At 43.0% G+C, this 144,179-nt stretch overlaps 1 protein-coding gene across 1 annotated transcript; it reads left to right on the plus strand.

Moving 5' to 3' along the window:
* Window positions 1-9,047: 9,047 nt before the first annotated feature.
* Window positions 9,048-118,915, plus strand: LOC141133281 (intercellular adhesion molecule 1-like). Its single transcript, XM_073622555.1, has 8 exons — window positions 9,048-9,291; window positions 57,721-57,969; window positions 65,856-66,170; window positions 85,919-86,191; window positions 91,007-91,279; window positions 94,631-94,879; window positions 100,478-100,750; window positions 107,549-118,915. Exons 1-8 carry the CDS (start codon window positions 9,234-9,236, stop codon window positions 107,719-107,721), a joined length of 1,863 nt encoding a protein of 620 aa, XP_073478656.1. The 5' UTR covers window positions 9,048-9,233; the 3' UTR covers window positions 107,722-118,915.
* The last annotated feature ends 25,264 nt before the right edge of the window (window positions 118,916-144,179 follow it).

Here is a 144,179-nt window from a genome sequence, read left to right on the forward strand (position 1 = left end):
CACATTGGCAGCTGCTTTGCCAGACAAAGTACCCTGAGCCTGGATGAGAGAGGATGAGGAGGATGAGAACAGCTTGGTCATCTACCCGACCAAGTCTTCCGCATGTTGCGGCTCAACACGGCCAGCTGCCGAAAAAAAGGCCAAGCGTGTCCCACGGCCACGTGCTGATGAGGATGCACCGTGTCCACGACCAGCACTGTTGCCTCTAGATACAGAGTCTGCTTATAAGTGAAAGTGTCCTTCTCGCTAATACCGAGAAATAGTGAAGTGGTGACAACAAAATATCCAAAAAATGATCAAAAATAAGGAATAGTGATAATAAACGTAGTGTGTTAATTAGGGTTGTCCCGATACCGATACTAGTATCGGTATCGGCACCGATACCGAGCATTTGCCCAAGTACTTGTACTCGGGCAAATGCTCCCGATGCTTCCCCGATACCTAAAAGTCAGCTGTGACGCATGGGGGAGATACAAGCTTCTCCCCCAGCGGCTTTCAGCTGCTTTAGTGACACAGCGGTGATCGCTCACCGCTGACTGTCACTGCATTATCCTCCATGCCCCCTCCTTTCCTCTGTGACTCTCCGCTGTCCCCCTCCGTTCTTCTCTCCTTTTCTGTCCCCCTCCGCTGTCCCCTCCGTTCCTCTTTCCTCCTCTGTGCCTCTCCGCTGTCCCCTCCGTTCCTCTTTCCTTCCCTGTGTCTCTCCGCTGTCCCCCTCCGTTCCTCTTTCCTCCTCTGTGCCTCTCCGCTGTCCCCCTCCGTTCCTCTTTCCTTCCCTGTGCCTCTCCGCTGTCCCCTCCGTTCCCCCCTCCTTCTCTGTCCCCCTCCGTTCTCCCCCTCCGTTCTCCCCCTCCGTTCCGCCGTCCTCCTCCTCCTTCCTTTGTGAATAGACAGAGTCAGCTGACTCTGTCCATTCACATAACTGAAACATTGTAATCTCTTGTGATTACTATGTGTCAGTTTATGAATGGAGAGGAGCCGCTGTCTTCTCTCCATTCATTCTCAGTGCAGCTGAGGCTGCAGAGAAAGGGACTGGGGAATCTCTATCCTCTGTCTCTTTCTCTGTCTCAAGGGGGAGATATCAGAGGTCTGTTAAGACCCCTGATATCTCACCAAAGCCCCCCAACAGGGCTGATTAAAAAAAAAACAAAAACAAAAAAAACACATATTGCAATTCAATGTACACCCATCCCAAAAATAGCTATATTTAAGACGTTAAATTATATGTATCCTATAAAATGAATCTAAAATCAAATGATATATAATAGATGGTATAATCAATAAATGTGCATACACTTATTAAATACAAATATTCCCTAAATGTATGTATTAAAAATTAAAATGTTAAAAATTACTAAGAAAGCAATTTAGATCGAACTCCATGTTCATACCTCTAGGGGTTAGTGTACGCAAAGTGTGTATCCAGTATGACTCTCTTTGACTAATACTTCTTATCTTGTGACTGCCTCTCCATGAACCTTTGTATCTTTTTATCCCCCAAAATTGCAGGTGTATGGGATCCTGATTGTGTACTGCTGCAAAATGTTTTGATACGTTGTGTTTAGGGTTTCCCTTTTTTATATCTTGTATGTGTTCCTTAATTCTAACTTTTTTAAGGGCTCTTTTGGTCCGCCCTACATATTGGAGTTTGCAGCTGCATTGGAGCACATATACCACCCCCTCGGTTTGGCATCCTATGAAATCTCTGATTTTATATGTTTCTTTTGTGGTGGTGGCTGTAAATTCCATCCTTTTGCCCTGGAATTTCTGAGCATGTTTACACGCATAGCAATTTCTGCACGGAAAGAAACCTTTTCCCGAGAAAAAGGAATAAGGTGCTTGATGTGGAGGTTCTATTACTGATTTTACCACCAAATCTCTAATGGTCGGTGCCTTCCTATATATAATATTTGGCAGTTCTGGTAGTATATTGTTGAGATCTTTGTCATTTTTGAGGATATGCCAATGGCGTTGGATGATTTTTGATATTTGTTTGTGCTGTACGTTGTAATCCAGGATTAGACTTGGTGTTTCCTGTTGGGGCATTTTCCTAGGATGTGTTTCCAGCATTTTAGTCCTGTCCATATTGTTAACTTCCTGAATTTGTTTATCTATCCATGTATGCTCATATCCTTTTTCCTTAAATCTGGATCCAATTAATTTGGCTTGTTCTTTGTAATCCTCTTCTTTCGTACAATTTCTTTTAATTCGAACAAATTGTCCTTTTGGTATATTATAGAGCCATGATTTGTGATGGCAGCTATATGTAGAGAGGTAACTATTGGTGTCCACATTTTTGAAGAAGGTTTTGGTGACAGTTTATCTCCCTCCAGACTAATCTTTAAATCTAGGAATTCCACTGTCTTTTCGTCAATGTTCCATGATAAATGAATATTCTTCTCGCTTGTATTCAATTTATTTAAAAACTGTTCTAATGCCTCTCTCTTACTGTTCCAAACTATAATTACATCGTCGATGTACCTTTTATATAGGGTAAGTTCCGCTGGGGTATCTTCATAAATGGATTGATCTTCCCACTATGCCATAAAGGCATTAGCCACGCTTGGTGCAAACTTGGCTCCCATTGCAATGCCAATGGCTTGTTTATAATATGCCTGGTCATGCCAAAAATAGTTGCATTTCAAGCAAACATCTAGACACTTTATAAGATATTTTCTCTGTTTACATATCAGGTTGCTATACTTTCTAAGAAGCCACTTTGTTGCTGAGCACGCATCGTGGTGTTGTACTATAGTGTATAGCGAACTTACATCCGCCATGGCTAATAGTGTCCTTCTTTCCAATACTGGTAGAGTGTTTAAAAGCTGTAACACATGTTTCGTGTCTTTCAGGTAGGCTGGTGTGTGTTGTACTGCTGGTTGAATAAACTGGTCCAGGTATTGTCCTACTCTAGACATGAGGGAATCAATCCCATTCACGATTGGTCTACCCGGTGGGTTATCTAATGATTTGCGAATTTTTGGGACGGTGTAGATGACTGGTATCCTGCATGTTTCAGGTATGAGATACTTGGATTCTTTTTTGTTCAATATGTCTTTTTTTATTCCCAACTGCATTAGATGTTCTAACTCCTTCTTATACTTATTCGTGGGATTACACAGTAATTTGATGTACGTTCTGTCATCCTGTAGTTGTCTTTGTAGTTCACCAAGATATTGTTCCTTTGATTGTATTACAGTTGCTCCTCCCTTGTCGGCTGGGCGCACTATAATGTCTTTTCTTTCTTTTAAGGATTTAATGCCTTTCTTGATGTTTATAGGATCCGACACTTGATTGATTTCTAGAGTTTCCAAATCTTTTAGTACCAGTTTTTTAAACATTTCTATGTGTTGATTATCTGAAACGTGGGAGTTAAAAACAGAATTGTTCCGTAGTGTGCTATGTGTTATTGTTGGAGAGGTGTTTTTTATCGTATTGATCGTTTTGTAAGGATTTGATAGGTAATATTTTTTCACATTTACTTTTCTAATGTATTTAAGTAGGTGTTAAATTTATTCAAATTGCTGACTGGTGCGTACTTTAATTCTTTGTCTAAAACCGAGAGTTCATCCGATGAAATGGGGTGACCACTGAGATTCACCACATTTTCTCCCACTACTCTCTTTTGCGCTTGGATTCTCTTTCCCGCTCTACGTCCTCTCTTCGCTCTGGACTGTTTCTTGTTCTGTCTTCCTGTGTTCTTCTCCTGGGTGAGGGGTAAGGATCCTGTGGTTGTCTTCCTGGGGTGTGGTCCCTTCTCTCTATCTCTAAAAAATGCAGCTGTGGATTGTATTCATATTCATTTTGGTAGTGTCTAGAGTCATAATGGTATTGGTCTTGATAATTTCTGATAGGTTCAAACCTATTGTAAGTTGGTATCGGGGTTCTTTCTGGTTCTCTATATGTGTCTTGGACATAAGTTGGTCTGTTGTAGTCTCTCTGATTTCTATCATTATTTACCAGTGGTTATATGGTTTCTTGAAAGGTTTTTTAAATGGTTTCTTCCATTGTTGTTTCAGAGTACGTTGTGCATAGTTGTTTAAATTCCGCTGTTCATACTGTGGTGTTCTAGTTCCCTGTTGTGGCCTGGTATCATTATATACTTCTCTATCATCCCATCTTGGTGGATTATGCGCATACGCTATGGTGGGATCTTGTATTTTCACTTCTCTTTCTGGTGTAGAATGCGTTGAACTTGGTGGTGTTGAATCAGTTTTCTTTTGCCATTTGAAAACTTGTTCTGTTTTATAATCTTCTATGTCCCGTTGATATTTTTTCATCTTACGTTGTTGTACCTCCAGATCTTTACTGATAAGATCTTTGTTAAGTTGTGTGGCCAATTTTTTGAAATCGGAAGATTCCTTATAGGGTTCTAGTTTCAGCTTGATCTCTTCTATTTGTTGTTCTAGTATTCTAGTTTTTTTATATTTTCTTCCTAACAGGAATTTGAGACCTTCTATGCTTTTGCTGTTGAAAAATTTAAACCATTCATCCATTGATTCTTTGTCTATTAAACCATCATTGGGTGGTAATTCCCACCGTAACCTTCTAGGTACAATGTTTTCTCTATTATACCTTTCAAACGTATTGGTGTCCCACCATGGGGGTACTTTTTTCTCCATATGGTGTCCTAGTTTTCTTAGTAGACTTTCTAAATCAGTGTTTCGTGTCTTATTTTGTGAGTTGAAAATGTCATCCAAATTAACATTCCTATTCTCCATGAATTTAAAAATATCTATGTTAGCAGCAAAGGTAAGTGATTGTGAAGGGCCAAAGTATAAGTGAAAGTGTCATTCGCGCTAATACCGAGAAATAGTGAAGTGGTGACAACAAAATATCCAAAAAATGATCAAAAATAAGGAATAGTGATAATAAACGTAGTGTGATAATGTCTAATGAAGACTGCAGCAAAATCAAAAAGTGTTCACATTACACTTCAATATCAATATAAGTAAAAAGATCTCGCGCATCAAATCTATCACCTTCTAATGTGAATAGTGACTTATACAAACAGTGTAGCCAAAAGGAAAACAATACACACTATTCAAGATAAATAAATGTCCTAATCTTCTTGTGAGGAAATACCTATTCAAAACAATTTCCGCCCAGGCTCCACAAGCCCGGTGGAATGAAGAGAGGGAAAAAAAGAAAGAAGCCTCCAATAGTGTAGTAGGATTTGATCCCAGATTATTCACTTTGTCACCCATGAACTTTACATTTTTAGATATTTTATCTTATTTTATTTATTTTTCATTTATTCAATACCACGTCATTAGGACATTTATTTATCTTGAATAGTGTGTATTGTTTTCCTTTTGGCTACAGAGCCTGCTTGCCCTCTTTTATTGGCTTGTGACTGTCTGCCTCTCCTTGTTGGCCTTCCAGACATACTAATGGCCTGCAGTGAGATGTAGCTGCACAAAACTGGGATGTATATATATACCGATTATACTGCAGCTAGCAGAATCAACTGCCTGCCTGTAGTATTATTAGTATGAGGACACCTGCACTTGTCTTCAGGTAGCTATACTGTAGGTGCAACTGTGCAGGGTACATAGTACACTAACTGGAAATACTTAAAGAGCCTGCATGTGCTATTAATAGGATCAGAAGAAGCACACAAGCACTTGGCTTCAGGTAGCTATACTGTAGGTGCAACTGTGCAGGGTTACACAGTAAACTAACTGGAAATACTTCAAGAGCCTGCCTGTGCTATTAATTGGATTAGAAGAAGCACACAAGCACCTGCATGCCTGTCAGTATATTAGGAAGAGAATAATAGGAACGGATCTAGCTAAACTGAATACAGTGTAAATATATATATATATATATATATATATATATATATATATATATACACACATATACATACACACACACACACAACACCTGGGATGCATATATATATATATATATATATATATATATATATACACACAATACACTGTAGGTGCAGCTAACTGACTCGACCTGCCTACTCTAACTTAAATCAAATGACACTGTCTCTGTCTATCTATCTCTCTCCGACACAACACACTACACAAGGCCGCCACGCAGGCGGCCTTATATTGTGTGGGGCGTGTACTAAACCCCCTGAGCCATAATTGGCCAAAGCCTCCCTGGCTTTGGCCAATTACGGCTCTCTGTACATACGGCGCTGTGATTGGCAAAGCATGCGGGTCATAGTGCATGCTTGGCCAATCATCAGCCAGCAATGCACTGCGATGCCGCAGTGAATTATGAGCCATGAAGTGCCACTCGAATTTGGCGCGAACGACCCATAACGTTCATAATTCGATGAACGGCCGAACACACGGACATCTGCTCGGAAGAAAACCATCTGGCCTTCAGGAAGAAGCTCAAGACCCATCTCTTCTGAAGACTCAGACGGACACTGGCGGCAAAAGCCCCTTGAGGCGATTTAGTTTGCATATGTAGTGCTATACAAGTTATTCATTCATTCATCTAGCATAGTGGAAGCCAGGGCCAGCCAACCAATAGGCGAACTTGGCAGACACCACAGCATATCCTAACCAGACAGTTTAACGTACAGAAACCGATCCCCTGCAGCTGCTGAATGTCGAGTTCTCCTCTCTCTCCCACAGGCATTCAGTGGCTGCAGGAGGAGAATGGAGGGGATCGGTTTCTCTATATGCTGCACCTCCTATCCAGGTCCTGTTGCCCTGCTGTTTCCTCTCTCCCGGCCACCATTGTCTTTTCTCCCGTTCCCACTTTGATCTCTCCTGACCCCGCTTTGATCTCTCCCAGCCCCGCTGTTTCCTCACTCCCGGCCACCGCTGTCCTCTCTCCCGACCCCACTTTGATCTCTCCTGACCTCGCTTTGATCTCTCCTGGCCCTGCTGTTTCCTCACTCCCGGCCACCGCTGTCCTCTCTCCCGGCCCCACTTTGATCTCTCCTGACCCCGCTTTGATCTCTCCTGGCCCTGCTGTTTCCTCACTCCCGGCCCTGCTGTGTTCTGTCCAGGCCCCCCTCATCCCCCCTGCAGCTCTGCCGGCTTCCCTCCTCTCCCGCCACCTGCTGTGGGGGAATCTGTCAGGGTGGAAAGCGGGGAAGGAGCCGCTAAATGTGTCTTTTACTGGTCCCTTTCTTGTCTTAATGAATAGAGTCAGTGATCTGTACTGATCACTGACTCTGTTCATTCACAAGTGAGGCATGGTAAACTGTTTTTACTATGCCTCAGTTTATGAATTAACGGAAAGCTCTGTGCAGAGTTATTCCTGTTCATTCATTCTGTGCTGCTGGGGCTCCAGAAATGGAGATTGAGGGTTGTGTCCTCAATCTCTTTTCTCTGTTTCAAAGGACATCAGAGGTCTGTTTAGACCCCTGATATTTTACCAAAGTCCCCCAATGGGGGTCCTGAAAAAATATTTAAAAAATACAATTGTTAAAAAAAATGAATAAATAAATAAAATGTTAAATAATTTGAAAAATAAAATAACCAAAATAAACCACTACTGGCACCAATGGAGTGGAGCAGGCTAAATATAACTAAAAGACACTGAGAAACCGGTAGTTGTCAGTATTTAAATTTTGATTTAACCACTTCAGCCCCCGAAGGATTTGCCCCCTTAATGACCAGGCCATTTTTTGCGATACGGCACTGCGTCTCTTTAACTGACTATTGCACAGTCGTGCGATGCTGTACCCAAACAAAATTGACGTTCTTTTTTTCCCACGAATAGAGCTTTCTTTTGGTGGTATTTGTTCACCTCTCCGGCTTAATCTTTTTGCGCTATAAACAAAAAAAAGCGACACTTTTGAAAAAAAAAACAATATTTTTTACTTTTTGCTATAATAAATCCCCCCCCCCCCCCAAAAAAAAAAATTCTTCATCGGTTTAGGCCAATACGTATTCCTCTACATATTTTTGGTTTGCGCAAAAGTTATAGCGTCTACAAAATAGGCGATATATTTATGGCCTTTTTATTATTTTTATCATTTACTAGTAATGGTGGTGATCAGCGATTTTTGGTGGGACTGCAACATTGCGGCAGACAGATCGGACACTTTTGACACTTTTTTGGGACCAATGACATTTATACAGCGATCAGAGCTAAAAATAGCAACTGATTACTGTATAAATGTCACTGGCAGGGAAGGGGTTAACACTAGGGGGCGATCAAGGGGTTATGTGTTTCCTAGGGAGGTGTTTCTAACTGTGGGAGGATGGGACTGACACAGAGTAAAGATAGATCGCTGTTCCTGATCACTAGGAACAGCAGATCTCTCTCTACTTCCCTGACAGAACGGGGATCCATCTGTTTACATGGACAGATCCCCCATCTGTCTCCGTGTGGAGCGATCGCGGGTCGCCGGCGGACATCGCGCTGCGGGCATGCGCGCGCCCCCTATTCCTCTTAAAGCGGCTGACATACACCTACAGCGGTTTGCAAAGCTGTGCCAACCTGCCGCGGCTGGTCGTTAAGAGATTTAAAAAAAAAAAAAAATGGGCTGCTCAGTCTAAAATGCCCAGCCCTATTTTTTGTCCCAGTCCAGGCCATGCTTTCCACTGCAGCCAATGTTCCACACACACATTGTGCCAACGTTTCACATACTGCTGCACTCTGCAGGATTGGATGATGTTAGCTGGAGAAATTTAGCAATTTCATGTTTTGTTGTTTTATTATTTTCTACTGTTTTTAAAAATGTTGAAGTTTTATTTTTTTTGGGGGGGAGGAAGGGGCGATGGTGCAAGTAGCTAGTCTTGTCTAGGGCGCAAAATAGTCTAGCATCAGTACTGGTGGAAGCTATCAATACAGCATTGTATGTTTACCAAGTTACAAAGTATTACAAAGTATTACAAAGTACATACTGGGGGAAGGTCATTGCCATTTAGAAGGTGAGGAAGTGCCATCCTACGCTCCCATTGCACCGATTCTCCATTGGAAATGTTACTTTCTGCATTGTGTTTCTTTTTTATTTTAAATATTTGTATTTTTTTACCACCAACTGGAAAGCTCTTATCTGTATTGAAATGAATAGACAATAAGAATGCGCTTATTATGAATAAACTTCCGTTAGGCAAAACCTGTGAAGGGGAGGTCCAGCATTACAGGAAACAGAGTGAGGTTCATACATTTCACTTTACATACCACACACAAGATATCAGCACTCAGCTACAGGAGATCAGAGAGAGAGAAGGCAACTGACTTGCATCATCGGGGTCTTCAACATTACAGCTCAGAGCTTATTCTCTGCATCAAAGCTCACCATGGGAATCTATTGGGTCCTTCTGGCTGTGTTCCATGTGGCTGTCCTCGCTTATACAGGTATGCTCTAAGTGTGTGTATGGATGTTAAATGTTATTTAAATAGTTAAACATTAATATGTCATTGGGCTTTGCATAGTATATAGAACCCTTTATGTCAGGTTACTGCACCAGTAGAGCTTACAGTCTAATTTCCATAGTGCAGTCATACAGCAGGTTCATCATTTTGGTTAGGAGGTATTTTGGCTGTGAGAGGGACGTAAAGAATCTGGGAAAAAGTTGCAAACCAACACGTGGAAAAACAGACTGCTCCCTGCAGATAAGCAGGGCCAGATTAAAAGCTTCATGTGCCTGGTGCTAAGGATTTTGGCGGGCCTTTTTATGAAAATAAATAAAATGAAAACGCAAACAATTTTTTGTTGAATTAAATTAAAGAGAGAGAGAGAGAGAGAGAGAGAGAGAGAGAGAGGTGTGTGTGTGGGGGGTGATAGCGAGATAGGGGGCTGAAAGAGACGGGAATGAGAGGGAGGGGAAAAGAGAGAGAAACAGGTCGAATGAGAGAGAGGGGGTGAGAAAAAGGGGAATAGAGAGAGAGGGTGGTAGGAAAGAGGGGGTTGAAGGGGGCAAGAGAGAGAGAGAGAGAATGGGGGATGAAGGGGGTGAGAGAGAGAACAGGCTGAAAGAGAGGGGATGAGAGAGAGAGAGAGAGGGGGCTGAGAGTGAGGGGATGAATCTGTGAGGGGCACAGCATAGTACATTACACGGGGGGGGGGGATAGCACAGTACATTACATGGTTGGCACTACACATTACATGGTGGATACATGGATACAGCACATTTAATGGTGGGCGAAGCACAGCACATTACATGGCGGGCACAGCACATTACACAGTTACATTATATGGTGGGCACAGCAGATGACATGGTTGGTACTGCACAACACAGCACATTGCATGGTGGGCACAACACAGCACATGCACACGGTGGGCACAGGACCTTATATGGTGGGCACAGCACATGGCATGGTGGGCACAGCTGAGCACATTACATGGTGGGCACTGCACATTACAAGTGGGCACTGCATAGCACATTATTTGGTGGGCACAGCATATTATATGGTGGGTACTGCACATGGCAGGGTGGACACTGCATAGCACATGACAAGGTGGGCACTGCATGACACCACATGATATGGTGGGCACTGCATGACACAGCACAGCACATTACATTGTGAGCACAGCAAATTAATTGGTGGACACCGCACATGACATGGTGAGCCCTGCACAGCACATTACATGGTGGGTACAGCACATTACATGGTAAGCACTGCATGGCGCAGCACATGACATGGTGGGCACAACACAGCACATGACATGGTGGGCACTGCACAGCAATTTACATGGTGGGCACTGCACATGACACGGTTGGCACTGCATGGCACAGCACATTACATGGTGGGTACAGCGTTACATGGTGGGCACTGCATGGCACAGCACATGACGTGGTGGGCACAGCGCATTATATGGTGGGCACTGAATGGCACAACACATTACATGGTGGGCACTGCATGGCATAGCACATTTCATAGTGGGCAATGCAACTGCACATTACATGTTAGGAACTGCACATGGCATGGTGGGCACTGCTGAACAGCCCAGAACATTGCAAAGTGAGCACAACATACTACATGCTGGGCACAACACATGGCAGGGTGGGCACAGCACATGGCATGGTGGGAACTGCACATGACATGGTGGGCACTGCATGGCACATCACATGACATGGTGGACACTGCAAATTACATAGCGGGCATTGCAAGGCACAGCACATGACATGGTGGGCACTGCACATTACATGGCGGGCACTGCAATGCACATGACATGGTGGGCACAGCACATTACATGGGGGCACTGTAATGCACAGCACATGACATAGTGGGCACAGCACATTACATGGGGCACTGCAATGCACATGACATGGTGGGCACAGCACATGACATGGTGGGCACTGCAAGGCACATGACATGACATGGTGGCCACAGCACATGACATGGTGGGCACTGCAAGGCACATGACATGACATGGTGGGCACTGCACGTGACATGGTGGGCACAAGAGAGCTCATTACATTGGGGGAAGCAGCAGTCTGTCCCCTAGCCAGGGGCGTAACTACCACCATAGCGACCCATGCGGGCGATATGGGGCCCGCAGCCGAGTGGGGCCCAGTGAGGATAAGAGTACCGCTGGCACAGTCTCCCAGCCAGGGGAAGATAGAGGAAAGGAAGAGGCGAGCTGTCCGTATCAGCAGAGAGCTGAATTGCCCGATGTAAGAGCTTTCATTAGAACTTCCAGTGTTCCCGGGGCTCACGTCACATAGCTCCACCTTTTGGCCCGGTGCCTTTGATAGACAGAACGCCGATCCAATGCGGGACATGTGACGTCATCAAAGGCGTCGGGCCAAGAGGTGGGGCTATGTGACGATGAGCCCCGGAAGGACAGGAAATTCAAATGAAAGCTATTACAGCGGGCAATCCCGCTCTCTGCTGATCCAGGTGGCTTGCCTCTTCCTCTGCATAGGTGGGGCTGTATGGGGCACAGGCAGACCAGGCTGTATTGGGCACAGGTCACGCTGTGTGGGGCACAGGTCACGCTGTATTGGGCACAGGTCACGCTGTATTGGGCACAGGTCACGCTGCATTGGGCACAGGTCACGCTGTATGTGGCACAGGTCACGCTGCATTGACACTAGGGCAGCTGTGTGGGGGGGGGGCTGTTTGCAGGGGGGCCCTATACAACATTTTGCTATGGGGCCCTGCTATTTCTAGTTACGCCCCTGCCCCTAGCACAATAAAACACCTCCCTAACAAATTTACTAACCTTATCTCAACATCATGTAAGATGTTCTTCCTCCCGGGCTCCTCCTGGTTAGGACAACATCAGCGCCCCTCCCCCATACAGCTCCCAGACACAGAGGATCTGTGTGAGTGTACAGATCCTGTGATAAGTCAGGCATCGGCAGAGACAGGACTCGGCTGCACTGACTAACACTTGTCTCCTCCATGTATGCAGTGCACAGTGGGGCTCCTCTTCCTTCAGGAAGGCACACAAATATTGATAAGCCACTGGCACGGGCCTATATTGAGGAAGGGCCCTGGAGCTGGAGCTCCACCAGCCCCTATGTTAATCCGGCCCTGCAGATAAGGTTCTTTTCATAGATGACTTCATATGTCCAGAGTGGCATGCCCAGGGCATTTTTTCAGCGGGAACCCGGGGGAACGCAGTTCCGGCACCTCCAGCACTGAATGTATGTAATGGCAAGGGGTGCTGGGGTGGGCTGGAGGGTCTTTTGTTGCTGGAGCGGATCTATTTTTGAGTGGCAGTCTATTGTTGCTGGTGGGTCAATTATTGCTGGAAGAGATCTACTATTGATGGAGGGGGTCTATTGTTGCTGGTGGGTCAATTATTGCTGGAAGAGATCTATTGATGGAGGGGGTCTATTGTTGCTGGTGGGTCAATTATTGCTGGAAGAGATCTACTATTGATGGAGGGGGTCTATTGTTGCTGGTGGGTCAATTATTGCTGGAAGAGATCTACTATTGATGGAGGGGGTCTATTGTTGCTGGCTGCTGGATAGTCTATTGATGCTGGCTGCTGGGAGATCTGTTGTTGCTGTTGGGTGGTATTTTGTTGTGGGGTCCATTGTTGCTAGGCGGGTCTATTGTTTCTGAGTGAATCTATTGCTGCTGGCTGTGCGGAATCTATTTTACTACTTTTCTTGCAATCATTAACAAATTTCATACAAATTACTTAGCACCACACAATTATACTTGGCTCTGTACTCTCTAAAAGGGGCAGGACTGAGAGGTGGGCAGGGGATGAAACCAAGGAACGGTGCTCAGAGGTGGGTAATGGGCGGAGATAAGAAGTGACTCAGAAGGGGCAGTTCCTGCACCTATTCTGAGAAAAAAAGCCCTGGGCATGACCAAGCAGGCCATACACCAAGGAAAGAAGAATGAAATGGCTGCACATCCAGAACTTCCAAATGCCTTTTATTTTGTTTCACAAAGATAAAACCAAAGACACCAAACAGTGGTCACGTAGACGTGTGTCACACATACATCTTGTGCTTAATCATTACAATGACTGAGATAACTGATAGATCTTAAATAGACCTCCCCAATGGCTACAGGTGTTCTGGGGCGGTGATAATCAGTGATGAGAACACAACTCGATCAATCACCAAACCTCAGCCCCAAAGAGCATGCAGGTAGAAACTTGAATAAAAACTCAAACTGAAGGTCCATGTTCCCATGTATACCAAAAGGTCCTGCATACACACAGGACCAACAGTCGCATGTAAACATTTATAAATAATACCGTACAGCAATAAAAACATTTGAAAAAGGAGAAAAACAAGAAATAAATATACATACATAAAACATGAAAAACTATCGACTTAATGAAAAATAATGATATACACATATGCACATATATGGCAATTAGGGTTGCAACTAACGATTATTTTCATAATCGATTAGTTGGCCGATTATTGTTTTGATTAATCAGGTAATAACCTTTAAAAAAAAAGTGTGGTGTATAATTTAGTTAATATGTAAAGTTAAAAAAAAGGCAATTTATTCCTAAATATCTGTATACGCAGTGGTAAATATAAATATATATATATATATGGTTAGGGAGTAAAATCTTTAATCCACTCTGAGAATAAAAGACAGAAGACATATACTCTATATACTGTTAGAGGTTAAATCTGGTAAATATCATCAGATCAAATTTTTTTATTTAAAGAAAAAAAAAGTTCTAGACAGTTTTGCAGATTTTCAAACAGAACTGTAATATTACATGGATTTCTGCAGCTTCTCCATTGAAGTATATTGAACCAAAAAAGCACCGTTTTGCATTGAAAAAGGTCCTTGACCCTTTCCAAATACACAGCAGCTGAAAAATGCATAGAGGTGAACGTTAAATGAACTGTAGTGCATTTCTGCAAAAAGCACCAAAAAAACACGTGAGTGGGAACCAGGCCTAAGACATTTAGTTACATATTAGTTAATAATAATAATTAGCCCTTCGTTTTTTTACTGTGCAACAGTGAAAGTAATATTTACAGTAGCGATTATTTGCTCTTTTTGTACTATAAAGGGCTAATTTTAGCCTTTTTTAACCCCATTATGTTACTGGCCGATTAATCGATTATGAAAATAGTAATCGATTAATTTCATAATCGATTAGTTGTTGATTAATCGATTAGTTGTTTCGGTTCTAATGGCAATAAACCAAACGTCCCATGTAGAGGTGTATGCATGTGCAGGCGCACATATCCATGTGCCCCCACACATGCACACAAAGGACGTGCATAGAAAATCATTTGCTAATCCATACTGGACCAATGAAGAATCCACAACGAAATGCACGTGTGTCCACATATATAAGCATGCATTATAGGATCCATAAAAACGCACCATGTCCCAGGATAAATGCAGACACAGTGCGACACCCGAATATTGGATCCATACATATGTAGCATGCAGTTACCAAGATGAATCCAGATGCAATGCGTCTTCATAAAAACACTTGCGATAGGAAATGATGAGGACTACTCTAAGATGCACATAAAAAAATAATTTAGTTGTGTTCTCATCACTGATTATCACCGCCCCCACCTGTAACTATTGGGGAGGTCTATTTAAGATCTATCACTTATCTCAGTCATTGTAATGATTAAGCACAAGATGTATGTGTGAAACGCGTCTATGTGACCACAGTTTGGTGTCTTTGGTGTTATCTTTGTGAAACAAAATAAAAGGCAATCTCAAGTTCTAGATGTGCAGCCATTTCTTTCTTCTTTCCACGTTTCCCACGGAGGTGGGCCGGGGCTAGCACTCTGCAAGATACTCCAATCAGCCTCATCTCTATACACCTGGAGCAGCAGTTCTTTTTCTTGTATACAGGCCATACACCAAGCTAATTTTATCTGGTTCTCAATGAACTGGGCGAAATTTGATCAATGAGTGGCCCTTTTAGCAAATCAAAGAAGCCAGGCAGAAAATTATCAGTCAAACCGCTCATGCGTCCAATCAGATGCAGGCAATGGTTGTGAATTCTGAGTCTGGTGGCACCGGCTGTCGGGATACAATGGCGGCAACAGAAGATTTATCCATCCACCTTGTTTAGTGTGAATGGGGGGATCTATTAGGCTGGGTTCATATATGTGCCGCCACGGGTTCCAGCCTGGGGTCCGGTGCATTTCTGTTGACCGGTTCAGGTGCAATTCAGGTCAGAAGTTTTGCTTGAATTCACACCTGAACTGGACCCAAAAACGCACTACGGCCACCCCGGACCTGTGTGAACCGACTCCATTGAAAGCCAGTCACACTCGCATGTCTTGCGAATTGGATGAAGTGAAAACCGCATCAAATTTGCATATATGTGAATCCAACCTTACATTTTTTCATCAAGACCATAAACGAAATAAAAGAAATGTATGGGTATATGGTCAACTCTAGCATGCTGCCCGGTGCGTGAATAATGGTTACAAAAGAATCCCAGATTTAAAATAACTTTACTGGGGGTTTAACTTTGTCTTCCACTAAGTATACCGTATATATACTGTAGACATTAAGTATATATCCAGTCCTCACACTGTTCTGCTCAGAAGAATACTCTGCTCATTTTTAAATGAGTTCCCTGGCACCTTTTCCTGCTGAGCTGATCTGTCTATATGGTTACACCATCAATATCTATTTACACTTTTTTTGGGCTAAGCTGAAAGTCTGGGCTGGGGTAAGATAATGATCAAATTTGTAAATAGCTTTCATTAGCTCTTCTGTTCCATGATGCTCATAAAAGTTCATAAAGGTTCTACTGTGCTGAGGGCATACGTTTTCTGCCGCGTGGGAACTGTAGAAACAATGAAATGACTCATCTGTAAGATGTGTGACCCTGCGCCAAAAATATACCAACGGAATAAACTAGAAGTGACAAAAAACGAAACAAAGCAAAAAGAAATTCAAAAAGCAAAATAAAATTTGCATTCTGTTTGAGCTGCTGCGGATCTCCTAATGTGCGATACCAAAACACAGTGAACAAAATATACTAATACAGAAACCGTGCCGCTCTTTTTTTACAATAAAAAAGAACATAATAACTATGCAAAATGTGACATATACATAGTCCTTGAAAAAAAAAATAGATCCAAAGTCCCATATCTCTGTGTGATAATATAAAGTTTATATGAAGACAAAGCAGGTGCCTCAATCTCAGGTGCTCTCAGGTGTCCCGACATTGACTGGACTCACTTACCATAAGGTATTGATCTACTATTGCTAGATAGGTCAATGAACGCTTTTTTGGTGTACTTGTGCTTTAATCTTTTAGCTCTCAGAGCTTTGGGTCTTCTACTTGCAAAGTACCACCGCTCAGGTAATAAAATATCAGGGGAGAGGTCTCATAGCCTAAAACTATCAATTTATTAAAAAGACATATATACAGATACATTAAACTTACATTTTTCAGGTGCCAATGACAACTGGCACCAAGTGTATGCAGCTTATATGGGGAATCAGTGGCTGACGCTGCCCCGATTCCCAGAAGCTACGTATGTTCCAACCTAAAAAAGCGTGCATTGACCTATCCAATAGTAGGTCGATACCCTATGGTGAGTGTCAGTCTATGTGGGGACGCCAGAGAGAACCTGTTTTGTCTTTATATACAGTGACTTGAACAAGTATTCATACCCCTTGAAATTTTCCACAATTTGTCATGTTACAACCAAAAACAAATGTACTTTATTGGGATTTTATGTGATAGACCAAAACAAAGTGACACATAATTGTGAAGTGGAAGGAAAATGATAAACGGTTTTCAAAATGTTTACAAATAAATATATGTAAAGTGTGGCGTGCATTTGTATTCTGCCCCACCTTTTGCTACAATTACAGTCTTTTTGGGGATGTCTCTACCAGCTTTGCACATCTAGAGAGTGAAATTTTTGCCCATTCTTCTTTGCAAAATAGCTCTAGCTATTGGATAGAAAGTGTCTGAACAGCAACTTTCTCGTCTTGCCACAGATTCTCAATTGGATTTAGGTCTGGACTTTGACTGGTCTATTCTAACATATGAATATGCTTTGATCTAAACCATTCCATTGTAGCCCTATTTACTAATTAGGTGACCTCTGAAGGCAATTGGTTCCACAAGATTTTATTTAGGGGTATCAGAGTAAAGGGGGGCTGAATACAAATGCATGCCACACTTTTCAGATATTTATTTGTAAAAGATTTTGAAAACATTTATCTTTTTCCTTCCACTTCACAATTACGTGCCACTTTGTGTTGGCCTATCATATAAAATACCTTTATATATTTTTGGTTGTAAGATGACAAAAATGTGGAAAATTTCAAGGGGTATGAATACATTTTCAAGGCACTGTAAGCACAAGCACTTTATATTATCACACAGAGATATGGGACTTTGGATCTAATTTTTTTCTTGTCAAAAGAAGTTTATTGAGTATACAATGTTATACAGATACATAAAGTAAGTTTAGAAGGATCTATAAAGTAAGCTCATTGTTTTACAGTAGGGTTTATATAGGTAAATATCATGAAATTTCAAATATTAAACATTGGGTTCACGTAAACCTAAATTAAAGATATATATCATTTCCTTAGTTACTTTTGTAGGTATTTAAATGATTTATACCTACTATACATATTGTTTACAAGTAGAGTGTATATAGGTCAAATAAATTCTGATAATGAGCTTTAATCGTAAGGTGGAGAAAAGGAAAGAGAAAGAAGAAAAAGGGTTGAAAGGTAGAGGTATGGTCCACAGGGTTGTCCCGCTCGTCAGTTTATTATTCTTTTTAGTTCTCTTTGAAGCCTTAGAATGGGTGTCTCTGTAAGTCATTTAATCTGTTACCATGGCAACAGGACAGAGTCATTGAAGTTTGACAGGAACTGTTGTTTTATCCAAGGATGCCAAAGTTTTTCAAATTTTGGAATTTGATTTTGATCGATGGCTACCATCTTAGCATGGGACATTGTATTATTCATTCTGTGAATTGTTTCTGCTAGTACCAATGTAGGAGATTTCCATGCCTTGGCCACTGTTTGTTTTGCAGCCGTTATTAGTTGGATCATAAGTTTGAATTGAGAGAGTGTTAACCATTCCGGTTTTAGATTAAGTAAAGTTAAATATGGATCTGGTTGTATTATTTTTTTAAATATTTTAGATGCAATCACGAAGACTTCCTTCCAGAAGGTTTGGATTACTGGGCACGTCCACCATATGTGTAAATATGTGCCTATTTCTGGGCATCCTCGAAAACAAAGAGCTGAGGTATTAGGTGAATATTTTGCCACTCTAGCGGGTACAAGGTACCAGCGAGTTAGGACTTTATAATTTGTCTCCAGTGCTAAGATGTTGGGTGAAGATGACTTAGATGTGAGCCATATGTTAGACCAGTCTGTGTCTTCTAAAGTTCGTCCCAGGTCCTCCTCCCACCTCTGAACGTAAGAGGGTCTATTAAGATTTGCTACTCCATATAATTGATTATAAAGTGATGAAATTGTACCTTTAGCAAATGGATCTTTTGTACAGATTGATTCAAAAATGGATAATTGGGATAATGGTGTATCCCCCTTTAGGAATGGTGTATAGAAATTTTTGATTTGGAGATATCTAAATATCTCAGAGTTTGGTAGATCATATTTTTCTCTAAGCGATGGGAATGAAAGGAATGATTTAGATGCTATGAAGTCATTTAGTGTCTGAATGCCTGATGTTGTCCAAGCTTTAAAAGAATTTGGGTAGATCCATGCCGGATAAAAGGCCGGATTTCTGATAAAAGAAAGGAGAGGATTGTGTGGAGATTGTAACTGATATTTGGTTTTTAGTTTATCCCAGAGAGATAAGAAGTGTTTAGTTATGGGATTATGAATTTTAAAGCAGTCTTTAGGATCAAGCCATAATAAATTTGATATTAATAGAGGGTCATTTTCTGAAGCCTCTATAAATACCCATAAAGGGATTTCCTGTTTTGCATGGTATTTGGACAGACTGGCCAAATGTGCCGCTCTGTAGTAGTTAGTAAAATTAGGGTATCCCAGGCCTCCTTTATTTTTGGGAAGATGTAGTGTGTGTATAGGTGGTTTAGAAGAGCCCCATATAAACGAAGTTGCTCTTTTTTGTATTATTCTCAAAAAATAGGAAGGAATTGGAATAGGGAGGACTCTGAATAGATAAAGCAATTTGGGTAGAATAGTCATTTTGATTGCATTAATCTTCCCCATCCAGGATAAAGGAAGTTGCGACCATTGTTTTATTAGATTTGTGATCTGTCTTAATACAGGAGGATAATTGGTTGAGAACAAGTCAGAATGAGAGGCTGTTAAATGAATTCCAAGATATGGGATTGATTTTTCTGCCCATGTGAATGGGAGTGCAGCCCTAGCCGGGATCAATTCCATGTTTGTGAGTGAAATATTAAGCACTAGGCATTTCTTAGGATTAATCATAAGGCCGGATAGGGCTGCAAATCCATCAAGAGCTGGTATTAAGTTAGGACCAGAGACCTGTGGTGATGATAGAAAAAGTAATATATCGTCTGCAAATATACATAATTTGTGTGTAATACCTCCTACTTCAATGCCAGTTATAGTTTGGTTTGTTCTGATATATTGGGCCATGGGTTCGAGTATAAGGGCAAATAATAAGGGAGATAATGGGCAACCCTGTCGGGTACCTCTTTCGATATTAACCACTTGCCGACCGCCGCACGACTATATACGTCGGCAGAATGGCACGGGCAGGCAAAAGGACGTGTATGTACGTCCTTGCCTGCCCGCGGGTGGGGGGTCCGATCGGACCCCCCCCGGTGCCTGCGGCGGTCGGCAAATCTTCCCCGGCGATCGGAGGTGAGGGGGAGGCCATCCATTCGTGGCCCCCCCCCTCGCGATCGCTCTCAGCCAATGGGATCATTTCCCTGCCTCTGTATTGTACACAGAGGCAGAGGAAATGATGTCATCTCTCCTCGGCTCGGTATTTTCCGTTCCGGGCCGAGGAGAGAAGACTGCAATGTAAGTGCACAACACACACACACACAGTAGAACATGCCAGGCACACAAAACACCCCGATCCCCCCCCCGATCGCCCCCGATCCCCCCCCCAATCACCCCCCCCTGTCACAAACTGACACCAAGCAGGTTTTTTTTTTTTTTTTTTTTCTGATTACTGCATGGTGTCAGTTTGTGACAGTTACAGTGTCAGGGCAGTGAGTGTTAGGCCCCCTGTAGGTCTAGGGTACCCCCCTAACCCCCCCTAATAAAGTTTTAACCCCTTGATCACCCCCTGTCACCAGTGTCGCTAAGCGATCATTTTTCTGATCGCTGTATTAGTGTCGCTGGTGACGCTAGTTAGGGACGTAAATATTTAGGTTCGCCGTCAGCGTTTTATAGCGACAGTGACCCCCATATACTACCTAATAAATGTTTTAACCCCTTGATTGCCCCCTAGTTAACCCTTTCACCACTGATCACCGTATAAGTGTTACGGGTGACGCTGGTTAGTTTGTTTATTTTTTATAGTGTCAGGGCACCCGCCGTTTATTACCGAATAAAGATTTAGCCCCCTGATCACCCGACGGTGATATGCGTCGCCCCAGGCAGCGTCAGATTAGCGCCAGTACCGCTAACACCCACGCACGCAGCATACGCCTCCCTTAGTGGTATAGTATCTGTACGGATCAATATCTGATCCGATCAGATCTATACTAGCGTCCCCAGCAGTTTAGGGTTCCCAAAAACACAGTGTTAGCGGGATCAGCCCAGATACCCGCTAGCACCTGCATTTTGCCCCTCCGCCCAGCTCGGCCCAGCCCACCCAAGTGCAGTATCGATCGATCACTGTCACTTACAAAACACTAAACGCATAACTGCAGCGTTCGCAGAGTCAGGCCTGATCCCTGCGATCGCTAACAGTTTTTTTGGTAGCATTTTGGTGAAATGGCAAGCACCAGCCCCAGGCAGCGTCAGGTTAGTGCCAGTACCGCTAACACCCACGCACGCACCGTACACCTCCCTTAGTGGTATAGTATCTGAACGGATCAATATCTGATCCGATCAGATCTATACTAGCGTCCCCAGCAGTTTAGGGTTCCCAAAAACGCAGTGTTAGCGGGATCAACCCAGATACCTGCTAGCACCTGTGTTTTGCCCCTCCGCCCGGCCCAGCCCAGCCCACCCAGGTGCAGTATCGATCGATCACTGTCACTTACAAAACACTAAACGCATAACTGCAGCGTTCGCAGAGTCAGGCCTGATCCCTGCGATCGCTAACAGTTTTTTTTGGTAGCGTTTTGGTGAACTGGCAAGCACAGCCCCAGGCAGCGTCAGGTTAGTGCCAGTAGCGCTAACACCCACGCACGCACCGTACACCTCCCTTAGTGGTATAGTATCTGAACTGATCAATATCTGATCCGATCAGATCTATACTGGCGTCCCCAGCAGTTTAGGGTTCCCAAAAACGCAGTGTTAGCGGGATCAACCCAGATACCTGCTAGCACCTGCGTTTTGCCCCTCCGCCCGGCCCAGCCCAGCCCACCCAAGTGCAGTATCGATCGATCACTGTCACTTACAAAACACTAAATGCATAACTGCAGCGTTCGCAGAGTCAGGCCTGATCCCTGCGATCGTTAACAGTTTTTTTGGTAGCGTTTTGGTGAACTGGCAAGCGCCAGCGGCCTAGTACACCCCGGTCGTAGTCAAACCAGCACTGCAGTAACACTTGGTGACGTGGCGAGTCCCATAAGTGCAGTTCAAGCTGGTGAGGTGGCAAGCACAAATAGTGTCCCGCTGCCACCAAGAAGACAAACACAGGCCCGTCATGCCCATATTGCCCTTCCTGCTGCATTCGCCAATCCTAATTGGGAACCCACCACTTCTGCAGCGCCCGTACTTCCCCCATTCACATCCCCAACCAAATGCAGTCGGCTGCATGAGAGGCATTTTTATGTCCTCCCGAGTACCCCTACCCAACGAACCCCCCCAAAAAAGATGTTGTGTCTGCAGCAAGCGCGGATATAGACGTGACACCCGCTATTATTGTCCCTCCTGTCCTGACAATCCTGGTCTTTGCATTGGTGAATGTTTTGAACGCTACCATTCACTAGTTGAGTATTAGCGTAGGGTACAGCATTGCACAGACTAGGACACACTTTCACAGGGTCTCCCAAGATGCCATCGCATTTTGAGAGACCCGAACCTGGAACCGGTTACAGTTATAAAAGTTACAGTTACAAAAAAAGTGTAAAAAAAAAAAAAAAAACACAAACAAAAATATAAAATAAAAAATAATAGTTGTAGTTTTATTGTTCTCTCTCTATTCTCTCTCTCTCTCTCTCTATTCTCTCTATTGTTCTGCTCTTTTTTACTGTATTCTATTCTGCAATGTTTTATTGTTATTATGTTTTATCATGTTTGCTTTTCAGGTCTGCAATTTTTTATACTTTACTGTTTACTGTGCTTTATTGTTAACCATATTTTTGTCTTCAGGTACAGCATTCACGACTTTGAGTGGTTATACCAGAATGATGCCTGCAGGTTTAGGTATCATCTTGGTATCATTCTTTTCAGCCAGCGGTCGGCTTTCATGTAAAAGCAATCCTAGCGGCTAATTAGCCTCTAGACTGCTTTTACAAGCAGTGGGAGAGAATGCCCCCCCCCCCACCGTCTTCCGTGTTTTTCTCTGGCTCTCCTGTCTCAACAGGGAACCTGAGAATGCAGCCGGTGATTCAACCAGCTGACCATAGAGCTGATCAGAGACCAGAGTGGCTCCAAACATCTCTATGGCCTAAGAAACCGGAAGCTACGAGCATTTTATGACTTAGATTTCGCCGGATGTAAATAGCGCCATTGGGAAATTGGGAAAGCATTTTATCATACCGATCTTGGTGTGGTCAGATGCTTTGAGGGCAGAGGAGAAATCTAGGGTCTAATAGACCCCAATTTTTTCAAAAAAGAGTACCTGTCACTACCTATTGCTATCATAGGGGATATTTACATTCCCTGAGATAACAATAAAAATGATTAAAAAAAAAAAAAAAATGAAAGGAACAGTTTTAAAATAAGATAAAAAAGCAAAAAAATAATAAAGAAAAAAAAAAAAAAAAAAAAAGCACCCCTGTCCCCCCTGCTCTCGCGCTAAGGCGAACGCAAGCGTCGGTCTGGCGTCAAATGTAAACAGCAATTGCACCATGCATGTGAGGTATCACCGCGACGGTCAGATCGAGTGCAGTAATTTTAGCAGTAGACCTCCTCTGTAAATCTAAAGTGGTAACCTGTAAAGGCTTTTAAAGGCTTTTAAAAATGTATTTATTTTGTTGTCACTGCACGTTTGTGCGCAATTGTAAAGCATGTCATGTTTGGTATCCATGTACTCGGCCTAAGATCATCTTTTTTATTTCATCAAACATTTGGGCAATATAGTGTGTTTTAGTGCATTAAAATGTAAAAAAGTGTGTTTTTTCCCCAAAAAATGCGTTTGAAAAATCGCTGCGCAAATACTGTGTGAAAAAAAAAAATAAAACACCCACCATTTTAATCTGTAGGGCATTTGCTTTAAAAAAATATATAATGTGTGGGGGTTCAAAGTAATTTTCTTGCAAAAAAAAAATAATTTTTTCATGTAATCAAAAAGTGTCAGAAAGGGCTTTGTCTTCAAGTGGTTAGAAGAGTGGGTGATGTGTGACATAAGCTTCTAAATGTTGTGCATAAAATGCCAGGACAGTTCAAACCCCCCCAAATGACCCCATTTTGGAAAGTAGACACCCCAAGCTATTTGCTGAGAGGCATGTCGAGTCCATGGAATATTTTATATTGTGACACAAGTTGCGGGAAAGAGACAAATTATTATTATTTTTTTTTTTTTTGCACAAAGTTGTCACTAAATTATATATTGCTCAAACATGCCATGGGAATATGTGAAATTACACCCCAAAATACATTCTGTTGCTTCTCCTGAGTACGGGGATACCACATGTGTGAGACTTTTTGGGAGCCTAGCCACGTATGGGACCCCGAAAACCAAGCACCGCCTTCAGGCTTTCTAAGGGCGTAAATTTTTGATTTCACTCTTCACTGCCTATCACAGTCTCGGAGGCCATGGAATGCCCAGGTGGCACAAACCCCCCCCAAATGACCCCATTTTGGAAAGTAGACACCCCAAGCTATTTGCTGAGAGGTATAGTGAGTATTTTGCAGACCTCACTTTTTGTCACAAAGTTTTGAAAATTAAAAAAAGAAAAAAAAAATTTTTTTTTTTGTCTTTCTTCATTTTCAAAAACAAATGAGAGCTGCAAAATACTCACCATGCCTCTCAGCAAATAGCTTGGGGTGTCTACTTTCCAAAATGGGGTCATTTGGGGGGGGTTTGTGCCACCTGGGCATTCCATGGCCTCCGAAACTGTGATAGGCAGTGAAGAGTGAAATCAAAAATGTACACCCTTAGAAATCCTGAAGGCGGTGATTGGTTTTCGGGGTCCCGTACGCGGCTAGGCTCCTAAAAAGTCCCACACATGTGGTATCCCCGTACTCAAGAGAAGCAGCAGAATGTATTTTGGGGTGCAATTCCACATATGCCCATGACCTGTGTGAGCAATATATCATTTAGTGACAACTTTGTGCAAAAAAAAATAAATTGTCACTTTCCCGCAACTTGTGTCAAAATATAAAATATTCCATGGACTCAACATGCCTCTCAGCAAATAGCTTGGGGTGTCTACTTTCCAAAATGGGGTCATTTGGGGGGGGTTTGTGCCATCTGGGCATTTTATGGCCCTCAAAACTGTGATAGGTAGTGAGGAGTAAAATCAAAAATGTACGCCCTTAGAAATCCTGAAGGCAGTGATTGGTTTTCGGGGCCCCGTATGCGGCTAGGCTCCCAAAAAGTCCCACACATGTGGTATCCCCATACTCAGGAGAAGCAGCTAAATGTATTTTGGGGTGCAATTCCACATATGCCCATGGCCTGTGTGAGCAATATATAATTTAGTGACAACTTTTTGTAATTTTTTTTTTTTTTTTTTTTCATTATTCAATCACTTGGGACAAAAAAAATGAATATTCAATGGGCTCAACATGCCTCTCAGCAATTTCCTTGGGGTGTCTACTTTCCAAAATGGGGTCATTTGTGGGGGTTTTGTACTGCCCTGTCATTTTAGCACCTCAAGAAATGACATAGGCAGTCATAAATTAAAGACTGTGTAAATTCCAGAAAATGTACCCTAGTTTGTAGGTGCTATAACTTTTGCGCAAACCAATAAATATACACTTATTGACATTTTTTTTACCAAAGACATGTGGCCAAATACATTTTGGCCTAAATGTATGACTAAAATTGAGTTTATTGGATTTTTTTTAGAACAAAAAGTAGAAAATATCATTTTTTTTCAAAATTTTCGGTCTTTTTCCGTGTATAGCGCAAAAAATAAAAACGGCAGAGGTGATCAAATACCATCAAAAGAAAGCTCTATTTGTGGGAAGAAAAGGACGCAAATTTCGTTTGGTTACAGCATTGCATGACCGCGCAATTAGCAGTTAAAGCGACGCAGTGCCAAATTGTAAAAAGTGCTCTGGTCAGGAAGGGGGTAAATCCTTCCGGGGCTGAAGTGGTTAAAGGCTTCAGATTTGTATCCAGCATATTTTATATAGGCTTTGGGTTTATTATATAATGCTTTGATCCATGTTAAAAAGTGGGGTCCAAAACCCCATTTTTGTAATGAATATTGCATATATTGCCAGGATACTGTGTCAAATGCCCTCTTAATATCGAGAGATAGAAAACATAAAGGGATTTTCCGTTTTTTAGCAATATGTGCCAATAACACTGCCCTGCGTATATTATCGCCTGCCTGTCTATTTGGCATGAAGCCTACTTGATCTCTATGTATTAATTTTCCTATAATGCTATTGAGGCGTTTTGCTATTATTTTTGCTAATAATTTAATATCGAGGTTTAACAGAGAGATAGGCCGATAATTCACACAGGAAGTATCATCAGAAAGGGGTTTTGGGATCATACAAACAATTGCCATTAGTGTTTCTTGCCGAAAAGAATGTCCATCTAGAAGTTTGTTAAAAGTTTCAGTGAGAATGGGAGAGAGTAATTCTGAGAATGTTTTATAGTATAAAGCCGAGTAGCCGTCTGGGCTTGGTCTTTTGTTAAGTTTTAGGTCTTTTATGGCGTTAGCAACTTCATCTATAGTTATAGGCTCATCCAAACTGCTTTTTTGATTCTGAGATAACTCAGGTAAGGTTATTTTTGAGAAGAAGGATTCAGCCTCTGTAGGATTAAATTCATTGTTTGTCTTGTATAAAGTTGCGAGATGTGAGTGAAATTTATGGACTATTTTAACTGGATTACAAGTGTAAACATTTTTTGATAATTTCAAACGTATTGGTTTGAAAGATTTGTTAGTTGAATTTAATGCCCGAGCCAAATATGTACCTGGTTTGTTTGTATTCATGTAGAAATTGTGTTTGGAGCGTTTGAGGGATTTATCAACTGACTCAGTGAGAAATAGATCGTATTCCAATCTAGATTTTTCCAGATGAGATTTTGTACTCTGAGATGGATTATCTTGAAATGATATGTAGGCTGCATTAAAATTGAGTTCTAGTTTTTTTGCTAGATTTTTGCGTTCCCGTTTAAAAAGTGCCATTTGTCTTTGTATTGCACCACGCAAGACAGGCTTATGAGCTTCCCACAGTGTTATTGGGGAGATGTCTGTTGTATTATTAATTGATATGTATTCCTTTAAAGCTTGTTCAATGGCCATCTGATGTAGTGGGTGTTTGAGCATTATGTCCGGTAAGTACCACGTTGGGTCATGCGCTTTTGGTATGGCTGAGGCTATAGTAGTGTATACTGCATTATGGTCAGACCACGGAATCGGAATTATATCTGATGCAATAATTTCTGGTATCATTCCTATTGTTAGAAAAATATGATCTATTCTGGTGAAGGTTTGATGAGGGTGCGAGAAATAAGTGAATTTCTTTTTCATTGGGTTACTTTCTCTCCACGAATCTACCAGATTGTATTTGGAAAGAAGTTGAGAAAAAGGTAATCTAGAGGTTATTTTGGATGGTGTAAAAGGTGATTTATCTAGAAATGGGAGGAGGACCTGGTTCGAATCCCCACACATTATCACTGTTCCTATTTTGTGTGTATTAATCACTTGTAATATATGTGAGAGGAATGGTGTAGGTTGTTTGTTAGGAGCGTAGTAGGAAATCACCGTGATTGCTGTATCCATTATATAACCCATGAGTATCAGGTATCTACCTTCTGGGTCTTTAATTTCTGATGATAAGGTGAATGGTGTGGATCGGTGAAATGCAATTAGAGTTCCCCTTTGCTTGGTACAGGCAGAAGCCGTGTAAATTTGTTGATAAAAAGGAGAAATATATTTTGGAGTAGAATCTTTGGTGAAGTGTGTTTCTTGGAGGCATACTATGTGAGCCTTCTTGTTATGGAAAGTACGGAAGGCTTTGGTCCTTTTTTGAGGGACATTTATTCCCTGAACATTCAGGGAAAGTATATTCAGTGGTGCCATGGCAATAGATCAAATAGTTTTGACTTACTTTTTGTTATGCAGAGCTGACTGCGCAGATCAACCTGTGTGGACTGAAGAGATGAATAGATAGAAAAGAAACCAGTGAATTCTGGAGTAAAGAGTAAACAAAAAACATATGAGATTAGATGATACATTGTATAAATTATTTTTTGCAAGTAATCACAATTTACCCGTGAAAGAGAATAAATATCTCTCTCAGGGGAATAAGTGCCTTTGTCACACTCCCACATAATATGGTTGGGAGAATGAGGAGGGCTAATGGGGGTACACGGATCTTCCGCTTACAGGAGAGAAGTGCTATGTCAAAAGACATCAAAATGATGTTTCATTAGTTGGAGTGCAGAATATAGTTTTTGTTGAAATTATTTATTCCAGGGTGGTTGTATATGGTTAGTCTTGCCCTAGGCTAAATAATTCAGTTAGAAAGGTACTGTTAATAACTTTGGTATTGATGAAGATAGTTTGAATTATTTTGGGATTTTAACCCTTTTAGAGTAAACAATTACATATTTTATTCATATGTAACTGTTTAGATATGTTAACTCATAAAATTGAGGTTGTATTGCTTCAGATTAGAATAAACAAAAACATAATTCTAGGAACTAGTAGTAGTAATAATATATTTGTTTTAAGAAAAGAAAGAAAAGAAAAAAAAAAAAAGCTTCCATTACTTCTGGATTATTGAACATATTTGTCCTAAAAAGTAATAAATCTATTGTTATTACCTGATAATATATAACTGAACAAGAATTTCCTTATTTCACTTATATATTCTAAGGCTATATGAATCAGAAGTAATAAGAAATATAACTGGAATGTAACATGGTCCCACACAGTGTGTGACTATCAGAATGCAGTTACATTCAGTTATAAATATAGTTTTTTTATAGAGAACCATCTCTTAGTATAATAAATGAAGAGATATCAGGAATTAGTATGTCAGTCCATTGAACCTTCTTGGTCCATGGATGATGTGGCATAACGGCCTCTTTTGTGAGAATGATGATTCCCATTTTGTTCTGGAATTTTCTGGGTGCTGCCTGAAGGTGAAGATGATGCCATTCTTCTGCGTGTGGGAGTGTTGCTGCTTGTGGGTTCTGTCAGATTTAATTTTAAAAGGGTTTGTTGTAGTTCATCTGCTGATCTGCTTCTGTAAATTGTACCTTGGTAGTTAAATCTGACTGAAAAGGGGAAGCCCCATTGATACATAATGTTGTGGCGCTGCAGTTCCATTAGTTGGGGTTTCATGGATCGTCTTTTAGTAATAGTAAGTTGGGATAGGTCAGCAAAAATTTGATAATTGTGTCCTTGAAAATTAAGTTCCTTTTTTTCTCTTGCAGCAATTAGTATTTGTTCTTTCGTTCTGTAATAATGAAATTTTGTGATTATATCACGTGGGGGTCCATCTTTCTTTTTGGCTGTGAGGGCTCTGTGTACTCTGTCCAGTTCTAAACGTTCAATAGGGATATCTGGCTTTAGTTCTTGTAATAGAGCAGTAATAGTAGATTGCAGGTCTGTCACAGTTTCAGGTATTCCCCTTATGCGCAAGTTTGAACGTCTGGCTCTATTTTCGTAATCTTCGAGCTTAGTTTGAAGTATTAAATTCTCTTTTTTTAATTGTTCCAATTCTGTTATATTTTCTTGGGTTGTAATTTCAATTTCATCCATTTTTATTTCTAAGGCTGCGGTGCGGTTTCCCAGCTCTCTTATTTCTTTGGTTAGGCTTTTTGTTATTTGGTCTGAGGTTTGTTTTAAAGCCTTATGAAGCATCTTTTCAAATTGTAATAATATTACTGGGGATACTGAGGAGGCTTGTGGAGAAGTTTGTGAGAGGATTTGTTCTGTATCTGACTCAAATGGAGAGTCTTGCTGTGACATTTTCTGTCTGTGAGAGCGCCCTGATGCTGTATCTTGTGAGGTGACTGGAGCTGCTTCAGCTGCAGTGAGTGCCTGTGAGCTCTTTGTGAGGTGATTTTTATTTCTGCCACGGTTTCCTCCCAGTACCATATTTCCTGCTCAAACTTTCACAGTTTGTTCCCTGGGGCAAAAAGGTTCAAATGGATACCTTTTGAGCCTGCAGGCTCCGCTTTGTCCTTCTCTTCTCTCCTCAGCTGTGTGGAGCTCTAACAATGCATGTCTGCTCCGCTAGGCTCCGCCTCCTGCCCCCCTGGATCTAATTTTTTTCAAGGATTATGTATATGTCACATTTTGCATAGTTGATGTGTCCTTTTTTATTGTAAAAAAAAAGAGAAGCATGGTTTCTGTATTAGTTTAAATGTAATGACTCAAGTTGTAAACTGAGCCTCATAGCATCAAGCAGCATTTGAATATTTTGCAAGCCTGTATATACCTGATAAAACAAATCAGGAAATAAATAGTTTATTATTTTAATAGTATCAGTTTAAAAGTAATTCAAGTACTGGCATAAATTTTTACAAACCAACACAAGGGTATTATAAAGTGCATAGTCTGACCTCACTACCACGTCATGGCAATCCCCCAAATTCTATGCATGTACTATGTTTCGTTATTTGCATTTGACTGGACATGACCTCTAAGCTCCCCTCCACACACAACAAAACTCTAATGCCGTGTACACACGATCGGAAATTCGGCCAGCAAAAGACTGAGCTTTTGGTCGGAAAATGCAACCGTGTGTATGCCCCATTGGACTTTTGCTGGTGGAATTCCCGCCAGCAAAAGATTGAGAACATGTTCTCTATTTTTCGGTCAGAAAAAGTTCCTATCCGAAAATGCGATCATCTGTACAAATTCCGACACTCAAAAATTTCTACGCATGCTCGGAAACAATTCGACGCATGCTCGGAGGCATTAAACTTCATTTCCTCGGCTCGTCGTAGTGTTGTACATCACCGCGTTCTTGACGGTCGAAAGTTCAGAGAACTTTTGTGTGACCGTGTGTATGCAAGCCAAGCTTGAGCGGAATTCCGTTGGAATTTAGTTTTTTTTTTAGTATTGAATAGAGTGGAGAGGGATTAGAACCCCTGTCAGTTTTCATTGCTTTCTGTGCTCCCGTTAAAGAGGAAGTAAACCCTGATTGGTTTAATTTCCTCTTTGTTCCCCCTGCAAATTAAAAGCATAATGGGCTAGTATGCATCGCATACCAGCCCATTATGTGGCACTTACCTGCAAACGAAGCCGTGCTGTTCCCGCTGGTGGCCGCATCCATCTTCGCCCCTCCTCCTTCCATGGCTGCGGACTCCAGCTCTGTGCTTGGCCGGAGCCGCATGACGTCACTCCGGCGCATGCGCACAGGAGCCGTCAGTCACGGCACTTGGGAGTGAAGAAACGGCACGGAGGGCCGTTTCTTCACAGCGCATGCGCCAATGACATCATCGGCGCAGTGTACAGCAAATATCTCCTAAACAGCGCACGTTTAGGAGATATTTCCACTACCTATAGGTAAGCCTTATTCTAGGCTAACCTATAGGTAAAAGTCACAATCAGAGGTTTACAACCACTTTAATGAGATTCCCCCCTCTCTATTTGTCCTGTTTACCATTATCAGTGAAAGTAAAAGAAAATCCCAAATTTTGGGTTGTCCCCAGAAAAGTAATAGCGGGGGGGGGGTCTTCAAATGAGGATACTAGTTTTGGTGACCTGGGGATACCCAAGGAATTCTCTTAATTTTCTCTCACTTCCTGTTTGGCTATGGGACAGGAAGTGAAGGGAAATCTCCGCATTGGGACACAGATGACGAAAAAAAATCTGACAGGGGTTATAACCCTCCCTTAATCTATCCAAAATGGAAAAAAAATGTTTTGCCTATAGTTCTACTTTAAGGCTTCTGAACTGGCAGCTCTGAGAATGGTATTGTGGGAAGCCAAAGGTAGTGTCACGTGGGGCATATCTATATAGAACTAGGTGTAGGCTTTTGGCAGCAGGCTGGGGCAGCGGGAGGTTGGTGTGTTGGGGCCCCACTAGTCATCTGTTTAAAGGGACCCTGTCATTAACTTAAAAAACTGCAGGTAAAAAAAAAAAATCACGGAAACAAACTATTTTAAAACCTTACTTGCAGCCTTTCTTTTCCCTAAATTACTTTTATTTAAATAAAATGTGTCTTTGAACTTTTGACTGCTCCAGGAAAGTCAATTCCCTAGTACAGCCCCCTTCTTCCTTTCAGACCTTGCCTCTACTAGGAGTGTCTAATTACTGTCTGTGCTGGCCCAACTCTTTTTTTCACCTCCCTACATAAATGTAGCTGCCATGCTAGGAGCGAAGGGCGATACTATAAATTTTCACTTAAATGGGTATTTTGGGTCTGCTGACATCATAACCAAGATCGTGGCACCCAGTAGCTGTCTTGGGGCTTTTGGATCTCTACGCAAAGGAGGCTCTTACTGGTGTATAACATGCCAAAAATATTCTCGACTAAGTGAAACCTTGACTTTCTGAAGGTTTATTATAGACACACAACCTGCTTCGACCATAAAATAAAACAGAGGGCGCACCGGCCTAGTGCATTATTTTAAAAACCTGACTTTATTTAATGTAACAGGGGGTGAGTATTATACTCACAAAATGACAATTGCATCAAAGCTCATCAAAAAAAACAAAAAACCACGGTACATCATGACATGTGACAGGACAATTGGAGATCCAACAGGCTAACGCGTTTCGAGGACTTGCCTCTTCCTTAGAGCCACAACCTACTTCCCACTTGGCTACATCTAGATCTTATAATAAGTGGTGCAGACACCAAGCACTACATTGTGAGATATGGGTCAAAGTTTTAGCATGCCTAAAGTGGTTCTAAAGGCTTTTACCTTAACTTCTTCTTGCCCACGCTATAGCCAAAAGCACAGATTTCCAGTTCAGGAAGGGTGTCCCGCACACCCGCTGGGACCCGCATTCGGCATGCTCTGTGACTGCTGTGACTCTTTACCATGTGATCCGCTGTGTCCAATCACAGATATTCACATGTAAACAGACTTGAGGTTATCAGCAGTTCTTTTCTCCCATGCTGTGTCTCTGAGGACAGGATAGCCATTAACTATCAAGACTGTGAATACATTGTTTACATTGATAATCAGGGCACTGGTCATCAATGCCCTGATTATTTGAGCAGCCCCATCAGTTTAGCTTATTAGTGCCCATCAGTCCCACCTCATCAGTAGTCCACAACACAAAGCATACACCGCTCAGGCCAACGAGGTGCAATGTTTTTCCAGGTGCTCGCCCCGGATCACCACCGTTGCTGAAGTTTGTAGAAGAAAGAAAGTGGCCGCACACTGGAAGGAGAAGTTTGCTTGACAGAAATCTTTATTGTTGCATGCCAGATAGATGATACAAGACCAAGGTTAACATTTCACATGGATATAGCATGCTTGTTCACAACATTGGTATAGCTTCATCTTCAGTTACTTATAGTGTGCACCCAAATCAAAGCACACCCAAAACAACCCGTGTAGAAGAAGCAGCTGATATACATGAACAATCACATACAAATAGGTTAAAAGCATTTCATAGTCTAGTAACTAGGAAAAGAAACTTCAAAAAACCCCATAAAAAAAAAGACAGAAAAAATAAATGATAAAAGTAAAAGAAAAAAAAGGAAGAAACATTAACAGTGTCACCTATATCCATGAGATTAAAAAAATGATCAGTGAAGTTAAACGGATAAAAACACTGATGAGAGAGACCAATGGACTATTGAAATTATATGGACATAACATATAAACATATATAAATACATATATCCAAATAAACAAAAATATATATGAAATTGCCATATTGTAAAAAGAGCCTATGTTCAAGAGAAAGGCAAAAAATATCTCTTACCACATCACATTACAACGGCAATAGATATGGCATTGTGCAAATACATGTATTTTGCTACATAAGATAAAAACAAAAAAAAAGTAGCAAAAGCCTGCACAATGATGATAAGAAATACAATGTTGCAGACTAAATTGTTAGTGTAACAGAGAAGATGCCAGAACAAAACTAGAGAGAGGGAACATTAGATGTAAATGGTTAAGTGTTGTGTCCAAACACTGACAGACAGACCGATCTCATATCTTGGGAAGAGTATAGCCCCACAAGTCGTCTTCAATGTCTAAAATCAAAAAATCATCAAATGAGATAAAAAAAAAAATCTATCAATTTGATCAAACAGAAGGGTAAAGAGACCCCCTAGAACAGTGATGGCCAACCTTGGCACCCCAGATGTTTTAGAACTACATTTCCCATGATGCTCATGAACTCTGCAGTGTAGTTGAGCATCATGGGAAATGTAGTTCCAAAACATCTGGGGTGCCAAGGTTCACCATCACTGCCCTAGAAGCAAAGGGCAAAATACAAAATATATAGAGATATGGGAGAGATGTCATTATAGCTGGTGATGAGAGAAGTGGTTCATATTACAAAGGGGACCAAAGTAAATGAATACATAATACTCTAATTGGAAAGCATCTACTCATAAGTGTGTGACGTCCCATTCAAAACTCAAACCATAAGGTATACGCGTTTTGAATTGGAAAATCCAAAAAACTTCCCTTTTACAAAGAAGCCTAAAGGCATCTCCCCCTCTCTTGGGTGTAACAATCTTTTCAATACAGGCGGTCCCCGGGTAACAAACAAGATCGGGACTGTAGGTTTGTTCTTAAGTTGAACTTGTTTGTAAGTCGGAACAGGTAAATTTATTAAGCGTAGGTCCAGCCAAAAAACTATTTAAGCTTTTTGGATAGCATAGGGAAGGGTTAACACCCCTGTAACATTTGTTTTGCTGTCTGTGCCCCTGTTCAGAAGATTTCACCTCACTTTCTGTCCCAATGACAATTGGATTTGGAAAATGTTGAGTTGTTGTGGAAAAGGATTGGTGATAAGCATCAGTGGAGACACCTTTTTCCCCATAAAAACTCTTATGCCCTTTACACACGATCGGACATTGATCGGACATTCCGACAACAAAATCCATCGGATTTTTTCAGATGGATGTTGGCTCAAACTTGTCTTGCATACACACGGTCGCACAAAGTTGTCGGAAAATCTGATCGTTCTGAACACGGTGACGTAAAACACGTACGTCGGGACTATAAACGGATCAGTAGTGATTAGCTTTAGTCTCTTAATTTATTCTGAGCATGCGTGGCACTTTGTGCGTCGGATTTGTGTACACACGATCGGAATTTAAACGATCAGATTTTGTTGTCGGAAAATTTTATATCCTGCTCTCAAACTTTGTGTGTCAGAAATTCAGACGAAAAAAGTCAGATGGAGCCCACACACGATCGGAATTACCAACAACACAATCCGATTGCACTTTTTTTGTCACAAAATCTGACCGTGTGCACAGGGCATAACAGGAGTGAAATTTCCTTCCTAGGGGTAGATTTCCTCACACTTCCTGTTGTCTCCCTCCATTTGTAAGTCAGATATTTGTAATTAGGGGACCGCCTGTAACTTGGAACCCCACCACAGAAGTGTCCCCATCATGGTATTGATTAACCGCTTCCGGACCAGCCGCCGCAGTTATACTGCGGCAGGTTGGCTCCCCTGAGGCAAACCACGTAGCTGTACGTTGGCTCGCGGGGTGCGCATAGCAGGCGCGTGCCCGCTGCATAGCGGGGGTGCCGATGCTTGCGGCCAACAGTCGCGATGACCGCCAGCCATGAGCGATTGTGACCAGGAGACACAAAACAGGGACGAGTGTGTGTAAACACACATTTCCCTGTTCTGACAGGAGTAAAAGATCGTGTGTTCCTATTGGCTAGGAACCACGATCTGTCACTTCCTGTAGTTAGTCCCTCCCCCTTCAGTTAGAATCACGTAGCAGGGAACACATTTAACCCCTTCACCACCCCCTAGTGTTAACCCCTTCACTGCCAGTGACATTTTTACAGTAATTAATGCATTTTTAATCGCACTGATCGCTGTATTAATGCCAATGGTTCCAAAAATGTGTCAAAATTGTCCGATGTGTCCGCCATAATGTCGCTGTCAGGATAAAAATCGCAGATCGCCACCATTACTAGTAAAAAAAAATTAAAAATAATAAAAATGCTATAAATCTATCCCCTATTTTGTAGACGCTATAACTTTTGCGCAAACCAATCAATATACATGTATTACGATTTTTTTTACCAAAAATATGTAGAAGAATACATATCAGCCTAAACTGAGGAAAAACGCTCTTTTTTTTGTTTATAGCGCAAAAAATAAAAACCGCAGAGGAGATCAAATACCACCAAAAGAAAGCTCTATTTGTGGAAAAAAAAGGACGTCAATTTTGTTTGGGTACAACGTCGCACGACCGTGCAATTGTCAGTTAAAGCGACGCAGTGCCGAATCGCAAAAAACACTCTGGTCAGAAAGGGGGTAAATTCTTCAGGGGCTGAAGTGAATAAAATGTCGGGCGACATTAGTAGATTGTTTTTTCTCTATACTATAAAGATGCTCTTGAAATCTATCTCTAAGTCGCCTTGTGGTACGTCCTATATACTGCACATTACGTGATTTACAAGTGATCATATAAATTACGTATTCGTTATTGCAGTTATAGAATGATTGAATTCTATGTTCTCTTTCGTTCGAACACGAGTGTACCATGTTCAGGTCCGCACAAATGTTATTCTCTGAAAGGATAGGTAAATATTTATTCACAATCTTCCGAATATCTCCGAACTCCTCATTGAAGGGTGTACTAAGTGTGGGTCTCGCTTTGCTGAACCGATTTACCCTTTTTTCTCTGTCACGAACCTTGCTGCCTTTAAAGAGATCCCCTCTATTTTTGGTGCTTACGATAGAGAGAGCCCTGTCGAGCATCCACCTGGGATACCCTCTTTGCATGAAACGTGAATACAAAGCTCGGGCCTCTTTTTCATATGTACTCTGATCACTGTATATTCTACGAACTCTCAGGAATTGACTGACCGGGTTGCCCTTAATGGTGTGCCGTGGGTGACCTGATCCTGCCATCAACAGAGTGTTGCCAGACAATGGCTTTCTATAGAGGCTGGTGTGAATAATTGAACCGTCGCCATAAAGATGAACATCCAAGAAACTCATCCTGCTTCTATCACACTGTCCTGTAAAATGTACATTTTTATCGTTATTATTGAGGTGCTCTAGAAAATGTTCAAGAGCACCTAAACGAATATCAGCAATGAATATCAGGTCGTCTATATAGCGGCGGTGCATTCTAACGTGGGATCTAAAGGGGTTGCCCACTCCAGATATGTGATGGCATTCCCACCATCCCATATAAAGATTGGCAAGCGAGGGAGAAATTTTTTTTTTTCAAATATAAGTTTATTCAGGCATAAGAAAGGGCATTGCCCCAAAGTAAAATCATGTACAAAAATAACATTCAAGGACGCAGCTTCTCACAGCATCCTAACTGGGAACACAACAATATTTCCTTCCAGTGCATATACATATACATCTTGTTGAGCTATGTATACAGTGTTCAACATTGCTGCAATTCTTATATATATCTGGACGTCCCTTTCCTTCTGCCATTTTCCTTGTTCAGAACAGTAGATAAGGAGAGTAATAAGGCTATAAAGAGAAAGGAGAGGGGTGAGGTAAAGAGGAGTGTAGAGAATGGGGAAGAGGAGGGAGGGGAGGGAGGGGATGTACGGAGACGGCGAATGTATTTGATTCAGGGTGTATGTATCATTTTAGAAGGTCGGGTGCCTCAGTCACCTGCCATTAGACTCTGTCCCTCTATAGAGAATATGAACATCAGCCAGTTCGACCAGATTTTGGTGTATATCTCATTTTGATGTCGGGCCGTGAGGATGAGATCCTCCATTTTCCTGATGTCTTCTACTTTTCTGAGCCACGTGCCCATGGTTGGGGGTTTGGTAGACTTCCACAATAGTGGGATACATGACTTTGCTGCATCTAATAGATGGATAGATAGTAGATAGATAATAGATAGATCAAAGATTTTTTATATGCTTTGCCCGACATGCCAGTCGCATGTAGTAAGAAAAAGCCAGGATCAGCCAGGATAGGGTGTTCTGTAAATTTTTGTACCGTTTGTTGTATAGTCTTCCAGAACTGCCCCAACATGGGGCAGCTCCAGAAGATATGGCGGATCGTACCCCCGATCTCCTCGGCATCTCCAACAGAGCCCTGAGGAGGATGAGAAGAACTTTTGTAGTTTTGTAGGTGTATTGTACCATCTAGTGAGTAATTTAAAATTAGTTTCTTGCATCCTTGTGCATATTGAGGATTTAAATGTGAAGTATAGAATGTTTCGTTTTTGACGCGTTGTAAACGTACACTGTAATTCTCTTTCCCATGCTCCTATTGCGTGCATTTGGTGGTTTTCTGGTGGTGTGATCAGCAACTAGTAGGTGGGCGACAGCGCGTGATGGAGGACTCCCTCCTCCGAGCAGTAAGTTTCGTAGGTAGTCAAGGTCTGGTCAAGACCTTCAGGAGGAGGTAATGTTTTAAGTTAATGCGTAAGTTGGAGAGCCCTCAGAAATCCAGATGGAATGGCCCTTCTGGGTTCATGAGCTCAGCTGCTGTGGGCCACCGACCATTTGCGACAAAGTGTGATGCCTGGAAGTAGCCTAGGCCACAAAGAGATCGAAAGACTGGGTCCATGTATCCTGGAGTGAAGTCTGGGTGTCCCAAAATCGGGCGTAGTGGGGAGTTGAGAGACGTAAGTTGTAAGCGTATGAAGAGGGATGAGCAAGTTCGCGTAGTTACCCCTATCAAAGGATGGTTCTTTATTGTACGTGGTAGGGAGTCGTGACACCAGGGCGCTCTATTTAATGGTACAGTACTTTGTGTCTGTTCCAGCTGGGTCCACAATTTAGTGGACTGATGCCGGATCCAATCAATAAGTCTGGTCAGGTGGGTTGCTTGCTGGTATTTGCAGAGGTCTGGTACCGCTAGGCCTCCATATAATTTGGGAAGTGTGAGCAGTCGTTTGTTAAGTTTGGGCTTTTTGTTAGCCCATATAAAGTTAGAGAAAAGGGCACTTGTCTGGTCGAAATAGTGAGAGAGTATTTGAATCGGTAATGCCTGTAAAAGGTACAGGAACTTTGGAAGGATGCACATCCTAAGGATGTTGCATCTGCCAAACCATTAATGTAACCCTGTGTTCCATGTGGTGAGTAAGGTCCTAACTTTGGACAATAGTGGGGGGAAGTTCAGGGCAAATAACTGTGATATCTTAGGGGGAATATATACGTGCCTAAGTATTTAAGGGCTGTGTTAGTCCATTTAAATTGAAACTATCCCTAAGAGTAGTGAGAAGGCATGAGGGCAGTCCCACGCTCATGGCTTCGGACTTGTTAAAATTGATCTTCAGGTTGGAAATAGTACCATATGTTTGGAATTCTTGTAATAAATTGGGGAGAGAAACTACTGGGTTAGTGAGAGTGAACAGCATGTCATCTGCATAGGCAGCGATTTTCTGCTGTGTCTCTCCCATGGTCACCCCAGTTATGTCCGGGTGGGCACGTACGGTTCGCAGGAAGGGTTCCAGTGACAGGGCGAAGAGAAGTGGGGATAATGGACACCCCTGGCGAGTTCCATTCTTAATCGTGAAGGGGGCTGACAGAACTCCATTCACACAAACCCAAGCTGAGGGGTCAGTGTAGACTGAGTCAATCCACTTAAGCATCCTATCTCCCATTCCCACATGTCTTAAGACAGAGGTCATGAAGTTCCAATCCACCCTGTCAAAGACCTTCTCTGCGTCCGTGCTTAGGAATACACAGGGAGTCTTCTTTTGATTCACTACATGTATGTTAAGTACTTTGGTTGTGTTGTCCCTGGCTTCTCTTGTGGGGACAAACCCCACCTGATCCAAGTGGATCAAAGATGGGAGGTACTTTTGGATCCTAGTAGACAGTATTTTTGTGAATATTTTGAGATCAAGTAGTGAGATTGGTCTATAGCTCCCACAGGCCGTTATGTCTTTCCCTTCCTTGGGGATCACTGCAATATGCGCTGATAGTGTGTCCCTAGGTATATGTATTCCAGAGTCCAGTGAGTTAAATAGTTTGTGCATGGATTCTCCCAGGGACGGTAGTAGGATTTTGTAATATTGGGCCTTAAAGCCATCTGGTCCCGGTGCTTTCCCTATTTTCATGGATGCCACTGCCTTCTGTATCTCTTCCAAGGCGATGGGTTCGTCTAACAACTCACTGAACTCTGTTGGTAGTTTAGGCATTTCAGATTTAATTAAGTAATCCTCTATTTGCAGTTGCGGTGAAGGCGTCTTTTGTAGATTGTAAAGGGAAGAATACATTTCCCTAAACTCAGTCGCTATTTCCTGTAGGTGTGTAATCTTCTGTCCAGAAGACAACATGATACGGGGGATATAATTAGCAAGGATCTGTTCCTTCAGTGATTTGGCAAGTCATTTTCCACATTTGTTTCCCGATTCGTATGTTACTCGACGGCAAATTTGTAACGCGGCTTTCGCCCGAAACTGCATTTAATCTGTGATTTTGTTTCGTAATTGCTCAAGTTCTGCCTCTCCTGCTGGAGTCTGAGCATGTTTGTGTCTTGCTTCCGCTAAGCGTAAGTCATGGAGAAGAGATGTCATCTGTATCGAACGTGTCCGTTTAATGCGTGCCCCGTGTTTAATTAAGACTCCGCGGATCACCGCCTTATGGGCTTCCCACACGATTCCGGGGTCGCTGCCTGGAGTATTATTAATTTTGAAATAATCATCTAATTCCTTTAAGACATCTTTAAGTACCTCTTCGTCCTGTAAAAGGCTTTCGTTTAGTCTCCATGTCCTTGATCTAGTGGTGGTGTTATCAGTCAGTGCGTACGTCAACTAAACAGGGGCGTGATCAGACCATGTAATGGACCCTATCTTTGAATCTCGAAGAGCGTGTAATTGGCCATGTGGGAGTAGGAAGTAATCAATCCTTGAATAGTGTTTGCGTGGGGTCGAGTAAAAGGTGTAGTCGCGCTCAGTCGGATGGAGTCTCCAGACATCAATCAACTGTGCCCTGTGTAGTGTCCTGGATATGCGTTTCCTAATGGTAGGTGTGACTGAAGAATTCCCAGAGGAAGTGTCCTCAGAAGGAATTAGCGGGACATTAAAGTCACCGCCTACTATGAGGTGACCCCCGGTGAATTCTAATAGGGCATCCATTATGTTGTGGAGGAATTGGTCTTGGTGACAGTTGGGTGCATAGATGTTTGCAAGGGTCACCTGAACTCCACCAATCTCACCCTTAAGGAACAGGAATCTTCCCTCTGGGTCAGATTTTATATCCGTGCACTTCCAAGGGACTCTATTTGAGATGAGTATGGACACTCCACGGGTCTTAGAAGACCTGTTAGTCGAGTGTTATACCATTGGGAAGAATTTATTTTTCAGTATGGGAAGGTTACCACTTTTGAAATGTGTCTCCTGGAGTAGTGCCAGGTCTGCCCTATGATGTTTTAGGTTGTGTAGGAGCATCTTTCTTTTTTCCGGCACGTTTAAGCTATTCGTGTTTAATGAAGAAACATTCACCTTCTCCATGTCTCCCGGGGAAGAGGAGGGATGGGGTTCAGTAGGTACAAAAAGTGGAAAGGAGACCAGCAAGAGGGGAGATTGGAATAGTAAGAAAGAGTTAGTGTAGGAAGGAGAAATAGAAGAGAGAGAAAAAGTGAACTAATACCTAAAGCGCACTAACTGGGTGCACTAACTATACTCCAGAGGAGTGGCACAATCGTGCTATAACGCTGCGAGGGAGAAAATTTAGCCCCCATCGCTGCTCCACATTATTGCAGGAATCACACCCAAAACAAAAAAGTTATGTGTCAATAAATATTGGAGAGAATCCAGGACAAACAAATCTGTGCTCCACAATCAAATTGGTATCGTGTTCCAAATAGAAATTGATTGCCTCGATAGCTAAATCATGGGGGATAGTCCAGTAAAGACTCGAAACATCGCAGGTGATCCACATGGAATCTCTGTCCCATATTGTGTCATCGGCGCTGCTAAGGAGGTGATTGGTGTCTTTGAGAAAACTGGGAAGTTTACCAACCAAGGGCTGTAAAACATTGTCCAGCCATTGGCCCAGTCTCTCATTCAAAGAATCGATACCTGAAATAATTGGTCTCTCATATAAAAGGATCCAATCCTTTATGGGTCTTGGGGAGATGGTGGAAAATGGGTGCTATGGGGTATTCTGGAACTAAGCTTGTAGCGAATTTATTATCAAAAACACCCAGGCTAACCCCTTTATTTACCAGACAAGTTAACAACATTTTGTATTTTTTTACTAATGTCGCCCGACATTTTAATCAATACCATGATGGGGACACTTCTGTGGTGGGGGTCCAAGTTATTGAAAAGATTGTTACACCCAAGAGATGGGGAGATGTCTTTAGGCTTCTTTGTAAAAATGGAAGTTTTTTGGATTCAAAACACGTATACCTTACGGGTTAAATTTTGAACACACTTTTATAAGTAGATGCTTTCCAATTTTATTAGTATTATGTATTTATTTACTTTGGTCCCCTTTGTAATATGAACCACTTCTCTCATCACCAGCTATAATGACATCTCTCCCATATATCTATATATTTTGTAATTTGCCCTTTGCCTCTAGGTGGCCTCTTTACCCTTTTTTGATTAATTTGATTGATTTTTTTTTTTTTAATCTCATTTGATGATCTTTTGATTTTGACTTTGAAGTGACTTGTGGGGCTATACTCTTCCCAAGATACAAGATTGGTCTGTCTGTCAGTGTTTGGACACAACACTTACCATTTACATCTAATGTAACCTCTCTAGTTTTGTTCTTGTGTCCTCTCTGTTACACTAATGCCCCGTACACACGATCGGACTTTCCGACGGAAAATGTGCGATCGGAGCTTGTTGTCGGAAATTCCGACCGTGTGTAGGCTCCATCGGACATTTTCCATCGGATTTTCCGACACACAAAGTTTGAGAGCTTGCTATAAAATTTTCCGACAACAAAATCCGTTGTCGGAAATTCCGATCGTCTGTACACAAATCCGACACACAAAGTGCCACGCATGCTCCGAATAAATTAAGAGACGAAAGCTATTGGCTACTGCCCCGTTTATAGTCACGACGTACGTGTTTTACGTCACCGCGTTTAGAACAATCGGATTTTCCGAAAACTTTGTGTGACCGTGTGTATGCAAGACAAGTTTGATCCAACATCCGTCGGAAAAAATCCATGGATTTTGTTGTCGGAATGTCCGATCAATGTCCGACCGTGTGTAGGGGGGCATAACAGTTTAGTTGGCATCGTATTTCTTGTCATCATTGTGCAGGCTTTTGCTACTTTTTTTTGTTTTTATCTTATGATGAGGTCATTTTTATTTATGTAGCAAAATACATGTATTTGCACAATGCCATATATACTGTCGTTGCAATGTGATGTGGTAAGAGATATTTTTTGCCTTTCTCTTGAACATAGGCTCTTTTTGTATTATATACATGTATTTATATATGTATATATGTTATGTCCATATTGCTTCCATATTCCATTGGTCACTGTCATCAGTGTTTTTATCTGTCTGTGTTTTTCACCAATAACTTTTTTTTCTTTTTCCTTTTACTTTTATCATTTATTTTTTCTGTCTTTTTTCTAATGGGGTTTTTTGAAGTTTCTTTTCCTAGTTACTAGACTATGAAATGCTTTTAACCTATTTGTATGTGATTGCTCATGTATATCAGCTGCCTCTTCTACATGGGTTGTTTTGGGTGTGCTTTGATTTAGGTGCACACTATAATTAACCAAAGTTGAAGCTATACCAATGTTGTGAACAAGCACGGTATATCCATGTGAAACATTAACCTTGGTCCTGTATCATCTGTCTGGCATGCGACAATAAAGATATCTGTCAAGCAAACTTCTCATTCCAGTGTGTCACTTTCTTCTACACGCCTCTTCACCAGTGCCCAGTAGTGCAGCTTATCAGTGCACATCAGTGCCCCCTCATCAGTGCTCATTATTGCAGCCTCATCAGTGCCCATTAGTGCTGCCTCATCATTGCCCATTAGTGCTGCCTCATCATTGCCCATCATTGCAGCCTCATCAGTGTCCATCATTGCAGCCTCATCAGTGCCCATTAGTGCAGTCTCATCAGTGCAGCCTCATTAGTGCCCATCAGTGCAGCCTCATTAGTGCCCATTAGTGCAGCCTCATCATTGCCCATCAGTGCAGCCTCATTAGTGCCCATCAGTGCCCATCATTGCAGCCTCATCAGTGCCCATCAGTGCAACCTCATCAGTAAAGAAGAAAAATTACTTATTTGCAAAATTTTATAACAGAAACCAAGAAAAACCTTTGGGGTTTTTTCCAAATTTTTTTCGTTTGTTGAGCAAAAAATAGAGAACCCAGTGGTGAATAAATACCATCAAAAGAAAGCTCCATCTGTCTCAAAAAATTATAAATATTTCATTTGGGTACAGTGTTGCGTGACCACGCAATTGTCTTTCAAAGTGTGACAACTGGAAATTGGCCTGGGCTTTTCCAGCTTCATTTTGCACGGTACCATCCATTGCAGTCATTACAAGCACCCACTTACTACGCAGGTCAAACACTGTTTCGTTGTCCACCTACAGACCTATCAGACAGGGTAACATTACACCTGCCACAAGGTACCTGACAGTAACGATTGTTGGGAATACTGTACTCCTAAACCATGGATGGGCACTTTCAGGAGTGCTTGACTTTGCTGTAATTTCAGGTCTAGCTTGTTTCTCTTCCCTATCATCCCTGAATCTATTGTGGTTCTTCATCAGCCAAAGGACATAACACTTGAGTCCCAATTAAGTTTAGGGAGCACCTGCAGTGGCTGCTGTGTGAATGAATTCTGCAAAGTTTTTGTCAGGCTTTATTCATAAAAACATTGTAACAACATTTTTGGTATAATGTATTTTGATTATATTTATTGTGCGGATCAAAAGAGTTTCTCAATCTTAACATAAAGACCCTTTTCTAGTTTTTAGCAGCTATGAAAGGATTTAACCCTTTTGCTGCCATTAATACTGTATATGTCTAACCTCCACTACAGTCAGATGCAGCACTCTCTGTCTTTCCCTTCGGTGCTCCTTCAGTGCAGAGTTTTAACTAGAACCTTCAGGGCCCCAGTGCAAGAAACCATAAAGTGCCCTCTTGCCCCCAGCCAGGGCCCTTGGCGGAACACCAGAGTCTGGTCGCAAGTGCGACCTTTGCGACCCTGGTAGTTCTGCCACTGGTGTCAGTAGTTGTTTATTTTTTACTTTATTTTTTTTACCATTTTTTTTATTTTTTATTTTTTTTACAATTTTATTCTTTATTATTCTTTGCAGTTGTTTAGGAGCCCCACTGGGGGGCTTTGGTGAAATATCAGGGCTTTTAACAGACCTCTGAAGTTTCACCTGTGTTGCCTCAGCTGCACAGAATGAATAGACAAGAACTCTGTACAGAGCTTCCTTTTCATTCACCAACTAAAGCATAGTAAACACAGTTTACTGTGCCTCAGTTATGAATGAACAGAGTCAGTGATCAGTACAAATCACTGTTTGTATTCATTAAGACAAGGAAAGGGCCGGTAAATTACACATTTATGGGCCCCTTCCCCGCTCTCCATCCTGACACATCCCCCGCAGCAGTCGGTGGTAGAGGGGAGGGGGAAGCTAGCAGAGCTGCAGGGAGGACGAGGGGGGGCCAGAAGAGCACATAACAGGACAGAGTACACAGCAGGGCAGGAGAGAACAGGAGAGCAAACAGAGGGGCAGGAAAGCACATTAGAGCACACAGTGGAGCAGGAAACCACATGAGAGCACACAGTGGGGCAGGAAAGCACATGAGAGCACACAGTGGGGCAGGAAAGCACATGAGAGCACACAGAGGGGCAGGAAAGCACATAAGAGCACACAGTGGGGCAGGAAAGCACATGAGAGCACACAGAGGGGCAGGAAAGTGCATGAGAGAACACAGAGGGGCAGGAAAGCACATAAGAGCACACAGTGGGGCAGGAAAACACAGTAGAGCACACAGAGGGGCAGGAGAGCACAGGAGAGCACACAGAGGGACAGCAGGACCTGGATAGGAGGGGTGGCATGTAGAGCATGTAGAGCATGTAGAGGGGAGGCATATACAGCAAGCACAGGAGAGCACACAGTGGGGCAGGAAAGCACACAGTGGGGCAGGAAAGCACATGAGAGCACACAGAGGGGCAGGAGAGCACACAGAGGGGCAGGAGAGCACACAGAGGGGCAGGAGAGCACAGAAGAGCACACAGAGGGACAGCAGGACCTGGATAGGAGGGGTGGCATGTAGAGCATGTACAGCATGTAGAGGGGTGGCATATACAGCAAGCACAGGAGAGCACACAGTGGGGCAGGAAAGCACACAGTGGGGCAGGAAAGCACATGAGAGCACACAGAGGGGCAGGAAAGCACAGGAGAGCACACAATGGGGCAGGAGAGAACACAGAGGGGCAGGAGAGCACACAGAGGGGCAGGAGAGCACACAGGAGAGCACACAGAGGGGCAGGAGAGCACACAGGAGAGCACACAGAGGGGCAGGAGAGCACACAGAGGGGCAGGAGAGCACACAATGGGGCAGGAGAGAACACAGAGGGGCAGGAGAGCACACAGAGGGGCAGGAGAGCACACAGGAGAGCACACAGAGGGGCAGGAGAGCACACAGAGGGACAGCAGGACCTGGATAGGAGGGGTGGCATGTAGAGCATGCTTTCAGCAGCTGCAGGAGGGGATCAGTTTTTCTGCATGCTGCCCTCGTCACTCATCCTATCCAGGTGTATAGGAGTGCAGCACAGGGTTGCAACCCCTGCGACCCCTCTAGCTACGCTCCTAGTTCAGCATTATTACAAATAATGCATGTTGCAATGCAATGTCAATCCTGCATTGTACGTACTGGATGCCGGCCCTGCTCAAAGTAGGTTATGAGCTGGAAAGACTCTGCTGGAGCAAGGAATATGATTGTCCTGCATCCCTAGTCTGAAGGAGCAGTTAACACTTGCAATGTGGGGGGCCTCATTGCAAGGATCAATGTTATCCAATTCCTAGAGGAGGTGTGTTGTAGTTCACCAGGAGATAACAAGAAGGGCCGACAGCACAGCCTGGGATTTCAGCACAGCAGAGGCAGAGTTATCTGTCTATTGTTCCTACCTTTGGCTCCATTTGCATGGGTGATCACACACGCTGCACCTTCCAGTGACTGGAAGCATCTGGAATTGACAGATGTGGATGAATAGTTGCGGCTGCTGAGCCCATATACTGCATTGAGTCACAGCTGGCTGTGCAAACAGTAATAAATAGCTGTGGCTATTGCCAGCCTGTCATTGCATCAGTGACTGCAGCTATCTGCAAACATCTAACAATTTCAGCTGCATTAATTCACAGATTCCTGCTGCTAGAAAGTTCATCAAGTTAAATCTCATGCAATTGAAGCCTTAAAGCAGTGTTAAACCCAAAAGCAAACCTTTATTATATTTCAGCTTACCAATCCTTTGATGTGATGTCTACATTAGTTCTCCTTTTTTTAGGCTTTCTTCTATTTTCATCTAGTGATCAAGCCAGTAAAGTCTGTATTTTTTTTCACAAGGTCAAGCTCTCCAGCAGAATGTATCAATTTACATGGATGAGACAAATCAACTACTCACAAAGCCTTCCACAATGTAGCTCCCAGCTACATCACTAGCCTTGTCTCTAAATACCAACCTACTTGTTATTCTCAAGACCTTCTGCCCTCTAGCTCCCTTGTCACCTCCTCCCATGCTCACCTTCAGGACTTTTCCAAAGCCTCTCCAATCCTATGGAACTCCCTACCCCAATCTATCCGCTTATCTCCTACTCTATTAGCTTTTAGACGATCCCTGAAAACCCTTCTCTTCAGAGAAGCCTATCCTACCCACACCTAACAACTGTATTTTCATTATCTTCATCAGATCATCCCCCACAGTTATTACCTTTTGTTCCACTTGACCCTCCCTTCTAGATTGTAAGCTCTAACGAGCAGGACCCTCTGATCCCTCCTGTGTTGATTTGTATTGTAAATGTACTGTCTGTTCTCATGTTGTACAGGCATACCCCACTTTTAAGTACACAAATATGGTTTATTTACTAAAGCTGGAAAGTGCAAAATCTGGCTCACTTCTGCATAGAAACCAGTGAACTTCCAGGTTTTATTACCAAAAGCTTAATTGAACAATCTGGGGTTAGAAGCTCCTTGGTTTCGATGTAGAAGTGAGCCTGATTTTGCACTTTCCAGCTTTAGTAAATAAACCCCATTGTGTAATTAAAAGTGGGGTATGCCTGTAAAGCGCTGCGCAAACTGTTGGCGCTATATAAATCCTGTATAATAATAATAATAATTTAACAATGGCATGGTTAATTAAAATGATCAGCTTTTATTTATACATGCAAAAGCTTTATCCCAAGAGGAAAAAAAAACTGTTTGCTGCAACTGATTAAAAAGTGTGAGCTGGAGTTTGGCTTCACTTTGTTAGTGCATCTAAATCTGCTAATACATTTAACACCCCCCTCCCCACCAGACTGACAATTCTGCTGCCTGCTGTGCCTCCTGTTCTCATTCCTCCAGCGCTGTGTCTCACTAATACAGGAGGTGGGTTACTGGTCAGATTACCAGGTGAAAACAGGAGGGGTAAAGCCAAAAGAAAAGAAAATGAATGCAGCCACCACATCTAATGATTGGTAAGCTGCAATATAATATATTTTTGGTTGAATACCGCTTTAATAGGCTTACTCTAGAGCAGTTTTGAATGCGCTCAGGAATAGAGTGGGAAGGAAATTGATGAAGTCATAAATTTAGCCACATAGAGGATGTGACTGTCCCTCCCCTCACACTCACACACCCCAGATTTAACTGCTAAGCATTGCCTTCATTAGTATGATAAACTCGCTGCATGATTTTACTGACCGCGCATTATGTTTCCGGGAAATAGGCTGCACCTTTTTCTGTGGCCGCTCACATATTCACTCATTTTTTGTATATGTAAACCTAATCACTAAAATCTACTTTGAAGCTTTAACCTGCTAATGTCAGTTCAAAAGTCAGCTCAAAGCACACTAAAAAGAACACCAAATTTCCCTATAGCTCCCTCCCACCCCTCTAGCACATGTAAGGGATTTTTTTTTTTTTTCTGGACTTAAGTCCACTGTCCGGATCCCTCACTGCCGCTGCTTCCTACTATGGGGACCTCTGATCCAGATAAGCAAGCTTATCCCTCACCATCCAAACCCCTAACTTCCCCTCACTATGATGTCATTCCTCTTCTGGATCCCGAGAGGACCCCATCACTAGCCAATGGGAAGTGTCCACATCACGCAGGCAGTCATGTGGACACCAGTGGCGTAGCGTGGGTTGTCAGCACCCGGGGCAAGGCAAGTAATTTGCGTCCCCTGACCTGCGGACTTTTAGCTATCCCTGAGTCCCTTCAAATACAATAGTACTGACCTACCTGATTCCTATACTGACCACTATACTGAGAACTACACTGTCCACTACACTACATTGTCCACTACACTGACCACTATACTATACTGTCCACTATATTACACTGACCACTATACTGTCCACTACACTGACCACTACACCATCCACTATACTACACTGACCATTATACTGACCACCATACTACACTGTCCACTATACTACACTACACTGTCCACTATACTACACTATACTGACCACTTTACTACACTATACTGACTACACTGTCCACTATACTACACTACACTGTCCACTATACTACACTATACTGACCACCATACTACACTGTCCACTATACTACACTACACTGTCCACTATACTACACTGACCACTATACTACACTACACTGACCACTATACTACACTATACTGACCACCATACTACACTGTCCACTATACTACACTATACTGACCACCATACTATACTGACCACTATACTACACTGACCACTATACTACACTATACTGACCACTATACTACACTGACCACTATACTACACGATACTGACCACCATACTACACTGTCCACTATACTACACTACACTGACCACTATACTACACTGACCACTATACTACACTATACTGACCACTATACTGACCACCATACTACACTGTCCACTATACTACACTACACTGACCACTATACTACACTATACTGACCACCATACTACACTGTCCGCTATACTGACCACCATACTACACTGACAACTATACTACACTACAATGACCACTATACTACACTATACTGACCACTATACTACACTGTCCACTATACTACACTGTCCACTATACTGACCACCATACTACACTGTCCACTATACTACACTGTCCACTATACTACACTATACTGACCACCATACTACACTGTCCACTATACTACACTACACTGACCTCCATACTAAACTACACTATACTAACCACTATGCTATACTTCACTAACCACTATACTGGCCACTATACTACACTGTCTGTTATACTACACTGACCACTACACTACACTGTCCACCATACTACACTGTCCACAATATTACATTATACTGACCACCATACTACACTGTCCACTATACTACATTACACTGTCCACTATACTACACTATACTGACCACCATACTACACTGTCCACTATACTACATTACACTGTCCACTATACTACACTATACTGACCACCATACTACACTGACCACTACACTACACTGTCCACTATACTACATTACACTGACCACCATACTACACTATACTGACCACCATACTACACTGTCCACTATACTATACTGTCCACTACACTATACTGACCACTATACTATACTGACCACTATACTATACTACACTAACCACTATACTGACCACTATACTACACTACACTGACCACTATACTGACCACCATACTACACTACACTGACCACTATACTATACTGACCACTATACTACGCTACACTGACCACCATACTACACTGTCCACTACGCTATACTGTCCACTACACTAACCACCATACTAACCACTATACTACACTACACTGACCTCCATACTAAACTACACTATACTGACCACTATGCTAACCACTATACTACACTAACCACTATACTGTCCACTACACTGACCACCATACTACACTGTCCACTATACTACACTACACTGACCACTACACTATACTGACCACTATGCTAACCACTATACTATACTACACTAACCACTATACTGTCCACTATACTACACTACACTGTCCACTACACTGCCCCCCATACTGACCACTACACTACACTGACCTCCATACTAAACTACACTATAATGACCACTATACTACACTGTCTACAGTCTCTCTCTCTCGCAACCCCCCCCCCCCGCCCCCGCTCCCCAGGCCAGTAACATGACTCTCACAAGGGAGTCTCACTAACCTTCTTATCCTGGCCTGCATCGATCCGGATCAGGAGGAGAAGACAGCGGTGGCTCACATTCTTCTCTCCCCTGCGCTCTGCCTGCTGCCATGTTCAGTGTCCAGCGCCCTGTGATTGGGTGTATGGGGGGTCATGTGCGGAGGCGGGACTTCAGGAGCGATCGAGGACAGGCCAGCCCTACGCCTCACATGACCCCCATACGCCCAATCACAGGGCGCCGGACACTTAACATGGCGGCCGGAGCCCGGGGACACAGGGATTAGAAATTAGGAGGAGGCAGCCAGTGACACATACTGGCGCCCCCCTAAATGTCGCGCCCGGGGCCACGGCACCCCCTGCACCCCCCACGCTACGCCACTGGTGGACACCCAAAGAAGAACCCTGCCAGAAAAAAAACTGAAGAAAAGTGAAGGCATTATAGCATTCAGCCAGAGGGTAGTAGGAAGAAGGGATAAAAGGGGGTTTGTTTCCTGCCAAAAGTCGGACTTTAAGAATTTGAATGGAACTTGAATGTACTCAAGAGTCTCTCTTTATTGATGTGTGTATAATACTGGGCTAGGAGAGTCAGTATCTGCTATGCAAGCATTATTAGCAGCGATAACGACTTTCTTTTGGATGGACACTGGGGTTGGTGTATTAAAACTGAAGAGTGCAAAATCTGGTGCAGTTCTGCATAGTTTTGTTTTTTTTCAAAATTGAAGGTCTTTTTTTGTTTATAGCGCAAAAATAAAAAAATGCAGAGGTGATCAAATACCACCAAAAGAAAGCTCTATTTGTGGGGAAAAAAAAAAGGACATGAGTTTTATTTGGGTGCAACGTCACGCGACCGCGCAATTGTCAGTTAAAATAACGCAGTGTCGTTTAGCAAAAAGTGGCCTGGTCATGAAGGGGGGTAAATCTTCCAGGGGTCAAGTGGTTAAGATCATCCCTGGAATTTAGCTTTAAAGTTCAACTCAAGCTAACATTGATATTTCACGTTTTTTGCTGAGTTGCTTTTCTGCCCTCTTTCCCCAATGGAAGTTATCAAGAACTGTCTTTCTTCGATTTGGGATTTATCTACCAATCAGGAGAAAATGTGGTGAATATGGTTGGAGCTACAGCTGAGGAACTTCCATCGTCTCCTGGAGGATGAGAGGGAACAACCCAGACCCACTGGGGATGATTTACTAAAGGCAAATAGATGTGTGTAAAGAGCCCTATCACCAAATAAGTAAATAAAATAAATAAACCAAATAAATAATAAATAATCAAGCAAACAAAAATGAGCTCATATATCAATAAATCGTGCGTTACTTAAATTCCATGAAAAATAAAGATCAATAAACTTTGAAAAATTGTCTTGTGCTCATATATCAATAAGAGTTGTGCAAGATTATATGAAAATAAAAATCAATTCATGATAAATTTGTTTTGTACTCCTTACATAGTAAAAATGAAATTAGTTCATAATGAATTTCCTCAAAGTGCTCCCCCCGTGCAATAAATAATCTTCACAGATCCACATCAGACTTGAAGAAATATGAAGCAATCCCATCATCAAAGAAAAAACACATAGCATTCTCCACCTTCAGTGTTAAAAAAACACCATCGGGACTCACTAAATCACTCACCAGAGATAATGGCTGATGTTATATGCGCAAATGCGCATTTGTATATATATATATATATATATATATATATATATATATATATATATATATATATATATATATATATCTAGCTGTCACAATGGCACAGGAGATCTTTTCTTGAATACTCCTCTAACCCAGAAACCACCATCATATTCAAAAACGGGTTATTAACCTCTTCAGATCCGCGCTATTGCCAAATGACGGCAACAGCGCGGACCTACATTGCTGGGATGACGTCTATTGACGTCGTCCCGTGCACGAGCGGCCTGCGCACCCCCTGCAGGGTGCGCGTGGCGCGCTCGGTGATCAGCGAGTCTATGAGACTCGCCTGATCACAGATCAGAGTAAGGGGTCGGTCCCAACCCCTTACCACATGATCAGCTGTCAGCCAATGACAGCTGATCATGTGATGTAAACAGAGCCGGTAATCGGCTATTTTTCCTCCTCGCGCTGACAGCGTGAGGAAGAAAAAAAAACCCGATCACCGGCGGCCGTGAGAGGGACATCAGTCCCGATCACGGCGATCATCTGCCCCCTGCCAGTGACACCTAGCAATAGGCAGCAGTGCCGCCTACCAGTGCCCACCAGTGTTACCCATCAGTGCCCACAGAGCCATCCATCAGTGCCCACAGTGCCACCCATCAGTGCCCACAGTGCCACCCATCAGTGCCCACAGTGCCATCCATCAGTGCCACCCATCAGCGCCCACAGTGCCACCCATCAGTTCCCACATCAGTGCAACAGTGCTGCACATCAGTGCCACCTATCAGTGCCCATCAGTGTCACCTACCAGTGCCCATAAGTGCCCATCAGTGCTGCCTATCACTGCCCATCAGTGCCACCCATCAGTGGTACCTACCAGGGCCACCTATCCATGCCACCCATCCGTGCCACCCATCAGCGCCCATGAGTGGCCATCAGTGCCGCCTTATCTGTGCCCATCAGTACCGCCTTATCTGTCCCCATCAGTGCTGCCTTATCTGTGCCTATCCGTGCCCATCAGTGCAGCCTATCAGTGCCCACCAGTGCCGCTTCATCAGCCCATATTAATGAAGGAGAAAAATTACCTGTTTGCTAAATTTTATAACAAACTATGAAACCTGATTTTTTTTTTTTCAAAATTTTCCATCTTTTTTTGTTTGTTTAGTAAAAAATAAAAATCCCAGCTGTGATTAAATACCACCAAAAGAAAGCTCTATTTGTAGGGAAAAAATTATAAAAATTTCATTTGGGTACAGTGTTGTATGACCGTGCAATTGTCATTCAAAGTGCGACAGCGCTGAAAGCTGAAAATTGGTCTGGGCAGGAGGAGGGTTTAGATGCCCTGTAAGCAAGTGGTTAAAAAAGGAAGAAGGGGACTCAGAGTGAAACCATTAAAAGCATATTCATTTAGTACAGCAACTTCACCCACTTACACATTTCCAACTTGTAAAACACAACAGTAAACCTTTTTTCAGCGCAAGTCCGGCCACATCCACTGACCGCAAGCTCGGACCCGGTTTGCGTGGTGACGTCACATCAAAGCCCCGCCCTACGCATTTCATCAGCTGACGTCCTCCAGGGGCGGATTCCCCACCGGAGGACGTCAGTCCTTTGTAAAAAAAAAAATGCATTTTTGCTTGCACATGATTGGATGATGGAAATCAGTAGAGCTTTACCACGCTATTCACTAAGCTCTGGAGAAAATGTGTGCAACTACACTTGCAGAGTACACAGGGGTTTATTTACTAAAGGTACATCCACTTTGCACTCCAAGTGCACTTGGAAGTGCAGTCGCTGTAGATCTAAGGGGAAGATGTGAAATGAGGGGAAGCTCTGCTGATTTTATCATCCAAGCATGTACAAGCAAAAATGCTGTTTTTTTTATTTTCCTTGCATGTCCCCCTCGGATCCACAGCGACTGCACTTCCAAGTGCACTTGCAGTGCAAAGTGGATTTGTCTTTAGTAAATCACCTCCTCTATGTTGTTACAATGTATTCAGACTATTTTTTATGTGCAATATAATTGCAATTGTCTTTGCTCTGCAGGGAAAGTTTAGAATTTTTACAAAATGAGGATAAAAGGTTTCTGTTTAATAAAAATTGTTTCTATTTAATCCTATATTTACTCTTATTTAACCATAATCAGCCATATTTAGAATGTATGTAAATCTTGCAAATTATAAAATTTTATAATTCTAAAAACATGTTATATCTTTTCAATCAGTGCAAAAAAAAAAAAAAAACTTGTTGGTCTTGCACAAAATCCAGTGAGCTGATAATTTCCTGTGTTTTCTGCCTCTGATGATTGTGATCAGGTAGGTTATGTCATCTAGGGACTGGAAAGCTGCAACCTATAAGATTTTTAGCCTTGGGTTTAAATGCCTTTAATTCCTACTCTTTGGTAATTTTTAGTTAAAATGTTTTATTCTTACTCATTTTGTTCATTCATTTTAGAGGCATTGCTATGCAAAATACACATGTAAAAAAAAAAGTTTGTAAGTACATATCTACGGTCTATATCCCACCCCTGTGTCTAATCACAGTTAAGACCTGCATTGGATTAATTATTAGGGAACCCACCCAACCCTGTTTAAACTTTTACTAAAGGCACTCACCTTTGGAAGCAACACTCTGCTGACATGATTTTTTTGGGATGGTTTAGTGTACTTAAAGGAGGAGTTCCGCCCCCCCCCCCCCCCAAAAAAAAAATTAAAAAAGTCAGCAGCTACAAATGCTGTACCTGCTGACTTTTACTATTAGGGCATTTACCTGTCCAGGCATCCAGTGGTGTCCTTGCCCAAGCCAATTTTTGAATCGGCTCTCAGGTACTGGCGCCGCCATCTTGGTTGAGGGAAACCGGCAGTGAAGCCTTGCAGCTTCACAGCCAGCTTCCTATTGTGCATGTGCAAATCGCGCTACGCTTTATGAATAGTCCGGCTGCATGAGGAAAGAGGGGGGCAGAATTTATGGTTAAATTTGCTGCGACTAACTGAGCTGGAAGTGGGAACGGGTACCTGCCAAAACTAGGTACCTGCTCCCCACTTAAGGTGCCAAAAGTGGCAGCAGGGGGGGGGGGGGAAGACAAATGGAGCTTGCCCTTTTGGGTGGAGCTCCGCTTTAAGCTCAAAACTGTTTTTGGATTAGTGAGGGTTAGAACCTCTGTAAGGGAGGTCGAAATTTTCAGTGCAGAGTACAAAAAATAGGTAATATGGAAATATAGAATGTACAGCAAAGTGTACATGTAGGCAGGTGCAGTCTGTTTTCTCCCAAGCAGGTGGCGCTCACCACAGTGTTGCTGCTGTTGGAGAGGAAGTCAGGAGCAACAAGGTTCCTCTATGGTTTCTTGAGTCACTGGGGGAGATATCTTATTGGATGCTGCCACCTCATGTCACTCAAGCAGCCATCTTGGGTCAGGCAGAGCCTACATAAGGCCCTGACTCCTGGGCTTGGCAAGATTAATGGGACACTTTTTGGACCTGGAAAAGGGGTCCTTCTGCTAATTCTAAGGGCTAAAAAATGGCCCCAGGGACAGAAGCGATAGTGCTGCAGCTCCAAACTTGAAAATGTGGTAGGCCGCGCCCTTAAGATCAAGGGAACTCACCAAAAGATGTGCCCCCAGGTGCCTGGCTTTAGCAGCATCCATGATCTTTGGCTTCAATCATGTGTAAGCTATTGACCTGAAACAAGCATGCAGATCATGGAAATCAGGCTAAAGGGTGAAGTCCTTGTCTTTATCCTGCTTGGGTTAGTTGTTCCAGAGGTTTGAACCCAGACAACTAGCATTGGCAGAATATCAAGTCAGCCTTTATGTTTCCCTTTTGGGGCCTCTCACACCAGTGCAGCAATGTACAGTAATGCACATTGTGTTGGTGCACTATGGTACCATTTGTGAATGGCAAACCAACACTCCTTAGAAGTGTACATCCTGTGCATTGTGCTGCAGAAAAATGCAGCCTGCGCCATTTTTACATACATTGTGGTGCATTTCAGGCTATTCATTATGAATAGGCTGTTTATTGCAATGCAACACATGACAACATGTGTGTTGCAGCATACAGTATTGTGTTGTTAATTGGTCGTTAAAGGAAGCATCTAATAGGCTGTCATTGTTGACCTCTTACTTAAAATGCCTGGTTCATCCTGATCTAATGGATTAAAGGAATCCTGACCCGGAAGGGACAAGTAAATTGAAAAGTCAGAGTTAAGTCAGAACCCCTGATCTGTATACTTGTTTGTGGTCTGTGCCTTTGAAAGCACTAAAATTACTTAAAGGGTAACTCCACTTTGTTGTGGGAAAAAAATTGCAAATAAAGTAATATAGTGTATACAATTGCAACACAAGTCATATTGTAATTGAATGTTATTCAAAATGACCTTTCCCTTTCAATCTGCAGCTCTGTAATTTTCTGTAAAATGCAATTCAATATGGCTACCTGGAGGTGTTCTGTACACAGATGGTATATAGAACACGCCCTAGAAACATAATTTCCTGCTTGTGTGATTGGCTTTCTGATTTTCTGCCCTAAGATACAAGTCAGATTTTGAGCATCCCCTGCAACATAAATGTAATTTTGGGTGTGATACTCTTGAAGGGAAATCAGACCTTGCAGCTTTCCTCATTAGAGCCCTGCAGGTGCAGCAGCTGATTGACAATATACTGAAAATAGATTTAGGGGGTACATACACTTTAATGCTAAGTGAACCATTCAGACCCCCCGGCAGTGATTACACTAAGGGCAGTGAGGGGTAGATGTATGTGGAAAGGAATTATGATAACTGAAGATGAGAACTAGTAGTAAAATGTTGGGTGGCCAGGTTATGATAACATTGTAGGATGTTACATTGTTCTGTTCTATTTCATCCTTTTCCATGTTTCTTTTCTTTTTCAGGGAACTCCTGTACAGTACATATCGAAAAGGAGAATGATTTTGTACCATTTGGACAAACAGCTTTCCTGAATTGCACCAGCAACTGTACAAACCTGTCTTGGGAAACCAGGCTGGCTAAAGTACGAGAATATAAAGACAGGACAAGCAACTATGCATGGGTTGAAGTCAGAGTTAGTGAGTGGGAAGACTCACCTATACAATGTCTGGCAACTGATGATGACAAAGACGAGGCCACAGTGATACCTTATGGTATGTTCTTCTTATAGGTGTTATCATGTAATCAACATGCTACTTCAGTTCAAATATAGGGAAAAAGTTCCAATGCGTATGCCAAAATTCAGTTTGCAAAAAAAAAATAAAAATTGTTCGTTCATTCACATGTAAACAGTTGTTGAAAAAGAAAATCTAATTCTCTCAATTCCTTTTTGAAAATCATTTTAAATCCCACAGTATTTCAGATAGTCATAATATCCAAAAATTAGTTATTTCTTGAAGGGTTAGACCTGGGTCTATCATGTATTCATATAGAAATATATGAAGTATAGAAATATAGTCATTTAGCCAACAATTTAAGTACTAACATGAGATATACAATATATATACCAGAACCATGCAAAAAAGAATTGTTGCTCTACATAAAGATGGCCTAGGCTATAAGAAGATTGCCAAGACCCTGAAACTGAAATGCAGCACGGTGGCCAAGACCATACAGCGGTTTAACAGGACAGGTTCCACTCAGAACAGGCCTCTCCATGGTTGACCAAAGAAGTTGAGTGCACGGGCTCAGCGTCATATCCAGAGGTTGTCTTTGGGAAATAGATGTATGAGTGCTGCCAGCATTGCTGCAGAGGTTGAAGGGGTGGGGGGTCAGCCTGTCAGTGTTCAGACCATACACCGCACACTGCATCAAATTGGTCTGCATGCCTGTTGTCCCAGAAGGAATCCTCTTCTAAAGATGATGCACCAGAAAGCCCGCAAACAGTTTGCTGAAGACAAGCAGACTAAAGATATGGATTACTGGAACCATGTCCTGTGGTCTGATGAGCCCAAGATAAACTTATTTGGTTCAGATGGTGTCAAGCATGTGTGGCGGCAACCAGGTGAGGAGTACAAAGACAAGTGTGTCTTGCCTACAGTCAGGCATGGTGGTGAGAGTGTCATGGTCTGGGGCTGCATGAGTGCTGCCGGCACTGGGGAGCTACAGTTCATTGAGGGAACCATGAATGCCAACATGTACTGTGACATACTGAAGCAGAGCATGATCCTCTCTCTTTGGAGACTGGGCCACAGGGCAGTACTCCTACAAGATAAGGACCCCAAACAAACCTCCAAGACGACCACTGCCTTGCTAAAGAAGCTGAGGGTAAAGGTTAAGGACTGGCCAAGCATGTCTCCAATAGGGATGAGCTGAACACCCCCCTGTTTGGTTCGCACCAGAACATGCGAACAGGAAAAAAGTTTGTTCGAACACGCGAACACCGTTAAAGTCTATGGGACACGAACATGAATAATCAAAAGTGCTAATTTTAAAAGCTTATATGCAAGTTATTGTCATAAAAAGTGTTTGGGGACCTGGGTCCTGCCCCAGGGGACATGGATCAATGCAAAAAAAAGTTTTTAAAAAGGGCCGTTTTTTCAGGCGCAGTGATTTTAATAATGCTTAAAGCGGGGTTCCACCTAAATTTTGAACATTATCTCTATGCATTCTCTTCCTTGCCTAGATGCTGACATGCTGTGTAAAAAAATATAAATCGCCGTAATTACCTTTTTTTTTCTAATCTTCTTAGCACTTCCTGGTTTTCCTCCCATGGGAGTAGGCGTGTTTCTAGCCTCTCCCAGACCTCCCACAGTCCCCTGGGAGCTAGTCTCAGGCTTCCCAGCATGCATTGTGCAACAGTGTCATCACAACATCTCGGTGAATGCTGGGAGCACAGCATTCACAGCATCCAGGAAATACATGCTTGTGGGCTTCAAATGCCCACAGTGAAGATGGAAACCGCCTTCAGTGAATTTTATAAGTTATTCTTTACAACAAAATCGGACACAGGCGGACTTATTACACAGAACATGTGAGTAGATAATCATGAGAAGAAAAGTTTGTGAATGAACTCCAAAAAAAAAAAACGATAGATAGGTGGACCCCTCACTTTAAAGTCAAACAATAAAAGTGTAATATTCCTTTAAATTTCGTAGCTGGGGGGAGTCTATAGTATGCCTGTAAAGGGGCGCATGTTTCCCGTGTTTAGAACAGTCTGACAGCAAAATGACATTTTGAAGGAAAAAACCCATTTAAAACTACTCGCGGCTATTGCATTGCCGGTCCGACAATACACATAGAAGTTCATTGATAAAAACGGCATGGGAATTCCCCACAGGGGAACCCCGAACCAAAATTAAAAAAAAAAAATGACGTGGACGCCCCCCTAAATTCCATACCAGGCCCTTCAGGTCTGGTATAGATATTAAGGGGAACCCCGGCCAAAATTAAAAAAACAAACGGCGTGGGGTCCCCCCAAAAATCCATACCAGACCCATATACGAGCACGCAACCTGGCAGGCCGCAGGAAAAGAGGGGGGATGAGAGAGCGCCCCCCCTCCTGAACTGTACCAGGCCACATGCCCTCAACATTGGGAGGGTGCTTTGGAGTAGCCCCCCAAAACACCTTGTCCCCATGTTGATGAGGACAAGGGCCTCATCCCCACAACCCTGGCCGGTGGTTGTGGGGGTCTGCGGGCGGGGGGCTTATCGGAATCTGGAAGCCCCCTTTAACAAGGGGACCCCCAGATCCCGGCCCTCCCCCCTGTGTGAAATGGTAAGGGGGTACTTACCCCTACCATTTCACTAAAAAACTGTCAAAAATGTTAAAAATGACAAGAGACAGTTTTTGACAATTCCTTTATTTAAATGCTTCTTCTTTCTTCTATCTTCCTTCATCTTCTTCTTCTGGTTCTTCTGGTTCTTCCTCTGGCGTTCTCGTCCAGCATCTCCTCCGCGGCGTCTTCTATCTTCTTCTCCTTGGGCCACTCCGCACCCATGGCATAAGGGGAGGCTCCTGCTCTTCTTTTTTTTTTGGCGCGGGCTTTTTTTTTTGGCGCGGGGTTCCCCTTAAAATCCATACCAGACCTGAAGGGTCTGGTATGGAATTTAGGGGGAACCCCACGTCATTTTTAAAAAAAAATTTGGCCGGGGTTCCCCTTAATATCCATACCAGACCTGAAGGGCCTGGTATGGAATTTAGGGGGACCCCCACGTCATTTTTTTTTTAAATTTTGGTTTGGGGTTCCCCTGTGGGGAATTCCCATGCCGTTTTTATCAATGAACTTCTATGTGTATTGTCGGCAATGCAATAGCCGCGAGTAGTTTTAAATGGGTTTTTTCCTTCGAAATGTCATTTTGCTGTCAGACTGTTCTAAACACAGGAAACATGCGCCCCTTTACAGGCATACTTTCTTCTATCTTCCTTCATCTTCTTCTTCTGGTTCTTCTGGTTCTTCCTCTGGCGTTCTCGTCCAGCATCTCCTCCGCGGCGTCTTCTATCTTCTTCTCCTTGGGCCACTCCGCACCCATGGCATAAGGGGAGGCTCCTGCTCTTCTTTTTTTTTTGGCGCGGGCTTTTTTTTTTGGCGCGGGGTTCCCCTTAAAATCCATACCAGACCTGAAGGGTCTGGTATGGAATTTAGGGGGAACCCCACGTCATTTTTAAAAAAAAATTTGGCCGGGGTTCCCCTTAATATCCATACCAGACCTGAAGGGCCTGGTATGGAATTTAGGGGGACCCCCACGTCATTTTTTTTTTAAATTTTGGTTTGGGGTTCCCCTGTGGGGAATTCCCATGCCGTTTTTATCAATGAACTTCTATGTGTATTGTCGGCAATGCAATAGCCGCGAGTAGTTTTAAATGGGTTTTTTCCTTCGAAATGTCATTTTGCTGTCAGACTGTTCTAAACACAGGAAACATGCGCCCCTTTACAGGCATACTATAGACACCCCCCAGCTACGAAATTTAAAGGGATATTACACTTTTATTGTTTGACTTTAAGCATTATTAAAATCACTGCGCCTGAAAAAACGGCCGTTTTTAAAACTTTTTTTTGCATTGATCCATGTCCCCTGGGGCAGGACCCAGGTCCCCAAACACTTTTTATGACAATAACTTGCATATAAGCCTTTAAAATTAGCACTTTTGATTTCTCCCATAGACTTTTAAAGGGTGTTTCGCGGCATTCGAATTTGCCGCGAACACCCCAAATTGTTCGCTGTTCGGCGAACTTGCGAACAGCCAATGTTCGAGTCGAACATGAGTTTGACTCGAACTCGAAGCTCATCCTTAGTCTCCAAAACTAAACCCTATTGAGTATCTGTGGGGCATCCTCAAAAGGAAGGTGGAGGAGCGCAAGGTCTCTAACATCCACCAGCTCTGTGATGTCATCATGGAGGAGTGGAAGAGGACTCCAGTGGCAACCTGTGAAGCTCTGGTGAACTCCATGCCCAAGACGGTTAAGGCAGTCCTGGAAAATAATGGTGGCCACACAAAATATTGACACTTTGGGCCCAAGTTGGACATTTTCATTTAGGGGTGTACTCACTTTTGTTGCCAGCGTTTTAGACATTAATGGCTGTGTGACAGCAAATTTATACTGTTATACAAGCTGTACACTCACTACTTTACATTGTAGCAAAGTGTCATTTCTTCAGTGTTGTCACATGAAAAGATATAATAAAATATTTACAAAAATGTGAGGGGTGTACCCACTTTTGTGAAAATACTGAGATATATATTGACACTATATTGTCAAAAGTATTAGGATGCCTGCCTTTACACGCACATGAACTTTAATGGAATCCCAGTCTTAGTCCATAGGGTTCAATATTGAGTTGGCCCACCTGTCCACAAGGTTTAGGAGTGTGTCTATGGGAATGTTGGACCATTCTTCCAGAAGCACATTTGTGAGGTCAGGCACTGATGTTGGACAAGAAGGCCTGGCTCGGGTTGAGGTCAGGACTGTGCAGGCCAGTCAAGTTCCTCCACCCCAAACTCACACATCCATGTCTTTATGGACCTTGCTTTGTGCACTGGTCCAAATCATTTGGTGAAAGGGGGATTATGGTGCGGGGCTGTTTTTCAGGGGTTGGGCTTGGCCCCTTAGTTTTGAACCCTACAGACCAAGACTGGAATGCCATTAAAGTTCATGGACGTGGCCTTTTAGAGTGGCCTTTTATTGTGGCCAGCCTAAGGCACACCTGTGCAATAATCATACTGTCTAGTCAGTATCTTGATATGCCACACCTGTGAGGTGGATGGATTATCTCGGCAAAGGAAAAGTGCTCACTAACACAGATTGACAGATCTGTGAACAATATTTGAGAGAAATAGGCCTTTTGTGTACATAGAAAAAGTCGTAGATCTTTAAGTACAGCTCATCATAAATAGGGGCAAATATATAGCGCCCCCCTTACCCCCAGCATCAGGGAGAGCTAACATAGCAGCTCCATTGCAGGACTGGAGGTTCAGAAGCTGATTCAGTTTCGGAGGATAATTCTGGACCACAGATGTAGCTCAAGTTCTAAAGCCCACCAGAGCCATTAGGAGGCATTCAAGGTCTTTAGAACTGCAGGAAAGCACATTTAGCACTAGCAGGCCACCTATCTGGCTCTAGTCTCTGCATTTTTTTTTTTTTCTTTGCTCCTTTTCCTTTTATTGTTTCCCAATTGTTTTTTCCTTCTCTATTTAATTGAAGGGGAATTGGTTTTGTAACTGTGTCATTGACCCATTAATCATTTTATATATACTGTATGTCCTGGTGACAATGCTGTCACTGTGACAGAAAGTGAGGGAAATCGGGGACTCATCCCCCAGTCTATTAAAAAAAAAAAAAAAGTTGAATTATTGTTGTGTCCTTGTTAAGGTGGCCATACACTGAGTAGATTTTGGCTGGTTCCTAATGAACTGGCTGATAGTCGCCCGATAATTAGCTTTGTTGGCACCCTTCAATTAACAAATCAAAGGAGTGGGGTGGAAAATTGATGGCTGAACAGCTGTGGGTACCGATTGTCAATACACAATAACTGGCACTGCAGGTTTGTCCATCTTTAGAGTGTAGATGGAGAAATCTGCCAGATTTTTTTGTTTAGCTTGCAGGTCTGTGTATTGCCAGATTTAGGCCTTGTACACACGATCGGATTGTTGGCAGTGATCTCCTCCTCCTCCTCTTACATAAAACCCCCCATACTTACCTGAGCCTCATCTCACAAGAGCAGGTATGCATAGACATGTTTTTTATTTAAAAAAAAACAAAAAAAAACAAGACTTTACTGTCACTTTACAAAACAAAAAAGGAAAAACAAACAAAGAAGTTATACTTATCTGAACCTCCTCTTCTTGACCAACCCCCCCCCCCCCCCCAATGCTCTTGGCCCCTCCTCTTCTGTGAGTGCCTCCATATCAAGTCGCTTGCTATTGGGGCACACGTGGGGGCCCGATCCTGAGCCACGCTACCTGCGTCCAAAGACACAGACAGTGTGACTTGGCTCAGCCCCACCCCTGTCATTGGATTTGACTGACAGCAGTGGGAGCCAATAGCTTTCGCTACTTTAAAAAAGCCTGTTAATCCAGGAAGTGAGAGGAGAGAGCCACTACAGACAGCCACAGAGCTGGATCAAGCGAGGTAAGTATAAGGGAAGTGAGGGGACGTACTGCAGGGAATCCAATAAAGAGGAAGTAAACTTCCCAGGATTGTTTGTACCTATAGGTAAGCATAAAATAAGGCTTATCTATAGGTACTGTAAATATCTCCTAAACTTGCACCGTTTAGGAGATATTTACTGTATATGCCACCCATGTGCTGTTTCTTCAGAGCCCTGAGCCGTGCCTGGCGGCTCTCAAGCGCATGTGCGGAAGTGACGTCAAGCGGGTCTGGCCAGTCACACAGTTGGAGTAAGCAGACCCCCAGAAGGAAGACGGGCGAAGATGGGTGCGGCCTCCAGCGGTGACATACTAGCACATTATGCCTTTACTTTGCAGGTCAGCAAAATGTAAAAAAAAAAAGAGGCAGGTTTTACTTCCTCTTTTAAGTGATTGTAAGGCTTGTTTTTTTTTAAACAACAAACATGTCATACTTACTTCCACTGCGTAGTTCGCTTTGCACTGGCCCCGATCATCCTCTTCTGGGGTCCCCCGGCGGCGCTGGTAGCTCCTCCCCACATCATATAGCCCCCTAGGAGAAGCGCTCTTTTCCCACATTGCGGGCGCGCTCCAGAGTCCAGCATTTGCATCCATAGACACAGAATGCCGGACTCGGCCCCACCCCCTGCGTCATTGGATTTGATTGACAGCAGCGGGAGCCAATGGCTGCGCTGCTATCAATCTATCCAATCAAGAGCGGAGACATCGGGCAGAGGGGAAGAGGGCATCTCCGGCGGGGGGAATTACAGGACTCTGGTGAGTAAAAGAGGGGGACTGGGGGGCTGGTCAGTGACAGAAGTTTTTTCACCTTAATGCATAGGATGCATTGAGGTAAAAAAACACCCCTTTAAGGTAAAAAATGTTTAGGCTTTAGAACCACTTTGAATTTTCAGTTAACATTCCACTTTAAAGTGAAGTTCCACCCAAAAATGGAACTTCCGCTTTTCCGGTTCCTCCCCCCCTCCAGTGTGACATTTGGTACCATCCGGGGGGAGCAGATACCTGTCTAATACATGTATTTGCTCCCACTTCCGGCGATATATCACCGCAGATTGCGCTGCGATCTACACCATGTCTGGCCCCTCCTCCGCCCCCCTCCCCGCTGTCTTCTGGGAGACACACAGGTCCCAGAAAACCACAGGGACCAGTAAGGACACACAACGCGACTTGCGCATGCGCAGTAGGGAACCAGGCTGTGATGCCGCAAGGCTTCACTTCCCGATTCCCTTACTGAAGATGCCAGCGCCTGCACCTGGGATTTGAGGGACACATCGGCTTTGGGTGAGGACATCGCGGGCGCCCTGGACAGGTAAGTGTCCTAATATTAAAAGTCAGCAGCTGCAGTATTTGTAGCTGCTGACGTTTATTTTATTTTTTTTCAACGGAACTCCGCTTTAAGTTATAATGTCTCAGTGAGCACAGTGAAGTTACTTAAATTTTGTGTAATTTCAGTTCTACCATCTCAATTGGACATAGACCTGAAGGAGGAACTGGAGGAGGACAAAGAACATGAAGTCACGTGCTCAGTGTATGGTGTGGCTCCTGTCCAATATGTCATTTTATCAGTGACCAGAGGAGGAGAAACAATTTTCAGGAGAACATATGAAGAGGACACTAGAAGAGGCCCACAAAACTTGACGGAAACATTTACATTTAACGCAACTCGTAGTGACAACCTGCAGGACTTTGCCTGCCAAGTCACATTAAATCTTCCAAACATCCCCAATACCACTGTGCAGACATCTCCTGTCACTATCAGGACATATGGTAAGTCAGATCATCTATATACTGTACACACTCTAAAATGGCTGCTTATGCAATCATGACAATGTTATTAAAGTGCAATTATACAAAAAAAAAAAATGTACCCGTATTTTTGGAGAAAAATACATTCTATGCAATGTATACAGGTAAAGTGAACAGGTTTTAAAGTATTTTTGTGGGGTGATGTTAAACCAATCATATCCCCACTTTTCACACCAATTTACCTTTTCAGCATTATCTTTCAACTTTTTTGTATGTTTCCAATGTGCAGCATTTAGCCTGCAAATAGGTTGCGGCTGAGATGATAAAGAACATGTGGATCAGTGATCAGTGACTCCTTCAGCTACGCTAGCGCCATTCTGACATCTATTGCATTATGACAACTGAACAGTGACTGCATCTGATTAGATCCAGTCACTGTTCAGCCGACACAATACAGAGAACTGGGGTCGAGTACAGAGTACTGGGGTACTGTACTGATGAGTACAGATGTACTGAGGGCATTGCGTGTATTGAGGACTGCTGTGAGTACCGAGAGGTGCTGTGATTATTGAGGAGCACTGAGTACTGAGGGGGCATTGTGAGTACAGAGGAGTTACATTTACAGTCTCAAACTGTTTAGGAAGAACAAATAGAACAAATAATGCTCAAAATAGAATAAAATAAACTATATAAATTAAAAATAAATGAAATAAAAAAAAAAAGCTTTAAATAAAAAACATGATTATCCCCATTACATTAGTGGGTAACATGGAACGGTGATGCAATGCGGTGCTCCGTGTATACATTCTAGATATAATTAAGTTGTTTGTATGGGAGCCCAGATCCTGGATCTCAACAATCAGCTGGCAACACTGCAAAGCAGATGCAACTTGAATAGGATTGTGGACCCTACCCATCGGGTGCTGGCTGCAACGAGTATAGAGGAGGGTGGTGATATGGAGGTGCAAACGCCAGAGGTAATGTAGCTGGGTTACAGCTAGAAGGCGGAGTAGAGGGAAGAGTGTTAGGGAGGCTAGTCTAGAGTGGACACATCCCAATAAATGTGCTTGGTTGCTTGATGGAGCAGAGTACCTCTTCAAGCTGCCGAGGTAATGACTGCTCCAGTAAGGATGGGGCAAAGGTTACAGGCAAGGCTAGGGCGATACTGATGTTAGTGGGTTCAATTAGAAGAGGGACAGATAGGGCAATCTGTCACAAACACTGCGATCGCCAAACAGCATGTTTGTTGGGCCCTCAGGTTGAGCATGTTGCGGATCGGATGGACAGATTGTTCGGTGGAACTGAAGAAAGAGCGTACTCAAAAACTATTTCAGGGGCTTAGGTGCTATATTAAAGGAAAGGACCTCCAAGGTGGTATTCACAGAAATACTACCTGTAACTGAAGCCACACCAGAGAGGCAGCAGGAGCTTAGCGAGTTAAATGAGCGGCTGAGGAATTGGTGTAAGAAGGGGGGTTTGGGTTCACGAAAATCTGGGCTGACTTTGTAGGTAATTACTTGCTCTACAGCAGTGATGGACTGCACCTAAACAGGAAGGGTGACACTCTGCTGGAGGAAAAGATGGCCATATGTTAGGAGGAATTTTTTAACTAGAATGTGGGAGAAAGGGATCAATGAAAGTTATACCATGCAGAGAGCAGAAGTCAGAGTGTGTGGATGTGAGCAAAGTTGGGCAAAGTTGGGGGGGGGCCTCAAACCAGATGATAACAGAACTAAAATGTTCTGGAACATTACTCGCAGGCTAGATAAATGTTACTGTAACCTAAGGCCGAGCAAAGCTAAAATAACGTGAGCTGGCACAAAATTAAAAGGCATATACACAAATGCTAGAAGTAAAATGGAAGAAATAAAAAACCTGTTTTGACAGCTCACGTGACAGGTTTTCGACTGTTCTGGGGAACTCTCTGTATAGGAGTGACAGGGTAGGTAGAAGAAGGGGGAGGGATGTGTCTGTATGTCAAGATTGATTCGACAGTCAATAGGAAGGACAACATTGCTAGCTGGGCTAGTGATGGGGTGAAGTCCTTGTGGCTGGAGCTTCAAGGGGTTGAAACAAATGGTAAACTAATTGTGGGGATATGCAGTAGGCCCCTTAACCTTAAGGATGAGGAGGAGATCCATCTCTTTTCACAATTAATGATAGTGGGTGGCAGAGAGGCAGGGCACTGTTTTAGTTATGGGGGGCTTCAGTTAGCCTGATATTAATTGGGCAGACAGAAAGGCACACTCAACTAAGGCTCATCATTTCTTGAATGTGATTCAGGACAATTTCATGAGTCAAATGGTGGAAGCCCCAACTAGAAATAATGCTCTGCTATACCTACTAATTACAAAACAACACGGAGCTGATTGCAGATGTGGAAGCAGGGGATAACTTAGGACACAGTGATCACGGAGTAATTACATTTGCCATAAGTTATAGGAAAGAGAGACATAGGGGAAGGATACGAACATGAACTATCAAAAGAGCCAACTTTACTAAGCTGTGCTGCAAACTATAAGATACTAAATGGAATCAAATTCTGGAAACAAAGAACACTGGAGAGAAGTGAGCATGCTTTAAAAACATAATAAATGATGACATTTAATCAGTGTATTCCAATAAGCAACAAATATAAAAAAAGTCAAACCTGGGTGGATATATACTAATGTAAAAAGGCTGAAGGGTCATCATTGGCATTCCAAAACTAGAAATAATGCAGGAAGACATGCAAGAGTGCGATCAGGACAGCTAAAATAGGTTATGAGAGACTCATTGCAGAAGAGAGTTAAAAAAAAAAAAGTATTTCAAATATATTAATAGTAAAAAAGGCAAGGTCGGAACATATTGGCCCCATAAAAGATGATCAGGGGAAACAAAAAAATAGAAAATTTAATTTTCTAAATAAGGCAGCACAGCATCCACACCCTTCACAATTTTAATTGTAACATTGTGTTTTCAATAAACATAGATTACACCTTATGCAAACACGTAATGCTCAAATCCACAAATCAGTATCCCCAATGTCCACAAATCTTCATTAATAGCTTCAAATATTCTGTGAACCATCAATTCTTAATATTCACACCACATGCAGCTATGCATACCACTCCCCAAAGGTCACAGACTCACCAGAGCAATATGCCTCTCATAGTAATGATCAGCATCATTTTTTGTAATTTTTCTTCATAAATTTTTGAGCAAAATTTATACTGCTTCCTTTCTTTGGTAAAAATTACCCAAATCAGTGCATATTATTTAGTCTGTGTGAAAGCTAGTGTAGCACCCTCTACTTTAGGTAGGTGCTAGAGTTAGATTTTTGTTGATGGTCCATTAGGGACAGATGTTGATGTTGCAATGGGACACTGACAGATGTTGATGTTGCAATGAAAAAAAAAAAACAACCAATAAGGAAATCCTGACGACTTAATTAGAAAAAAGGAAGGGGGTGCCCCAAGGGGATGGTGTGGGTAGGATATTGGCAATAGAATCATAGAAGATGTATATAAAAGTGTAAATTTTATTGGATAAACATATACAAAATAGAATAGAATATACAATAAACATCTAAAATCGTGAAATTGATATACATGTACAATAGAAATCAGCAGCTAATTGGATGTTGAGAGCACACAACATTACTAGACTGGAAGTCGATTGAATATGGTGGTCACAACAAGTCCCAACATGTTTCGGAAACAGAGAAAAGCAAAAAGGCTAAACAAACTCTGTATTCATTTCCTTCTTTAGGGGTTAGATGGAAGCATGCTGGTAACATTCTATTGAAAAAAAGGGGGTGTACAAATGAGTACATAGGTAGCAAATCTTAGTATAGTTAGTTATAAATCAATGTATATAAATATAGCGATTAATTTCAGCAATGGCGGAAAAAATGGGGAAAGGGGGGATATTTGGATATTTGCAAAAATGGATCAAAGTACTTACAAGACATATATTCCTAGACAGTGTTGCACAGCATTATTCGAAAAGAATGGTCCCTCACGCCTCAGACGAAAGGCTAAAATAGCATGGCAATATTCAGCAGATGAAAGTATAAAGGCATTTTATACTTTTAAAGGATTTTGGAAGATTCCCAGAACACAAGTAGTAGGTGGCTGAGGATGATGTTTTCCCAGTGAGAGTGGCAAATCAGGGTACACAAGGACACCCTCAAACGGGCAAACCAACAAATGCCTGACAAGGTAAAAACATAACAGAGGGATATATATGTAAACCAGAAAGAAGGTGTGAAGTACCATTGAACAGATTAAGCTACAGACACAAAAGATGTGAAAAGAAGGAAAAAAAAAAAGGGAAATTTTGGTGTGAATGGAAAACATCTCCCAACAAGATAGGAAGTATCCCAATGGTTGGTTAGTCTAGTGACATATTAGTCAATTAGGTAATAGGAGGAAAGAAGCCAAGTATTTTAGATGCATTTCCAACCTTAGACAACTGTTTAAAGTGTCTGCAATTGCATGGATATCAAGGCTGTGCAGCAAGTGATTGACTGCAACGTGCTGGGTATAAATAGGTGGGAGGGTGGGAGTGGCTGGGATAAATTACCTATATGGTTAAACACCTGTTGCAGGAGGCCGGCAAAAAAAAAGGGGGAAGATTTTGGTGTGAATGGAGACATCTCCCAACAAGATAGGAAGTATCCCAATGGTTGGTTAGTCCGGTGACATATTAGTCAAGTAGGTAATAAGAGAAGAGAAGCCAAGTATTTTAAATGTATTTCCTACCTTGGACCACCGTAGCCAAGTGTCTGCAATTGCATGGATACCAAGGCTGTGCAGCAAGTGATTGCAGCATGCCAGTAGGGATGAGCTTCGTGTTCGAGTCGAACCCATGTTCGACTCGAACATCGGCTGTTCGATCGTTCGCCGAATTGCGAACGTTATGGGCCGTTCGCGCTAAATTCGTGTGGCGCGTCACGGCCCATAATTCACTGCGGCATCGCAGTGCATTGCTGGCTGATGATTGGCCAAGCATGCACTATGACCCGCATGCTTGGCCAATCACAGCGCTGTCAGTAGAGAGAGCTGTAATTGGCCAAAGCCAGGGTGGCTTTGGCCAATTACGGCTCAGGGCATTTAGTACACACCCCACACTATATAAGGCCGCCTGCACGGCGGCCCTGTGTAGTGTGTGTTCCGGTGTGCTGAGAGATAGAGAGAGAGAGAGACAGTGTCATTTGATTTGAGTTAGATAGATTAGGCAGAACAGTCAGTCAGTTAGCTGCACTTACAGTGTATTGTGTATATATATGCATCCCAGGTGTTGCATATATATATATACACTGTATTCAGTTTAGCTAGATCCGTTCCTGTTATCTTCTATCTAGACTATTTACATTTAATGCAGTGCGTCCTGCTCACAGTGTTCAGCTAGATCCGTTCCTGTTATCTTCTAGACTATTTACATTTAGTGCAGTGCGTCCTGCTCACAGTGTTCAGCTAGATCCGTTCCTGCTATTTACATTTAGTGCAGTGCGTCCTGCTCACAGTGTTCAGCTAGATCCGTTCCTGTTAAATTCCTACTGACCGGCAGGCTTGTCTGGTTACAGTATATAAAGCTACCTGAAGAAAATTACAGGTGTTCTATTTGATCCTATTAGTACCACGGTCAGGCAGCTAGACTATTTACATTTAGTACAGTGCGTCCTGCTCACAGTGTTCAGCTAGATCCGTTCCTGTTATCTTCCTACTGACAGGCAGGCTTGTCTGGTTACAGTATATAAAGCTACCTGAAGAAAATTACAGGTGTTCTATTTGATCCTATTAGTACCACGGTCAGGCAGCTAGACTATTTACATTTAGTACAGTGCGTCCTGCTCACAGTGTACAGCTAGATCCGTTCCTGTTATCTTCCTACTGACAGGCAGGCTTGTCTGGTTACAGTATATAAAGCTACCTGAAGAAAATTACAGGTGTTCTATTTGATCCTATTAGTACCACGGTCAGGCAGCTAGACTATTTACATTTAGTACAGTGCGTCCTGCTCACAGTGTACAGCTAGATCCGTTCCTGTTATCTTCCTACTGACAGGCAGGCTTGTCTGGTTACAGTATATAAAGCTACCTGAAGAAAATTACAGGTGTTCTATTTGATCCTATTAGTACCACGGTCAGGCAGCTAGACTATTTACATTTAGTACAGTGCGTCCTGCTCACAGTGTTCAGCTAGATCCGTTCCTGTTATCTTCCTACTGACAGGCAGGCTTGTCTGGTTACAGTATATAAAGCTACTTGAAGAAAATTACAGGTGTTCTATCCCAGCTTAGTGCAGCTACAGGCCATTAGTATGTCTGGAAGGCCAAGAAGGAGAGGCAGACAGTCACAAGCCAATAAGAGAGGGCAAGCAGGCTCTGTGTCTAGTGCTGGTCGTGGAGACGGTGCATCCTCATCAGCACGTGGCCATGGGACACGCTTGGCCTTTTTTTCGGCAGCTGGCCATGTTGAGCCGCAACATGCGGAAGACTTGGTCGAGTGGATGACCAAGCCGTCCTCATCCTCCTCATCCTCTCTCACCCATGCCCAGGGTGCTTTGTCTGGCAAAGCAGCGGCCTCTTCCTTCAGCTCAATGTCATCAGTGACTCCTTCCCTAGCTCCACCATGTCCTCATGAGGATTCCCTCGAACTGTTTGACCACAGTGTTGGGTACATGCTCCAGGAGGATGCCCAGCGTTTGGAAGGCTCTGATGACGATACTGAGCTCGATGAAGGCAGTAACATGAGCGCGGACAGAGGGGGTGCCCAAGAAGGACAGCAATCTGGCAGTCATGCTCCCCCTGCTGCAGCATACTGCCAGGTTTGCTCCAGTGATGAGGAGGGAGGGGATGATGAGGTCACTGACTCAACGTGGGTGCCTGATAGGAGAGAGGAGGAGGAGGAGGAGGAGGAGGAGGAGGAGGAGGAGGAGGAGGCGGCAGCACATCACCAACGAGGCAGGATGCCCTCCAGGGGCCAGCCTAAGGGCAACACATTGACTGCATCACACCCCAAAGCTCCACATGTGCAGGGCGCTGCAGTCTCTGCGCGTTATTCAAAAAGTTCTTTGGTGTGGGCCTTTTTTGAGACGAGTGCATCAGATCGCACCGCTGCTATTTGCAACATATGTCTCAAGCGTATCTCGCGTGGCCAAAATATCTCCCGCTTGGGTACCACATGCTTGACCAGACATATGTTGACCTGCCATGCAGTTCGTTGGCAAGCGTATCTAAAAGACCCACACCAAAGAACAAAGAGGATCTCTCCTTGCTCCTCATCAGCTGAGATTTCCAACCCCACTAGACCTTCAGTCCTCTCTGAGACCTGCAGTGAGAGGAATGAAGGTGTAGAATTAGGTGTGTCACAGCCAAGTACTTGTGGGCAATCTGCTTTTGGTACACCGACGTCAGATTGTACCAGGCAAATTTCCCTGCCCCAGCTGCTGCACCGCCGAAAGAAGTTTGCTCCCAGCCATCCACATGCCCAGCGGTTGAATGCTAGCTTGGCAAAATTGCTAGCACTTCAACTGCTGCCTTTTCAGTTGGTAGACTCTGCCCCCTTCCGTGAGTTTGTGGAATGTGCGGTTCCTCAGTGGCAGGTACCCAAACGCCACTTTTTCTCACGGAAGGCGATTCCGGCTCTCTACCGGCATGTGGAAGGCAATGTCCATGCCTCGCTGGACAGGGCGGTCAGCGGTAAGGTGCATATTACCGCTGACTCATGGTCCAGCAGGCATGGACAGGGACGTTACCTAAGTTTCACGGCGCATTGGGTGACTCTGCTGGCAGCTGGGAAGGATGCAGGACAAGGTGCAGTAGTGTTGGAGGTTGTTCTGCCACCACGCCTCCAAAATGCTGATTGTGACACACCTCTCTCCTCCACCCCCTCCTCTTCTTCTTCCTCCATGGCCTCTTCCTCGGAACCAGCGGTGCTCCGTAGGCGTTCAAGGGGCTACGCAAGTACGCAGGCCAAAAGATGCCATGCGGTGCTTGAGCTGGTGTGCTTGGGGGACAGGAGCCACACTGGGGCAGAGGTTCTGTCAGCTCTGCAGGGGCAGGTTCAGAGGTGGTTGACGCCACGCCAACTTAAGGCAGGAATGGTGGTTTGCGACAATGGCACCAACCTCCTCTCTGCCCTCCGACAGGGACAAATGACCCATGTGCCCTGTTTGGCTCACGTCCTTAACTTGGTGGTGCAGCGGTTCTTGGGCAGGTACCCGGGCTTACAGGATGTCCTGAGGCAGGCCAGGAAAGTCTGTGTGCATTTCCGCCGGTCATATAATGCCAGTGCTCGGCTGACGGACCTCCAAAAGGAGTTTAACCTGCCCAAGAACCGCCTAATCTGTGACATGCCCACCAGGTGGAACTCAACGTTGGCCATGCTGCAGCGGCTGCACACGCAGCAGAGGGCCATCAATGAGTACCTGTGCGACTATGGCACCAGGACAGGGTCAGGGGAGCTTGGTTTTTTTTCCCCACGCCAGTGGGCCATGATCAGGGATGCATGCACTGTCCTGTCACCATTCGAGGAGGCCACGAGGATGGTGAGCAGTGACAGTGCATGCATCAGTGACACTGTCCCCCTTGTCCACCTGTTGGAGCACACGCTGCGTGGAATAATGGACAGGGCACTTGAGGCAGAACAGAGGCAGGAAGAGGAGGACTTCCTTAGCTCTCAAGGCCCCCTTTATCCAGACAGTGTTCCTGCGTGCCCGCCGATCACACAGGAAGAGGACGAGGAGGAAGAGGAGGAGGAGGAAGATTGTGTCAGTATGGAGGTGGAGCCTGGCACTCAGCATCAGCAGCAGTCTTTAAGGGATCAGTCCCAAGAAACACATGGACTTGTACGTGGCTGGGAGGAGGTGGCTGCGGACCATGTCGTTCTTAGTGACCCAGAGGACTCCGGACCGAATGCCTCAGCAAACCTACGCTGCATGGCCTCCCTGATCCTGCAAAGCCTGCGTAAGGATCCTCGTATTCGTGGTATCAAGGAGAAGGACCAATACTGGCTGGCAACCCTCCTTGATCCACGTTACAAGGGTAAGGTTGCGGACCTTATCTTGCCATCGCAGAGGGAGCAGAGGATGAAACATCTTCGGGAGGCCTTGCAGAAAGGTCTGTGCAACGCGTTCCCAGAGACTGGGAGGTTACAAACTCCTGTTTCTGGACAACGTGTTGCTGAGGCTTCGGTCAGTCAAAGAAGGAGCGGTGGAGAAGGTGGCCGTCTGACCGATGCGTTCAGACAATTTTTTGGTCCGCAGCCCCAAGGTATGATCGGTTCCAGCAACCATCGCCAGCGTCTGTTTTACATGGTGCAGGAATACCTAGGGGCAAGATCAGACTTGGACACCTTTCCCACCGAAAATCCTCTGGGTTACTGGGTCTTGAGGATGGATCACTGGCCAGAGCTTGCACAGTATGCAATTGAGCTACTGGCCTGTCCTGCATCCAGCGTTCTTTCGGAACGCACATTCAGTGCTGCTGGAGGCGTGGTAACCGATCACAGGGTGCGTCTGTCCACCGACTCGGTCGATCGGCTGACCTTCATAAAAATGAATGAGTCTTGGATCACCACCAGCTACCAAGCACCTGATGCTGATGTAACCGAATAATTTTTTTTGAAATCTCAGATCCCTTCAAAGACTGCCTATGCTGATGCTGAGTGACTATCCCTGAGTAATTATCCTCTTCCTCCTCAATCATCACGCTGATAGCTTGTAAGAACATTTTTGGTTCTGGGCGCCACCACCAGTGCCTAAGGCACAATTTTTCAGCCCCTGTTTAACAGGGGCGTGTAATTACAATTTTTGATGTAATACTTTGCAGCAGGGCTCGTTCCTGCATTCCAACTAGAGTGTCTGTGAGGGGTTGCAGTGTTGTGGCACCAGCACCAGTGCCTAGGGCCCAATTTTTCTGCCCCTGTCTAACAGGGGCGTGTAATTACAATTTTTGATGCAATACTTTGCAGCAGGGCTCGTTCCTGCGTTCCAACTAGAGTGTCTGTGAGGGGTTGCAGTGTTGTGGCACCAGCACCAGTGCCTAAGGCCCAATTTTTCTGCCCCTGTCTAACAGGGGCGTGTAATTACAATTTTTGATGCAATACTTTGCAGCAGGGCTCGTTCCTGCGTTCCAACTAGAGTGTCTGTGAGGGGTTGCAGTGTTGTGGCACCAGCACCAGTGCCTAAGGCCCAATTTTTCTGCCCCTGTCTAACAGGGGCGTGTAATTACAATTTTTGAAGCAATAATTTGCAGCAGGGCTCGTTCCTGCGTTCCAACTAGAGTGTCTGTGAGGGGTTGCAGTGTTGTGGCACCAGCACCAGTGCCTAAGGCCTAATTTTTCAGCTCCTGTTCAACAGGGGCATGTAATTACAATTCTTGATCTAATATTTCACAGCAGGGCCCTGTGAGGGCTTACAGTGTTGTGGCCACAGCAACACCTAAGGCCCAAATTTCTGCTGAGTATATAGGGCAGGACCCTACTTTCAAACATCTAACTTACAAACGACTCCTACTTGCAAACGGAAGGAGACAACAGGAAGTGAGATGAAATCTACCCCTAGGAAGGGAAATTCTCTCCTGTAAGAGTTAATATGGGAAAACAATTTCTCCTTTCCACTGATGCTTTCCAATCCTTGTTCCACAAAAAAACCCAAATTTTCAAAAAACATTTTTCATTGGGACAAAAAAGTGAGGTGAAATCTTCTGAAGAGGAGGAAAGACAGCAAAACAAATGTCACAGGGGTGATAACCCTTCCCTATGTTTTCCAAAAAGCTTAGAAAAGATTTTTTGGCTGGAGCTAAACACGTTAAAAATGTTCAAAATTACAAACAGATTCTACTTAACAACAAACCTACAGTCCCTGTCTTGTTTGCACCGCCTGTATACTGCTGTTCAGAGTATATAGGGCCTGGTGGCCCCACACCTTTCCTTATTTTAATTTGGGTGCGGGGTTCCCCTTAATATCCATACAAGACCCAAAGGGCCTGGTAATGGACTGGGGGGTACCCATGCCGTTTGTCTCACTGATTTTCATCCATATTGCCATGACCCGACATGACATTAAACCCGCAAGCAGTTTTAAATGAGATTTTTTCCTTTAAAAATGACATTTGGTGCAGGGACTGTTCTAAACATGGGAAACACGCGTCACTTTACAGGCATACTATAGACACCCCCCAGGTACGATATTTAAAGGAATATTTCACTTTTTTTTTTTTACTTTAAGCATCATTAAAATCACTGCTCCCGAAAAAACGGCCGTTTTTAAAAGTTTTTTTTGCATTGATACATGTCCCCTGGGGTAGGACCCGGGTCCCCAAACCCTTTTTAGGACAATACCATGCAAATTAGCCTTTAAAATGAGCACTTTTGATTTCGAACGTTCGAGTCCCATAGACGTCAATGGGGTTCTAACGTTCGTGCGAACTTTCGGTCCGTTCGCGGGTTCTGGTGCGAACCGAACCGGGGGGTGTTCGGCTCATCCCTACATGCCAGGTATAAATAAGTGGGGGGGGGGAGTGGTACACCGCAATCAACCAAGCTGCCCTTGCGATCTGCATGCGGGAGCCAATGTATTGTTTACGGCACCCCAAAAACAGATTGCAAACAACGTGTGTTTGCGGACACCAAGTCGCATGGTACTGCAGCACCATGCGGTTTGGTGCAGTGCATTTTTAAAAGTACTTTTTGCACCGTTTAGGGCATTTTTCAGGACAGGAGAGAAGCCAAGTATTTTAAATATATTTCCTACCTTAGACAACCGTTTAATAGCCAAGTGTCTGCAATTGCATGGATACCAAGGCTGTGCAGCAAGTAATTGACTGCAACATGTCAGGTATAAGGGAGGGTGGGAGTGACTGGGATAAATTTCCTATAAGGTTAAACACCTGTTGCAGAAGGCCGGCAGATGAACCGAGCAAGCCTGGGAGTGGCACGCACGGACATCTGCCGCCTAATGGTTGAATAACGAGTGTCCGAGGTGAGGGGTCCCTCGGCCAGATCGGCGTCCGGCGTCACCGCGTAGAAAGCGCAATGATGTCAGGCGTCGACAAGGCCACCGACACAAGAATTGGGTGGCAACTGCTGGCAAGGTGGCAACAAGCCAGTGCGCATATGCAGGGCACAAAAGTGCTCCGGCAGATGCGCAAAGCGCTACAGCCCAATAGGAAACGGCCTCCAAACTGACAGAGCAAAGAGCTGGAGGCCCCTGTGTGCCGGGGTACGCCGATAAGCCACAGACAGCTGGGATGCATCAATATTAAACACAACAGCCAAACCTATACTAACAGTAAACAAATGTGGAAATATGCTTAGGGTAATAATTTATACCAAATGCAGCATCGGTTAAAAAAATAAGCGATGAAGCTGGAGGCTGAGGCATGAGGTTCATCTTTACATCTGAGTAGCGTTCAAGCTGAAAATGCTGGCCAGGAGCATGGGCAGTAGCGTGAATTAGTGTGCATCGCACTGATCTAAATATGAACACCCAAAATAGCTCAAAATCGAGGCTTGAACATTCAAAAAATAGTCCGCGGCCGAGTGGATTTGAGACAAACTTAATTTAAAAAAATGTATAATTAAGATGGGTATGGAGCAATGCCGTATCGCACACACACACACGCCAGAAATGCATCCAATGTGTGTGAAGGTGACAAACTCAGCACTGCAGACGAGCGACACCCAGTGGGCAACACAAAAATCGTCCAAACCACACAAAAGGACCACAGCAACCTGGTTACTTGATAAGAATAAATGAATTAATAAAAATGCATATAATTCATAAAAAACATATTCAGCTGAAATAATAGCAAATTATATACCTAGATTCATCTGCTATGAATAAAAAATACATGAGGTGTGAAGGCTCAAAATGAACGTCATTCATAGAATTCACAAGCAATATATAAGCTCGTACAATGTGTATTACGAATGGTACATATAGATTGTAAATAAAATGACCAAACGTGTTCACCTATAGCGAAAAAGACGGTTGATCACAACCATAGTTATACAAAATAAATAAAAAAATCAACAAAATAACAACATGGAATTTGCAGATAAAAAATATAAATGTGGATAACAACAGAAAAAATTGCAAACTAGGAGTTATTGATAAATGTATTAACGTCGGTATCCACATTTAAGCCAAAAGGTACATAAGTTTTGAGACGGTATATCCAAGACATTTCTTGTTTGGAGATCTCCCTAATCAATGAGCTACCCCTCCAGTGGGGCTTGTACTTGTCTATCCCCATATAGGGTTTATTGGAGGGGTCTCTGTGGTGCACCTCATCATAATGTCTGGAGACTGAATGGTTTTTAAAGCCCTTTCTGATGTTGCTGATGTGTTCATTTAGTCTTACCTGGAGAGCCCTTTTGGTCCTCCCCACGTATTGTAGCCCACAGGGGCATTGAGTGAGGTAGACCACACCCTCAGATAAACAAGTGATGAAGGGTTCTACTTCAAAGGCCCGAGAGGTGCTAGTGGATACAAACTTGCAGATCTTTCTATCCTTACACCTATTGAGGGAGCAGACTTGACATTTCTTGCACCGATGGTAACCAGTGAGGTTTTGAAAGAAACATCTGTTCACTATCAGGGGATCCTGAACACTGGGAGCAATTCTGTTCCCAAGTGAGGATGCCCCCTTAAATACCATCTGCGTTTTTTCCGGTAATATATTCCTCAAAACCTGATCATTGCCTAGTAGATGCCAGTGCTTTTGGATTAATTTCTTAATACTCCGGAATTGCACCGAAAAACGTTGTGATAAACGGCAGGGACATTTTAGCATCCATCACCTGGTGTGGTTTATCCACCAAAAGTAGCGATCTGTCCATATCCCTTACCCTTTTCACAGTTTGGGACAGTATTTGGGGGTCATAGCCCTTTTCTATAAATCTAGTGGACAAGACACCTGCCTGTTTGTCAAAAACCTCAACCTCAGTGCAGTTGCGCCTCAACCGCGTGAACTGGCCAAAAGGGACAACTCTAAGCCAGGGTTCATAGTTGCAACTGTCTGAGGAGATGTAAGAGTTTCTATCCGTCCACTTAAAATAAGTAGACGTGATAAATCTCCCCTCTTTGACTGTGATTGTCAAGTCCAGAAAATTGATTTCCTCCAAACTTGCTGGTATATTTTCATTGAATCCTTTATGTTTTGATCTTTAAGATCAATTTATTTTGTGCACTTATGGACTTTTTATTTCACTACTATTGATGTTTACTTTCATCAATTTATCCTACATGGACTTATTATTATTTTTGGTTATCATTGAATTGGTTGTCTGTGGATTTATATTTATTTATTTTTTTGACTCTTAATCACATTTTATATTTATGATTACCTCTACACAGGACTCTTTAAAGATTTGGTCCATACACGTTACTGATCTATTCTGGGTCAGAATCTTACGGGTAGTGCTATTTATAATTTTATTTTGTTATACATGTAAATTGTGTGTCCCGAACAACTGAATGGTTGGAAGTCAGTTTCGCAGCCATTTTTTAGTTTTACTTCTAAAGGCCTACAACCCTTTATGATAAGTAAAAAATCATATTTTTTGCTAGAAAATTACTCAGAACCCCCAAACATTTTTATTATATATATATATATATATATATATATATATATATATATATATATATATATATATATATTAGGGCTGTTACTGATTAAAATTTTTGTGTTCGATTAATCGATTTTTTTAAAAATTTCGATTAATTATAACACACATACAGATCCAACTACTTTTAGCTGATCTCCTTGCATTGCAACTCTGCATTAGTCAGTGGTAAATGTGGTATACACTATATACAATCACCCGACACTAGTTAGTTTCCACAATCCATTACTTAATTTCACAGTTCACACAAATAAGTTTTAAATTCAAACTGTAGCACTGACGTAAGTAATTTTTTTTATTAAAGTTTAAGAAAAACGTAGAACGTTAGTTTAACTTTAATTATAAAACTTATCTAGTATATTGACTGTCAGTCACTTTATAGTAGGCAAGTAGGCATAACTTTAGCCAGTCACGCAGACATACCAAAGTGTTTACATTTTCTGGAAGCAGACATGATTGCATTTTATTGACGATATGCCCTGAAGAACTGAATAGTCTTTCGCACGGAACAGATGTTGCCGGTACACAAAGAATCGTCTGCACAAAACTGCTTAATTGCTCCTCCCCCTTCCCTTCATTAGCAGACGGAGGCACTTGGGGAAGGGGGGAGGAGTCCGGTGACGACGATGTCCATGACGTCACCGGATCTCCGATGGAACTCGGAACTCCCTGAAGACCCGGAAGCCGGCTGGGAGGTGAGTACCGATCAAAAGAATTTTGATAGATCAAAAAAATTTACGATTAATCGAGGAATTAATCGTTAATTTCCGCAGCCCTAATATATATATATATATATATATATATATATATATATATATATATATATATATACCGTATTTATCGGCATATAACATGCACTTTTTTCCCCTTAAAAATCAGGGGGAAATCGTGGGTGCGTGTTATACGCAGATCCCCCGCCGATTGTGAGCCTTTTGGCGGCTTTCGGACGCTTTCGGCCACTCTCGGCGACTCTCGGCCGCTCTCGCCGGCTTTCGTACGCTTTTGCCCATTCTCGGAGCCTGCAAAAGCCGCCGAGAATGGCCGAGAGCTGCCGAGAATGGCCGAGAGCGGCCGAAAGCCGACAAGAATGGCTGAGAGTGGGCGAAAGCCGCCAAGAGCCGCTGAGAGCGGGCGAGAATGGCCGAGAGCGGCCGAAAGCCGCCGTGATCGGCGGCGCCATTTTTAAACGGCAGCTCTGCAAATAACACAGGGGCAAGGCTGCAATGCAATGACACTCACAAGGCTGCAATGATGGACAAGACTACAGATGGACACTGATAAGGCTGTATTGATGGGCATTTAAATGTAAGTTTTTTTCCTTAAACTTCCCTCCTAAACTTGGGGTGCGTGTTATACGCCGGCGTGTGTTATACGCTGATAAATACGATATATATATATATATATATATATATATATATATATATATATATAGACCCTAGGGACTAAAATGGCGGTTGTTGCAATTTTTTATGTCCCACTGTATTTGCGCAGCAATTTCTCAAATGCCATTTTTTGGGAAAAAATACACTTTAATGAATTCTAATGCAAGAAAACACAATTGATGACCCAATTTTTTGGTAAAATATAAAATATGACATTACGCCAGGTAAATAAATACCAAACATGTCACACTTTAAAATTGTGCACACTTGTGGAATCACGGCAATCTACAGTACTTAAAATCTCCTTAGGCGACGCTTTAAATTTTTTTAACAGGTTATTAGTTTAGAGTTACAGAGGGGGTCTAGTGCTAGAAATATTGCTCTCACTGTAATGATCACAGTGATACCTCACATGTGTAGTTTAAATGCTGGATACATATGTGGGCGCGACCTACGTATGCGTTCGCTTTTGTGTACGAGCACGAGGGGATGAGGCGTTTTAACATATTATTTTTTTATTTTTATTTTTTACATTTATTTTTACGCTTTTCCTTTAATTTTTTATTTATTTTTTGATAACTTATATCCCTAATACAAGGAATATAAGCATCTCTTGTAATAGGAATAGGGCATGACAGGTCCTCTTTACGGAGAGATCTGGGGCCTAAAGGTCCCCACATCTCTCCTCGATGCTGGAAAGCCTGAGATAAAAAAAACAAAATCGATCTCAGGCTTTCCAGCAAAAAAAGAAGGCAGTGTTTACATCTGTCGGCGCCAGAAGTGACGTCATGATGACGCTTCCGTCCTCCGAGGGTCATAGAGCTGGCCGGAGTCCATGTGGTCTCCGGCCAGCTCTATGGTAAACTGCTGCTGGTGGTGGATTCATCCTCCGGCTCCTCGATCACACCGGTGAGCTCGGAGGAGCACCTGAGGAGCATCGGAGGGTGGTGGGAGGGGGAGGATTTCCTCTCCCACCGCCTCTAAAAGCAACCAAGCAATTAAACAGCCACTATGATGGCTTTTACATTGCAGGGAAATCACCTGCTGAAAATAAAGATATCTGGATGATGCCTGAAGCTGCAGGCATCATTCAGACATCTCCACTTCAAGTCCCCGATGCCATATGATGTTAACCTGGGGGAAGTGGTTCAAGAGCTCACTGGCTCAGGTTAGGCTGCTCATGACAGACAAGGCTACTCTCCGGTGGATGCTCCAGGATGTTACCAGAAAAAAACATGCATACGTGGAGGGAGCTCCAGACCAAAAGGTAAAAGAGTGCAAATTAAAATTATTGCTATTGTGTTAAAAAACAGCCAGTGGGTTTCAGTTGTCAAAGGAACTCCCCCTTCATCAGGGCTTCATTTAAAATGAGAACCTTGAATGGGCTTAAAATAAGGCTTTCCTGTGTGAATCTGTTGAGGGAAGCTAATTGCTGGATCAGAGGAATTACTGGCCAGCGGTATCTGCATGAACAGTCAAGACAGGATTAGAAAATATTAGAAAACCTTCTAGCTGCCAACCTCCTAACGTCCAATGACATCAACAGTTGATAAGGAGGATGTCAGTTGCCTGTATATCATCCTTATTTGACCCTCCCTTGCCCCTCTCTATCAGCTTTGGGGTCTCATTAGCTAAGGGATGGAGAAAAACTGAGGGAGAAGAGAAACATTGGAATAGTCAGTACCAGTTTGCAAAAGTGTTTTTGCTTTGGAGGAATAAATCACTTTTAATGTTGGGTGTCCTATGTGTATTGATGTTGCTGCATTATGTAAAACTATCACAATAGTTTTAGAATGGGGCGCCTCAAGACTGTCCATAATGAACAAAGGTTGAGAAACACTGGTCCAGACAGTATAAAAAAAAGAGGGGGTTTGGGACTTTGAATGAGGTGAGTAAACGTGTATAAAAGATGAGTCGATGTTGAAAAAAACATGTTTTTTTTATTGAACCAATAAAGAACATGACAGAATAACATGGTACATGCAGCAATAAATGAACTTGTCAATCACATATTTATAGACCATATGTATAGAAGAACATTAAAAGCAACCAACCAACCAAAATGTGGTATGGGACAGTGATCCTAGATGTAATAAAAACACTTAAAGCGGGGTTCCACCCAAATTTTGAACAATATCTGTATGTATTCTCTTCCTTGCCTAGATGCTGACATTCTGTTTAAAAAAATTTAAATCGCCGTAATTACCTTTTATTTTTCTATTCTTCTTTGCACTTCCTGGTTCTCCTCCCGTGGGAGTAGGCGTGTTTCTAGCCTCTCCCAGACTCCGCACAGAATCCTGGGAGCTAGTCTCAGGCTTCCCAGGATGCCACTGAGCATGTGCGGGAACGAGCAGTGAATGCTGGGAGCACAGCATTCACCACATCCAGGAAATAAATGCTTGTGGGCTTCAAATGCCCACAATGAAGATGGAAACCGCCTGCAGTGAATAATATAAGTTATTCTTTCCGACGAAATCTGACACAGGCGGACATATTACACACAATATGTGAGTATGTAATGCTGAGAAGAAAAGTTTGTGAATGAACTAAAAAAACAAAAAACGATGGATAGGTGGACCCCCGCTTTAAAAATACACAATAAAGTGGTGAACTCAGAATGATGGTCACCTACTGACTTGGCACCATCCACAGGCAGTTTGGACCTTCAACAAGGCACAGAGGTTGAATTCAACATCATTTTGCTTCAGTTATTTGCAGTACAGAGGATGTTTTTCCAGTCTTTTGAAGTGTAGTTTGTGGGGGTTTAGGCTCTGGGTTTGAAATGTTGTCTGCTCTAATGCCCTGTACACACGATAGGATTTTCTGACAAAAAAATCCATGTTTTTTTTTCCCCGACGGATGTTGGCTCAAACTTGTCTTGCATACACACAGGGCTGGTGCAAGGATTTTTGACACCCTAGGCGAAACCTCATTTTGCCGCTCCCCCCCTGACTCCACCCCTGACTCCACTCCCTGTGCCATGCCCATGTATACCCCACCTTTTTAATGAAGCACCCATCAAATGCAGCCTCACCCGAGCCCATCAATGTAGGTTTGCTTGCTTCCATTCCTCCACTGCGCCTCTAAAACTATGTGTGAATGGAGTGGCGGCTGCCTCCTGATGCTGAGATTTAGTTGCTTGCTGCAGAGAGAAGAGAGTAGGAACACCAGTGGCCGGGCGCCCTAGACAGCAGTGAGCTCTAGGCGGCTGCCTAGTTTGCCTAGTGGTAGCACCAGCCCTGCATACACACGTTCACACAAAGTTGGTCGGAAATTCCGAACGTCAAGAACACGGTGACGTACAACACGTACGATGAGCCGAGAAAAATGAAGTTCAATAGCCAGTGCGGCTCTTCTGCTGGGATTCCGAGCATGCGTGGCACTTTGTGCATCCCAATTGTGTACACACGGTTGGAATTTCCGACAACGGATTTTGTTGTCGGAAAATTTGAGAACCAGCTCTCAAATTTTGTGTGACAGAAATTCCTATGGAAAATGTGTGATGGAGCCTACACACGGTCGGAATTTCCGACAACAAGGGATTATCACACATTTTCCAAAGCAAAATCCAGTCGTGTGTACGGGGCATAACAGTGTGAGCAATGGACCTTACTATATTCATTTCTTAATATGCATGATATGGGGGTTGATTGTTTACTGTGGATTGCTGCTCTTTGCACACACTCCTTCCTCTTTTCTCTTCATTATTGAATAAACCCATTTATGTGAAAGGCATCAGTAATATATTTCTGTGTTATTTCTGATGACAGCTCTGCCGGAGGATCCCCACATTACAGCCGAGACGTGGGTGGAAAAAGGGACAGAGACTTCAATCAGCTGTGAGATCCCCCGTGCATTCCCTCCAGATAATATCACTACAGTGTTTTCTGTTGAGAGTTATCCTAATACCAGTGTCACTGGCAACATGTTTGTTTCATTCAATCTGGATACCAATGTACTACCGGAGGATCGGTATAATTTGGTCTGTGTATCTCAAGTATTCAGTGCCTCCAAGAAGAGCAATAAGCACATATATATTTATGGTAAGTACATGTTCCTCACTATAGCATACACATTGTCATCCTTTTCCACTTCCTTTAAAAAAAAAAAACCACACACAGTTTTTAATTTTTAATTGTGTATGTATTCTATCTGCATATTACTTAAAGAGGAGTTCCGCCTGGGGAAAAAAAAAAAAAAATACTGTATCTGCTCACTTTTAATAAATGGACACTTACCTGTCCAGGGAGCCCACGATGTCGGCACCCCAGCCGATTTTCGGATTGGCTGTTGAGTGCTGCCGCTGACATTCACCGTAAGGAAAACCGGCAGTGAAGCCTTTCGGCTTCACAGCCAGTTCTCTACTGCGCATGCGAAGCGCGCTGCACTTTCTAACTGGAACGGCAGCAGAGGAAGGAGGAGGGGCGCCGAACTTCCGAGGGATGGCGCAGTCTCCCGGAAGTGGGGAAGGGTACCTGTCAAAAACAGGTACCCATTCCCCCTCCCCCCGAAAAGTACCAAATGTGGCACCGGAGGGGGGGGGAGGAAGCAGATAAGCGGAAGTTCCACTTTTATGTAGAACACTGCTTTAACTGCTTGCCGACCGCCTGTCGTTGTTTGACGGCGGCAGAATGGCTCCCCTGCGCAAATCGCCGTAGCTGTACGGCGGTCGCTTTAAGGGGTATAAGAGGCGTACGCACGCACTCATCTCGTCGCTGAGGAGCCGATGCGCATGCCTGGCGGCCACGATGTCCGCCAAGCACCTGCAATCACTCCTGACAGAGCCAGAATGTGAATGTATGTGTGTAAACACACATACATCCACGTTCTGGCAGGGGAGAGGAGACAGATCGTGTGTTCCTAGTATATAGAAACAACGATCGGTCTCCTCCCCCAGGCAGTCCCATCCCCCTACAGTTAGAACATGCTGAGGGAACACATTTAACCCCCTGATCGCCCCCTAGTGTTAACCCCTTCCCTGCCCCCCCCAGTAACATTTATAGAGTAATTTAGTGGCTGTTTAGAGCTCTGATCGCTGTATAAATGTCAATGGTCCCAAAAATGTGTCAAAAGTGTCCGATCTGTACACTGCAATGTCACAGTCCTGATTAAAATCGCAGATCGCCGCTATTACTAGTAAAAAAAACGGTTAAAAAAATTAAAATGCCATAAATCTATCCCCTATTTTGTAGATGCTATAACTTTTGCGCAAACCAATCAATATACGCTTATTGTGATTTTTTTTTTTTACCAAAAATATGTAGAAGAATATATATCGGTCTAAACTGAGGAAGAAATTTGTTTTTTTTTTTACATTTGAGGATATTTATTTTAGCAAAAAAGTAAAAAATATTGTTGTTTTTCAAAATTGTCTGTCTTTTTTTTTTGTTCATAGCGCAAAAAATAAAAACCGCAGAGGTGATCAAATACCACCAAAAGAAAGCTCTATTTGTGGGAAAAAAAGTACAAAAATTTTGTTTGGGTACAGCGTCGCATGGCCATTTAATTGTCAGTTAAATCGACGCAGTGCCGTATCACAAAAAAATGGCCTGGTCATGAAGGGGGTAAATCCTTCCGGGGCTGAAGTAGTTAAAGAGTAATTCCACTTTTGTTGAGAAAAAAAACATTCCCCTCTGGGTGATCAATGTACATTGTAAGGCTTTTGACTTTGTTGCAGACTTCTACCTTTTTGTTGTTCTGAAGAAATCCCTGTGTGTTTCTCTGTGCCCTGTGAAGAGTGAGTCTGATAGGAGTAGTTTATAGATAATTATCAATCAGCTGCTACACCTGCAGAGCTATAATTAGGGAAAATTGCAGGGCCTGCATCCTTTTAGATGTGATTTCCTACTGGGAGTCTGACACTTTTGCTGAAGGGGATGCCAAAAATCTGACTTGTTTCTTAGTGCAGACTTCTGGGAAAAACAGTGCGCCAATCACACAAGCAGGAAATTATGTTTCTGGGGGGCATTCTGTACACATTCTTTGTACAGAACTCCTCTAGGTAGCCATATTGCATTTACAGAAATTTACCCCAGCTGCAGATTGAAAAGGAAAGGTTATTTTTAATAGCATTCAATTACAATAGGACTTGTGTTGCAATTGCATAGGCTATACTATTAGTTTCCCAGGAAAGTGGAGTTACCCTTTAAAACCTGATTTTGGGTGGTGGATGGACACTGATGAGGAGGCACTAAAATGCAGCACTAATGGCCACTGATAGGTGGCACTGATATGCAGCGCTGATGGGCACTTATAGGTGGCACCGATGGGCAGCCTTTATGGGCACTGATAGGTGGCAATGATGGACACTGATAGGCAGCACTGATGGGCAGCCTTTATGGGCACTGATAGGAGGCAATGATGGGCACTCATAGGCAGCACTGATGGGCACTGATAGGCGGCACTGATAAGCAGCCTTTATGGGCACTGATAGGCGGCAATGATGAGCACTGATAGGCGGCACTGATGGGTACTGGTAGACGGCACTATTGGGCACTGGTGAACATCACAATGGGGCTGCACTGATAATCACTGCACTAATTATCAGCACAAACCCCACCATGTCAGGAAAGCCACTTATCAGCTCTCCTCTGCTCATGCGCTGTCAGCATGAGTAGAGAAATTCCGATAACCGGCATTTCCTATTTACACTGTGATCAGCTGTGATTGGACACAGCTGATCACATGGTAAAGAGCCACATCATAGGCTTTTTACTGTGATCGGAGATGCGGGTGTGACACACCGCACCACCGATTGCCATGCTGCACATCCCCGGGGGGCGTGCACGGGTGGCACATTGTGAAGGACGTCATATGATGCCCAGTCACAGCAATTAAACCACCGGCCGGCATTTTGCTATAGATCGGGCAGGATGTGGTTAAATGTGTTGGTGTTGATGTTATTCTTTAATTTTAAACGGAACCCCAATGTTCCTTAGGATGGATGTGCATTGCACTGTAATGCGTTGCAGCACATTTTTGTGCATTGCTGTGTGCTGCCAAAAAAATATTGCATGCACAACTCATCAGAAACACTGGCCCCTTACAGGAACACACTGCAATAATAACTTCATAAATTACCTTACTTTCCCTTTAACAACTTGACCCCTGGAAGATTTTACTCCTTCATGACCAGGGCATTTTTTGGTATTCAACACTGCGCTACTTTAACTGGCAATTGCACGGTCATGCAACACTGTACACAAATTACATTTATATCATTCTTTTCACACAAATAGACCTTTCTTTTGGTGGTATTTGATCACCACTGGGTTTTTTTATTTTTGCAATATAAATAAAACAAAAAAGGAAATTTTGAAAAAAACAATATTTTCTATTTTCTGCTATAAAACATATTCAATTAAAAAAAATTAAAAATCAAATTTCTTACTGAATTTAGGCCAAGATGTATTCTGCTACATGTCTGGTAAAAAAAAACAAAAAACAATTAGTGTATATTAATTGGTTTGCATGAAAGTTATAGCATCTGGTATAAATACTTAATTATAATTTTTTTTATACTAGTAATGGCGATGATCAGCGACTTATAGTGGGATTGTGATAGTGTGGCGGTCCATCTAACACTAACTGTCACTGGCTGGGGGAGATACACTAACTGACTGACATCAATAGTGGCAGTAATAAAGTGATCAGTGGTAATACTATACACTGTCATTGTACTAAAGTGGGGTTCCACCCAAAAAAACAAACATACATGAAAAATCCTAAAAAAAGCCCCAAAAAAATGTGGATATTTTTTTTTTTTTACTCACCTCTAAATGCCTGTTGCTAGGGGGTCCCTCGTAGTCTGCCCCTTCCAGTGCCTGGGCTGGTGACATCACTTCCCCCTCGGCACAGGAAGGGCTCCGCTCTGCTCCCTCCCTCCTGTCAATCATCTGGGACCCATTACAGGTCCCAGGTGACTGAGCGGCCAATCACGGCGTGCGGCGCTGCTCGCGCATGCGCAGTGGGTGCCAGGCTGTGAAGCCACAGCCCGGCTCCCACAGTTGCAATGCCGGTGCCACTGAACGGAGGGGGAGACGAGCGGGGCTTCGATCCCCCGCATCGCTGGACCCAGGGACAGGTAAGTGTCCAATTAAAAGTCAGCAACTGCAGTATTTGTAGCTGCTGACTTTTAATTTTTTTTTTTTTTTTAATGGACCCCCTGGGTGGAACTCCTCTTAATGACACTGGCTGGGAAAGTGTTATCTAGGGGCGATCAAGGGTTTAAATATGTGCCCAACTATGTGTAATGTGTGTTATATGTGGTGCTTTTATTAAGCGATCTTGCTGTTTTTTTGCCTGCTTTGCAGGTAAAAAAGAAAACAGCAAAATCGCCTGTCACTAATTGGAGCTCTGTGTTTACAACACAGAGCTCCCTTTCCCTAAAAAACAGAGCCGATCAGCGGGTGCCAGCGATCAATCCTTGGCAGGCACTCCGACTGACTTGTGCTGTGACTAATCACAGCACAGTCGAGGTGGCAGGCGCGCCCCCTACCCAGAAGTGCTAGATCACGTATGCGATACTTGACCACTTTGCCTCCATCTTTCTAAGTGAGGCAGTTGGCAAGCGGTTAATAGATTAGGACAAGAATAATATAAAAATAATAAAGGATAATGATATTATCTAGATCAAGTTGATCTGTTTTACATGCATTACTTAAAAGCTATTATATTCCCTTTAGGTTTTTGAAAAAAATGTGGACATGTTTTTGCAAAATTGTGTGTAATCTGGGTGGAATTAGCAAAAATAAAAAAGGAGACTTGCAATGTCAAAATCTTGAAAACTGATATCTCCGCTCCCAGTACTGCCCTCATCCACACCTTCACGTATTTTTTTATTTTTTATTTTTTTACAGATCCTCCTATGGTGAAGCTCACAGTGTCCAGTAACGTTGCAAACCTGAGTGACACGGTGACCGCTGACTGTAAATTAATTCAGGGTACTTCAGATAACTTTGATCTGTCCATAAGTGTGGATGGAGGAGAAGCGAAGACGGAGGAATCCCCAGACCTGACTGAAAATATCACCATAACAAGAAGAAAACCAAATCTCACTGTTACCTGTAAAATAATAATTCGGGACAATAAAAAAGAGCTACTTACAAAAGAAGAGACCCTCACTGTGCACTGTAAGTGTCTTGTGACATAATCAGGTTTTGCAATGCAGAAAACACTCATCACTCAACACTCATAGTCATCAATGTTTCTTAAAGAATTTGTTCATTTTTTTTTTTTTTTTGCTATGTTAATGTTGTACCATGTACTTTGTATTCTGCTCCTTTTGTATACCTTTCTTTGTGTGAAATACAGGGTGATCCTGCCATTCTCCTTTAATCAAAGGAACACAGCCCCCCTTCTTCTCATATGGCCCTTCAGCAGCAGCCATAAGTGCAGATCTAGTACTGGGCTCTCTTATCAGCTTACCCAGCATGCAGACATATAGGAGCACCCTATTTTACTTGTAAAATAGTTATTATAGACATAATAAAAATAATGATATCAAGAACTGTTTTAAGCAAATATAAATTTGGCCAAAAAACGACTAAAGTTTATATTTAGGTCACTATCTACTGAGCTGTTGATCTCCACCAACCAGATTAATGCTACTTGTGTAGTATATCCTCTTTGTCCACATGATGTGGGTGGTGATAAGTGTACTTTAAGAGTCATAATGGTTCCAAATAAACCTTTGATGTCTCTCAAGTATACTACATTTAGAATTGGCAAATATTATTATTATTATACAGGATTTATATAGCGCCAATAGTTTACGCAGCGCTTTACAACTTGACGGTAGACCGTATCAATACAATACACTTTAATACAGTAGGTATCAAAGCGCTCTGCTCCTTAGAGCTTATCTAAGAGGGAAGGTCAAGAGATACAAGAGGTAATAACTGTGGGGGATGTGCTGATAGAGTAAGTAAATGTACAATTGTTAGGTGGGGGTCAGATAGTATTCTCTGAAGAGATGAGTTTTCAGGGAATGTCTGAAAGTGGACAAAGTAGTAGAAAGTTGGACAGATTGGGATAGAGCATTACAGAGGATGGGAGAGGCTCTGGAGAAGTCCTGAAGGCGAGCATGGGATGAGGTGACAATGGAATTAGAGAGCAGGAGGTCTTGGGAGGAGCGAAGAGAACGATTAGGTTGGTATTTTGAGACTAGGTTAGGGATGTAGCTGGGGGCCAGGTTGTGGATGGCTTTGTAAGTTATTGTTAGTATCTTGAATTTAATTCATTGGTTGAGTGGCAGCCAATAGAGGGATTGACAGAGGGGTAGCAGACACTGAGCGGTTTGTGAGGTGGATGAGCCTGGCAGCAGCTTTCATGATGGACTGAAGTGGGGTTAGCCTATTTAGAGGTAAGCCAATGAGGAGGGAGTTGCAGTAGTCGAAACGAGAGATGACCAGGGAGTGGATTAGAAGCTTTGTGGTGACATTGGTTAGGAAGGGGCGTATCTTGGAGATGTTACGGAGGTTGAGGCGGTAATTCTAAGTAGCAATAGGATGTGGGGCCGAAAGGTTAGTTCGGAGTTCAGGATTACACCTAGGATCTTGGCGTGGGGGGGGGGACAAGTTGATAGTTGAGCCGTTGATATTGACAGAAAAATCAGAGGAAGTGGCACCTGGGGGAGTAAATATCATGAGCTTGGTTTTGGACAGGTTGAGTTTGAGGAAGCGATGTGACATCCAGGCTGATATGTCTGATAGTAAGTTGGTGATGCGTGAGGAGACTGATGGAGAGAGCTGGGGGGTGGAGAGATAGACTTGGGTGTCATCAGCGTAGAGATGATATTGAAAGCCATTGGAGGCAATCAACTGACCCAGGGAGGTGGTGTGAATTGAGAAAAGAAGAGGTATAAGAACAGAACCTTGGGGAACCCCAAACGGAGAAAGGAAGAGGAGAGGAGGAAGTAGAGTTGTAAGTGACACTGAAGGGGAGGTGGGATAGGTAGGATGAGAACCAGCAAAGAGTACAGTCACAGAGACTAAAGGACTGGAGTTTTTTGAGGAGGGGGGTGGTCCACTGTGTCAAAGGCAGCAGAGAGGTCCAGGAGAAGTAGTACAGAATAGTGTCCGTTGGTTTTAGCCATTAGTAGGTCATTTGTGAGTTTAAGGAGAGCAGTTTCCGTTGAGTGTTGAGGGCGAAATCCAGACTGAAGGGGATCAAGAAGTTTGTTCATGGTCAGATGGTTGCTCAGTCAGTTGTAGACCAGAAATATGTAAAGATACCTGATCTCCAGCTCATCTTTCCCCGGTGCTAGGACACAGCTCTGGACCCTTGAAGTGCGCAATCCTAAAGTTTAATTATTCAGCTATACAGGAGCTTCTGCACAGAACATGGAACTTTGGACAGACGTCTGTGCACTGCAAATTACTAAAAGCATCCTGTCACAGCCACATTGCACTACACCAGTGGTTCTCAACCTCAGTCCTCAAATACCCCCAACAGGCCATGTTTGCAGGTTTTCCTTTATCTTGCACAGGTGCTTTAAATCAGAGTCAATGGTTTGGTATTTTGGACAGCTATTTTATCTAAGATAAATTCCCAAAACATGGCCTGTTGGGGGTACTTGAGAATGACTGCGCTACACCACAATGCACATTTGATACAATGAGGTGTATTGCGACGACACTGCGTTAGGCAGCCCATTTAAAATGAATGGGCTACAAACTATCTTATTGTATGAAAAGTATGCATAGCGCCCCAATGCACACAATGCGCTGCGGTGCCACCAGCACAGGTACCTTGTGGTGGTACATTGGGTGCCAATCAAAATGAACCGAGAGATGGGTCCTTGCCCAGCAATCACAGAGTCTGTAATGGCATAAATATTAATCAGACAAACATAGCTCAGTATAGAACGATAACATGATATTGTATGTAACTATGTAGCATAAACTATTTTGGACCTTTAAAGATTAAAGTTTATCATATACTATATGGTCAATAGTTTGTAAATACCTGACCATCACACCAACTTCATGACCAAAAGCATGTGCATATATTATTGGGTTTGGGTGTTTCCAGTAAATGATACTGTTAACACTACAGCACATTTTGGACAATTTTACACTTCCAACCATATGGCAGATGGTTTGATAAGTTTAGTGTGGAAGAATATAAATGGCCTGCACAAAGCCATCTATAGGATTTTTTGGAAAGCTTGTGAGCCAAGTCATTTTGTCTGAAATCAATACCTATTCTCACAGTCTTTTGACTGAATGGGCATAAGTTCCTACAGACGCACACCAAAATCTTTTACAAAGCCTTTTCTGAAAAGGGGAGGGGGTGATATTAATGACTTTAATATTAATCACATATTAATGACTATGGTTTTGGAATGAGATGTTTAATACAATAGTTGTGATGGTCAGGTGTCAATATAATGTAAATTCTGCATAATCCAACATGGGTCTTGCTAAATTTAATGAGCATGTTAAAATATAATGGGTCTTCTTTGTTTTCTCTTGTCGCAGATCCACCAGAGTTCAGTGAGAGTTTGTGTCCGGACTCTATCGTTTGGGTAGAGGGAAATGAAAGGCTGTTTGGCTGTAGGTCTGAAGGGAACCCAACTCCTGAAGAAAAGTGTACCTTGGATCTTGCAAACTTGCCTCTGCAAACCACAACAACCTTCTCTGCAGAAAGAAATATGTCTGGAATCTATACATGCCAAGCATCAAATCTTATAGGGACCATGAATAAATCTGTGGAAGTTACAGTGCAATGTATGTATATACTATCAAACAATGAATTTAAGATTGTGTTCTTTAAGTTACTGTGGTCATACCTGAAGTTGCCTTATAAGTATAATGATTTAATGACAGATTTGAAATTGGCAGTTGTTTGACTGTTTTGCTTATTTATTTCTTTTTTTATGCTGCCATAGCCTCCAAGACACCCAGGGCTAGCAATGGCTGCCAAGTCTGCCCTAGGGAGGAGCTCAGGCATGTTCACATCCTTGTCCAAACCTAACTAAGCTATGCCACTAAGAAGCTGTCAATGTATTTAGCCAAACATAGGTGGGCAGGTATTCCCCACATTACAGCCGCATGTATACACACTCCTTTTGATTATTTATGATTATGATTGGCCAAGTACATTTACAGCTTTCTGGCGGGATAGCTCAGGCTGGTGATACGGGTGACATGAGTATGAACCAGTGGCGATTCATCCATGGGTGAGGCTGTTCACTGCGCACAGACCCCGAGGTGAGGCTGGCCCACTTTGACCCACACTGCACCCATGGATAATCCTTCCCTGGTTGACAGTCGGGATGATCGGTGTGGCAGTGGGGGCAGTTACAAGCACCGATCTCCCTGTATGGCTTTCAATGAAGCAGCTGACAGGCTCTTCTCCTCCTCTCCTTCCAGTGGCTTTCAGCTGCTTCACTTAAAGCTATACAGGGAGATCAGTGCTTGTAACTGCCCCCACCGCCACACCGATCATCCCCCACTGTCCCCCTGTGTGCTCCTCTGGCCCTCCTGTGTCCTCCTCAGGCCCCCCCCTGTGTCCTTCTTTGGTCCTCCTATGTCCTCCTCAGGCCCCCCCTGTGTCCTTCTTTGGTCCTCCTGTGTCCTCCTCCGGCCCCCTGTGTGTCCTCCTTTGGCCCTCATGTGTCCTCCTCTCCTGCTGCTGCGGGGGATCTGTAAGGATGTCATTTACTGGCCCCTTCCTTTTCTGAATGAGCAGAGTCACTGATCACTAGCTATTATAAACTTATTGGGATTTTTTTTTACCAGCTACATGTAGCAGAATACATTTGGCCTAAATTTGAAATTTGATTTTTTTTACATTTTCTTTATTGGATACGTTTTATACCAGAAAGTAAAAAAATATTGTTTTTTTTCAAAATGTTCAGTCTCTTTTTTTCATTTATATAATAAAAAATAAAAAAACCCAGTGGTGATCAAATATCAGCAAAAGAAAGGTCCATTTGTGTGAAAAAAAATTATATAAATTTCCTTTGCATATAGCGTTGCATGATCATGAGATCTATTGGGCTCAGCCATTTCCATGTAATGTGCATTCCAGGACAATGGAAGCACATGCATTAAATGGATAGATGAGGGGCAAGCATACACATAAGGTGCCGTGAAGAGGCCTTGCAGCTTATGCATGTGTTTGCAAATGCGTGCTAACTAAACCCCTGTTTTTAACGCAGACTGTTGGACAGGTTAATTTGGTCAGTTGGCAGACTGGTTGGTGAGCTGAGCTATGGAATGTTCTGTTTTTGTCTTTCATTGTCACCGAGCACCCTACATATGAGGAATAAGTGTAGAAAGAATTGTTTCACATTTTTTTATAGCTCCTTGTGGGTGGGGCCAAGTGATGGGAGCCTGCACAGGAAGAATGGCACACAAGTCCAATGGAGGGTTGTAAATAGTGTTGGGTTTATTTTATTTTTATTTATTTCAGGTACTTATATAGCGCCGTCAATTTACGCAGCGCTTTACATATACATTGTACATTCACATCAGTCCCTACCCTCAAGGAGCTTACAATCTAAGGTCTCTAACTCACATTCATACATACTAGGGACAATTTAGACAGGATCCAATTAACCTACCAGCATGTCTTTGGAGTGTGGGAGGAAACCGGAGTACCCGGAGGAAACATGCAAACTCCAGGCAGGTAGTGTCGTGGTTGGGATTCGAACCAGCGACCCTTCTTACTGCTAGGCGAGAGTGCTACCACTACACCACTGTGCCGCCCAGCCCGAGCATGAATTCCGGCCGAACATTGTGTGCCCCACAATGCACTGCATGCCGCACAGTGCATTGGAAGCCCTGATTGGCTGAAGCCATGAAGGATTTGCCCAATCAAGGCACAGAACACTGTCAGAACCATGACTGGAGAAAGTAATGAAGACTTAGCCCAACCATGGCTCATTGCTCATAGACCCACCCCCCACTATAAAAGGATCCTTTCCAGAGCTGCCATTTGCAGACAGGTGTGGATCTAGGGATCTTCCCCTGATGAAGTCACGTGACTGTGATGTCACGCGTAGGGACAGGATAGGCATCCAAGATGCAAACGAGCTTGCCGCTCGTAGGAGATAAGTTTTCTGTGTGTTTTTGTCTTGTAAGTGAAGTGAGTACCCTCACCATTGTTTTAATAAAAACCAACCTCTGATTGAAATACTACACTATTTGGACCCTTCTTTCCTTTAATCCCCCTCCTGCTCCACTGAGAGACAAAGACTCACTAACAGCTCCATCCAGCCCAGGAATCTAAGTGAGAGGCAGTTAGGAGCACAAGGGAGAAGCAGCCATTACCAGCAACTTTATGCGGTTACCTCTTTACCGCAAGGTAAGAGGCCACTTCACACCACTGTGTGTCCTGTGCACGAAGAGGAGATCACCCCCATGCTCTCAGCACCTTATTGCACTTTTTTGCACATTTTCTGATTAGCCACAAAAAGAGGATTTAATCGCATTGGACTACATTCCCAGTCACATTATATATTTTGTACACGTTTGCCTTTGTTTGAATTTCCACAAGTTCTACAGTGGACTTATTTTGGTTATATGTTTATTATACACTGCATTTGCAATCTCTGCACATATTGATTGCACGTTGCACATTTAATTTATTAATTGCTGTTTTTTGGACAATGTTTTTTGTCTATTTGCACGATCCATTAAGGTTTGTAGTGATTGTATATTGATTTTAGTGTTTCCAGTAAGATACTTATCACATCTGGCCTTAAGTCTTTATTGAATGATTTTCTTGCACTTTGCTATTACCACTGATTATTGTGGAATATCACACTGCACCTATTGGGCATAGAAGTGCTCTATATTGATTGTACTTATTCTTATATTGTTTCTGGTATTTTATATATTTATATCATTTTACGTGTTCATTTACCTTTGTACTACTACCTCTAGCAGCATTTTTTTTTTTTTAAAAGAACAACGCAGCACCAATTTTTACATACCTTATTTCTATTGCTGTATGGGCTGAGTTTGACCTATATTCGGTGCAATGTTCATTGCCCTTCGTTTACATGGTAGCGCAGGAATAACTATACATTTCAATGTAAATTACTTGCTTCATAGTTCCAGACAACAGCAATACCAGGACACGGGTGTGAAAGGCCTAACAATGTTACCATGCAATAGTAAGTTGCCAGTAGCAGGGTCGTTCCTTGATTCAATCTTAGTTTACAAGGGCAGCTTCTGTGAAGGGGGTGGCTGATAAGCAGAGTGCAGTGCGAGCAGCAGAGGAACACTGGTCCTAAGTCACAGCACTGTGGTCCAGAAGTTTGGTAGAGTGGACTGTGGTGTCCATAGACTGTCCCTCTTCATCAGGAACCTTTCCCTAGGCCAAGTATGCTGTCCCTAACCAGCAGGGAACCTTTCCCTATGGTATTCACTTTGAAAATGTACACCAAATACAGTGGGGTACTGTTATTTATTAGCATTGCGCACACCAAAGAAGGCCGCTAAGGTCATCAAGGGTTGCATTGTCCAATCGGATCACTGCTTCCATGGTGGCTGCAGAGGAACAATGCTCTTCTTCTCTTCCATTCCCTCTGTGCGCTGCCTTAAGTGTTTCCGAGCTTGCGGCTATCAGATACTGGTCATCAGTGGGCAGTAAACAAAGTACTGATTTATTTGGAAGCAGCGCTGGGGAGAAATTAGAGGTCTAATAGACCCCTGATGTCTCAAAAAGGAGGACCCTGTGACAGTATTAGATAAAAAAAAATAATAAATAAGAAAAATAAATTCTAAGCAATAAAAGAGCTTTAGCCCCCATTTGCACTTGAGCGTGAGCATTTACAGACAATTTTGGATAGTTTATTTCTACAAAAGTACACACATTTTTTGGGTGTGTTCAAACTTGAGCTTTCTTGTTTAACCTATGGAAAGCTAGTTACCATGAGGAGGAAAAGCAAAAGATTAAGCGAAGGCACCCACATTATACACGTTTTCAGGAACTATTGAAGTCTTCAGGGGCCAAAACAAGTGACTCTACCCCAAATAAGCTCATGTACTTTTCTGAGGTTTGAGCTTCTAACAACACAATGCACAGCTGTGAACAGGAACCATTGATTACACCAGTGGGGGGTAGTGTTTTTTTTGGGGGGGGTGGCAAACAACCACCCTCCCCAGAGCAGCCGGCTGTTACTCCCCTCCACCGCTCGCTGTCTGCCGGTCGGTCCTGCAAGGGTCTGGACGCATGGATGGGCTCGGGGGGGCGGCGCCCCTGCACCCTTAATGGACAGGCCACCCCTGGAATACAATGGTTATCTTGATGTATCTTGATGACTCTTGTAGCTACATGTATTGTAGAATAATTTGATCTCAAAAGGTCACAGCAGAGACTGTAAAGTTATTTTTTTTTTGGTTAATTTCTAACAACTTGCAGCATCTGCTGGGTCTTTACATTAGAAGGTTGGCGGGATACCTAAATTCTGCTGGCAGGGAACTTAGAAGGAGAGGAGCTGTGATCTCTGTGTCTCTATTGTGAAATTTTGAAATACATTTCTTCACAGTACCTACAGCTACAGAGGTTATTGAGGACTTACTTGTTATATAAGAATATATGAAAATATGTTTATGCCCATTGTTTGAGCACATGTACACTTTAAATTACTGAGTATTTCTAGAAATAGAGGAAAATAGAAAGCGAAATATAGGACTATACACGCCAAAATAAGGAGCAAAAATTAATATAAAACAATACAATTTATTATTAGCAAAATATAAAAAGAGTTCATACAGACGTGTATGTCACAGTACATAAAAAAACAATGATTGTGCTTGTACAGATACTGTGTGTTAGATATACATCAAGGATGAATGCTGATACAGAGGGTTTTCATTTACCGACGTGTTTCGCCAAATATGCTTCATCAGGGTTCATGAAAAACAACAGTACTCATATCAACACAGTCTAGCACAGGCACATGGGTTCCCTGGGTGTGCACTGGAGCAAAGAGCATAGCTAAACCACAATTAATTCCCAACTTGTAAATAACAGACTTCTAAATAGTTAGAATATTATATATCAACTTGATTAGAAGGATTAGGAACAGTTCAGAGTTCAGACTATAGTTGTATGATCAATAGATAAAAAACCTGCAACATATACCAAATAGATAGTCTTTAGGTTAACTTCATAGCCATTGAAGCTGGAGGTAGTTATCCCATGGATACTTCACATATACAGAAAAGGTTGCATCCATTAAACCCGTAAGATAAGTTGCTCATGTGTCCAGGTTCCCCATGATCTGGCCATTTCTAGAAATATTTGCTAACTTTTTTAAAATCTAAATTTGGTCTAAAATATTTTTTGAATCATCTTTTGTTTTTCAGACCCACCAGAAATACCAACAGTGGACATTTCGACAGCATCAATTAGTGTAGGAGGGTTCGTCAATATAACTTGTCATTCAGATGCTCTGCCTCCTCCTACATACAGCTGGGAAATTCCACCTCATGCTCAGGTGGACTTCTTCAAAGACAATAGATCCATCACCATTAGAGAAGCATCATTGTACCACAACGGAACGTACACCTGTCACGTCAAGAACAAACATGGTAATTCATCCACACCACAGAATTTAGAAGTTAAAAGTGGTGACAAAGGTAGGCATTAAAAGGGATTTCATTAATAACCTACAAAGTTTACATGCAGCACCACCTCATGGTAAAATAGGATACTGCATTGCACTCATACTGATTCGGTACTTCTCTATTAACCTCATTGTGTCTGACTGGTCAGACTTCTCTAAGTGGGGGGTCACTAAACCCAAGGGTTCCACGGAGGTAAAAAAGTTCTATTTAACCCCTTCTTAATGTCTAATGAGTGAGGGAGACTCCACAAACCTTTTTGAAATATAACTCCCCCTACCAGACCATTTTTTACAGTACGCTCATATGGAGGGACTCTGTGGGGGGGGATTCCTGATGTAAGGAGGGACTCTGTGGGGGGGGATTCCTGATGTAAGGAGGGACTCTGTGGGGGGGCTCCTGATGTAAGGAGGGACTCTGTGGGGGGGGCTCCTGATGTAAGGAGGGACTCTGCGGGGGGCTCCTGATGTAAGGAGGGACTCTGCGGGGGGGCTCCTGATGTAAGGAGGGACTCTGCGGGGGGCTCCTGATGTAAGGAGGGACTCTGCGGGGGGGCTCCTGATGTAAGGAGGGACTCTGCGGGGGGGCTCCTGATGTAAGGAGGGACTCTGCGGGGGGGGCTCCTGATGTAAGGAGGGACTCTGCGGGGGGGCTCCTGATGTAAGGAGGGACTCTGCGGGGGTGGGCTCCTGATGTAAGGAGGGTCTCTGCGGGGGGGGCTCCTGATGTAAGGAGGGACTCTGCGGGGGGGGCTCCTGATGTAAGGAGGGACTCTGCGGGGGGCTCCTGATGTAAGGAGGGACTCTGCGGGGGGGGCTCCTGATGTAAGGAGGGACTCTGCGGGGGGGCTCCTGATGTAAGGAGGGACTCTGCGGGGGGGGCTCCTGATGTAAGGAGGGACTCTGCGGGGGGGGGCTCCTGATGTAAGGAGGGACTCTGCGGGGGGGCTCCTGATGTAAGGAGGGACTCTGCTGGGGACACCTGATGGCATCTGGTGGCAGGCGACGTGGCAAGTGACACGCTCAGGGCTTCCACTGATTCTGCATTATGGTGAGTTGAACTATTTCATTTTATAATACAATGTAATAATAAAAATAATGCACTTCAATCATCCTGACACCATAACAACCATGGTGCCGTGATGATTGAAGCGCCAGCACCAAGTGTTTGGAGTATCTTTATCTACTGATTGTTAAACTTTCTGGAATACACATATTTCTATTGTGGTGTAGGATCTGGGCCTGCTGTCCCTCCATCCATCTTTCTTTTTTTCTTTCTCTCTCTTTCCCTCCCTATTTCTTGCTTTCTTTCTTTCATTCATTCTTTTTTTCTCTCTCCCTTACTTTCTCCCTCCATCCCTCGTTCATCTCAAACTATAACCACACCCACTTTTAGCCACACCTTTTAAGCCACGCTCAATTTCCCATTTAAACCACGCCCATTTTTCACTGAGGCACGCTTCGCAATTTTTTTGCAATGTTGGCAACTATGAACATGTCTGAATGTGTTTATTTCCATTACATGGGGGTGGGGAGATTAGTGCATTGCATTTCTGGCAAGACCAACAGATGTTTTCTGTACTTGCTGAAAATGTTCTGACCCTGAAAAATAAGCTGCAATATATAACATTTTTTTTTCTCAGGTTTAGGTACACTCTAAATATACTGTTGAAATACATATAGTATATGTATTTTCTGTTTTTCCTACCTAAAGATTTATAATTCTTTGCAGCCTATATAGACATTAACATGGGGACAAAGTGCTTGGCCAGATGGGCATGTAGGCAGTATGGTTTAGGTGAGGGGGATCCTATTCTTGTTTGTCTCCCCTTTCCTGGCCTGCCAGCCTGCATGCTCAGATAAGGGTCTGGTATAGAATTTGGGGGGCCTCTTTCCATTGTTTTTGTGTGGGCTCTCTCCATTAACATCTACATCAGACCCCCATCTAGGATTACTTAATGACCAGGCCATTTTTTGCTATACGGCATTGCGTCGCTTTAACTGACAATTGCGTGGTCGCACGACGTTGTACCCAAACAAAATTGATGCCCCTTTTTTCCCACAAATAGAGCTTTCTTTTAATGGTATTCAGTCATCTCTGCGGTTTTTATTTTTTGTGCTAGAAACAAAAAAAGAGCGACAATTTTGAAAATAAAAAACAGTATTTTTTTACTTTCTGCTATAAAACCTATACAATAAAAAAATGTAAATAAATTCCCAACAAGCATACATTGATTAGTTTGCGCAAAAGTTATAGCGTCTACAAACTAGGGGATAAATTTATGGCATTTTTATTTATTTTTTTACTAGTAATGGTGGCGATCAGGGATTTTTAGCGGGACTGCGACATTGCGGCGGACATATCGAACACCTGACACTTTTTTACGAACCAGTGACATTACTACAGTAATCAGTGCTAAAAATATGCACTGTTACTGTACTAATGACACTGGCAGGGAAGGGGATAACACCAGGTGCGATCAAAGGGTTAAGTGTGTCCCTAGTTGGTGTTTGCTTACTATGTGGGGGATGGACTAACAAGCTGAACACAGAGAACACAAGATCACAATGTTCAGCCCTGTCAGAACGTCAGTCTGCCTTGTTTACATCAGCAGACTGTCGTTCTATCTCTGTGGGGAGCGATCATGGGTGGTTGCCGGACCCGCTGATTGACTCCCCCTGTGGCCAATTGGTACTCTCACCTCCGGCAGCTATTGCATGAAATGACGTACATGTGCGTCACTCTGCGCAATAGAGCCGACCGGCCGCAGTATATGTACTGCGGCCGGTCAGCAAGTGGTTAATGTTTTCAACTAGTGATGTTATATAATGTAAAAGCAATCCCAGCAGCTGTAGAGCTTTTAGATGGAGCAGAGGGATCTCCTTTTCCCCCTGTCTTTCGCTCCACCAAGGAGCCTGGGACTACCATAGAGATTAAGGAGGAACAGAAGTTCTCAAGTCAACTCTATGGTCTATGAAACCAGAAGCAATGAGTATTTTGTCACCTCTGATTGCGGTTTGCTGTTTACACGCCATTACTGGCTTGTAACAACATCTGATCAAACTGATCTCTGTTTGATCTGATGCTTTCAAGGTCAGAGGAGAGGTCTGGGATCTAATGGACCTCAGATGACTCACTAAAGAGTACCTGTTTCGTCTCATGCTATCACAAGGAATGTTATTCATCCCTTGTGATAGCAATAAAAATGATCAAAAAAAAGTAAAGAGATAGTCTTTATTTTTTTTTTTTAATAAAATAAATATTAAAATAAAAAAATTAAAGTGCCCCTGCCTTCTCTGCCCTCACATTGAAAGACGAATGCATACGTAGTTCCCGCATACATATGTAAACTGTGTTTACACCACACATGTGAGGCATCACCATGAATGTTATAGCGAGAGCCATAATTCTAGCACTAGACCTCTTGTGTAGCTCTAAACTGGTAACCTGTAAAGGCTTCAAAATGGTCGCCTACGGAGAACTTTAAGTATCATACTTTGTCGTCATTCCACAGGCGTACACAATTTTAAAGTGTAACATGTTAGATATCTACTGTATTTACTCAGTGCAACATCATCTTTTATATTGTGCATTTTGTTAACATTGTTTGTTAATATTAACCTATATTTTTTCCCAACATTTTGCATTTGAAAAACCTCTGTGCAAATACAGTGTAACATAAAAAAATTGCAACACCCACCTTTCTTGGACTGAGCTTTAGGCCCCTTTCACACTGGGGCGGTGGGGGCGTCGGCGGTAAAACAGCGCTATTTTTAGCGCCTTTTTTTTACGTTGTTTTTGCGGCGGTATTCGGCCGCTAGCGGTGCGGTTTTAACCCCCGCTGGCAGCCCAAAAAGGGTTAAAACCGCTCACATAGCGCCGCTATAGCTGCGGTATAGCCGCGGTATAGCCGCGCTGCCCCATTGATTACAATGGGCAGGAGCGGTTTAGGAGCGGTGAATACACCGCTCCTTCACCGCTCCAAAGATGCAGTTTGCAGGAGGTTTTTTTTTCTCCTGCCAGCACACCGCTTCAGTGTGAAAGCCCTCGGGCTTTCACACCGAAGAAACAGTAGAGGCAGTTTTGGGTCGGTTTGCAGGCGCTATTTTTAGCGCAATAACACCTGCAAACCGCTCCAGTGTGAAAGGGGCCTTAATATTTCCTCCTCCCTGATCCCCTTTCCATGACTTTACCATTGAGATCAACAACCATTGGTAAGACGCACACATGCTAAGGTGCTGGATATAATCCTAGACTCTGACCTCTCCTACAGTCCTCACATCCAATCACTGGCTAAATCCTGCCGCCTTAACCTCGGCAACATTTCCAGAATTCACCCCTTCCTGACTAACGACACCGCAAAACAACTTATTCAATCCTTGGTTATTTCTCGCCTTGACTACTGCAACTCTCTCCTCGCTGGAAAAGAAATTCAAGTAGATATGGCACCGTTCTGTATCTGTGTTTGAAAAATAAATTAATTGGTGAATATACAGGTGTTAGTGCAATTGCCGTGTGTACTACATAACTTTACAGTGTCCTATTGACCAAAAGAAATAAACATATAATATTAATATATTATTAAGCTGATATACACAAAATAAATGTCTCTGTGCTGGTGTACTAAACCAATAAGTCCTCTGCAGAAAATTTTCTTTTCTACAAACTATTAAATGATTCCATTTGTGATTTAAAGTGCTTCTGTGCAAAAAACTTTATGACAACATTTTTTGAAAATTAAAAATATAAAATAAAAAATTAAAAATAATACAAATATATGTGCAGTCCCAAATTTTAAATGTTCAAAATTAAGGTGCTTCTGTGCTGGTGAAAGACAATATTATTCATTTTGCAAAGGTGATCACAGCATACATGTCTTATCCGTGCTCTTATTGTGGCTGCACTCACCAGAATCCCCCCCCCCCTTGGGGTATGGAGCATTCACAGTATCTGCCACTGTGCAGCACACACTTTTGCATCACTTCCGGTCACCGGTCTTGCTTTTTTGTCTTTCACTGAAAGTGAGTACCCTTTTTTTGATTTTAAGTAATAAATCAGTTAAAACAATATCACACTATTGGAATCCTTTTCTCCTATACCTTATATGACATTTGGGACAAGAGTGGAAACTATTAACACACCGGGGAATATCCAGCCTTCAGATTGCTGCACAGTGGCAGATACTGTGAATGCTCCATACCCCAAGAGGAGGAGGGAAGTTCCGGTGAGTGCAGCCACAATAAGAGCACAGATAAGACATGTATGCTGTGATCACCTTTGCAAAATGAATAATATTGTCTTTCACCAGCACAGAAGCACCTTAATGTTGAACATTTAAAATTTGGGACTGCACATATATTTGTATTATTTTTAATTTTATATTTTTAATTTTCAAAAAATGTTGTCATAAAGTTTTTTGCACAGAAGCACTTTAAATCACAAATGGAATCATTTAATAGTTTGTAGAAAAGAAAATTTTCTGCAGAGGATTTATTGGTTTAGTACACCAGCACAGAGACATTTATTTTGTGAATATTTGCTTAATAATATATTAATATTATATGTTTATTTCTTTTGGTCAATAGGACACTGTAAAGTTATGTAGTACACACGGCAATTGCACTAACACCTGTATATTCACCAATTAATTTATTTTTCAAACACGGATACAGAACGGCGCCATATCTACTTTAATTACTTTTCAATCATATACTCCACCTAGTAGTAGTAATTAGTAGAGGCAGCAATTCTTTTTTGTTTTTTTTTTGGTCAACATTTATTTCCTTTGCACGGAATCATTCACATTTTCTCTCCTCGCTGGCCTTTCTACATGGGCTATCATGAATGCTGCTGCCAGACTATTACACCTTACTGCCCCTCCCTGCCAATCCCTTCACTGGCTTCCTTTACCCCATTGTATAAAACTCAGAATACTAAGCCCAACATACAAGGCCATCCACAACATCACCCCCAGCTACATCACCAACCTTAAGTGAAGATGTCGCCCAAATCGTCCTCTCCGCTCCTTCCAGGACCTCCTGCTCTCTAGCTCCCTTATTAACTCCTCCTATGCTTGGCTACAGGACTTCTCCAGAGCTTTTCCCATCCTCTGGAACTCCCTGCCCTAGTATGTCCGCCTTCAGGCGATCCTTCAAAACTCACCTATTCAGGGAAGCCTACCCCACCTCCACCTAAGAACAGTACTGGAGTACCCTCCATCAGATCATCCTTTGCAGCCATGAAGCTCCATGAGCAGGGCCCTCCTATTCCTTCTGTATTGTACTGTATTGTAATTGTACAGTCCCCCTTTTATTGTAAAGGGCTGTGTAAACTGTTGGCACTATATAAATCCTGTATAATAATAATTTTTTTTGGTGCATGTCCCCCAGGCCAGCACCCAATCTTGTATGCCATTGTTTGACAATATCTTGCATATTCGCATAGAAAATGTCCATTACTGTTTTTTTTTACATTCAGTTTCTATTGACTTCAGTGGAGTTCCATTTAGCACCTAGTAATTTTGGCCAAACCAGGTATATTCGGGTCATCACTACTGACTACGAAAGTGGTGTCATAAGAAAGTTTAGTAAACAGTACATTTGTATTTCAAGCATGTACTTAGCTGTTTGCTTGGACCTCAGCTTTAATCATTAGCGCAAGCATGGCAATATATAAAACATTACATATCAATCATTCAAAATGTAAAATATACTATGGTTTGCCATTTGGAATTTGGGTGCATTTTATACTTTTATGTACAAATATTAAATATTAAAATTTAGTATTAATTTTTTTTTGCTGTTTTCTTTACAGATAACACTACATCTTTGATTATTCTTGGGTTTGTTGGAGGAGCAATTTTGGTAGCTATCATAATAGGAGTCATCTGCTACTTTTATCATCAAAGAGACAAAAAAGGGTTTTATCCTGTGGAACAAAACTGTAACAGTGGGGAGATTCCTATGCCAGAAATAAACACAGCCTAGGTGTTGTGTTCCTTTATTTTACTTTGACTTTAGGAATGTGTAGTCAAGCTGAACTCTGATGCCCAACACATATCCTTATACATACCATCAAAGAAAAATTGTCATGTATGAAAAGCATCAGGCAAAAAAGCTTGTGACATGTCCATGTTTGAACACTCTGGGTGTCTATTGAGCGTCCCGTATCCTATATATTACAGTTGTATGCTGTCACCTTCTTCCTTTTAGGATTTCATATGGACTTTTTGGATCCTTGAAAATGATTTTGTACAAATTTTTAATAGCGTCTGTTTGGCGTAACCCTTTGCTGTACCCATTCTAATGTACAAGGTAAAATTTCAAACAAGTCTCCCTTTGAGGGCTCCCGAAATCTGGGTGTGTAGCTTGTGTATAGAGAATCCTGTATCCTATACCTTTCAGTTGTATGCTGCCATCTTCTTCCTATCAGCACATCACATGGACTTTAAAAATCCTAGAAAGCTTCAACAGTTCTTTTTGTACAGTTTTTTTTTTGTTCGGTATAAACCATTGCTGCACCAATTCTACAGAGTCGAATAAGCTGCCCCTCTTTGAGGGCTCCTAAAATCTGGGAATGGAACCTGTGTATAGAGGATCCTGTATCCTATAGTTTTCAGTCTTATGCTGTGATTGTCTTCCTATTAGGACATGTTATGGATTTTAACAAATTCGGATAGCTGAAAAAGTTCTTTTTGTATAGATTTTGATTACTTTTAAATAGTCAATAAGGCACATGCCTATATGCGACCCTCCTGGGGGACTCCCCAAATCTTTTCTACTAAAGGGCTGCATTAAAGAGGTACCAGTGGTGGCTGGTGCTCACTATTTGGGGGGGGGAGGGGGGCGGCGGTCAAACAATACCCCCCCACGCGAGAGAGACGCGGACGACGATTGGCCAGGGAGTCCTGAGACTCCCTGGCCAATAGCGGTTTCCAGATTGACCGGGAGGAGTATGAGGAAGAATAGCGAATTCTTTTGCTATTATCACACAACTGGGTAGGATCAGGGCGCAGTGCTCTGTGCCCGGAGCCCACCCTTTTTTGAAGCCTATTAGAGCTTCTGGCTCTAATCACGTGCTTAAAAAAAAAAAAAAAAACACCCCACATTGAAATCCATGCTTCCAACACCCTGCATGTAGATTAGGGGGCCGGACGCATGGATGGGGGTGCCGCACCCCTTATGGAGTGGCCACCACTGTTGTATACCCTCCTGTATACTTTGAACCTATAGTTAAGCCTGGAATAAGGCTTACCTATAGGTACTCTAAATATCTCCTAAACGTGCGCCGTTTAGGAGATATTTACTGTATACTGCGCTTATGATGTCATCGGCGCATGCGCTCTGATGGAACGGCCAAACGTGCTGTTTCTTCAGGAGCATCTGCACATGAATTAAATGTAGTAAATACAATGTAACAATAATGCTGTTACATTGTATTTCTTGCTGAAGCTTCTGAGCTATGTTGAGACACTTCTCAGTTTACACAGGAATGGCTGCAACTGCTTCTGAACTATGGAGTAAGATTTGCCAGAAATTTCAGCTGGGGAGCAGTGGCTGGTATTAGAAGCTCCTTGGACAATATTCTTCCCTCAGGAGGATATATATCTATATACTGTAGATTTCTGGACACAGGAAATACCACTATGTCTCTATCATTTTGTATGGGGATAAACATTATCCACTAGGATTGGGTAGGATTTTTGGAAACGTCTACCTATGATATTCCAACAATCAGTATCATTATGCGCTTCTTTTGAGGTCCTTATGGCCCCATCACTTAACTTGTGGATTTCCCCCGGATGCTAAGGCAACAACTGACATGATTTTAATATGGCTGAGGTTATGGTCTGGTAATCTTTTCTAAAAAAAAAAAAAAAAAAAACACGGATACAGAACGGCGCCATATCTACTTTAATTACTTTTCAATCATATACTCCACCTAGTGGTAGTAATTAGTAGAGGCAGCAGTTCTTTTTTGTTTTTTTTGGTCAACATTTATTTCCTTCGCGCGGAATCATTCACATTTTCTCCTCGCTGGCCTACCTCTACATGGGCTATCATGAATGCTGCTGCCAGACTAATACACCTTACTAACCGATCTGTGACTGCTGCCCCTCTCTGCCAATCCCTTCACTGGCTTCCTTTACCCCATCATATAAAACTCAGAATACTAAGCCCAACATACAAGGCCATCCACAACATATATGGAATATTAAAGGGGTTGTAAAGTCAGAAAGTCTTTTTATCATAATGCATTCTATGCATTAAGATAAAAAGACTTCTGTGTGCGGCAACCCCCCTCAACCCCCCTAATACTTACAGGAACCCATCTCTGTCCAGCCAGTTCCACAAGTGTCTCAGTTGTCCGGGACTCTCCCTACTGGATTGGCTGAGACACCGTAGTGGCGCCATTGGCTTCCGCTGCTGTCAAAGTCAGTTAGCCAATCAGGAGAGAGTGGGGGCGGGGCCAAACTGCAGCTCTGTGTATGAATGGACACAAGAAAAGGAGGATCTGGGCTGCTCTGTGCAAACCCACTGCACACGCAGGTAAGTATAACATGTTTGTTATTTTTATAGAAAAAAAAACACCAAGACTTTACAATCACTTTAACCCCTTCCCGACCAGCCGCCGCAGTTGTACTGCGGCAGGTTGGCTCCCCTGGGCAAAACGACGTTACCTTACGTCGCTTCGCCTTTTGGCCACTAGGGGGCATGTGAGCGAGTGCCCGGTTCTCTCAGGAGAGAGGAGACTGATCGTGTGTTCATACTATGTATTAACACCAATCTCTGTCTCTTCCTAGTCAGTCCCACTCCCCCCACAGTTAGAACACACACATAGGGAACACAATTAACACCTTGATCGCCCTCTAGTGTTAACCCCTTCCCTGCCAGTGACCTTTATACAGTACAGCATTTTTATAGCACTGATAGGGGTATAATTTTCACTGGTCCCAAAAATGTGTCAAAAGTGTCTGATGTGTCCGCCGCAATATTGCAGTCCCGATAAAAATCGCTGATCACCGCCATTACTATAAAAAACAATATTAATAAAAATGCCATAAATCTATCCCCTATTTTGTAGACACTATAACTTTTGCGAAAACCAATCAATATATGCTTTTTTTACCAAAAATTTGTAGAAGAATACATATTGCCCTAAACAGAAGAAAAAATTTGGGATATTTATTATAGCGAAAAGTAAAAGATATTGTGTTTTTTTCAAAATTGTCGGACTTCTTCTGTTTATAGCGCAAAAATAAAAACCTCAGAGGTGATTAAATACCACCAAAAGAAAGGTCTATTTGTGGGAAAGAACGGACGTCAATATTGTTTGGGTACAGCGCCGCACGACCGCGCAATTGTCAGTTAAAGCGACGCAGTGCTGTATCGCAAAAAATGGCCTGGTCATTGAGCAGCCAAATCTTCCGGGGCTGAAGTGGTTAAGTAAGAGTTATACATTAATCACCTCCTATTGCATTTTTCTAAATTACACAATAAAGAAACTAGCGATCTAAGGAATAAAGGTATTGATCAACTAGGATGGAACAGGTGAGGATGGGATAAGACTAAATTAGAGAGGCTATGCATTTATCAGTTAATAATGGTAGTTCCTGGAGGTCAGAATATATATATGTAGATATCAGCTCTTTTATTACTAATAAATAATTTGTATCTGGTATTTGCTTTAATATCGCTTAGTATTGTTTTTTAGTGTATGAATTTATAATGCTCATGTGTATTTATTATAGTTGATTATAGGGTTAGATATTTTTGTGTTTTTTTCCTCTTTAGGTTGCTGCTGTCATGAGAGGGCAGGCATCTGTCTATGGACTGATTATATTCAAATACTGTAATTTATTTCTAAATAATGTTTCGAACATCACATTGCTAGCCCCTGATGAATACTTAGTAGCAAACAATAGTTTGAAGCAAGCACTGGTGACATTAGATGCTATTAGCACATTGTGTATGAGCCGGACTTTTGGATGTTCTTTGTGACTGTTGCATTGTTTTTAAAGCCTATCGCTGGCCATTCATGGATCATGGGGGACCAAATGAATTGCTCCATGCACTCAAGCGAGGTGGATGGAGGAATCCTCCCCCGCAGGGACTACTCCACTGCCAGAATACACTGATCAGTGCGGCATCAGAACATACATTTTACAACAGTCCAGTTCGAGAGAAGTCGATCATTAGATCATTATGCCTAATGCATTCACACAGGCATCATGAATAATAATTGTGTCTAATAGATTTATTTCCTATGATTGTCCATCTAGTCATCATAATGTGATATTTTCATGCAATACCTCAATCAGGAAAATGCTGCATTATGGCCACTAGGTGGAGCTGCCAACAAAGGAATAAATCAGAGACATTACAGTGAATATTTATGATGGCTGTTAGAATGCATGAGCTACAGTATATGCACAGCATTTTTTTTTATTAATTAGACCCCTTGGTGTTGTTCAACATGACTGAACATCCGATTTGGTGTGTCTTGGGGGATTGCAGGGGACTCTGATGTCAAAGCAGCAGCAGATTGAGCCTCACAGGCTGATAAAAAGAAATGCAAATTTTATTGCACACTTTACATGAACCTATGATCAAATCATACTGTCTTAGGCAATCGTGGGAGAATTTTATGATAATTGGCATATGTATTAGTTGGTACAATGATCCCTGGGAGAAAATCGTATAACCCTGGAAGGAATGTAAGACAACTTTTATCTTCTGTTTAATGCCTGTTTAACAATTGTTTTATTGGTATTAATATAGATGAAATACGTGTTTGTAAATGGTAATATGTTTCTATTTAGCAGCTTTTGCTAGTAAAGATTTAGTTTTTTTATTAAACATGTTTTTTGAAGATTAATGAACATTTGCCCTTTAAAAATCCAGCAGACAGCCATTTATTCAGAAATTGTTTTTTCTTTTTGCACTTATACTAATATCAAAATGTTAAGATCTAGTATTCATATTCACCAGTGGATGGAGCCATTGCTTTGGTTATATTAGAAGTGTTTCCAGGCATTGCTTGTTTTAGGGAAGGGCTGCCACTAAACTGTACAGCAAGTGCTGATAATTACAGACACAGGGGGAACCCCATCACACTGATTGCATGCTTTTCTTCCACTTTACTGTTTGTTTAAACTTGCGGTTTGGGGGGGGCATTCAGGGCTGGATCCCTGCATATCCACTGCGGGTTCCCGGATTGCATGTAGGGTTGCCACCTTATCCCTTTAAACCCGAACAAATATGAATTACACAGGTTCTGAGGCTAATTTAATGCAGATAAGACACCAAGTGGATTTAATTACCACTCTAATCATCCACAGAACCTGTGTAATCAATATGTGTTCAGTTTTAAAGGAATGAGGTGGCAACTCTAATGGCATGTCTCCCGGCAGCAGGTCACACTGCCCTATGCGAACTGTCGGGAATGTCACTTAAAAGTTAATGACACCTCTTGGATGGTCAGATGTCATAGAAACCTTCTCTACCTAGAGAGCTGCTCACCTGGAACAAGTTTGCAGGAAGAGTTTCTGTCTTCTCTTGATACATTCTTATTCCATATCTGTCCCACACTTCAGTGGTGACGCCAAAGTGCTGGTGAATGTGCACATTCACACTTCATTGAACTGTAGAGTTGCCACCTCATCCCTTAAGGCTCGATTCACACCTATGCATGTTGCTTTTGAGCGTTTTTGGAGTTTTTTTTTCATGCTTGCCACATTTTTGAGCAGCGTTTTTGTCGCGTTTTTGCCGCGTTTTGCGTTTTTTTTTTTTTACAGTTTTTTTTTTTTTTACTGTATACAGTCACGGCAAAAACGCATCAAAAAAGCATCAAAAACGCTGCAAAAATGCTGCAAAAACGGTGCACTTGCGTTTTTGATGCTTGTCCATTGAATTCCATTACATGCAAAACGCTGCTTTTTGCATGAAAAAAAGTCCCCAACCCTTTCCAAAAACGCAGAAATACAAAAAGGCATTGATGTGAACATGTTCCATAGGAACCCATGTTAAAAAATTCCCATGCATGTCTGCAAAATGCATCAAAAAACGCGCTAGTTTGAATGGAGCCTTAAACCCAAACACATATGGATTACACAGGTTCTGAGGCTAATTTAATGCAGATAAGGCACCAAGTGAGTTTAATTACCACTCTAATCATCCACAGAACCTGTGTAATTAATATGTGTTCGGTTTTAGGCCCCTTTCACACGATCGGACCGTTCAGGTCCGCCTGTCAGTTTTGACGGCGGACCTGAACGGGCGATCCATGTTAGTCTATGGAGCGTCGGATGTCAGCGGAGACATGTCCGCTGACATCCGACCCCGTCCGATCCGCTAAAAGCAGACGTATGGCTCTACGTCCAGATCCGTCGCCGGCGGATCGGATCGGGTGAGATCTGACGAAAACGGACACGCTGTCCGTTTTCGTCCGATCCCTCCATAGGCGGCAGCGGCGCCTGACAAGCCCCTCCCCGCTCAGTGAGCAGAGAGGGACCTGTCATCCGCCGGCTCAGCGGAGATCAACGGACTGATCTCCCGCTGAGCCGGCGGACCGAGGCGGGCTCCGTAGAAACGGAGCCCGCCTCGTGTGAAAGGGGCCTTAAACGGATGAGGTTGCAACCCTACTGAACTGAGTACACGGGTTTCCAGTACAGTAGATGTTGTCCACCTGAAAAATCTTTCTACTGTCACTTAAAGTGTAACTAAAGGCAAAACTATTTTTAGCATTTTGGATAGAGTGGACAGGGATTAGGACACCTGTCAATGGGGACACTAGTTCTGGTGACAACCAGAGATTTCCTCACTTTGGAGGGATTTCCTCTCACTTCCTGTTGTGGGTATGGGAAAGGAGATGAATGGAAATCTCCCCAATGGGACACAGATGGCAAAAAAATACTGACAGGGGGTTATAACCCTCCCCTATAGCTCCCAAATGTCCCTGATTTCCAGGGACTGTCCCTGATTTGGAGCAATGTCCCTCTGTCCCTCTTTCCTTCTCATTTGTCCCTCATTTTGGTCTGATCTATATAGTATATAAAATGCACTTTTTATTTTTTCAAAAAGTGTTTCCCAGTGCTAAACCTTTCATCCAATTTCTAAATTGCTGCATTTGTACATTTAAAAAAACAATATGAAGGAATAGTAGTGATAAAAAAAGCACTTGTGGATTTAATTAACCTTTTTTTGGGTTAATTCTCCTTTAAGAGGGTGTGGCAGGGGGGCGTGTCCTATGCCTACATACATTTGATAGTAGGTGTCCCTCATTCCCATCTCAAAATGTTGGGAGGTATGCACCCCTACTCTATTCATAATAAAAAGAAAATGATTTACCTTTAGTTCCACTTTAAGTATTTATTTATTGCACTAATGAAGTGTAGTAATGCAGTGCTCCATGCTTACTGTGTGACAGTAATGCTTCAATGCGGAAGAAAAGCATGCTATCAGTGCCATGGGGCACTAAACTGCTCTAAACTGCTGTGCCTCTGAATAGTAATTTGTATTTGGATCACTTTTCAGAGGGTTTTTACAGAAGGTGAGGAGGCAATGTGACGCCTCTTCGACACCTGTTTTAACTTTGTAATTGCCGCACCAATGCATCCAGGTGTTTGCAGCGTGCCCTTTTACATGAATGTGTAGTGTTCTGTGGGCTTATTCCCTATTGAACATGACAGGAGTGATAGTTTTGCCTTGCACCCGTGGTGTTTAAACACCCTTGTCTGTCTTTGCAGCTTAAGGAGGAGCGATTGGGGGTGCTAAGAACGTGGCTTAACTATGTATTTTTTAGGCCTGATTCCCACCTATGCATTTTTTAGTGCATTTTCAGTTTTGTAGAAACACACTACAATCCATATAACATGGGTTCCTATGGATGTAGTTTACATCTGTGTGTTTTATGGAAAGGGCCAGGGACTTTTTTCTGGTTTTTGGTTCCATAGACTTCAATGGATCAAAAGCATGTATTGAAAAACACAAAATGCGCCTGCAATTATGCAAACTGCAACCTGCAGAGGTATGAATCAGGCCTGAGGGCCGGTTCACACTGCTGCCTGGTGCGAGATCGCATGTGAGTCGCACCGCACTGCAGTGCAAATCATATGTGTTGTCCGTGCGATGCGAAATCGGATCGCATGGGGTGTTCACTCCAATGCGATCTGATTCCTGTGCGAGTTTGCAGATCTGGGCACATTTCGTCTTTCCTGACACTGTGTTTAACGGGGACATTGTGACTGGTGTCCTAAAGAGATCAGTCTGTTTAACTCTTAGTGAAAGGACTTTGCTCGGATGTCCAAGAGGAAGATTAATCTTCTCACTTTGCTACTTCAAAGTCCAATCCATAATTTACTTATGCAAGGACTTGGCTCATGGTTCTAAAGGAGAAAGTTCAGTGCCCTCAAATTGTTACTAAAGCTTCGTACACACGATCGGATTTTCCGATGGGAAATGTTGGATGTCAGGCTGTTGGCGGAAAATACGACCGTGTGTACGCTCCATCGGACAATTGTTGTCGGACTTTCCGCCAACAAATGTTGGATGGCAGGTTTTCAAATTTTCCGCCAACAAATGTGTGTCGGATTTGTGTGTACACAAGTCCGTGGGACAAAAGTCCAAAGTACAAACACGCATGCTCGGAAGCAGAATCGGTCGGTCTTGTAAACTAGCGTTCGTAATGGAGAATTAACATTTGTGACATGGCAAATTATGAAATCTCGAAATGCAGCGCACAATTCTCTTTAAGGGGATAATAATGAAGCTGCTTTGCTGGTGATACTGATGGAGTTATTGCAAACTAATTTTCAAAAGGCTTTTTTTTCTAGTGATATCAAGAATAATATTATTATGTTTTTTTTTTTTTTTTTTTTTATTATTATTTGGGCAAGTTACCACAACACCATTATCCCGTAGTTTTTAAGATCAAACATACAACTATGTTGGTGTCCCTTGTCAATTTTACATTGTATTTTTTAAAATGTAACTGCCTACTCCCAAACTGTCATTTGAAGTAAAACACATAGCCAAGTATTATTCTCCACAATTTTTTTATTGTGCATTAAAAAAAAGAAAACAAATAAAATCAGACATGCTATCTGCCAATAGAACATAACCAAAAAGTGCATTTTATGCATCCAATAATATAGAAAATATACCAAATCAAATCATTATTCAACCAAAAAAATAATGTCAAAGCCATAACTCCAAGGTCAATAATAAATAACAGGTTAGCTCCTCCGATTCAGCAACATGTCTTGTTGACGAACGGCCTTTCAGAAACGAACTGAAAAGCGCGAAACGAAAAGTGCTAAATGAAAAGCGCTAAATGAAAAACGCAAAAAGAAAAGAGCGAATCAACACTCACCAAACTTCTACTAACACGAAATTAGCAGAAGGAGTCCAAAGGGTGGCGCTAAAGAGCTGGAAAACCACGTAGTACATCTAGCACGTCACTACGACCGTGTGTATGCAAGACAAGTTTGAGCCAACACCCTTCAGACAAAATTCCACGGTTTTGTTGGCGGAAAGTCCGATCGTGTGTACGAGGCATAAGGGTTATTAGAGTATCCAACAATTACCCACTACCTATCCAAGTTCAAATTTTCATTAAAGGATCCAGAAAAAGCATTCCCCTAGATTGGGTAATGACATAGATCCCAACTGTCCCTGATTTGGAGCAACATCCCTCTGTCCCTCTTTCCTCCTCATATGTCCCTCATTTAGGTCTGATCTATATAGTTGTATATAAAATGCACTTTTTATCTATCAAAAAGTGTTTCACAGTGTTAAACCTTTCATCTAATCTCTAAATTGCTGCATTTGTAAATTCTATAAGCTAATATCATGGAATAGTAGTGGTAAAAAAAGCACTTGTTTTTGTACAATTCTCCTTTAAGGGGGCATGGCAAGGGGTGTGTCCTATGCCTACATACTTTTGATGATAGGTGTCCCTCGTTCCCATCTCAGAAAGTTGGGAGGTATGGGTAATGAGTCTGAAGAGTGATCGGAATTGTGTGCCTGGCTGCAGGGCAATTACTGGGAACAAGAATTCTGGGCATTTATTTAGCAGCTCCTATGGGGGTAGCACTACATTAGTTTTGGATAGAGTGGAGAGGGATTAGAACACCTGTCAGGTGTTTATTGCTGTCTGTGCCCCCTTTAGGGAGAAATCCTCTCTAAGTGTCCTGATTACTATTATCATTGAAAATGAAAGAAAACTCTTACATTTTGGGTTGTCACCAGAACAGGAATAAAGAAATCGTCCAATGGGGCACTAGCTCTGGTGACGCAGATGAAAACCAGGGATTTCTTCACTTTGAATGGATTTTCTTTCACTTTGTTTTTGAGTATGGGACAGGAAGTGAAGGGAAATCTCCCCAATGGGACACAGATGATTCTAATTTGACATGTAAATAGTGGGTGGGCCTCCACTTTTTTCATGTTATCAATGAGAACATGTGTTTCGTTACTTAGGGGTCTATTTATCGAGAAAAATTGCTATGTGCGTGTCTCAAGCAACACACAAATAATCACAGTATTATTTGTAAAGGCTGTTTATTTCCTATGATCATCAGCTCTGATTTAGTGGCTATAATGTCATTTTCTTCTGTAACACCGCAATCAGGAAAACTTAGCATTATGGCCACTAGGTGGAGCTGATGATCATAGGAATAAATCCTTTCCAGATATTACAGCAATTATTCTTGACAGCTGTGAGAATGCATTAGGTATTCAAACAGCATGTTTTGTATTATAAATAGATCCCTTAGAGTTGTCCAACATGACTGAATATATGATTTAGTGTGTCTTGCAGGATTGTGGGACATTCAGGTGTCACGGTAATGGCAGAATGAGCCTAACAGGCTGATAAAAAAAAAAAAAAAAAAAAAAAATTTTTTTTTATTTACAGGAACCTACTATGATCAAATTGTACTGTCTTAGGTAACTATGGGAGGATTTTACAATAATTGGCATATGTATTGATTGGTACTGTAAAAATCCCTGGGAGAAAAAAATATAACCATGGGAAGGTTTAAAGACAACTTTTGTCTTCCGATTTATGCCCATTTCAGCTACTGTTTTATTGCCTTTAAGGTGGTTGAATTACATGTCTGTATGTTAATATATGTTTATGTTATGGCGTTTGCTATTAAAGATTTAGTTTTTTTCTTAAGAGTGTCTGTCTTTTTTTTTTCTAATTAATGCACACGTGCCCTTTAAAAACCCAGCAGACAGACATTTATTGAAATTATTATTTTATTTTTTTGTACTTACAGTAATATTAAAATTTCAGGCTGTAGTATTTATATTCACCAGTGGGTAGAGCCATTGCTTTGGTTATATGGGAAGACTTTCCAGGCATTTCTTGTGGTAGGAAAGGGAAAAAACTATACAGCAAGTGCTGATAATAACAAATACAGAAGGAACCGCATAAAAATAAGGGGTGGTTTACACCACAAAAACGCACTCCAGATTCGTTCTGGATGCGTTCCTGCATGAACGTTTTTGGCGCGTTCCAGTGCATTTTATATGCATTTCCAGATGCTTTTTTACTTCTTTTTTCCTGTTTTTTTTTTTTTCTCCACTGTACTGGGGTCCAGTGCATTTTTGATGCGTTCCAGTGCATTCCAGTGCATTTTTTATGTGTTTTACTGCGTTCCAGTACATGCAGAAAAATGCAGCATGTTCTACTTTTTTTTCTGGAACTGGAAAGTCCATGAACTGACTGCACTGGTGTGAACTATGCCATTGGAAACCATATAACCTACTTTTCATGTACTTTTCATGTTTATGCAGAAAAAAAACACACTGGACTGCATGTGGTGTGAACTGGCCCTAATAGCATGCTTTTTTTCCACACTTAAAGCAGTAGTAAACTGTGGCTGTTAAATAAATAAAACACTTGCAAGGCAATGGCATAATGTGCTAGTATGCATTGCATACTAGCACATTATGAAATACTCACCTTGGAACGAAGCCCTCCAGCGCTGTGCTGTCATCGTTGAGAAAGCTGACGTCTTCCCCGGTCTTTCTTCCAGGTTCGTGCGTCTCGACTATGTAATTGGCTGGAGCCGTGATGACGTCGCTCCCTTGCAAGCACGTGGGAGCCCTCAGTTCTGGCACAAAGTTCTGAAGGTCCGGCAAGGTATGCCAGACCTTCAGAGCGCATGCACCGGTGACATAACTGGCTGCATCCAGGGTGAATATCTCCCAAACGGTGCAGGTTTAGGAGATATTCATTTTACCTACAGGTAAGCCTTATTATAGGCTTACCTGTAGGTAAAAATTACCAAGAGAGGTTTACTAGCACTTTAAAAGAGAAGTATGGGTTTCCTTTTTTTTTGCTTACATCTATTCTATGTGAGCTGCTGATATCTAAAAATCTTTATAGCGCTCTCAGAAGTGCCCCCATTTTGTTAAAATCAAGCTAAATAAGGTAGGAGAAGTCACTGATAGTGCTGTGTATTTAAATGTCCTCTACATATTACTATCTACCAGAGTGAAAACAATATATTTGTAAAGCAGAATACACATATGGATGTGACAGCATACAGGCATTCCATGCATTAGTGGTATAGTAAAATGAAATAAAATCAGAGCTAAAATTTTGAATGAATCCTTTTATTGACTATCTGGATTTTTATATGAGACAATGAAACCTTCCATTCACATCTACTTGTATTTTCATACTGAAGCCCAGAGCTCCTCAGACATGGACAGAGCTTTGCTCCCCCATAATTGGTGTATTACCTAGTACCCCTATAGAAGCAATGTTCCCTTCATTGTAAATAGAGTATTACAGGGTCAGATGCCGTACAGTGCCATCACATGCCATACAGTGTCATTACATGCCGTACAGTGTCATCACATGCCATACAGTGTCATTACATGTTGTACAGTGCCATCTCATGCCGTATAGTGTCATCACATATTGTACAGTGCCATCACATGCCGTATAGTGTCATTACATGTTGTAAAGTGCCATCACATGCTGTACAGGGGATGGGGATGATGGGATTGTATAGGAGTACAGGGGATGGGGATGACGGGACTGTGTATCACTCTGTACGGCATGTGATGGCACTGTATGGCATGAGATAGCTTTGTATGGCATGTGATGGCACTGTACGGCATGTGATTGCTCTGTACGGAATGTGATGGCACTGTATGGAATGTAATGGCACTGTACGGCATGTGATGGCTCTGTACGGCATGTGATGACACTGTATGGCATGTGATGACTCTGTACAGCATTTGATGGCACTGCACGGCATGTGATGGCACTGTACGGCATGTGATGACTCTGTATGGCATGTGATGGCACTGTACAACATGTAATGACACTGTACGGCATGTGATAGCACTGTACATGTTATTTATTACATATAGCACCCTCAATTTACACAGTAATTTACATATTTATTAAACGTTCACATCAGTCCCTGCCTTCAAGGAGTTTACAATCTAAGGTCCCTACATCACAATAATACATGCTAAGGCCAATTTAGACAGGAGCCAATTAACCTACTGGTATGTCTTTGGAGTGTGGGAGGAAAACAAAGTACCTGGAGAAAACCCACGCAGGCACAGGGAGAACATGAACCTCCAGGCAGGTAGTGCTGTGGCTGGGATTCAAACCAACACTTCTATTGCTATTAGGCGGAAGTAATAACCACTTAGCCACTGTTATTAAGCAGCACCCTCCTCACCCTCCCCTATGACAGTGGGATGGGGGATCCTTTCCCTGCACCTGTTGTCACAATTCAAAATTGGATCCGCCCACACTGTGAGAAAACTACAAGTCCCACCTGACAGCACACACTCCACAGCAGACAGCTTGTACTTTAAAGTGAAACTCCTGGCGGTACTCACCCCCCAGAACCAAATCAGCAGAACTTCAGTGAAGAAGTCCTGCTTTAAGTGAATAGGGCTGTGCTGCAACTGCCCTACGATCCTGTGCAATGCATGTGGTTGCAGCACAATAGTCTCTCATGTCCTCTAGGTCAGTGGTTCTCAACCCTGTCCTCAAGTACCCCCAACAGGCCATGTTTGCAGGTTTTCCTTTATCTTGTACAGGTACTTTAAATCAGAGTCAATGGCTTGCTATTTTGGACAGCTATTTTATCTAAGAGAAATTCCCAAAATGTGGCCTGTTGGGGGTACTTAAGGACAGGGTTGAGAACCACTACTCTAGGTCCTCCTGCCCTCATCTCTCACTCTGGTCTTTCCTCCTTCTTTCTAGATAGCTATTGAAATCCTGATAAACTCTTTGGGCTTTTTGATTTTATTTTCCAGCACTAGGTTATGGAACTGGTCTAAAATGTGACAGGGACTGTCCGAGCTATTTGTGTTTTATATTGTAGTAGCCCAAGAATGCTTATTGAGGATCTCAATGGTTAATGTGAGAAACACACATGATGTCACCTGCTAATGTCTGCAGGGATTTTGGGCGTTTTGTAGACTTAACCAAAGTTCATCCAACATGGCTTCCTGATGTCAGTGTGACCTCTGTACATGAATTGACTGAGGATGTGTTTATTATGTAGTACACACTTTTCTAGCCTTTCCAGAAAAGAAGGTGAGACAAAACTTCCTTTTGACTTTTGATTTTTTACTTCCCAATTCATGCAAAGATGGTTGTGATAAAAACAACAATTTCTTTTCTCTCTGGGCCTAAATGATCAAGGTGACATACTGAAGAAACCAATATCATCATATATGGAGGAATAAAGCTATAAAGGGAGTACATTTCTGGAGTTATTCAAGCTCAACTACGGTCAAAAGATTTTTACAGATTGGGGAATCATGCATATCATTTTTTTTTCATTGCTTTCTGTAAGCACATTGCAGAGTTTCCCTCTTACTGTCTGTCCCTGTGAAGCCAGGACCAGAAACGAGGGGAACAGATTTAATTGGGAAATGATAATTAAGACAGCAATATCAACCTAATATAGTATATAAAAATAGGATTTTTAAATACAGCTTACCTGTAAAATCATTTTCTTGAGAGTACATCACGGGACACAGAGTATTCATTACATAGTGGGTTAGATAGGCACCATCTGTGATTGGACACTGGTTAACCCCAATTAAGGAGAATTCCTCCCCTATATAACCCCTCCCATACGGAGAGGACCTCAGTTTTGTAGCAAAGCAATAGGTAACCACGTAAAACCCATAGAAGGGCGGGAGCTCTGTGTCCCGTGATGTACTCTCAGGAAAAGGATTTTACAGGTAAGCTGTATTTAAAAATCCTATTTTCTTGATCATACATCGCGGGACACAGAGTATTCATTACATAGTGGGATGTCCCAAAGCAATGCTCATTTGAGGGGAGGGAGACACAGATCAGAAAATATAGACCGCAAACGGACCAGAGGAACTGAACTGCAGCCTGCAGTACACTGCGCCCGAAGGTGGTATCCTCTTGCCCTCTTACATCTACCTGATAGAATCTGGTGAATGTATGGACTGAAGACCAAGTCGCAGCCTTATAGATCTGAGCCATGGAGGCCTGTTGATGCACTGCCCAAGAAGCACTAACAGCCCTAGTTGAGTGCGCTTTCACATGAAAAGGAGGAGTCTTCCTCTTTATATCATAAGCCTAAAAAGAAACCTGTCTAATCCATCTAGAAAGAGTGAATTTCGACACTGCTTGGCCTTTCTTATGGCCCTCTGGCAGAATAAACAAACAATCAGTTTTCTGTATCTGAGCAGTTGCCTACAGATAGACACTGACTGCTCTAACCACATCAAGAGTGTGCAAAGATTCTTCCTCCGCGGACTGCGGATCTGGAAAAAAGGATGGTAGGATTACATCTTGATTCAAATGGAATCCTGAAACCACCTTGGGTAAGAAGGAACGATTAGGACGCATAACTATCCTTTACTTGTGAATAATTAAATATGGCTCTTTACAAGAAAAAGCTGCCAATTCTGATACTCTCCTAGCAGAGGATATGGCTATCAAGAAGACTAATTTTTTAGTCAAAAGCGCTAAAGGAGCCAGGTGCAGTGGCTCAAAGGGTTGTCCCTGTAAAGCTGACAACACCAAATTCAAATCCCATGGGCATACTGGAGGTTTGACTGGCGGATTCAACTGCAGTGCCCCCTGAATAAAGGCCCGGACCAGGGAATGTGAAGCAATTGGCTTCTGAAAAAATACAGACAAAGCCGAAATTTGGACTTTGATAGTGCTCAAAGCCAATCTCATTTCTAGGCCTGACTGAAGCAAGGTCAAGATTCTGCTAATCATATAACTTCTAGGATGCCATCCCCTGGGTTCACAGCAGGAAACATATGCCTTCCAGATTTTGTAGTAAATAAGCCTGGAGGCTGGCTTTCTGGCATTGACCAGAGTGGAAAGGACTGACTCCGAGAGCCCACGGTCTTTTAAAATGTGGGTTTCAGCAGCCAAGCCGTCCAATTTAGACTTCGTAAAGCAGGGTGGCAAATCGGACCCTGTGTGAGTAGATCTGGCCGGAATGGGAGGACCCAAGGCCTGCCCACTGCCATCTTTATGATCTCTGCATACCAAGGTCGTCTGGGCCAAGCCGGGGCTACTAAAAGGAGCGACTTTGCTTCCCTTTTGACCCTTCCCAGGAACCGCGGAAGAAGTGGGTTCGGAGGGAAGGCATACATTAGACTGGACTGATCCCATGGGATTGTCAGAGCATCTGACCCCTGAGCAAGTACATCCCTTGTTCTGGACACAAATTTGTCCAGTTTCCTGTTGAATCTGGATGCGAATAGATCCACATCTGGTGATCCCCACCTTTGACATATGGTTTGGAATATGTCGGGGTGTAGGGACCATTCTCTTGGGCATAATTGTCGGCGGCTTAAAAAATCCGCTTGTCAATTTTCCACTCCTGGGATGAATACCGCAGACAGGCAGGGAACATGGCTTTCTGCCCATGCAAGAATGCGATTCACCTCCCTTTGGGCATCCAGACTTCTGGTGCCTCCTTGGTGATTGATGTAAGCCACAGCCATGGCATTGTTGGATTGTTTCCGTATAGGATGACCCTGTAGCCTGTAAGACCAGTCCATGAGGGCCAAGTAAATTGCCCAAATTTCTAGAATATTGATGGGAAAGCGTATCTCGGTTGCAGACCATCTTCCCTGCGTGCATGTTTCTTCCAGAACTGCTCCCCAGCCTGTCAGACTGGCATCTGTGGTTACGATCTTCCATTGTAGTGGAAGAAAGGCTTTGCCTTCCAAAAGATTTTTGGTTCGTAACCACCAATTGAGGCTTTTGCGTATCCTTGGGGATAGGCACATCGGAAGATCCAAGGCATGAGTCTTTTTGTTCCAAGCGGCGAGAATGCTTCTCTGCAGGGGCCTTGAGTGAAACTGGGCAAATGGAACAGCCTCGAAAGTGGCAACCATATTTCCTAACAGTCTCATACATAGCCGAATGGATGGACTCTTTTTGCTTAATACTAAGCGGACTAGAGCTCTTACGGCCTTGTCCTTTGGCTCTGGTAGAAACACCCTGCCTTGAGCAGTGTCTATGATCATGCCTAGATACTCCAACCTTGTTGAAGGTTGCAAAGAAGACTTTTCTAGGTTGATTATCCAGCCTAGTCTTTCCAAATGTCTTACTGTCTTGAAGACAGCGCGGTTCAGGTGTGCCACCGATTGCTCTATGAGTAGCAAATCGTCTAGATAAGCTACCACAGTTATACCCTGAGCTCTTAGATGTGCTAAGAGAGGGTCTAGAATTTTTGTAAAAATTCGAGGAGCTGTAGCAAGACCGATAGGAAGGGCCACAAACTGGAAATGGCGCTGGTCTACCGCGAACCTTAGATATCTTTGGTGAGCGGGAAAAATCAGCACATGAAGATATGCATCCTTGATATCTATTGATGCCATAAATTCTACCCCCTTCAGGGTGGAGACCACCGAACAAATTGACTGCATTCGGAAGGATCGAATGTGTAGAAACTGATTCAGATCCTTTAGATCTAGGATGGATCTGACATCTCCATTTGGCTTTGGAACGGTGAAGAGATTCGAGTAGAACCCTGAACCCTGATCTTTTGGGTTCATTTCTACTATCACTCCCTGGGATAGTAAGCGATCTAAGGCCAGTAGTAGTGGTTCTCGCTTTACTGGATCTTTGGGAACTCTTGACCTTAGGAAACGAGCTGGTGGAAGCTCTAGGAACTCTATTTTGTAACCTAGAGATACTGAAGAGACCACCCACTTGTCTTGAACCTCTTCCCGCCAGGCTCCTGAAAACTGTAGGAGCCTTCCACCCACTCGGCCGAGTGGGGGCGCCCCTTCACAGGGATGTTTTGGGGCTCTGCTTGGCAGGCTTTCGTCTCCAAGCCTTTTTCTGCCCTTGGGTGTGACCCTGGGCCTTTCCTCTGAAAGTAGATTGGGAAGGCCGTCGCCACTGCTTAGAGCCTGATGTTCCAGGGGAAGGGGAAAGAGACCGTTTGAATGGTGGACATTTACTCCTCTTAACTGGTAGGAGTGTAGATTTACCACCTGTAATTTTTTGGATAAATTTATCTAGGTCATCCCCAAATAGGCATTCCCCTTTGAATGGGAAGCCAGCTAAATATATTTTGCATGAAAGCTCTGCTGCCCAACTTTTAAGCCAAAGGGACCTGCGCATGTGTACCAATAGGAGAGACAAATGAGATGCTTGCTGGGCAGAATCCAGAATGGCATCAATCATAAAACACAGCACCTGCGGAAGGTCTGCATAGTTCTCCACTTCCTCACTGGGAAGGAGGCCAAGCATCTGCTTAACCTGTTCCTTGAGGAACTGACACAAACCCACAGTTGCGACTGTAGGTTGGACTACAGCGCCAGCCATGGAGAAGGAGGCTTTGTATAAAGTTTCCAGCTTTTTACCAGTTGGATCTTTAAACACCTGAGCATTGTCCAAGGGACAGGTCTGGTTTTTATTCACACAAGAGACAGCCGCATCCACGGATGGGACCTCCCACTTCTTGGTGAAGCTTTCCTCCAGAGGATAAAGCATAGAAAACCTTTTAGGAGGAGTAAACAGTTTTTCGGGATGTCCCCAGTCCTCATACAACAATTTATCCATTAAAGGATGAACTGGAAAGGAAAAGGCAGTCTGTGGGATCCTTCTGACCCCCAGGGAAGAAACAGAGGATGTAGCAGCCTCAGCAGAGGGCATTTTAAATGTGGAACGCACTAGTTCAGTATAATACTGGACCTGCTTCTTGAGTGCCTGGGAGGAAGAAGCTCTCTTCTCTTCCTCTGAATTCTCAGACTGCTCTTGATCCCTATCTCTGGATAGGGATCTCTCCTCATTGTCAGAAGAATCATCTGAAAGAGAAAGTGCAGCAGAGGAAGGAGAGCTACCCCTTTTTCTGCTATCTTTTAAGGAAGCTGAAATAAAATTCATAATTCTTCCCTCAAAACCCTCCAATGTGGCCCTAAGGGAATCCTCTGTGACATACGCTGGGGCTGTAACATTAAAAGAGGCTGCAAGGGGGCGCATGCGCGGCGCGAACCGAGGAGGAAGCAAGGGCTGAGAGCTCCGTGAGCCGCGGAGACTAACGGCACTTCCCCGGGGCTATCAACGCACGTTATCCACCCAACTTATCCCCGCACCCCCGGCGGAACACTCAGCGCATGACGGGCACCAGAAATCGCCGTGAAAAACCGGCCCAAAGATCCTTAACGACTTATTTGTTGAGAGAGAAGGAGAGAAGCATGCAGGCCCAAGATGGCGCCCGGAGGACACAGTCACAGGCACATTCTCCTGCAGCAGCTCCCTCACCACCGCACTCCCAGGGAGATAGTGAGTACACGTTTCAACTTACTAAGGCTGATCTGGATGAGAGCTTAACCTTAATGTATGACAAGATTGCCCAGAAATTTCAATCAGAGCTCCTCAAATCTACTAACACGCTGTCCCTGGAGATTGCGGCCTTGGGTAGCAGAACCGACTTACTAGAAACAAAACATGATGAGCTCACCTTGGTATATTCTGACCTAAGGAAGGAGCATGAGTCACTATCTGAAACGGTTCAGCAGCTTCAAGCCCACATTGAGGACCTTGATAACAGGAACCGCCGCAACAATCTAAGGGTGCGCGGAGTGCCCGAATCGGTCACCGATTTACTACCCACGGTTCAGAAGATATTCCAATCTCTTTTACCAGACTCCCCACTGTCGGCTTTCTCCTTTGATAGGATTCATAGGGCCCTACGCCCTCCCCCTCCCCCAGAGAAACCACCAAGGGACATAGTGCTCTGCCTTAAGGACTTCCTGATCAAGGAGGAAATACTTAGAGCTTCACGGAACACCTCTAATATTCGTCTGGAAGGCACCCCGATTCAAATCTACCCGGATATCTCCCCTACCACCCTGGATAAACGCAGGAGGATGAAGGAAGTCACTGCTGTTCTTCAAAATGCCAGTATTCGCTACCGATGGGGCTATCCCTTCAAGCTGCAGGTGCCCCACAATGGCACAACTTACACTGTAACCACGCTAATAGAAGGAAAAGAATTATTGGTGAAACTGGGCCTCCTGGACGCGGCTTCCCTGCCCAGACTACCCTCCACTCCACGTCACTCAGCAATTTGGGCAACCCCTCCAACTAGAAGAGACCGCCGAGATCAACACCGTGACTGACGACAAGACACTCTTCTCTCTTTTTTCTCCCTTATTTTTTTTGTGTTTATCTTCTCCCCTACCCTTGTTTTTCTCTTTGTTTTTCTCCCTCCAAGGTATCGAGATTTGAATATCTCCCATCATGCCTACAGAAAATTGGACTCTCCCGGCTCATTACGGACTCCCGGTTGCATCCGCATGATTGTCCCTACACTCTTTCTTAATGAGAACTGACTGGCTCCCCGTCTGGTCAGTGATGTCAGAGCTGGTTGATCCTCTACAGGTAAATTCCTCAGACAAATTTATGTCTGCACGGATGACACGAACACTATCACTTAGAGTGTCGGACCCTTTGGTCCGAAAGGACATTTTTTTTTGGGTCAATGGGATGTTTTCCCCCATGACCCCCCGGAGCTATGTTTGGCCATTTTTTGGCCTAGTACTCAGGTTTCCTGTTCTTTTTTTGCTGTTTTTTTTTTATGTTTATGACCTTATGTTCTTGTTTTTTTTTGGTGTTCTTCGCACCAATTGGTTTATTTTATGTGATTTATGTGCTACTGACTCTGAGTATAGATACACGCAGTCCCATAAGACTGTGCGTCATAGCTATGTCATGCCTCTGAAGAGGCCGGGTTGCTGTTTGGCGGCTCCCTCTCGGCCTGGACCTCTTACTGATCCTAGCAGATTCATTATAGACTGCCATGGGTATTAAAATAATTTACCATAATGTTAAAGGGTTTAATACCCCTCAAAAAAGAAGAAAAGCATTCAAAATGTACAAAGCTCTTGGCGCAGATGTTATCTTGCTCCAGGAGACTCATTTCTCTAGAGATAATCACCCATCATACTTTGACAAATCTTTTAATCAAAACTATTTTACCACAAGTGGGTCCAGGTCTAGAGGGGCGGCCATTTTTATCAAAAACTCAGTGATGTTTCAAGCTCAAAAGATTTATAAAGATCCCAACAGTCGTTTCGTTATAGTTCAGGGCACCATCCAAAATAAACTTCTAACTATGGCTTCAGTGTATGCCCCAAACGCCTCACAGGCTACATTCTTTAAGGAATTCTTTCAGACCCTAGCTGGGTTCCATTCCCCCATATGTTAATCGGTGGGGACTTTAATTTAGTAGCCCACTCAGGACTTGATAGAAGCCGAACATGCCCGACATCTAAGGCCTTTCCCAAATCCCTTCAACATTCCTTGAAATCCTCCCAACTCATAGATATCTGGAGAGCCCACAATGTCGGCTCTAGGGAATATACGTTCTATTCACACCCTCATGACAGTTATTCACGCCTAGATTATATTTTTGGCACCCCCTCTCTGACAGTAAATTCTACTACAGCCAACATACATGTTTGCCCCTGGTCAGACCATCACCTGGTATCAACCCATATCTCATGTTTAGGCCTCCCACATATAGCCAGGTCCTGGCGCCTTAATGACGCATTACTCACGGATCCTGTGATTATGGCTCAGTTGATGGAACGTCTTAAAGAATACTTTAGGCTTAATAATGTAGAGAACATTTCTCCGATCTCGCTGTGGGCAGCCCATAAGGCTGTAATGAGGGGCCACCTGATAGAGCTTTCCACGACCTTAAAACGTCAAAAACAACAGGACACCCACAAACTCACCTTAGAATTAGAACAACTATATCATAGACACACTCAATCCCCTACACAGGAGGTGCTCCTCCAAATCACCGAAAAAAGGAGAGCCCTTGATGATATATTGTCAGGTCATATCTCTTAGATGGTCTAAAGCTCGCTTTCTCCTATACAGTAACTCGGCTTCTACGATGTTTGCGCGAAAGCTTAAACAGACCACCCAACCGACCCACCTTTATAAATTAAAGGATAGCCTTGGAAACCTAACCTCTCATCCAAAACATGTTCTGCAGATCTTCTCCACCTTCTATCAAAAACTTTTTTCTGGCCCAGACCCTTCTCACCCTCCCTCCATGCAGTCCTGGCTGGATGCCCTCTCGCTTCCCCGACTTTCGGGGGAACAATTGGATATCCTCAATGCCCCCTGCTCATCAGAGGAAATTGCCTCCATTATCTCCTCTCTTAAACCCTCCAAAGCCCGGGCCCGATGGCTTCTCTCCCGTTTATTATAAAAAATTTGCTGAATCCCTTCTCCCCACACTTACTAATATGTATAACCAAATACTCAAAGGACAATCCTTCCCTGAAGAAATGCTACTAGCCAACATGTCCCTTATTCCTAAACCTGGCAAAGATCATACCCTCCCCCAAAACTTTCGCCCCATTTCAGTCATAAATAATGACCTTAAAATTTTTGGGAGGATCCTGGCCGACAGACTGGCCAAAGTTATAATAACCTTGATATCGCACGATCAAACCGGATTTATCCCATCGAGGCAGATCACAGATAATATACGTTTAGCCACTAATATCCTGCAGGACGCCCATATGAACTCAAACTCAGTATTGTTTTTGAGTTTAGATATAAACAAAGCATTTGATAGCGTTCTCTGGACGTATTTAGATACAGTCCTATCTAAGTTTGGATTTAGTGGGGCATTTATACATGGCTTCAAAGCCCTTTACCATAACCCAAAAACTCGAATTAAGCTTCCAGGATGCTACTCAGACTATTTCTCTCTGAAGTGTGGCACTAGACAGGGGTGTCCTTTATCCCCACTTCTGTTTGCGTTGGCTATGGAGCCCCTGTCTAGATCCATTGCTAGTGACCCAAACATCAAGGGCTATAGAAAGGGTGATCAGGAATTTAAACTTAGCCTCTACGCGGACGACGTACTATTATTCATTTCAGACCCCCTGCTCTCCCTCCCTAACCTCATGTCCTCCCTTGACTCTTTCTATAAATTATCGGGCCTAAGCGTCAACCCCTCTAAATGTTCGGCTCTACCAATTCACCTCCCGCAACATCTACTGACCACTCTCACAGATAAATTTAAATTCTCATGGAACCATACCTCCCTACAATATCTAGGTGTTAAATTAGCCCCCTCTCTGAAACAGTTATTCTCATTGAATTATCCTCCAGCTTTTTCCAATGTCAAACGCCTTTTAAATCAATGGTCCTCCTATCACATATCATTTCTGGGAAGAATCCAGGCAGTGAAAATGAACATCCTCCCCAAGCTGCTATTCCTCTTCAGATCCCTACCCCTATATGTTTCTCGATCAGTTATTCAGAAGGTTCAGATGGACCTGCTTAGGTTTATATGGCAAAATAAAAAACCACGAATGGGAAAAGTACTGATGTATAGAGCCCAGAGGAGGGGAGGCTTGGGATGCCCGGATCTATGGAAATATTTTCTGGCATCACGGCTTATCCAAATGGCGCAGTGGCACATTGTCCCTGCCCCTGTGCCATGGCTACAATTTGAACAGATCTCGGTAACTCCATACTACCTCCCCGGTATTCTGTGGTCCCGCTCAGTCTCCCCTAGAGATATCACCCCATTAAATAATATTGTAGGCCAATCTCTTTATCTATGGTCTCTCTATCGCAAGAAATTCAAGTTGCACTCAGACGTCCCACTTTTATCCTCTTTTTTGGGAGAACCCTCATTTCCCCCGGCCTTCTCCTCCAGTTTGCCATACCATAAATGGATTGCACTAGGCTTGGTGAATCTCGCATCCCTGCTGCAGAACGCCTCCTTTTGTTCCTACACTCACCTGCAGCGGACTTATGATATGGGCAAGTCTGGGTTTCACCAATACCTGCAAATTCGACACTTCTACTCGACTCATATGAAGGGGGCGGTGGAAGTGTCGAAAACCCCATTTGAACTTTTATGTGGAGAAGAGGCGAGGGATAGGGGGACCATCTCCGTACTTTATAAATACCTTAATGATCATAACTCCCCTCAAAAATCCTTGGCAATGGTAGCTTGGGAGGTTGAGATGGCCCAGGAGGTTTCTGACGGAGATTGGCAGGACATGATCAACAACATGCATAAATGCACACGTTCTGTGTCGATTAAGGAAACGGTACTCAAGCTTCACACCAGATGGTACTACACTCCAGAACGCCTTCATAGAATATATCCCCTGGTCTCTGGCACATGTTTTAGAGGATGCCAGGACAGGGGCACGTTGTTACATACGTTCTGGAGCTGTAAGGCCTTAGACACAGTTTGGCACAAAACTACATCCCTCATAAGGCTTCTCTCAGGAATATCGCTTACACTGACTTGTCAAATGTGTCTGCTGTTTGCGGAGCTTCCGGGTGTTCCCCTCCCCTTACAAAAATTAATCCATACTCTCTTCAGTGCAGTTCAGTGGGCAATTGCATTGAATTGGAAGCGCCCCTGAGTATCCTGGTCACAGGTGATTTCCCGTATGGAGTCCATCAGGTCTATGGAAAGAATACATCATACTCTCATGGATTCCATACATATATTTGATCGAAAATGGAGCATCTGGACAGCTTATCTGCTTGGCAACAGCCTGGAGGACCCCTCAGAGCCCACGGCTGACCCCCATTAACGCGGGTCTTGATCCTAAATGTTGGAGCTTGCGGGGGGGTCACTCTTGGGCCACTACAGCATATTTGATTCTCAGAAAATTAGATACATCGTTTCTTACTCCCTGACAGCAATCTCATTTTAATAGAAATGCACATTTGTCACAACGGTATGTTTCTTATTTCTTTGTTTTTTCTTTATCTGTTTGTCATTTCATTTCCTTTTTATTTTACTACCTTTGTTTTATGGGCTCATTTTGTACGATTATGAGAAATATTGTTCGCACTGTGCGTGATGTATCATCTTTCTGTTATGGGCATTTTAGCCATTATGTTTCATGTCACTACAGTGCCTGTACACCCAGATGTTATATTTTTCTACAATAAAAAACGTTTGAAAACAAAAAAAAAAAGAGGCTGCAAAACCTGACAGGGGCATCCTGTGAGGCTGGTTCCAGTCTTGCAGGGGGGATTGTAATCTGCAGGCATCTTTAGGACCCCTAGACACAGGCGGTGACTTTCTTGTGCCTTTGTTACCTCCCACTGAGACCCTCTTACGAGGAAACATAGTCCCAAGCTACAAAGCAGAGGTACTAGTACATATGCAATCACTGTTGTGCTAAAAGTCTCACAATATACATATATGTTTAATACTGCACAACCTGATGCCGAGTAGGTGTCTTAGGTTAGCCTGGATCTGACCACTTAGGATGCTCACTGCCCACACTCTGTGTCTATCTGTTTACAGAGCTCTGAACACTCTGGGCTTTTAAAGCGGAGTTCCACCCAAATTTTGAACATTATCTCTATGCATTCTCTTCCTTGCCTAGATGCTGACATGCTGTGTAAAAAAATTTAAATCGCCGTAATTACCTTTTTTTTTCTAATCTTCTTAGCACTTCCTGGTTTTCCTCCCATGGGAGTAGGCGTGTTTCTAGCTCCCACAGTCCCCTGGGAGCTAGTCTCAGGCTTCCCAGCATGCATTGTGCAACAGCGTCATCACAACATCTCAGTGAATGCTGGGAGCACAGCATTCACCGCATCCAGGAAATACATGCTTGTGGGCTTCAAATGCCCACAATGAAGATGGAAACCGCCTTCAGTGAATTTTATAAGTTATTCTTTACAACGAAATCGGACACAGGCGGACCTATTACACAGAACATGTGAGTAGATAATCATGAGAAGAAAAGTTTGTGAATGAACTCCAAAAAAAAAAAAACGATAGATAGGTGGTCCCCCGCCACCTGGCGTCTGCACACCTGCAGTGGAGGAAGTGAGCGATTGGATACCAGCTTCACTGAGTGTGCATCTGAAAAGCACATAAGTTTGCTCCCTACTCCCTCTAGTGGTGGAAATCAGGTAAGACATACAACTACTCATTGAAGAAAATCCATTTGTAATATAAATATATATATATAGGATTAACTTCTCTTACCTGTCCCCGCCGCAGGAACTGCTGAGAACAGACAGTTTCCAGCCTTCACCCATCAGCGTTGTGCCAACCTTCAGGGTTTTTTGGGTTCCTACTCAGAGAAACCTCTTACCTGGACCTGTAAAAGACTCTGCCAGAAACTTTCGTGCCACTGTTTTAATAGTACACCAAGCCTGGTTTTCTCAGAGCCCAGTCCTCCAAAGAGAGATTTACAGGCAAAACCACGCTTCTTCGGATGACGAGGCCCGGGTACCATATCATCTTGGGAGTCAGAATATCGGCCCGAGATATGGATCCGGTCAGCATAGCCCTTTAAGCCCCCCGCAGGGACCAAACTGGAGCTTTCTTCACAGCACATGTTTTACGTGACCAACCACCTTAGACACTGGTGACAAAACTGAGGTCCTCCCCATATGGGAGGGGTTATATAGGGGAGGAATTCTCCTTAATTGGGGTTAACCAGTGTCCAATCACCGATAGTGCCTATCTAACCCACTATGTAATGAATACTCTGTGTCCCATGATGTATGATCAAGAAAGCATGAGGGTACCACAGGCTTACTTTATATCAAATTCAAGTTGAATTATCTTGATTCTTGACAGATCTGAGGATGAAGCCAACACAGTTCAGTGTCTCACAATTCCCCGTACCCTCACCAGCGGTTGTGTGCTGCCAGTTATTTGAGTATACTAGACATCAAGAATATAAAATGAAGATTAGAGAGAACACAGACTGGCAACCTTTTATACTTATTTTATACTTATTGTTCTCCAATATACCGAAATAACTTGAAGCCCTGACGAAGGAGGAGTTGTAAAATCCTGAAATGCATTGGCTATATCCTAAGACCTGTTCTTGCACTACTTTTCATCTGAGTTTTACAAGAGGCTGATACTGAGTTAAATTCAGGCACTTACATATTGATATTAAAAAACAACATTTAATTGATATCTAATAATACATACCCAGATACAGTATATTGTTTTTGCAGGAGATCACCCGACCCACAGTGCCAACCTAGATCTGGTGCCAGGTCTTAGGAAGCGTGTTCCAACACCTGACACCAGGATATGGTTTGCACCCATGAACCCCCAAATTACCGTATGACCTGGTGTATCTGGAGGTTATACAGGAGGGACACATGACAAGTGTAGAATAGATTACCTCCTACCATGATCCAAGTCTGCTAGACCATCCCCCCTGACCCTACTATACAATAAAGAAACACAACAAGGTTTGGAGTCAAAATGGTCATCACAGCCTTTTAGTAACAAATAAATTAATTCAAGTGAAATAGCAACATTCCTTAAAACAGAAACAGCGAAATTAAGCTTGGTGGTCTTTGAGGGCAAAAAAACACAACCTATATTCACTGCTGAAAACCTTTTCTTAAACTTAGGCCCTCAGCCACAACACACTGGCTCGGAGACAATCCTCGTTATCTGCAGTGACCTCCATTTATTTATTCCGAGTTAACCCTATCATTAACAGGAATGTAATCGAGAACCCCATATCATCGAAGGGTTCTGAACCATTTTATAATTTATAATTTTTTTCCTCCTCCAAAGACCAACCACTGCCATGACAACCACATAGCAATGAACACAGCATAAATGGGGAGTGACTGGACTCTTGCGGCTCATCACTCCCCCCCTGAAATTCCTGGGACCCCGCTCAGCTACAGACCCTTACCAATCCAGTGAGACCTAATCTTTCTTATTTAAACACTACTAACTTTTTTAACCTCTGTTACATCTGTCCCTACGCTTATTTTTTTATTTTATTTTTTTGCTTCAGGACTACCTGGAGATTTGTTGTTGCTCATTAGCACACAGGTTTTACACTTTAGTTAATGCAAGAGGGTAAGCAGCCTTTAAATCATTTGCAGGAAACAACCCTATGAAGATTTCCAGCAGTGAAACCAAAAGAGACAAATGTACTAAGTCAGCAGTTAACAAGATGAAGATAAGTTACTATGCTCTGCTGCTTTGCTTCACAGTGTTTTGATGAGTGCATCCACCTGTTAGCCCATTGCTGCCCTCCTGAACTTCATGTGATCTAGAACAGGGATTGAGAGGCATGTTCAAGTACTCCTGCTGCACCAATATCTGGCAGTGGGACATACGGTTGGCATTGTGGGATCATCCTGGGCTCCATAGAACCCAAGAACTATAGCAAATCAGTGAGGCAGTCCAATGGAATGAGGATGCTGTGTCACTGACCACCAACATAAGAGGGCATGTCTCTGCTGGGCCACCATTATGAAGAGGTAAAAATATGTTTTTCCACATACAGCTCCATCAATGGGGGTGAGGGAAAAAACACAATAAAGGGATTTTAAATGTGTCATTACAAGGAATGTAACAACATTATCAAATAAAGAAGAATACTTTATTATAAATGTAAAACCATGTAAAAACAACAGTATCAAGTCACATAAATGCCAACTTTTTTCAAATATAGTGGCCAGAATAAGTATTACATGATTGAAAAGAACTGGCTTGATGAATCGACATATTTTGCCCAAATTTTCTTCCTCAGGATCCACGCCATTCAATGATGAATGATGTAATCCCACTTAGGTGAAGTGGATGACCAGTGTCACCATATGCACAAGCTGTTACCGGTCCTAATGGTCAATATTGTGAATGATTTCCCAAGAGATAACTCTCCACTGACAGCTGTCCCAAAGTTAAAGTGATATTAAAGGCTTGATTTTTAGAAAAAACTAAACAATAAACATGTCATACTTACCTGCTCTGTGCAATGGTTTTGCACAGAGCAGCCCGGATCCTCCTCTTCTTAGGTCCCCTGCCGGTACCCCTGGCCCCTCCCTCCTGCTGAGTGCCCCAGAGCAGGTCCATTCACACACACACACACACACACACACAGAGCGATGGCTCTGCCCCTCTCTCTCCTTATTGGCTCACTGGCTGCGATCGACAGCAGAGGGAGCCAATTGGCTGCCTCAGCCAATGAGGAGTTAGAGTCCTCGAAGAGCCAAGGCTGTTGTGCACATCACTGGATCGAGAGGGGGTCAGGTACGTATTAGAGGGGGGCTGGGGAGCTGCACAGAGAAGTTTTTTTAAATGCATGAAGGTAAAAAACCTTGAGCTTTTGCAACCACTTTAACTTCCAGCCCAACTTCACAGGTAACCAATCCCTCTCCGAGGATCACTGTCTCATAAAACTACATCCACATTCAAACATCATAAGCAGTATTGAGGATGGACCATAATGAACTCTAACATGACTTCAGTGTCTCTGCTGTGAACATTTAAGAATGAATTACTCCACAGTGCCTGCAGTTACTGAGGTAAGTAATGGCCTATAAAATTTGAAAACATGTTAAGAATGTGCAAGTATTTATGTCAATAGCTAACCATATGTTCATTTTAAATCCCAAGCACAAATATTTTTGGTCAATCTTGGTGTTGTATACTGGGTTATTAAGGTGATAAATCCTATCATGGTGATACTAGTGGCGAAAATACTACAATGTTGAACATTTCATGGTTTCAAATCTTTGGTGTTTTTTTACCATGTGCAATACTTTTTTGAATCCATTAATTGGACATTAGTGTCAGTTAACAAACTAGAAACTACAAATGTTGTTCAGTGAACAGTTTAAAATCAGAATTTCTGTTTGGATCAACAGAGCAGTGACAGACATGACAGATGAGGGAGTAAACCAGACCATGCAGGAAATGAGAGGGAAGGGGCAAAGCCTTGTAAAATGGCAGTAGAGGTTAGGTCAATATCACCATATAATTCAGGTTCACTTTATAACTTCCCCGTCATCCACTCCCGTCATCCACCATCCATGAGACTGGCAGCATTATTCTCCAGAGAGTTGTCTGCAAAGTCTCCTCCTAATCACCCATTGTCAGGCTGGGATCGAGGAGTTCTGCAGGAGGGCTGTGTAAGCAGGAAGCAGGTTGGGCCTTTCCTTCGTTACAAGATGGGAGTAGCTGATTAAATGTCCGGTGGATCTTCTTGTTTCACATACAGTTCTGGCTGAGATAAGGCAGTAATAATTCCTAAAAGCATAAAGGTTTATACAATAAAACAGAGAAAACAGCAAAGATCTGCAAAGTGCATCTTATTAGCTGCCACTTGTGGACTTGTATTCACTCATATACAGTAGAGGACATTTGTGATCTACGGTACTGCCTGCATTTATGTTTCATATGTCCGTTTTTTGCACCTTTTTATGCTTTCATTGAGTATTTTGTTATGCACAATAGGTTACACCCCAGTCACACTGATCGCGACATTAAAATTTTAAAGTAGCATTTCAGTGCTACTTCAGGTGTGGCTTGGAAGACATCTGTGCTACTTCATGCACAGATGTCTAAGCAAATCGCACCTAAACTTGCAAAAAGTAGCGTGGATTCGGAGTCGCACTGATTTGACCGCTTCCAATGCAAAGAATAGAGAGCAACTTGGCATAAGATTTGAAACTGTCAGATCGCATGACAAGTTGCTCCGGTGTGACTAAAAAACATTTCAAATGTATTTGATACTTTAGTGAAAGCAGCAACATTAACATTTTCAAAGAAAAGTATACTTATGAAGTTTGAACGTTACCATTGCTGACCTTTACATCTAAAACTACTAGTTACCTAGCTAATATTCTAATGCAGTGTTTTTAGTACTTGCTGTTACTGCCGGTTCACACAGGGGCAACATGACTTGCAGGCCGACTCTGTGAGGCGACCTGCACACGACTTCAGCAGCGACTTGCAAGACGACTTCTGTATAGAAGTCAATGCAAGTCGCCTGAAGTCACCCCAAAAGTAGTACAGGAACCTTTTTCTAAGTCGGAACGGCTTGAGTAGCTCCTAGGAGAATGGTTCCATAGTACAGAACGGGACGCGACTTGTCAGGCGGCTAAGTCGCCTGACAAGTCGCCCCTGTGTGAACAGGGGCTGTGGGATGGGCCGAACACCCCCCCGGATCAGTTCGCACCAAACAGGCAAAAAGTTCTGAAAAAATCAAAAGTTTTCATTTTAAAGGTTTAAATGCAAATTATTGCCATAAAAAGTATATGGGGACCCAGGTACTGCCCCAGGAGACATGTATCAATCCCAAAAAAAGTTTTTAAAACAATCGTTTTTAAAGGAGCAGTGATTTTAATGATGCTTAAAGTGATTTTAAAGTCTTGTTATACTTACCCGTTCTGTGAAGTGGTTTTGTACAGAGCAGCCCAGATCCTCCTCTTCTTGGGTCCCTCTTTGCTGCTCTTGGCCCCTCCCTCCTATTGAGTGCCCCCATAGCCAGTAGCTTCCTATGGGGGCACCCAAGCCGAGTCACAGCTCTGTGTGTCTATTCAGACATAGAGCCCCGGCTTGGCCCCTGCCCCGCCCCCTCATTCCCCTCATTGGCTGACTGACTTTGATTGACAGCCAATGGCACTACTGCTGGGTTTCAGCCAATCAGGAGGAGTGTCCTAGTCTGCCTGTAAAGTGGCGCATTTGTGCGATGTGTAGAAAAAGCCGCAGCAATAATGATATTTCTAAAGGAAAAAATGTAATTTAAACTTGCTCACGGCTGTAATGTATTGCCGGCTACTGGCATTACAGATAAAAAAAAATGAAAAAAAAAAACAGCGTAGGGTCCCCCCCCCCCCCTCGACGGACAAATAGCAAAAATGGAAAAAGCTCCGCCTCCAAGGGAGGCCTCCCGCCGACTGCTTTGTCTTCGCCTTGACAGCTCTCATATAGGCAAGGGTGGGGCCACCCGGTGACGTAACCAGGTGACCCCACCCCCTTCTGACGTCATTGCTATTTTTCTGGTCCGTAGGGTGGCGTGATTGGCAGTGGATCTACATCGTGGGACACTTTTTCAAATGTTTTCTTTTTTAATAAAGGATTCATCAAAAACTGTCTCTTGTGGTTTTTACTCTTTGACACTTTTTTGGTCAATGGGTACCAGATTCCCATTCACATGGGTGGGCGGGATCTGGGAGCCCCCTTGTTAAATGGGGCTTCCAGTTTCCAATAACCCCCCCGCCCACAGACCCAGACAACCATAGCCCAGGGAAGAGGCCCTTGTCCTTCTGACGTCATTGCTATTTTTCTGGTCCGTAGGGTGGCGTGATTGGCAGTGGATTTACATCGTGGGACACTTTTTCAAATGTTTTCTTTTTTAATAAAGGATTCATCAAAAACTGTCTCTTGTGGTTTTTACTCTTTGACACTTTTTTGGTCAATGGGTACCAGATTCCCATTCACATGGGTGGGCGGGATCTGGGAGCCCCCTTGTTAAATGGGGCTTCCAGTTTCCAATAACCCCCCCGCCCACAGACCCAGACAACCATAGCCCAGGGAAGAGGCCCTTGTCCCCATCAACATGGGGATAAGGTGCTTTGGGGGGGTACCCCAAAGCACCCTCCCCATGTTGAGGGCAAGCGGCCTGGTATGGTTCAGGAGGGGGGCACTCGCTCATTTCCCCCCCTTTTCTGGCCTGCCAGGCTGCATGCTCGGATAAGGGTCTGGTATGGATTTTGGGGGGGACCCTATGCCATTTTGTTCTTAATTCTGTCATATGGTTCCCCTTAACCACTTCAATACACTGTATTATATACTCTGCACTGCACTATATTATATATTCTCTATGCTGCACTGTATTATATATTCTACACTGCACTGTATTATATACTTTACACTGCTCTGTATTATATATACTCTTTACTTTACTGTATTATATATTCTCGAAAATGCATTATATATTATACACTACACTGTATATTATCTACACTGCACTGTATTATATATTTTCTACACTACACTGTATTATATATACTCTACACTGCATTGTAAATTCTCTACAATACACTGTATTATATACTCTACACTGCACTGTTTTCTATATACTCTTTACTACACTGTATTATATCGTCTCTACACTACACTGTATTATATATTCTACGCTACACTGACTGCACGCACAATACACTAACTACCCTGCCTAATCTCCATCAGGGGCAGATCCAGAGTCTTGTCTCGGGAGGAGCACTGCCAGAAAATACATTTTTTTTGCGGGCAATTTATCGGGGAAATGGCTGTTGTTGGAGCTTTAATCATCCCAGCACTATGGTTGTTATTGGTATATTATTTCTATTAGTACATTGTAATATAAAATGAAATCATTCAACTCACCATAATGCAGAACCAGTGGGAGCCCCGAGCATGTCACTTGCCACCGTCGCCTTCCACATCTTGTGGATTGTCACTTGCCTGCCACCAGATGCAGATTGTCACCTGCCATGTCAGCTGCCACTAGATGCGGATTGTCACTTCCCACGTAACCTGCCACTAGATGCGGATTGTCACTTGCCACGTAACCTGCCACACCTTGTGGATTGTCACTTGCCACGTCACCTGCCACTAGATGTGGATTGTCACTTGCCACGTCATCTGCCACTAGATGCGGATTGTCACGTGCCAGGTAAGGTGGTGTTTTGCTTGTCTCTTGCTTCTTTGTCCAAGAGTCAGGCAGCAGAGAGATAATGTAATCTCCCTGCTGCCCACGTTACCTGCACAGTGACGGCGGAAGTTACTGCAGAGATGCGGAAGCGCTCTCTTACCCGCCTGCCCGCCCTCAAATGGAGCCACCTGAGCTCTTATCCACCCGCGGACCGCCCGCTCTCAGAGCCGCCCACGGAGCTCACCCACCTGGCTCGCAACAGATTTCTCAGGGGTGGCAATTGCCCCGTTGCCCCCCCCTGGATCCGCCCCTGATCTCCATTCATATACACTATATTCGGCCGCCGTGTAGGCAGCCTTATATAGTGTGGGGTGTGGACTTTGCCCCTGAGCCATGATTGGCCAAAGAAGGCACCCTGCCTTTGGCTAATCATGGCTCTCCCAGCTCTTCCTGAGTTGGATGCTTGTTCCAAGCTTGTCTGGAGATACATTAAACAATTTTCTTTTCCTTTAACCACGGGTTGAAAAGAAATAGCTTGATTCCCCCATCAGCACAGTCAGTGTTCATGGGGGAATGCCTCCTGCAGCGCTATTGTGTTCTGCTGGTGGGGAGCCTTTCTCACTGGCAGAATACAATGATCAGTGTTGCCAGCTATAGCTGCCGGCAATAGCCCAGCAGGCTGCCCATAGAAGGATCGAAATGTGTCCAGTCCCTCCTGAACCAGCCAAATTTCAATCCGTCTATGGCCAGCTTTAGGAAAGTAATGAAACCAAAGACAACCAGACAGCTTGTATTTTCAGAAGGGGTCAGCCAAAGGAGCCAACATCACCCATTACATACAAATTTTCTTTGAATTATCTGTATTAAAATAATCTTTGATTGGTTGTTATGGACTGCTACACATTGAACAGCCTTGCTTTTATTTCTGTTGGCTTACTGAATAGTACAATCTTTTTCACTTAGTCTGGCTCACGAACAAATTTTAATTCATAAACACCCCAGAGGTGAGCCTTAGGATGTTGCTACCGTAGTATATATATATCCTTTCTATAGATCTGCTTTTGGTTGGATGGTACTGAAGTGTCCTTTTGGGGGCCTTCAAAGCGTGATCAAAAGTCTCTCTGCATCTTAGGTAACACACGGTAACTAATAGTGATCAGAAAAACACCTGAACCTGGAACCTCATTCAGGGGCAAGGTTCCAGAACTCAGGTCTTCCTGTGTCCTGGAACCTCGTCCATGAAGAAACAGTGCCCTTTATGCTGGTACGACTTGGTAGTGTTCAGCCCCCTCCAGCTGTAACCTACATAGGCTTTAACAGGCTGCTTGCAGCAGGGCTGGACACTGCACCTGTCCTTGCCAGCTGCACTAAAACACCAGGAGGGACGCACTGCACCTGAGCAGCCCCGCATGCAAGGGGCCACAAAGAGTGTGTTAGTGGTCCCCCCACTAGATGCACTCTTCTATTGGCCCATTCTTAGATGAATGGAGGTCATTTAGGAAGAACCTGCACAATTCTAAAGAATTTGAGATGTTGACCAGTGCTCCAAAACAGAATATGGAATGGACTTCAAAATTTTAATTCAGAAAAAGTTAATAATTACTAGCAAAAAAATAACCTGTGAAGTGGACACTGCTTTTGTTTCTCCCAATCACCAACTGCTCAAATCCAAGTGGATTCCCTCAACTTATCAAAGAACGGACTTTAATGATAAAGAAAGTTAGGAATTCCTGTTATATATACAAGATTTTTTTTTGCCGTGCTAATAGTTATTACAATCATTGACAAACTGGAAATAATCTGATATATCGAGTCCAGAAAACAAGTCCAATGTAATGAAGCAGTGAAGAAAAGTGTAAAAGTTCCAATTTCATTCAAACAAAATAAGAGTATTTGATGTGAAGGTGAGAATTCCAATCCAAAATGTGAATCACCCAAGTGTACCTCCACCTTAATTTAAAAATGGATTCTTACCAGAACACGTGGACACTTTATTTTAAAAAGGAGTCAAATGCGCTGTATCAGTAAATGTATAATCTGTAATAGAAACCTATTGCTCCTCTACATCATCAATGGTTACTGCCAGGGCTGCTGATAAGGCAATACAGCCAGCCCTCCTGTACTGGGCCCGGACCCCATCAGTTCAAAAGAGGGGCCCAGGTGCCTTCTTATTAGGAAGGCCTTGGTCTTCGTGACTGTGCTCTTCAATGGCTCTCATCCTACCTATCCCAACGCACCTTCAGTGTCACTTACAATTCTACTTCCTCCACTCCTCTTCCCTTTTCCATCGGGGTCCCCCAAGGTTCTGTTCTTGGACCTCTTTTATTTTCAATCTACACCTCTTCCCTGGGTCAGCTGATAGCCTCTCATGGCTTTCAATATCATTTTTCTATGCTGATGACACACAAATCTATCTCTCCACCCCTCAACTCACTCCATCAGTCTCCTCACGCATCACTAACTTACTAACCGATATATCCTTATGGATGTCA

Source organism: Aquarana catesbeiana, linkage group LG03, assembly GCF_042186555.1.
Source record: "Aquarana catesbeiana isolate 2022-GZ linkage group LG03, ASM4218655v1, whole genome shotgun sequence".
NCBI lineage: Eukaryota > Metazoa > Chordata > Amphibia > Anura > Ranidae > Aquarana > Aquarana catesbeiana.

What these genes read in the sequence shown, in the direction of transcription:
- LOC141133281 (XM_073622555.1), top strand. Translation starts at nt 9,234, where the DNA reads ATGGGAATCTATTGGGTCCTTCTGGCTGTGTTCCATGTGGCTGTCCTC. An exon ending in GGCCACAGTGATACCTTATG is followed by an intron (nt 57,970 to 65,855) that starts GTATGTTCTTCT and finishes GTGTAATTTCAG; the next exon opens with TTCTACCATCTCAATTGGAC. An exon ending in TGTGGAAGTTACAGTGCAAT is followed by an intron (nt 94,880 to 100,477) that starts GTATGTATATAC and finishes TTTGTTTTTCAG; the next exon opens with ACCCACCAGAAATACCAACA.